Here is a 144179-nt window from a genome sequence, read left to right on the forward strand (position 1 = left end):
AAGCTTATGGTTTTTTGCTTCTCTATGTGTTTGGCTTTTTTGGTGCTGTTTTTCCTTTACCTCTTCTCTTTTTTTGGATAAGGCTTTTTTTTTTTAAATCAGGCTTATTTAAAGAAAACAAATCAAAACACACTTATTAAAGGTCCAAACACTCCCCACTGTAAACAATGAGGAAATATGCAGAGGACTGACCAGGGGTAAAGAGCAGCCAAATCACAACAGCAGAGTGCACACAGTATACCCCAGAAACATTTCCTGAAGTGCCAGACCCTGGAAAGTGTATAACTCCTTCTTAATACAGCATTAATCTCAGGAGCAGGAAACATAACAAGCTTTCATAACACGCAAAAGACACCTAGACAAAATGACAAGACAGAGGAATTCTCACAAATGAAATATCAAGAAGAAATCACAGCCAGAGATTTGCTCAAAACAGATATAAGTAATGTATCTGAACAGGAATTTAGAAAAACTATCATAAGAATACTACCTGGGCTTGAAAAGGAGCATAGAAGATACCAGAGAAACCCTTGCTGCAGAGATCAAAGACCTAAAAACTAGTCAGGCCAAAATAAAAATGCTATAACTAAGATGCAAAACCAACTAGGTGTAATTACAATGAGGATGGAAGAAGCAAAGGATCAAATAGTTGATATAGAAAAGAAAATTATAGAAAATAATGAATCTGAAAAGAAAAGGGAAAGATAACTATTAGATCACAAATATAGAGTTAGGGAATTCAGCAAATCTAAAGTGAAATAATATACAAATCATAGAAGTCCCAGAAGAAGACAAGCAGAAGAAAGTGGCAGAAAGTTATTTGAACAATTATAGCTGAGAACCTCCATAATCTTGGGAAGGGAACAGGCATTCATGCCCAAGAGCTGCTCTAAAAATCAACAAAAACAGGGGCACCTGGGTGGTTCAGTCGGTTGAGCATCCGACTTCAGCTCAGGTCACGATCTCGCGGTCCGTGAGTTCGAGCCCCGCGTCGGGTTCTGGGCTGATGGCTCAGAGCCTGGAGCCTGCTTCCGATTCTGTGTCTCCCTCTCTCTCTGCCCCTCCCCCATTCATGCTCTGTCTCTCTCTGTCTCAAAAATAAATAAAAAACGTTAAAAAAAATCAACAAAAACAGATTAACACCAAGATATATCATAGTGAAACTTGAAAAATACGGATAGAGAATTCTGAAAACAGGTATGGACAAAAGGTCCTTAACCTACAAGGGTGGACACATAAAGTTAGAAGCAGACCTATCCACAGAAACATGGCAGGCCAGAAGTGAGTTGTATAATATATTTAATGTGTTCAATGGGAAAAATATGCAGCCAAGAATAGTTTATGCAGCAAGGTTTCCCTAGAGAATAGAAGAAGAGGTAAAGAGTGTCCAAGAAAAGCAAAAGATAAAGGAGTTTGTAACAGTAAACCAGCTCTGCAAGAATTATTAAAGGGGATCCTTTGAACAGGAAATAAAGACCAAAAGCAACAAAGACTAGAAAGGAACAGAGACAATCTACAGGAACAGCAACTTAACAAGTAATACAATGCACTAAATTCATATCTATGAATAATTACTGAGTGGATTAAATCCTTGAATCCTAAGACGTAGGCGTCAGAATGGATAAAAAAAAAACAAGGACTACTTATATACTGCTTACAAGAGACATATTTTAGATCCAAAGAGACCTCCAAATTGTAAGTGAGGGGGCAGAGAACCAGTTACCATGCTAATCAACATCAAAAGAAAACTGGAATAGCTATACTATGATCAGACAAACTAGATTTTATTTTATTTTGTTTTATTTTATTTTATTTTATTTTATTTTATTTTATTTTATTTTATTTTATTTTATTTTTTTAATATATGAAATTTATTGTCAAACTGGTTTCCATACAACACCCAGTGCTCATCCCAAAAGGTGCCCTCCTCAATACCCATCACCCACCCTCACCTCCCTCCCACCCCCCATCAACCCTCAGTTTGTTCTCAGTTTTTAACAGTCTCTTATGCTTTGGCTCTCTCCCACTCTAACCTTTTTTTTTTTTTCTTCCCTTCCCCCATGGGTTTCTGTTAAGTTTCTTAGGATCCACATAAGAGTGAAACCATATGGTATCTGTCTTTCTCTGTATGGTTTATTTCACTTAGCATCACACTCTCCAGTTCCATCCATGTTGCTACAAAAGGCCATATTTCATTCTTTCTCATTGCCACGTAGTATTCCATTGTGTATATAAACCACAATTTCTTTATCCATTCATCAGTTGATGGACATTTAGGCTCTTTCCATAATTTGGCTATTGTTGAGAGGGCTGCTATAAACATTGGTGAACAAGTGCCCCTATGCATCAGTACTCCTGTTTCCCTTGGATAAATTTCTAGCAGTGCTATTGCTGGGTCATAGGGTAGGTCTATTTTTAATTTTCTCAGGAAACTCCACACTGCTTTCCAGAGCGGCTGCACCAATTTGCATTCCCACCAACAGTGCAAGAGGGTTCCCGTTTCTCCACATCCTCTCCAGCATCTATAGTCTCCTGATTTCTTCATTTTGGCCACTCTGACTGGTGTGAGGTGATATCTGAGTGTGGTTTTGATTTGTATTTCCCTGATGAGGAGCGACGTTGAACATCTTTTCATGTGCCTGTTGGACATCCGGATGTCTTCTTTAGAGAAGTGTCTATTCATGTTTTCTGCCCATTTCTTCACTGGGTTCTTTGTTTTCCAGGTGTGGAGTTTGGTGAGCTCTTTATAGATTTTGGATACTAGCCCTTTGTCCGATATGTCATTTGCAAATATCTTTTCCCATTCCATTGGTTGCCTTTTAGTTTTGTTGGTTGTTTCCTTTGCTGTGCAGAAGCTTTTTATCTTCATAAGGTCCCAGTAATTCACTTTTGCTTTTAATTCCCTTGCCTTTGGGGATGTGTCGAGTAAGAGATTGCTATGGCTGAGGTCAGAGAGGTCTTTTCCTGCTTTCTCCTCTAAGGTTTTGATGATTTCCTGTCTCACATTCAGGTCCTTTATCCATTTTGAGTTTATTTTTGTGAATGGTGTGAGAAAGTGGTCTAGTTTCAACCTTCTGCATGTTGCTGTCCAGTTCTCCCAGCACCATTTGTTAAAGAGACTGTCTTTTTTCCATTGGATGTTCTTTCCTGCTTGGTCAAAGATGAGTTGGCCATACGTTTGTGGGTCTAGTTCTGGGGTTTCTATTCTATTCCATTGGTCTGTGTGTCTGTTTTTGTGCCAATACCATGCTGTCTTGATGATTACAGCTTTGTAGTAGAGGCTAAAGTCTGGGATTCTGATGCCTCCTGCTTTGGTCTTCTTCTTCAAAATTACTTTGGCTATTCGGGGCCTTTTGTGGTTCCATATGAATTTTAGGATTGCTTGTTCTAGTTTTGAGAAGAATGCTGGTGCAATTTTGATTGGGATTGCATTGAATGTGTAGATAGCTTTGGGTAGTATTGACATTTTGACAATATTTATTCTTCCAATCCATGAGCAGGGAATGTCTTTCCATTTCTTTATATCTTCTTCAATTACCTTCATAAGCTTTCTATAGTTTTCAGCATACAAATCTTTTACATCTTTGGTTAGATTTATTCCTAGGTATTTTATGCTTCTTGGTGCAATTGTGAATGGGATCAGTTTCTTTCTTTGTCTTTCTGTTGCTTTATTGTTAGTGTATAAGAATGCAACTGATTTCTGTACATTGATTTTGTATCCTGCAACTTTGCTGAATTCATGTATCAGCTCTAGCAGACTTTGGGTGGAGTCTATCGGATTTTCCATGTATAAAATCATGTCATCTGCAAAAAGCGAAAGCTTGACTTCATCTTTCCCAATTTTGATGCCTTTGATTTCCTTTTGTTGCCTGATTGCTGATGCTAGAACTTCCAGCACTATGTTAAACAACAGCGGTGAGAGTGGGCATCCCTGTCGTGTTCCTGATTTCAGGGAAAAAGCTCTCAGTTTTTCCCCGTTGAGGATGATGTTAGCTGTGGGCTTTTCGTCAATGGCTTTTATGATCTTTAAGTATGTTCCTTCTATCCCGACTTTCTCAAGGGTTTTTATTAAGAAAGGGTGCTGGATTTTGTCAAAGGCCTTTTCTGCATCGATTGACAGGATCATATGGTTCTTCTCTTTTTTTTGTTGTTGTTAATGTGATGTATCACGTTGATTGATTTGCGAATGTTGAACCAGCCCTGCATCCCACTTGATCATGGTGAATAATTCTTTTTATATGCCATTGAATTCGATTTGCTAGTATCTTATTGAGAATTTTTGCATCCATATTCATCAGGGATATTGGCCTGTAGTTCTCTTTTTTTACTGGGTCTCTGTCTGGTTTAGGAATCCAAGTAATACTGGCTTCATAGAATGAGTCTGGAAGTTTTTCTTCCCTATTTCTTGGAATAGCTTGAGAAGGATAGGTATTATCTCTGCTTTAAACGTCTGGTAGAACTCCCCTGGGAAGCCATCTGGTCCTGGACTCTTATTTGTTGGGAGATTTTTGATAACCGATTCAATTTCTTCGCTGGTTATGGGTCTGTTCAAACTTTCTATTTCCTCCTGATTGAGTTTTGGAAGAGTGTGGGTGTTTAGGAATTTGTCCATTTCTTCCAGGTTGTCCAATTTGTTGGCATATAATTTTTCACCGTATTCCCTGATAATTGTTTGTATCTCTGAGGGATTGGTTGTAATAATTCCATTTTCATTCATGATTTTATCTATTTGGGTCCTCTCCCTTTTCTTTTTGAGAAGCCTGGCTAGAGGTTTGTCAATTTTGTTTATTTTTTCAAAAAACCCAACTCTTGGTTTCGTTGATCTGCTCTACAGTTTTTTTAGATTCTAAATTGTTTATTTCTGCTCTGATCTTTATTATTTCTCTTCTTCTGCTGGGTTCAGGCTGCCTTTGCTGTTCTGCTTCTATTTCCTTTAGGTGTGCTGTTAGATTTTGTATTTGGGATTTTTCTTGTTTCTTGAGATAGGCCTGGATTGCAATGTATTTTCCTCTCAGGACTGCCTTCGCTGCGTCCCAAAGCATTTGGATTGTTGTCTTTTCATTTTCGTTTGTTTCCATATATTTTTTAATTTCTTCTCTAATTGCCTGGTTGACCCACTCATTCATTAGTAGGGTGTTCTTTAACCTCCATGCTTTTGGAGGTTTTCCAGACTTTTTCCTGTGGTTGATTTCAAGCTTCATAGCATTGTGGTCTGAAAGTATGCATGGTATAATTTCAATTCTTGTAAACTTATGGAGGGCTGTTTTGTGACCCAGTATATGATCTATCTTGGAGAATGTTCCATGTGCACTCGAGAAGAAAGTATATTCTGTTGCTTTGGGATGCAGAGTTCTAAATAGATCTGTCAAGTCCATCTGATCCAATGTATCATTCAGGGCCCTTGTTTCTCTATTGACTGTGTGTCTAGATGATGTATCCATTTCTGTAAGTGGGGTGTTAAAGTCCCCTGCAATGACCACATTCTTATCAATAAGGTTGCTTATGTTTATGAGTAATTGTTTTATATATTTGGGGGCTCCGGTATTCGGCGCATAGACATTTATAATTGTTAGCTCTTCCTGATGGATAGACCCTGTAATTAATATATAATGCCCTTCTTCATCTCTTGTTACAGCCTTTAATTTAAAGTCTAGTTTGTCTGATAGAAGTATGGCTACTCCAGCTTTCTTTTGGCTTCCAGTAGCATGATAAATAGTTCTCCATCCCCTCACTCTCAATCTAAAGGTGTCCTCAGATCTAAAATGAGTCTCTTGTAGACAGGAAATAGATGGGTCTTGTTTTTTTATCCATTCTGATACCCTATGTCTTTTGGTTGGCACATTAACCATTTACATTCAGTGTTATTATAGAAAGATACGGGTTTAGAGTCATTGTGATGTCTATGTTTTATGCTTGTAGTGATGTCTCTGGTACTTTGTCTCACAGGATCCCCCTTAGGATCTCTTGTAGGGCTGGTTTATTGGTGACAAATTCCTTCAGTTTTTGTTTGTTTGGGAAGACCTTTATCTCTCCTTCTATTCTAAATGACAGACTTGCTGGATAAAGGATTCTCGGCTGCATATGTTTCCTGTTTAGCACACTGAAAATATCGTGCCAATCCTTTCTGGCCTGCCATGTTTCAAAAGAGAGATCAGTCACGAGTCTTATAGGTCTCCCTTTATATGTGAGGGCACGTTTATCCCTTGCTGCTTTCAGAATTTTCTCTTTATCCTTGTATTTTGCCAGTTTGACTATGATACGTCGTGCAGAAGATCCATTCAAGTTACTTCTGAAGGGAGTTCTCTGTGCCTCTTGGATTTCAATGCCTTTTTCCTTCCCCAGTTCAGGGAAGTTCTCAGCTATTATTTCTTCAAGTACCCCTTCAGCACCTTTCCCTCTCTCTTCCTCCTCTGGGATACCACTTATGCTTATATTATTTCTTTTTAGTGTATCACTTAGTTCTCTAATTTTCCCCTCATACTCCTGGATTTTTTTTATCTCTCTTTCTCTCAGCTTCCTCTTTTTCCATAACTTTATCTTCTAGTTCACCTATTCTCTCCTCTGCCTCTTCAAGCCGAGCCGTCGTGGTTTCCATTTTGTTTTGCATTTCGTTTAAAGCATTTTTCAGCTCCTTGTGACTGTTCCTTAGTCCCTTGATCTCTGTGGCAAGAGATTCTCTGCTGTCCTCTATACTGTTTTCAAGCCCAGCAATTAATTTTATGACTATTATTCTAAATTCACTTTCTGTTATAGTATTTAAATCCTTTTTGATCAGTTCATTAGCTGTTGTTATTTCCTGGAGATTCTTCTGAGGGGAATTCTTCCTTTTGGTCATTTTGGATAGTCCCTGGAGTGGTGAGGACCTGCAGGGCACTTCCCCTGTGCTGTGGTATATAACTGGAGTTGGTGGGCGGGGCCGCAGTCAGTTCTGATGTCTGCCCCCAGCCCACCGCTGGGGCCACAGTCAGACTGGTGTGTGCCTTCTCTTCCCCTCTCCTAGGGGCGGGATTCACTGTGGGGTGGCGTGGCCCGTCTGGGCTACTTGCACACTGCCAGACTTGTGGTGCTGGGGATCTGGCATATTAGCTGGGGTGGGTAGGCACCGTGCACGGGGGCAGGAGGGGCAGGCTTAGCTTGCTTCTCCTTAGGTGATCCACTTCAGGAGGGGCCCTGTGGCAGCGGGAGGGAGTCAGATCCGCTGCCGGAGGTTTGGCTCCGCAGAAGCACAGAGTTGGGCGTTTGCGTGGAGCGAGCAAGTGCCCTGGCAGGAACTGGTTCCCTTTGGGATTTTGGCTGGGGGATGGGCGGGGGAGATGGCTCTGGCAGCACCTTTGTTCCCCACCAAACTGAGCTCTGTCATCCGGGGGCTCAGCAGCTCTCCCTCCCTTTGTCCTCCAGGCTTCCCGCTTTCTGAGCAGAGCTGTTAACTTATGACCTCCCAGACGCTAAGTCGCGCTTGCTGTGGGAACACACTCCGTCCGGCCCCTCCGCTTTTGCCAGCCAGACTCGAGGTCTCTGCTTGGCCGGCAGGCTGCCCCTCCACCCCGGCTCTCTTCTGCCAGTCCGTGGAGCGTGCACCGCCTCGCCGCCCTTCCTACTCTCTTCCGTGGGCCTCTTGTCTGCGCTTGGCTCCAGAGACTCCATTCTGCTAATCCTCTGGTGGTTTTCTGGGTTATTTAGGCAGGTGTAGGTGGAATCTAAGTGATCAGCAGGACGCGCGGTGAGCCCAGTGTCCTCCTACGCCGCCATCTTCTTCAATCCAGACAAACTAGATTTTAAAACAAAGACTATAATAAGAGATGTAGAAGGGCACTATATCATAATATAGCCTATCCAACAAGAATATCTAATAATTGCAAATATTTATGCCTCCAAGTGGGAAGAGCCAAATACATAAATCAATTAATCACAGGCATAAAGAAACCCATTGATATTAATACAATAATAGTAAGGGACATTAACACCCCATTTACATCAATGGACAGATCATCTAAGCAGAAAATCAACAAGGAAACAATGGCTTTGAATGACACACTGAACCAGATGACTTAACAGATATAGTCAGAGCATTTCATCCCAAAACAGAAGAATACACATTCTTTTCAAGTGCATATGGAACATTCTCCAGAATAGATCACATACTGGGTCACAAATCAGGCCTCAACTAGTACAGAAAGATTGAGATCATACCATGCATATCTTAAGACCAAATGCTATAAAAAGTCAATGACTTTTGTCGAAGTCTTTGACTAGAAAAGTATTGGAAAGACAACCAATACATGGAGATTAAAGAACATCCTACTAAGGAAAGAATGGGGTAATGAAGAAATTAAAGAAATTTTAAAAAATACATGGAAGCTGATGAAAATGAAAACATCACAGTCCCAAACCATAGGGATATAGCAAAGGCAGTCATACGAGGGAAGTATATAACACTCTGGGCCTTCCTAAAGAAGGAGAAAAAGTTTCAAATACACAACCTAACCTTACACTTTAAGGAACTGGAAAAAAACCCCAGCAAATAAAGCCTAAAACCAGCAAAAGAAGGGAAATGATAAAGACTAAAACAGCAATAAATGATATGAAATTAAAAAGAAACCGGTAGATATATCAATGAAATCTGGAGCTGGTTCTTTGAAAGAATTAACAAAAATGATAAACCCCTAATGGGACTTACCAAAAAGAAACAGTGAAAGACCCAAATAAATAAAAATCACCAGTGACAGAGGAGAGATAACAACCAAGACTGCAGAAATACAAACAATTATAAGATCAGCAACTATATGCCAACAAATTGGACAATTACAAACACATAAACTATTGGGACGCCTGGGTGGCTCAGTCAGTTGGGCATCCAATTTGGGCTCAGGTCATGATCTCATGATTCGTGAATTCAAGCCCCACTTCAGGCTCTGTGCTGACAACTCAGCACAGATTCTGTGTCTCCCTCTCTCTCTGCCCCTCCCCCTCTCAAAAAAATTTGAAAATTAATTAAAAAGAAATACACTATCAAAACTGAAACAGGAAGAAATAGAAAATTTGACAGACTCATAACCCTCTACTTCCATCCACGTTGTTGCAAATGGCCAGACTTAATTCTTTTTCATAGTTGAGTAGTGTGTGTGTGTGTGTATATATATATAGTGTGTGTGTATATATATATATATATACACACACACACACATATACCACATCTTCTTTATCCATTCTTCAGTCAATGGACATTTGGGCTCTTTCCATAGTTTTGCAATTGTTGATAACTCTGCTATAAACATTGGGGTGCATGTGCCCCTTTCAATCAACATTTTTGCATCCTTTTGATAAATCCTATAGTGCAGTTGCTGGATTGTAGAGTAGATCTGTTTTTAATTTTTTGAAGATCCTCTATGCTGTTTTACAGAGTGGCTACACCGGTTTGCATTCCCACAAACAGTGCTTTTTGTATGTTTCTAGACATTAATCCATTTTATCCAGATATTCAATTTCTTAGGGTACAATTGTTTGTAGTATGCTTTTCTATTTCTGTAAATTCAGTTGTGATGTCAGTTTACCTTTATGTTTTTAAAATTCAGTTATCTCTATTTTTTGTCAATGTACCTAAACATTTGTCAATTTTATTGATCTTTTTGGAAAACTAACTCTCCATTTCATTTTTTTCTTTATTGTTTTACTATCTTCTGTTTTATTTATATCTGTTCTAATATTTATTATTTTCTTCTTTCTGTTAGGTTTGGGTTTAGTTTTTTTCTTTTCTTCTGGTTCTGGTTCCAGTACAGTTAACATACAGTGTCATATTAGTTTCTGGTGTATAGGACAGTGACTCAACAATTCTGTACATCACCCAGTGTTCATCACGACAACTGCACTTCTTACTCCCCATTGCCCATTTTAACTGCCCCTTGCCCATCTCCCCTCTGTTAACCATCAGTTTGTTCTCTATAGTTAAGAGTCTGTTCCTTGATTTGTCTCTTTCTCTCTCTTTTTTTCCTTTGCTAATTTTTTTGTTTGTTTCTTAAATACCACATATGAGTGAAATCATATGGTATTTGTCTTTCTCTGGCTTATTTCGCTTAGCATAATACTCTCTCCATCTATGTCATTACCAGTGGCAAGATTTCATTCTTTCTCATGGCTGAATAGTATTCCATTATATATTATATATTATATGGAATATATAATATATATAATATTCCAAATGTATATAATTATATATAATATTCATACATATATATATATATATATATATATATATATATATCAACAAACACTTGGGCTGCTACCATAATTTGGCTATTGTAACTAATGCTGATATAAACATAGTGATGCATGTATAACTTTGAATTAACATTTTTGTATATTTGGGATAAATACCCACTAGTGTGGTTACTGGATTGTAGGATAGTTCCATTTTTAACTTTTTGAGGAAACTCCATACTGTTTTCCAGAGTAGATGCACCAGTTTGCATTCTCACCAAAAGTGCATGAGAGTTCCTTGTTCTGCACACTCTCAACACTTGTTGTTTCTTGTGTCTTTTTTTATTTTAGCCATTCTGACAGTTGTGAGGTGATATCTCATTGTAGTTTTGATTTGAATTTCTCTGATGATGAGTAATGTTGAGTATGTTTTCACATGTCTGTTGGCCATTTGCATGTCTTCTTTGCAGAAATTTCTGTTCATATATTCTACCCATTTTTAACTGTATTATTCCTTTTGGGGGTGTTGAGTTTTATAAGTTCTTTATAAAACTATGTAAGTTCTTTATACTCTATATAACCTTTTATTGGATATGTCATTTGCAATATTGTTTCTTCCATTCAGTAGGTTAGCTTTTACTTTTGTTGATTGTTTACCTCATTGTGCAGAAGCTTTTTATTTTGATGTAGTCCCAATAGTTTATGTTTACTTTTATTTCCTTTGCCTCAGGAAACTTATTTAGAAAAATATTGCTACAGCTGATATTAGTGACATTACTGCCTGTGCTCTCTTCTAGGATTTTGATGGTTTCAGGTCTCACGTTTAGGTTTTTAATCCATTTAAAATTTATTTTTGTGTATGGTGAAAGAAAGTGGTCCAGTTTCATTCTTTTGCCTGTAGCTGTCCAGTTTTCATAGCATCATTTGTTGAAGAGATTGTCTTTTGCTAATGGAATATTCTTTCCCGCTTTATAAAAAATTAATTGACCATATAATTGTGGGTTCATTTCTGAGTTTTCCATTATGTTCTATTGATCTATGTGTCTGTTTTTGTGCTAGTACCACATTTTCAGCTTTTTTATTATTACAGCTTTGTAATATTACTTGAAGTCTGAACTTATGACACCTCCAGCTTTGCTTTTCTTTTTCAAAATCGTTTGATAGTTCAGGGTCTTTTGTGGTTCCATGTAAGCTTTAGGATTTTTTGTTCTAGTTCTGTAAAAAAATGCTGGTGGTGATTTTATAAGGATTGCATTAAACATGTGATTATTTGGGGTAGTATAGACATTTTAACACTATTTGTTCTTCCAATGCATGAGCATAGAATGTCTTTCCATTTTTTGTGTGTGCCTTCTTCAATTTCTTCCATCAATTTTTTATAGTTTTCATACCCCAGGTTTTTCACCTCCTTTGTTAAATTTATCCCTAAGTATATTATCATTTTTTATGCAATTGTAAATGGTTTGATTTATTAATTTCTCTTTCTGCTGCTCCATTATTAATGTATAAAAATAGAACAGATTTCTGTATATTGATTTTGTAAATTGTGACTATATAAAATTCACTATCAATTCTAGTAATTTTTTGGTGGAGTCTTTGGGATTGCCTATATATAATATCATGTCATCTGGAAATAGTGAAAGTTTTACTTCTTTTTTACCAATTCAGATTCCTTTTATTTCTTTGTTTTGTCTGATTGCTGTGGGTAGGACTTCCAGTACCAAATTGAATAAAACTGGTGAGAAATGACATCCTTGCCTTGTTGCTGATTTTAGGGGAAAATCTCTCAGTTTCAACAGTAACTCTCATTAGTTGTGGGTTTTTCATATATGACCTTTATTCTATTGAGATATGTTCCCTCTACAACTATTCTGTTGAAGTCTTTTATTATCAATAAATGTTATAATTTGTCAAATGCTTTTTCTGCATCTTTTGAAATGGTCATATAGTTTTTAACTTTCTCTTGTTGAGGTGATGTAGCACGTTGATTAATTTGCAAATACTGAACCACACTTGCATTCTAGAAATAAATCCCCCTTGGTCATGGTGAATACTTTTTTAACATGTTGTTGCATTATATTTGCTAATATTTTGTTGAATATTTTTACATCTATGTTTACCAGAGATATTAGTCAATAGTTCTCTTTTTGTGTGGTTTCATGTCTTGGTTTTGGCCTCATAGAATGAATTTGGAAGCTTTCCTTCCTCTTCTACTTTTTAGAATAGTTTGAGAAGAATAAGTATTTACTGTTCTTTAAATGTTTGATAGAATTCACATGTTAAGCCATCTATTCCTTGATTTTTGTTTGTTAGGAGTTTTTTGATTACTGATTCAATCTCCTTGCTGGTAATAGGTGTGGTCAAATTTTCTATTTCTTACTGACTCAGTGTTGGTAGGTTATACGTTTCTAGGAATTTATTCATTTCATCTAAGTTGTCCAATTTGTTGACATATAATTTTTCATAAATTTCTCTTAAAATCTTTTGTATTTCTATGGTGTTGGTTGTTACTTGCCCTCTTTGATTTCTGATTTTATTTATTTGAGTCCACTCTCTTTTTTCTTTTGATGTATTTGACTAAAGTATCAATTTTATTGTTTTTAAAGAACCAGTTCCTGGTTTTATTGCTCTGCTCTATTGTTTTTTAGTTTCTATATTGTTTATTTCTGCTCTAATTTTGATTATTTACTTTCTTCTACTGGTTTTGGGTTTTGTCTTCTTCTTTAGCTCATTTAGATATAGTTTGGTTCCTTATGTGAGCTTTTCCTTACTTCTTGAGGTAGGCCTGTATTGCAATAAACTGCCATCTTAAGACACCTTGTGCTGCATCCTGTAGAATTTTACCACTGTGTTTTCTTTTGTTACCATGTATTTTTTATTTTCTCACTGATTTTGTATTTGACCCATTCATTGTTTAGTAGTACGATATTTAACTTCCATGTATTTGTGTACTTTCCACATATTTTCTTGTGATTAATTTCTAGATTCATAGTTTTGTGGTCATCAAACAAGCATGGCATGACCTCAATATTTTTTTAATTACTTGAGACTTTTTTGTGGCTTAATATGTGTCTATTCTGGACAATGTTCCATGTGCATTTGAAATGAAAGTATATTCTGCTATTTTAGGATGGAATGTTGTGTATATACCTGTCAGATCTATCCAGTCCAATGTGTCATTCAAAGCCACTGATATCTCATTGATTTTCTGTTTGGATGACCTATTCATTGATGTAAGTGAAGTGTTAAATTCCCCTACTATAATTGTATTACCATCAATTACTTTTTAATGTTTGTTATTAGCTGTTTTATGTATTTGAGTGCTTGCATGTTGGGTTCAAAAATATTTACAGTTATTTTATTTTCTTGTTGTTTTGTTTTGTTTATGATTATGCAGCATCCTTCGTAGTCTCTTGTTACGATCTTTGTTTTAAAGTGTATTTTGTCCAATATAAGTATCACTACCACAGCTTCGTTCTCTTTTCCATTTGCATGATATTTTCCATCCCTTCACTTTCAATATTCATGTCATTAGGTCTGAAATTATTCTGCTGTAGGCAGCATACAGACAGGCCTTGCTTTTTTATCCATTGTGTCACCCCATGCCTAGATTGGAGCATTTAGTCCATTTATGTTCAAAGTAACTATTAATATTGACCTTTTGCCATTTTCTTACTTTTTAGGGTTGTTTTTGTAGATCTTGTCTGCTCTTTTCTTCTCTTCCTCTCTTCTGTCACAGTTTGCTGGCTTTCCTTAGTGATATACTTGGATTTCTTTCTCTTTATTTTTTGCATATTATCCATTTTTGATTTGTGGTTACTATTAGGTTTATATATATCATCTTATGCATATAGCAGTTTATAGTAAGTTGGTAGTTGCTTGAGTTTGAACACCTTCTTTTTTTAAGTTTATTTATTTATTTTGAAAAAGAGAGTGAAAGCACATTTGCATGTGAGCAGGGAAGGGGCAGAGAGGGAGGGAGAGAGAGAATTCCAAGCTGGTTCTGTGCTGTCAGCACAGAGCCTGATGTGAGGCTCAAACCCACTAACTGTGAATCATGACCTGAGCCCAAACCAAGAGCTGGATGCTCAACCGACAGACACCTAAGTGCCCCTGAACCCATTCTTTACCACTCTCTGCCCTGTTCTACATTTTGGGTATATGGTGTCATACTTAATGTCCTTTAATTTTGTGAATCTCTTGACAGATTTTTATAAGCATACTTAATTTATTGTTCTTGTACTTCCTATTTTTTTTCTTCTACTTATTGTCTTTCCTTTCCATTTAAGGTGCCCTTTTTAACATTTCTTTTAGGACCTCTTTAGTGGTTATGAATTCTGTTAATTTTTTTTTTTTTTATGTCTGGGAAACTCTTTACCTCTCCTTCTATTCTGAATAACAGTCCTGCTGATAGAATATTCTTGTTTGCAAGATTTTTCTTTAAGAATTTTGAATATATGATACCACTTCCTTCTGGCCTGCCATGTTTCTGCTGAAAAATCAGCTGATAGCCTTATGGGGTTTCCCTTGTATATAACATTTTTCTATTTTCTTTCTGCTTTTAATATTCTGTCTCTATCACTACTTTTTGCCATTTTAATTACTATGTGTCTTGGTATGGACCTCCTTGGGCTGATTTTGTTGGGGATGTTTGTGCCTTCTAGATCTGTATTCTTATATTCTTCCCAGATTTGGGAAGTTTTTAGCTATATTTATTAAAATAGATTTTCTGCCCACTTCTGTCTCTCTTCTCCTTGTGATATCCTTGTAATGTGAATGTGACTATGGTTGATAGTGTTGCTGATTTCCCTTGGTCTATTTTAATTTCTTTTTTTTTCTGTCACTCCTGCTCAGCTTGATTGCTTTCCATAACTCTGCTTTTCAGGACACTGACGTATTCTTGTGTTTCCTCTAGTCTACTATTTATGCCCTCTAAGGTATTTTTAATTTCTGTTATTGTGTTCTTCATCTCGGATTGGCCATTTTTTATGTTTTCTATCTCTTTCTTGAGGGTCTCACTGAGATCCTACACTCTTTTCTCTAGTCGAGTAACTGTTTTTATGACATTGCTTTATGTTCTTTTTTCCATTCAAGCTTTTATTTAAAATCTAGTTAGTTAACATATAGTGCAATATTAGTTGCATGTAATGCAATCAGTACTTAGTGATTCATTATTTACATATAACACTCAGGTCTCATCACAAGTCCCCTCTTCAAAACCCATCACCAATTTAACCCATCCCCCTTAAAAGCTCCCATCCAGCAACTCTTAGTTTGTTTTCTTTAGGTAATGTTCTGTTCTATGGCTTCCCTCTCTCTTTTCTCCCCCTATGTTCATCTGTTACATTTCCTACATTTCACATATGAGTGAAATCATATGGTATTTGTCTTTCTCTGACTTCCTATACTCTCGACCTGCATCCGTGTCACTGCACATGGCAATATTTCATTATTTTGTAAGACTAGTATTCCATTGAATATATATATATATATGTATATATATATATATATATATATAGTATACATTGTATATATATATATATATATACATTGTATATATATATATATATATATATATACAATGTATATATATATATATATATATATATAGTACACACACACACACACACACACACCACAAGATCTTTATCCACCCATCAACTGATATACATTTGGGCTCTTTCCATACTTTGGCTATTGTTGATAATGCTGCTATAAACATTGGGGTATGTGTATCCTTTTGAGTCAGTATTTTTGTATCCTAAATGCCTAACACTTCAATTGTTGGATAGTAGTAGGTATGAATATATTTAACTTTTTGAAGAAACCCCATGCTGTTTTCCAGAGTGACAGCACCAGATAGCACTCTCACAAAGAGTGTAAGAGGAATCCCCATTTTCTGTATACTTGCCAACACCTATTTTTCCTGTGGTGTTAATTTTAGTCATTATTACAGGTGTAAGGTGGTCTGTCATTGTGGTTTTGATTTGTCTTGTCCTGATGATGAGTGACGCTCACCATCTTTTCATGTGTCTGTTAGCCATCCATATGTCTTCTTTGGAAAAATTACTATACATGTCTTCTGTCCATTTTTAACTAGATTATTTGTTTTTTGGGGTTTTGACTTTTATAAGTTCTTTATGTATTTTGGATACTAACCCTTTATCTGATATGTCATGTGCAAATATCTTCTCTCATTCTGTTAGTTGCCTTTTAGTTTTGTCAGTTGTTTTTTTTTTGTGGTAGTGCAGCTTTTTATCTTGATGAGGTCTCAATAGTTCATTTTTGCTTTTTTTCCCTTGTCTCCAGAGACAGGTCTAGTAAGAAATTGCTGTGGTCAAGGTCAAAGAGGTTGCTGTCTGTTTTCTTCTGTAGGATTTTGATAATTTCCTGTCTTACACTTAAGTCTTTCATCCATTTTGAGTTGACTTTTGTGTACATCGTAAGAAAGTGATCCAGGTTCATTCTTCTGCATGTTGCTGTCCAGTTTTCCCAACACCATTTGCTAAAAAGACTGTCTTTTTTCCATTGGATATTCTTTCCAGCTTTGTCTAAGATTAGTTGGCCATACATTTGTGGGTTTATTTCTGGGTTCTCTCTTCTATTCCATTGATCTACGTGTCTGTTTTTGTGCCAATACTATACTGTCTTGATGATTATAGCTTCATAATACAGCTTAACATCCGGAATTGTCATGCCTCCGGTTTTGGTTTTCTTTCTTTTTTATTTTTATTAACTTGTTTTATTTTTTATTTTTTTTTAAATTTACATCCATATTAGTTAGCATATAGTGCAACAATGATTTCAGGAGTAGATTCCTTATTGCCCCTTACCCATTTAGCCCAACCACCCTCCCACAACCCCTCCCGTAACTCTCAGTTTGTTCTCCATATTTATGAATCTCTTCTGTTTTGTCCCCCTCCCTGTTTTTATATTATTTTTGTTTCCCTTCCCTTATGTTCATATGTTTTGTCTCTTAAAGTCCTCATATGAGTGAAGTCATATGATTTTTGTCTTTCTCTGACTGACTAATTTCATTCAGCATAATACCCTCCAGTTCCATCCACATAGTGGTTTTCTTTTTCAACATTACTTTGGCTATTCAGGCTATTTTCTGGTTCCATACCTGTTTAGAATTGTTTGTTCTAGCTCTGTGAAGAATGCTGGTGTTATTTTAATAGGGATTGCATTGTATATGTAGATTGCTTTGGGTTGTATAGACATTTTAATATTTGTTCTTCTAATACAAGAGCATAGAATGTTTTTCCATTTGTTGTGTCTTCTTTAATTTCTTTCATACATTTTCTATAGTTTTCAGTGTACAGATCTTTTACCTCTTTGGTTAGGTTTATTCCTAGGTATCTTATGGTTTTTGGTACAATTGTAAATGGGATTGATCCCTTGATATCTTTGTTCTTTTTGCTGCATTATTGCTGTATAGAAATGCAGTCTATTTCTGTACACTGATTTTATATCCTGGCACTTTGCTGAATTCATATATCAGCTCTAGAAGTCTTTTGGTGTAGTCTTTTTGGTTTTCCATGTAAAGTATCATGTCATCTGCAAAGAATGAAAGTTTGACTTCTTCCTGGTTGCCTTGGATGCCTTTTATTTCTTTTTGTTGTCTGATTACTTAGGCTAGTACTTCCAACACTCTGTTAAACACCAAAGTGAGACTGGACATCCCTGTAGTGTTCCTGACCTGAGGGGGAAAGCTCTCAGTCTTTCCCCATTGAGGATGATACTAGCTGTGGGTCTTTCATATATGACTTTTGTGATATTGAGAAATATTCCCTCTATCCCTACTTTCTTGAATGCTTTTATCAAGAAAGGATGTTGTATTGTGTCAAATGCTTTTTCTGCATCTATTGACAGGGTCATATGTTTCTTATCCATTCTTATATTAATGTGATGTATCACATTGATCAATTTGCAAATGTTGATCCAGCCTTACATCTCAGGAATATATCCCACTTGATTGTGGTGAATAATTCTTTACAGGCCAATTTCCCTGATGAACATGGCTGCAAAAATTCTCAACAAGATACTAGCAACCTGAATCTAATAATATATTAATAACTTTTCTTATATAAGTATTGTTACTGTGGCTTTCTTTTGACATCCATTTGCGTGGTACATGTTTCACCATTCCCTCACTTTCAATCTGCAGGTGTCTTTGGGTCTAAAATCAGTCTTTGTAGGCAGCGTGTAAAGGTGTAATTTTTTTTATCCATTCTGACACCCTGTGTTATTTGATTGGAGCATTTAGTCTGTTTACATTCAGGGTAATTATTGATAGATATGAATTTAGTGCCATTTTATTACTTGTTTTTCATAGTTTCTGGAAATTTTCTCTGTTCCTTTCTAGTCTTTGTTGCTTTTGGTCTTTTTTTCCCCACTCAAAGAGTCTCCTTTAACATTTCTTGCAGGGCTGGTTTAGTGGTTATGAACTCCTTTAGTTCTTTTTGTCTGGGAAACTCTTTATATTTCCTTCTATTCTGAATATTACCCTTGCTGGATAGAATACTCTTTTTTTTTTTCATTCAGCACATTGAATATATCATACTACTCCCTTCTGGCCCAGCAATTTTCTGTGGAGAGTTCTGCTGCTAACCTTATTTTTTTCCCTCATAATTTAGTTGGTCTTTTCTCTTGTTGCTTTTAGGATTTTTTTATCTCTATATTTTCCAAATTTTACTACAACCTGTCTTGGTGTTGGCTTGCTTTGTTGATTTTAATGGAAATTCTCTGTGCCTCCTGAATTTAGAGGATGTCTGTTTCCTTACCCAGATTAGGGGAGCTTTCAGTTATAATTTCCTGAAATAAATCTTCCTCCCCCTTTTCTCTCTCTTCCTCTGGAACTGGTAATATATTTATGTTAATAGCTTTGATGGAGTCATTAAGTTCCATTGTTGTGATCCAAGATTTCTCTTTTGTTCAACTTTATTATTTTACATAATTCTATCTTCTATGTCACTTTTTCATCCCTCTGCTTCTTCCATCCTTGTGGTCATTACATACATTTGGTTTCAAATCTCAGTTATTGTATTTTTCATTTCAGCCTCATTGGTTTTATGCTCTTTTATCTCTTCAGTAAGCATATACCTGATGTCTTCTCCAGCCCAGCTAGTATCCTTATCATTGTTGCTTTAAATTCTGGACCAGGTATATTACTTATATCTGATTCAATTAGATCCCTGGCCATGATCTTTTATTGTTCTTTCTTTGGGGATAAATTCCTCCATCTTGGTGCTTTTTCTAGGTCTCTTCTTCTGTGTGTTAGGAAAGCCTGTTATTTTTCCTGCTTCTGAGAGTAATGGCTTTACGAAGAAGAGGTCATGTACTGCATAGGGCCTGATGCTTCAGGAAATGTCTCTAGTGTGCTACATGCACTCTGCTGCTGTGTTATGACTGCTCCATCCCTCAGGTCACTTGTATTCATAATTTTTCCTTTTCTGCAGTGAGGAGTGTTTAAACTTTGGTCAGAGTGTGGTGAATTTTAACTAGGTATGCTCTGTTCTGCTTGTTAAAAGAGACCTGATGCTATTTCCATTAGAACTGAATCCTTGCAGAACTCTGTTGTCAGTAGGTATGGTGCATGTGGGGTTTTCCGCTGGTCTTTTGTGGGAGAATCCCACTGCTTTTGTCCTTATACACACTTGACTGAGAAAAGCAGTACCAGTGGAGTGCAGAGGGGTGGGACTTGGTGTGAGAATGTAAGGCAGTTGGTGTTTGCACTGTGCTATTTACTGATGTTGATTTATGCTGAGGCACAGGAGAGGGAAATGGTGCTATCCAACCAAATCTCCTTTGTCCCTGGAGAGGAGAGCTCACACTTGCTGCTGTCAAGGAAGCCGCCCCAGAAGAGTGAATATTTTCCCCTTGTGCATCCAAGGAGTTTTTCAGATCATGGCTTTCACACTCCATGTTTGGGTTGCTTGCCTGCCTGGAGCAGTACAGTGCATTTTGTGCTCTATCCCATCTATGGCCAGCTGAATTTTAAAACCCCAAACATTAGGGATTTGGTGTGGCGGGGACCTGTGCTGATCTTCTGGTAGAGCGTCTTGCAACACTGGGATTGATACAATTTTGACCCAGAAGAGTATTCACACCAAAGCACAGGAGTGTGGAATTTGGAGCAAAGCACACAAAACAGCAAGTGTCTGGGTTAGTTGACCTCAGCAGGTGTCTGTACTTCTGTGTTGAGGGATGGGGGAGGAAAATGGCATCCACCAGCTCTTTCCTCCCTGGAGAGACAATGCCACCTCTCTCAGATGTGCTTCAAGAAGCGGGAAGAGTCTCACCCAGTGTGTCTTAGGTGATCCTCAGTTCATGCTGTGCTCCTGGGTTACCTGGCTCCCTTCTCCATAGAAGCACTGCCTCGCCCTCAAGGCTGTATATGATCCACGCCATGGAATTTTAAAACTTCAGTCTTTGAGTCTCACTGGTTGCAAAAACTCATGAAAATCAGTTCCTTTTATTTTCCTAGTCAACGGCTTTGAGGGAAGTGTTCTCCTAGTTATTTCCACTGTGTGTTCCTCTCTTACCTTTCTCTGTGACCAGGGCTCCCTTCCCCTCTGCAGTACCTGCCATCTGTTTCTTTCCCAACCCACATCTCTGCACCTCCTACCTTCTACAAAATGGTCCCTTCTCTCCTTCTAGTTGTGCAGTTTGTTCTGTCAGTCCTCAAATCAATTTCTTTGACATTCAGAATGATTTGATATTTCTCTAGCTGTATTCAGGTGAAGAGGCAAACCTAGGGTCCTACTGCTCTGCCATCTTAGCTCCTCCATGATCATTGCTTTAAATTCTCTATCAGCCATATTACTTATCTCCATTTTATTGAGGTGTCATATGTAATTTTCTCCTGTTCTTTCATTTGGGACATATTTCTGTGTCCCCACTTTGTCTAACTCTCTGTTTCTGTTTCTATGTATTAGGACTTCAACTACATCTCCTTCCCTTGAAAGTAGTGGACTTTTGAAGAAGAAGTCTTGTATTCTCTTCAGGTAAAATGTCCCCTTTTCGCCAAAACCTGGCTCTTCAGGAGTGTCTATTATGTGTGTTGCATGTGGCCTACTATTGTAGTTGAGTTGTGTTTGCCTTTTGTCTAGTCATGTGCAATGGCTCTCTTGGCCTATTTTTGGTAGGGTTTGGTCCCTGTGTTGTTAGTGGGTGAGTCTAGAGTCACCCTGGCCTTGAGTTGAGTCAGATGAGGCATTTGCTAAAGATGCAATACCATGGATCTACAGGGCACTTTCCCTGTGCTTTCTCTTGAGCTTTCATTGGTGAGTGGCACCTGCAGTCAGACCTGATGATTCCTTCCATCCCACTACTGGGGCTGCAGTTGGACTATTGGGTGTGGTTATATTCTCTTCTCCCTGGGGTAGGAGTCACTTTTTAGAGCTGATGGCCTTTTGGGGGCTATTTGCACACTCCCAGGCTTCTGGTACTGTTTTCATGGGCTCTGGCCAAGGGCAATTGGTGGGGACAGGTCTGTATCAGAACACAGGGGTTGAGAGGTATGGTGCTAGCAAGGTCTGTATTGGTCTGTGGGAGGGTACCTGCAACTACCTGGGACAATTCCTGCTGAGGCCAGACATGTTAGAGGGGACAGGTATGCAGAAGTGTGCCAGGGCAGGTCACTGTTATCAAGCTTGGTGGAACGTTTTGGCACTACCCTGGCCTCCACAGGTTTCTGTGTATCTAGGCTAGGGAATGGTGTAGGTAAATGGTGCCTGCTAGCTCTTTTGTTCTTGGGTAAGTCTTACAAAGATACCTGCCCCTCCAACACAGATACAAATAAAATCTTTCTGTATCCTCCAGGCATTTTTCAAATTGCTGCTTCTATGCTATATCTCAGTGGGGCTGTCTGCTGTGATGTCTCTTTAAGGGTGAGGACTCCACCCTTCCAGCTCTCCCAGAGCTGAGCTGCTGATTTTTAAGGTTCCAGGAGTTGAGCTTCACTGATTGTGAGGACTTTCTGGTTTTCAGAGCCAAATGTTTTGGGAATGTCTCTCCCCTATGCAGGTCAACTGTGCCTAGGGTGACTGGTTTTGGGGTCTGGTCCTCTTCCCTACCTAAGTCCACCACATCCCTACCTTCTGAGGACAGTCCTGGGAGTCCATTTGGTTCCTGACTGTGTCTCCACCCTTTTTACTCTTTTCAACATGGCCTCTACATTTAGCTGTGGAGAGTTAGTCATGTAAGTCTTCAGGTCATTTTCTGGGTTATTTGCACTGATGTGGCTATTATGTAGTTGTATCCATGGGATGAGGTGAGCTTAGGACCCTCCTATTCTGCTGTCTTACCCAGAAGTCACCTATTGTTATAAATTATTTTTTTAATTATTTAAAATTAAGTTAGTTAACATATAGTACAATATTGGTTTCAGGAGTACAATCCAGTGATTCATCACTTACATACAATACCCAATGCTCCTCACAACAAGTGCCCTCCTTAATACCAATCATCCATCTAGTCCATCTCCCGTCCACCTCCTTATATGCTCTGATACAGGGTCTTTGGCCCATTTTAAAAAATATTTATTTAAATTCAAGTTAGCTAACGCATAGTGTAGTATTGGTTTCAGGGGTAGAACCCAGTGATTCATCACTTACATATAACACCAAGTGCTCATCCCAACAAGTGCCCTACTTAACTCCCATCATCCATTTAGCCCCTACACATACCCACCTCCCCTCCAACAACCTTAAGTTTATTCTGTGTATTTAAGAGTCTCTTATGGTTTGCCTCCCTCTCTGTTTTTATCTTATTTTTCCTTCCCTTCCCCTATGTTCCTTTGTTTTGTTTCTTAACTTCCACATATGAGTGAAATCATATGGTATCTATTTCTCTGACTGACTTATTTTGCTTAGCACAATACACTCTAGTTCCATCCTCCATCCACATTGTTACAAATGGCAAGATTTCATTCTTTTTGATTGCTGAGTAAAATTTCATCATATATATATATATATACAATTTTTTTTTCTATTTTTTTAAGGTTTATTCATTTTTCAGAGACAGAGAGACAGAGCGTGAGTGTGGGAGGGGCAGAGAGAGAGGGAGACACAGATTCTGAAACAGGCTCCAGGCTCTGAGCTGTCAGCACACAGCCCGATGCAGGGCCCGAACTCATGGATGGCGAGATCATGACCTGAGCTGAAGTCGGATGCTTAACCAACTGAGCCATCCAGGCGCCCCTATATACCACATCTTCTTTATCCATTCATCAGTCAATGGATATTTGGGCTGTTTCCATAATTTGGCTATTGTTGATAGGGTGCATATGATCTCTTTGAATCGTCATTTTTGTATCCTTTGGATAAACAACTAATAGTGCAATTTCTGGGTTGTAGGGTAGTTCTATTTTTCACTTTTTGAGGGACCTCCATACTGTTTTCCTGAGTGGCTGCACCAGTTTGCACTCCACCAACAGTGCATAAGAGTTCCCCTTTCTCTGCATCCTCAACAACATCTGTTGTTTCCTGAGTTGTTAATTTTAGCTATTCTGACAGTTGTGCAGTGGTATCTCATCGTGGTTTTGATTGTATCTCTCTGATGATGAGTGATGTTGAGCATCTTTTCATGTGTCTGTTAGCCATACAGATGTCTTCTTTAAAAAAGTGTCAGTTCTTATCTTCTACCCGTTTCTTCACTGGATTATTTGTTCTTTTGGGTGTTGAGTTTGATAACATTCTTTATAGATTTTGAATACTAACCCTTTGTCTGATATTTCATTTGCAAATATCTTCTCCCATTCCATTGGTTGCCTTTTAGTTTTGTTGATTGTTTATTTCGCTCAGGTTTTTGGCCCACTTCTAATAAGTTTTTTTTTCTTATTGTTGAATTTTAAGTGTTGTTTGTATATTTTGGTTAATAATCTCTTATCATATGTGTTTTTTGTAAAAAGTTTTACCCAGTCTGTGGCTTATCTTCCAATTCTCTTGACATTGACTTTCACAGAGAAGAAGTTTAAAAATTTTAATCAAGTCCAATTGATCTATTATTTTTTTCATGGATTATATCTTTGTTAAATATAAAAAAAAGTCATCACTATATCCTAGGACATCTAGGTTTTCTCCTGTGTTCTTCTAGGAGTTTTGTAGTGTTGCATTTTACATTTATGCTTATAATCCAATTTGAGTTAATTTTGGTGAAGAATGTAAGTTTGGTGTCGATTTTTTTTTCCTTTTCGGTGTCCAGTTGTTAGCAAAATTTGTTGAAAAGACTATCTTTTCTCCGTGGTACAGCCTTCACTCACTCGTAAAAAGTGCGTTGACTCTATTTATGTGGGTCTATTTGGGGGCTGTATATTCTGTCCCATTTATCTATTTGTCTATTCATTTACCAATACCACATTCTCCTGATTACTATGACTTTATAATAATTCGGGAAGTCAGATAGTGTCGGTGTTCCAACTTTGTCCATCTCCAATAGTGTTTACTATTCTGGATTTTTTACCTCTCCATATTTTCTTTAGATTCAATTTGTCAATATTCACAATATCCCTTGTTGAAATTTTGAATGTATAGATCAGGTTGGAAAAACTAAAATCTTGACAATATTTAATCTTCCTATCCATAAGCATGGAATATCTATAAATTTTTTTAGTCCTTTAATTTCTTTCATTAGAGTTTGAAGTTTTCCTCATTTAGATATATATGTTACTTTTTAAAACATTTGTACCTAACTGTATACTTTTTTGGGTAGTAGTATTAAACAGTAATGTGTTTTTAATTTTTAAGTGGTTTTTCATTGCTGGTATGTTAAAAATATACTGATTTTTGTATATTAACCTTGTATACTCCAACTTTGCTATAATCACTTATTAGTTTTAGTTTTTCATTGATTCTTTCAGATTTTGTACATAGATGATCAAGTCAACAGCAAAGACTGTTTCATTTATTCCCTCCAAATCTGTATGTATTTTCTTTTCTTTTCTTGCCTTCTTAGCTAAGATTTCTATTATGATAATAAAAATAGAGTAGTAAGAGGGGCCATTATTGCCTTGTTGCTGATATTAGTGAGAAAGTTTCAAGTCTCTCACCATTAAGTATGATGTTATCTGTAGGTTTTATATAAGTGTTCTTTATTAAGTTGAGGATGTGCCCTCTCTTCCTAGTTTGCTGAGAGGTTTTAACCAGTATAAGTTTTGCATGTTGTTAAATGCTTTTTCTGCATGTATTGGTGTGATTATGTAATCCGTCTGTGTAGTCTGTTGATATGGATTGCATTAATTAATTTTCAAATGTTGAACCAGAGTTGCATACTGGGATAAATCATACTTGGTAATGATATATAATTACTCCTGTACATTATTTGATCTGATGTGGTAATATTTGGTTGAGGATTTTTTCACTATGTTAATGAGAGCTATTGGTCTATATATATATTTTTTGTAATGTTTTTGTTAGATTTTACTATTAATGCTGGCCTCATACAGTAAGTTAAGAAGTATCATCTTCCTCTAACTTCTGAAATAAATTGTGAAGAATTCACACAATCTCTTCCTTAGATATTCGGTAGAATTAATGTAAATCCATTTCGGCCTGGTGCTCTATTTTGGAAGTTTATTAATTAATGATTTGTTGTTTCATAGATATAAGGCTTCTCAATTTGTCTATTTCTTCTTGTGTGAGTTTTGGCAGATTGTGTCTTTCAAGGAATGGTCCATTTTATCTAGGTTACAAAACTTTTGAATATAGAGTTCTTCATAGTATTCCTATATTATTCTTTTAATGTCCATGAGTCTGTAGTTGTGCCTTCTTTTATTTCGGATATTAGCAAATTGTATCATCTCTTTTTTTGTTAGTTAGCCTGCTTAGAGACTTAAGATATTACTGTTTTTTCCAAAGTACCAGATTTTTGTTTCATTGATTTTCTCTATTAATTTCCCATTTTCAATTTAATTGATTTCTGTTGCAATTTTCATTATTTCTTTTTTCCTGCCTACTTTGAATTCAATTTACCATTCTTTATCTGAGGGAAAATTATTGATTTTAGATCTTTTTTCTTTTCTAATATGTACATATTCAATGTCATAATTTCCCTGTAAATAATGTTTTTACTGCATCCCTCAAATATCTATAAATCGTATTTTTATTTTCATTTATTTAAAAATATTTTTAAATTTCTCTTAAATTTTTTGTTTGACCCATGTTTTTTTAGAAGCGCTTTGTTTAACCTGCAAGTATATCGAGATTTTCCAACTTCTTATTGAGATTTCCAATATTTTTTTGCTATTGATTTCTTCTTTAATTCTATTGTTGTTTGAGAGCATAATTGTGTGCTTTTGATTCTTTTAAATTTGTTAATGTGTGTTTTATGGCCCCAAAAGTGATCTATCTTGCCTTGAGATCCATGTAATCTTGAGAAAAATGTGTATTCTGCTATTGCTGGATGAAGTAGTCTATAAATGCTAATTATATCCAGTTGATTGATACTGCTGTTGAGTTCAGCTGTGTCTTTATCAATTTTCTGCATTTTAGATTTGTCCAATTTCTGATAGAGGGGAATTGAAGTTTCCAACTATAATAGTGGGTTCATCTGTATTTTTGCAGTTCTGTGTTGCCTCACAGATTCTGATGCTTTGTTAGATGCATACACATTAAGAACTGTCAGATTTTCTTAGGGCATTGACCTAATTATCATTATGTAATACCCCTTAGGATCTTTGAAAATTTCCCTTCCTTTGGAATCAGTTATGTCTAAAACTAGTACATGTACTTTAACTTTCTTTTGATTAATGTTACATTGTAGATCTTTCTCCATTCCTTTACGTTTAATGTATACGTGTCTTTATATTTAAAATGGATTTTTTGTAAACAATGATAGGGTTCAGGATACACTACTGAAAAGTGTGGCATCATGCATTTTGAATATTTTGAACTGAAGGAATTTGAGAAAACCAAAGAAGCAGGAAGGTCACTTTGACCTTCTTCCCACACTTTTCCTACAAACAGGTCATAAAACCTTCAGGTGAAAAATGCCCTTCATATACGCAGAGGATAGGAGCATCCTTATCTTAGAAGATAAAGATAAAGGGATGCCAAGAAGAATCCTAACAAACATGATTTGCTAAGTTTCTACCATTTTAATGCACTTACCTCATACTTTTTAACCTATCATATTTCTACATGAATGTCCACTTTTTATCAAAACTTGCATAAAAATATCGAAGCCTGTTTCTTAATCTTCATTTCCTTAAGAAGGCTCCCACATCTCATAAAATTTATATTAATTAAATTTTAATGCTTTCCTCTTGTTAGTCTTTTTTTGTCAAATTAATTTTAAGGTCCATCCATAGTACCTAGGAGTGTCAAGGAAATACTTTTTCTCCCCTACAACTACATATACTTGGATATTGTTTTTTGATACATTCTGAAAATCTCTGTATTCTAATTGGTGTACTTAAACCACTAACATTTAAAGTGATTATTGATATAGGTGGCTTAGGATCCACTTTACTATTTGCTATTTTCTATTTATTGTTCTTGTTATTTTTTCTTGTTTGTCTTGTACTCTTTTGCCACTTATGGTTTTAATTTACTCTACTTTTCTTCTTTCTTCATATATTAATTTTTTAAATTTTAAATTACTAGTTGCCATGGTGCTTGCAAAATACATTTCTAAGTATTCCAAATCCACTTTTAAGTACTATTATACAATTTCATGAGTAGTGTGCCTGATAATGAAAAAAAATTAATTTTCCCTCCCATCCTTTATGTCATTGCTGTTATTCATTTCTCTTATACATATGCCATATATCAAATACATTGCTGCTATTGTCATTATTTATTTAAGTTTTATTTAAATTCCAGTTACTTACCATGTACTGTAATATTAGTTTCAGGAGTAGAATTTAGTGACTCGTCACTTGCATACAATACTTCATGCTCATCACCACAATTGCCCTGCTTAATACCCATCACCCTGCCCACCTCCCCTCCAGCAACCTTCAATTTGTTCTCTTTAGTTAAGACTTTATTATATGGTTTGTATCTCTCCCCCCCCCAGATAATCTGTTTTGTTTCTTAAATTCCTCATATGAGTGAAACCATGTCGTATTTGTCTTTTTCTGACTTATTTTGCTTAGCATAATACACTCTAACTCCATAAACATTGTTGCCAATGGCAAGATTTCATTATTTTTTTTATGGCTGAGTTAAAAAGTTTTATGGCTTTTTTAATATGTATATAATATATATATAAATATATATTAAATATATTAAATATATATTAAATATATCTGATATATTTTAAATAAATTTAAATATATATTAAATATATTAAGTATATATATTTATATATATATATGCTATAAATATCAGAGTGCATATGACCCTTTTAATCAGTATTTTTGCATCCTTTATGTAAATACCTACCAGTGCAATTGCTGGATAGTAGAGGAGTTCTATTTTGAACTTTTTTGAGAAACCTCTATACTGTTTTCCAGAGTGGCTACACCAGTTTGCATTCCCACCAACAGTGCAAGAAGTTTCTTTTTTCTCCACATCCTTGCCAACACCTGTTGTTTCTTATGTTGTTGATTTTAGCCATTCTGAGAGGTGTGGAGTGATATCTCATTGTATTTTTTGGTTTGAATTTCCCGACGATGAGTGATGTTGAGCATGTTTCATGTCTGTTAGCCATCTCTATGTCTTCTTTAGAAAAGTGCTTGTTCATATCTTTTGCCATTTCTTAATGGGATTTGTTTTTTGGGGGGAATATCAAATCTGATAAATTCTTTATACATTTTGGATACTAACCTTTTGTCATATATGTCACTTGCAAACATCTTCTCCCATCCTGAAGGTTGTCTTTTAGTTTTGTTGATTGTTTCCTTCACTGTGCAAAAGATTTTAAATTGATGAAGTCCCAATAGTTAATTTTTGCTTTTGTTTCCCTTGCCTCAGGAGGTATATGTAGTAAGAAGTTGCAATGGCCAACGTCAAAGAGGTTGCTGCCTGTGTTCTCCTCTAGGGTTTTGATGGTTTTCTGTCTCACATTTAGATATTTCCTCCATTTTGAATTTATTTTTGTGTATGGTGTAAGAAAATGGTCCAGTTTCATCCTTCTGCATGTTGTTGTCCAGTTTACCCAACACTGTTTATTGAAGAGACTATCTGTTTTCCATTGGATATGCTTTCCATCTTTGTCAAAGATTAGCTGACCAAATAGTTTTGGGTCCATTTCTGGGTTTTCTATTCTGTACCACTGATCTATGTGTATATTTTTGTGCCAGTACCATACTGTGTAGATCAGTACAGCTTTTTAGTAGGACTTAAAGTCCAGAATTGTGATACTTTCAGCTTGGGTTTTCTTTTTAAAGATTGCTTTGTCTATTTGGGATCTTTTGTGGTTCCACACAAATTTTAGGATTGTTTGTTCTAGCTCTGTGAAAAATGCTGGTGGTATTTTGATAGTGATTGCATTAAATGTGTAGATTGTGGGGCTCCAGGGTGGCTCAGTTTGTTAAGCATCCTATTTCATCTAGGTCATGATCTTATGGTTCATGAATTCGAGTCCTGCATTGGGTTCTCCGTTGACAGTGTGGAGATTCTCACTTGGGATTCTCGTTCTCTCCTCTCTCTCTTCCCATTCCCTGCTCACGTTCTTTCTCTCTCTCAAAATGAATAAATAAAAAACTTAAAAAAATAAATGTGTACATTGCTTTGGGTAGTATAGACATTTTAACAATATTTATTCTTCCAATTCATGAGCATGGTATGTGTTTCCATTTTTCTGTGTCCTCTTCAACTTTTTTCATATGAGTTCTATAGTTTTCAGAGGCACCTGGGTGGCTCAGTCAGTTATGCATCCAACTCTTGATCTTAGCCAAGTCACAATCTCATGGTTCGTGAGATTGAGCCCTTTGTTGGGCTCTGCACTGACATCGTGGAGCCTGCTTGGCATTCTCTCCCTCCCTCTCTCTCTCTCTCTGCCTCTCTCCCGCCCATGCACTTTCTCTCTCTATTTCAAAATGAAGAAATAAACTTAAAAAATGGGGGAATTCTATAGTTTTCAAGAGTACAGATCTTATACCACTTTGGTTAGGTTTATTCCGAGGTATCTTATGGTTTTTGTAAATGGAATCAATTCCTTGATTTGTCTTATGCTTTATTATTTGTGCATAGAAATGCAACTGATTTATGTACATTGATCTTACATCCTGTGACATTTCTGAATTCATGTATCAGTTCTAGCTATTATTTTGGTGGGGTGTTGGGTTTCCTACATAGAGTACCATACCATCTGTGAATAGTGAAAGTTTACTTTCTTCCTTGCCAATTCGGATGCTTTTTATTTCTTTTTGTTGTCTGATAGGTGAGATTAGGATTTCCAGTACTAACTTAAATAACAGTAGTGAGAGTGGACATTCTTGTCTTTTTCCTGACTGTAGAGGAAAAGCTCTCAGTTTTTGCTCATTGAAGATTATATTAGATGTGGGTCTTTCATATATGACCTTTATGATGCTGAGATATATTGTGGTCTCTATATCCCTGCTTTGTTGAGGGTTTTTATCAAGAATGGATGCTGTATTTTGACAAATGTGTTTTCTGCATCTATTGAGAGGATCATATGGTTCTTATCCTTTTTTTTTAAATTAATGTGGTGAATTACATTGATTGATTTGCCAATACTGAACCACACTTTTAGCCTAAGAATAAATCTCATTTGATCATGGTGAATGATTATTTTAATGTATTGTTGGATTCAATTTGCTAGTATTTTGCTGAGAATTTTTGCATCCATGTTCATCAGAAATATTGGCCCGTAATTCTTTTTTAGTGGGGTCTTTGTCTGATATTGTAATCAAGGCAATGCTGGTCTTCTAGAATGAGTTTGGAAAAATTTATTCCATTTCTACTTTTTGGGAAAGTTTTAGAGGAATAGGTGTTAACTCTTCTTAAATGTTTGGTAAAATTCCCCTGCGAAGCCATCTAGCCCTGAACTTTTGTTTGCTGGGAGATTTTGATTACTGATTCAATTTCTTTGCTGGTTATCAGTATGTTCAAGTTTTCTATTTCTTCCTGTTTCAGTTGTTTTTTACATTTTTAATGTATATTTATTTTTGAGAGAGAGAGAGAGAGAGAGTATGAGAATGAGAATGAGCATGAGCATGAGCAGGAGAAGGGCAGAGAGAGAAACACACAGAATCCGAAGCGGGCTCCAGGCTCTAAGCCATCATCACAGAGTCCGATGTGGAGCTTGAACCCATGAGCTATGAGATCACTACCTGAGCTGAATAAGTCAGACACTTAATGAACTGAGGTGCCCCTTCCTGTTTCTGCTTTATATGTTTGTAGGAATTTATCCATTCTTCTAAATTGTCCAGTTTTTTGGCAAATATTTTTTTCATAATATTATAAATATTTGTATTGCTGTGGTGTTGGTTGTGATCTCTCCTCTCTAATTCATGATTTTATTTATTTGGGTCCGTTTTCTTTTTGATAATCTGGCTGAGGGTTTATCAATTTTATCAATTCTTTTAAAGAACAACTTCCTGGTTTCATTGAACTGTTCTACTGTTTTGGAGGAGTTGTTTTATTTTGTATATTATTTATTTCTGCTCTAATATTTATTATTTCCTTCCTTCTGCTGGCTTTAGGCTTTATTTATTGTTCCTTTTCTAGCTCATATAGGTGTATGGTTAGATTGTGTATTTGAGACTTTTCTTGCTGCCAGATGTAAGCCTGTATTGTTATATACTTCCCTGTTATGACAGCTTTTGCTGCCTCCCAAATGTTTTGGACTTTCATGTTCATTATCACTTATTTCCATGTATTGTTTTATTTATTATTTAATTTTCTGGTTGTCCAATTCATTCTTTATTAGGATTTTCTTTAATATCCTTGTATTTGTGGTCTTTCCAAGTTTTTACTTGTGGTTGACTTCAAGTTCCATTGCATTGTGGTTGGAAAATATGCATGGTATGATCTCAATCTTTTTGTACTTCTCTGAGCCAATCTGTGACCCAATATATCATCTCTGCTGGAGAATGTCACATGTGGACTTGAAAAGAATGTGTATTCTGCTGCTTTAGGATGAAATGGTCTTAATATATGTTAAGTCCATCTGGTCCTGTGTGTCATTAAAAGCCATTGTTTCCTTGATGATTTCCGCTTAGATGATGTGTCCATTGATGTACATGAGGTGTTAAAGTCCCTTAATTGTATTATTAATAAGGAGTTCCTTTATGTTTTCTATTTTTTTAATATTTTGGTTCTTTTAAATGGGGCCATAAATATTTACAACTATTAGATCTTCTTATTAGATGGACCCTTTTATTTATTATATAGTTCCCTTCTTTATCTCTCTCTCTCTTTTTTTTTACAGTCTTTGGTTGAAAATCTAGTTTGTATGATAAAAGTATGGCTACTCCATACGTTTCTTTTGACATCCATTAGCATGATAAATAGTTTTCTATTCCCCCTCTTTCAATCTGCAGGTGTCTTTAAGTCTAAAATGAGTCTTTTGTAGGCATCATATTGATGGGTCTTGATTTTTTTAATCCATTCTAACACCCTATGTCTTTTGATTGTAGCATTTATTTCATTTACATTTGAGTTATTATTGATAGATATGAATTTAGTGCCGTTGTATTACTTGGCAAGTCATTTCTGGAGATTTTCTCTGTTCCTTTGTAGTCTTTGTCACTTTTGGTTTTTCTCTCTTGCTCTACTTTCTTCCAGGCTAGTTTAGAGGTCACTCTTAGTTTTCGTTTGGGAAACTCTATGTCTCCTGTTCTGAATTATACCCTTGGTGGTTACAGTATTCTTGGCTGCAGATTTTTCCCATTCACCATACTTAATATATCATGCCACTCCCTTTGCTCTTCTAAGTTTCTGTGGAGAGATTTGCTGCTAACCTTATCTGTTTTTCCTTGTAAATTAGGGACTTCCTTTTCTCTTGCCACTTTTGGGATTTTTTCTTTGTCTCTATATTTTGCAAATTTAATCACAATATGTCTTGGTCTTGGCCTGCTTTTGTTGATTTTGATGAGAGTTCTTTGTGCTTCCTGAATTTGGATGTCTGTTTCCTTCCCCAAATTAAGGAAGTTTTCAGGTATAATTTCGTCAAGTAAACTTTCTGCCCCTTTTGCTGTCTTCTCCTTATAGAATCCCTACAATATGAATGCGTTATGTTTTATGAAGTCCCTGAATTCCTTTTGTCTACTTTCATGATCCAATATTTTTATTTTCCTCTTTTCAACTTCTTTATTTTCCATAGTTTTATCTTCTATATCGCTTATTCATTTCTGTGCTTCTTCCATCCTTGTGGTCATTACCATCAGTAAGTTTCACATTTAGGTTACAGTATTTTTATTTCAGCCTTACTAGGTTTTAGGTCTTTTATCTCTGCAGTAAGGGACTCCCTTGTGTCGTCTATGACTTTCTCAATCCCAGCTAGTATCCTTATGATTTTTGCTTTAAATTCTGGATCAGGCATATTAGTTACATCTGTTTTAATTAGATCCCTTGCCATGATCTTTTCTTGTTCTTTCTTTTGGAATGAATACCTCCATCTTGGTGTTTTTTCTTCATCTCTGTCATCTTGTGTGTGTTAAGAAAGCCTTTTATGTTTTCTGTCCTGAGAGTAATGGCTTTATGAAGAAGAAGTCATATACTGTCCAGGGCCTGGCACTTCATGAAGTGTCTCTGGTGTATGCTGTGTGCACTCTGCTCTGCTCCTGTGTTATGACTGCTCTTTCCCTCAAGCCAGTCGTCTGCTGAGTTTCTCCTTGCCTTCAGTGCAGAGTGTTTGGTCCTTGACCAGAGTGTTGTGAGTTTTAAGTAGGTTTGCTCTATTCTGCTTGTTAAATGAGACTATGCTATTTCCACTAGAACTAAAATTTTGCAGAACTCTATTTTCAGCAGTTATTGTGAGTGTGGGATATTTGTACTATTCTGTGGGACTGTCCCACTGCTCTGGTTCTTAGGCACACTTGCCTGAGAAAGCAGCCCCTGAAGAATGCAGGTGGGCAGGACTTGGTGTAAGTGGTTTAGGCCTCCAGTGTTAGTGCTGTGCTGCTTACTGAGGGTAGTTTATGCTTAGGGGCAGAGGAAATAAAGGGCATCAGCCCCCTCCTGGTCCCTGGAGAGGGGTGTTCGTGCCCCTGGAAGTCCTCCCTGAAGAGCATACGATCTCCACCTCATGTATCCCAGGTGTCCCTCAGATTCCCTCCTTCACCCTGTCTATATCCAGGCCATCTGCCCACTCAGCCGCACAGTACACCTGTGTTCTATCCTATGCAGGCTTGCTGAGTTTTTAAACTCCAAATCATTGGGACCTGGCATGGCATGAACATGTGCTGGTCCTCTGGGGGAGCATCTCACAGCACTGGGACTGATGCAGGCTTGACCCAGAATGACAGCTGCACCAAATTACAGGGGTGTGGAGTTTGCAGAAAAATGTAGCCTAGCAAAAGACCAGTGTCCAGGTTAACTGCCCTCAGCAGGTGTCTCTGTGCCTATGCTAGGTGGTGGGGTGGGTAATGGTGCCTGCAGGTTCTTTTGTCTCCTGAGAGACAAATGCCACCTCTCCCAGATTTGCTCCAAGAAGGGGGAACTGTCTCTCCCAGTGTGTCCTATGGAGTCCTCAGATCACAATGTCTGCTACTGGGCTTCTGTGCTCCTTCTCCACAGGAGCACTGCAGTGCCCTCAGGGCTCCACATCAGCCACAAGCACACCTCTAAAACTCCAGTCTTTGAGTCCCACTGGTTGTAAAACTTCATGAAAATCAGCCCCTCTCATTTTCTAGTCAATGGCTTTGGGGAAGTGCTTGCCTCATGTGATCCCCTATGTGGATCTCTCTCTCTCTCTCTCTCTCTCTCTCTCTCTCTCTTCTCTCTTCTCTCTTCTCTCTTCTCCCTCCTCTATCCTCTCTCTCCATGACCAGTACTCCCTCTTCTCTACAGCACTCATGATCTGTTTCTCCCCAAAATCATGTCTCCACTCCTCCTACCTTCCACAAGGAAGGACTGAAATTCTAGGGCCCCTGGGATGCCCTAGAGCTTTTAACTCTCAGACTCATCCACATTGAACCTCCAACAAATTGTCTATTGCAATTTAGGTTTTTCTACCCTAATAGTGGTTCCTACAGATATTTCTGTTGGTGGGGTGTTCTGTTCTGAAGTTTTCATTTTCTGTGTCTGCCTGTTTGTCTCTCCAGTTTTAGGGTTAGCAGTTTTTCCTGTGGCTTCAATTCTCTGATGAATCTAAGATTTGTTGTTTTTTCAGCTTGTTCAGCCTTTTACTTGTTAGTATGGATTGGCAACGCCTAATCTCCTTACATGTTGGACATGAAACCAGAAGTCCCTCTATTAGAATTTCATCCTTTTTCCCCCCTCTTCTTGTGTAGTTTGTTCTGTCAGTCTTCAGATCAACTTCTTGGGTATTCTGAATGTTTTGGTATTCATGTAGCTGTTTTTTCAAACCAATTATGATAAGAAAAATAAATTTTCACTTATTCCTTCTCAGATGTTCTTCCTTTCTTTATCTAGATCTGGATTCCTGACCTGTATAATTTTCCTTCTCTCTGAAGACCTTTACTTACAAGCAAATCTATTGGCCACAGATTCCTTCAATTTTTGTTTGTTCAAAAGTCTTTATTTATTCTAGATTTTTTTAATGAATAATTTTGTAGAGCACAGATTTCTAGGTTGGTGTTTTTTTTTCTTACAGCACTTTAAATATTTAAGTCCACTCTTTTCTTGTTTCCATGGTTTTTCAGAACATATGAGATGTAATACTTACCTATGCTCCACTATGGAAATAATGTGGGCTCTTTCTGGCTTCTTTCAAGATTTTTTTTCATGTTCTCTTTATGTTGATTTTCTGTAATTTGAAAATGATATGCTTGGTTGTAGTTTTTTCTTTTCTTGGTATTTATCTTGCTTGGTGTTTTCTGAGTTTCCTGAGTCTATGATGATGTCTGACATTAAGTTGGAGGAAATTCTCAGTCATTATTGCTTAAAATATTGTTTCTGCTCCTTCTTCTTTTTTCTCTTTATGATATTCCCATTATGTATATGTTACATTTTTGTTGTTATCCCATAGTCCGTTATATATATATATATATATATATATATATATATATGTGTGTGTGTGTGTGTGTATTTCTCTGTGTTTTTTTTTCAGCCTTTTTAATATTTGCTTTTAAGTCTTAGAAGTTTCTTTATACATCCTCAAGGTCAGAGATTCTTCTCTCAGCTGTGTCTAGTCTACTTATGAGTCCAACCAAGGCATTCTTCATTTCTGTTACAGTGTTCTTTATTTCACACATTTATTTTTTATTCATTGTTGGAATTTCAATCTCTCTGCTTACATCACTTATTGGTTATTGCATATTATCTGCTTTTTCCATTAAAGCTTTTAGCATATTAATCATAGTTATTTTAAATTAACAGTTTGGGTAGTTCTAACATTTCTGCCATATCTGTCTCTGATAATGATCCTTGTTCTGTCTCTTCAAACTGTGTTTTTTGCCTCTTTGTATCACTTGTAATTTTTTGTTGAAAGGCGCACATAACATAGATGATGTAGAGGTGGAAGGAATTTGGGCAAATAGACTTTTAGTATTACGGTGGTATGAGTGTGTGTGTGTGCAGGTGTGTGTGTGTGTGTGTGTGTGTGTGTGTGTGTGTGTTTGTGTAGGGGCTATAATCTATAGTCTCTCAGTAATGTATGTCTTTGGTGATCCTGTGTCTCTAGACTGTGAACTTAACCAGTGCTTCTCAGGTTTATCTTTTTCTGGGTGGGACAGGATGTCTAAAGTGGGCTGGAGTTGGGCATTTCTCTTTCCTTAGGTAGGTATGCACTGATAAAACCCCAGCAAGTTAGGCTCTGGTAAAGTAGTTTCTCCTGAGGGCCAGCCTTGTTAATAAGAACAGAAAGTTCTAGTTGATTTTAAAATGTTTACTTTTCACCTCTCACTTCCAGTATTAGGAAGGTAATATTCTCTGACACTCACTGAAAACCTAGTAGAGTTCCTGGAGGTAAAATTCACAAAAGTGTGGAGGCCTCTCTCTGAATGGGATGCCCTGGAATTTTGAAAAAAAAAATTTAATGTTTATTTATTTTGGGGATAGAGGGGGAGGGGCAGAGAGAGGGAGACAGAGAATCCAAAGCAGGCTCCAGGCTCTGAGCTGTCAGCACAGAGCCCAATGTGGGGCTTGAATTCACAAACCATGAAATCATGACCTGAGCCAAAGTCAGATGCTTAACCAACTGAGCCACCCAGGCGCCCCTGGGATGCCCTAGAGCTTTTAACTCTCAGACTTGTCCACATTGAACCTCCAACAAATTGTCTATTACAATTTAGGTTTTTCTACCCTAATAGTGGTTCCTACAGATATTTCTGTTGGTGGGGTGTTCTGTTCTGAAGTTTTCATTTTCTGTGTCTGCCTGTTTGTCTCTCCAGTTTTAGGGTTAGCAGTTTTTCCTGTGGCTTCAATTCTCTGATGAATCTAAGATTTGTTGTTTTTTCAGCTTGTTCAGCCTTTTACTTGTTAGTATGGATTGGCAACTCCTAATCTCCTTACATGTTGGACATGAAACCAGAAGTCCCTCTATTAGAATTTCATTCATAAAATCCTTAAGTCTAGTTAACTGGAAGATTATTTCCTGATATTTCAAGCAAAGAGATGAGAATGGAGAATAAAGAACTGCAAGAAAGATGTAGGGATAAGCTCACGGGTCTCTTGAAAATAGCAGTGAGCTATGGGAACAGGGGAAGAAGCAGAGGTGGAGAAAAAGAAGATCAGGGAAGTTATGAGGGACAGTTTAGGAACTGGATGACCAATTTGGAAACCCACGGATGTGGTTGAGGATAAAAGTGACTAGAATGGGTTTAGAGAATATAAGGAAAGATATCTTATTGGATCTTAGGTGTCTATATTACTTTTTCTTGCTGAGATGGATGGTTGAAAAAATATGGGGTGGGATGTGGATAGACAGAATGCTGATTTGTTTTATGTGCATATGAATATAGTGAAGCTGAGGTGTCAGAAAGAAGCATCTCACATGCAGTAAGGACCCGAAATAGAGAAATGTTTGTATATCTAGTGTCTAACGTAGCTCCTGGAACTGAATGACTGCTCAATAAATATTTCCTGAATGGATGCATAAATAACTCTGCACAGTTTAATCAACACTTTTTGAAAAGTCCCTATAATAAAAATTAATTTGACAAAAAGGTTTATCTTTTATTTCTGTAAGATTTGTCAATGAAAATATAAAAATAAGCATCCCAGGATGCCTGGGTAGAAATCAGAATCTCAAATTCTAGACCATATAGGAATGCATTGCATCAGCAATCCTATTCATTTACTTTGCAATTAATTCAATTCAGTTTAGTTCCTCAATCTTTTTTCAAATCCCTCTCTTCAACTCCCATCCTCCTACTCCTTTTCTCCTCTTTCTTCATCTCTTTTCTCCTCTTTCTCTTCCCTCTTCTTATCTCCTCACTTCTCCCCCTTTTCTTCATCCTTTCCTCTCCCTTTCTTCATCTGTTCCTCATGGACCTTGAGGGAAGTAGTCATGGTGGGTACATACATGTGATGTTTCTGAGAGGGGGAAGGAAAGGGAAACAGGCAACAGGGATACAGTGAATTTCTGTAATAGAAGAGTGTAAGGGAACAATTTGGCTGGTGATACCTGGTGGTAGTGGAGGGTTGGAGGATATGTTTGAAAGCTTCCTTTACACAACATGCACATATTACTTACATTAAATGGTTTTTTGGGGTGAGATGACTGATGAAGATTATTCCAACCACTCCCAACAACGTTGGAGCTGCCACTGTAGGAGAATAATTTAGCAGTCTATTGCAATTATCCAGGCCAGATATTATAGCAGCTGGAACAAAAATAGCAGCAGAAAAGGGAGGAGAAGACAAATTGTAGAAAATGAGCTAATGAGAACTGCAGAACTCTCAGCACATAACTCTGCCTAAACCCCTGCACGAAGAGACTTTCTACGCCCCTAGGATGACTCCCAGCTCTCTGTTGATTCCAAACCTCCATTAAAGTGCCTGAGAAAGCTCAACACATCAAAGATAACTTACTGTTTGTTCTATACAGCCTGATGATAGGTCCCTCACCTATTTTTCTCAGATTATTGTAAAGGGCTTACAATTGTGAATATGTATCTCTTACAACTCAGAAGTGTCTTTTTCAAGGACTTGAAAGCCATCCCATTGAAATACAATAATCAGGAAGGATAGGGCTTTTGTTTTCAAGTCTCTGTGGGAAGATAGATCCCTGACTTTGATAACTGCCTGCTAACAAACAGCTTAATTGCATTTATACTGACCAACCTTTATAGATTTTCATTTTTCTGACTCAAATGAAGCCCAGTTCTTCCCCCTCCCTCATTGTCCTTTTAAAAGGCCCAGTTACCTCTGCACATATTGGAATGGAGCTCAGCTTTTCCTTCTACTGTCAGTAGTTACTGAATAAAATCTGTTTTCACTGCTTTAACTCAGACTCTGTTTATCTTTGACACTAAGCATGGCTTAGTTTCACTGTCTGGTATGGCCAGCAACGAATCTAATGAATCTATGGAGGGTTTTGGGACTCAGTCTTTCACCACACACACACAAAATTGAACAAATACTTGTTTGGGGGAAGCTGGTAAGAAGGAGGAAAATAGGGAGTGATAGGGCTAAGGAAGCTGTGATCAGAATGAAATAAGTATTTCATGAGGCATGGCAGCTGTGGTGAGAAGGGATCATATAGAACAGCAATTGGGGAAATCTGGAAGCAGATAGCACCCTGGTTCTATCCAGTTTCCTTTCCCTTCCTCCCTCCCTTCTGTCATTCTTTCTTTCCTTTCCTTTCTTATTAAGTAACATATACACGTGATATACCCATCTATATCTATATCTCTAGATATAGATAGATAGTACAAAAGGGCTTAAGATGAAAAGCAATAGTCCCCTCACTTCCTTTACCCTGCTCCTCTCCAGAAGCAACCCCTTTGAACTTTTTTGGCCATTTTATCTGGAGGTCTCTATGTCTAAATATATTATGTAAATACCTATCAATGTCCCTTCATCATCAATTTTAGACTTTATTGACTTCTTACTATGGTCAGTGAGAATTTATTTCCCTTCCACTTTTAAACAAGTTTGGAGATGAGTATGCTTTCTAGACTTCCCAATGAATACCTGGTCCCAGCAATAACTTTCATTGTGTGCATAGTATGTGAAAGACTTAGTTGTAATCACTTTGGATGTAATAAGTCATTTCATTACAAGCTCGGTTACAGGGACTAATAATAAAAAGAAGACAAAGACTTAAAAAGCAGGAAGACAAAAACGATGCTCGGCCTTCCTCACAGAAAAATGTTAAGGGTGAAATAGCAATTAAAACAGCAACAACAAAACAACATCAACAACAACAACAACACACACACGCTCTCTCTCACACACACACACACACACACACACACACACACACACACACACACACAAAGAAGCTAGCGTTGAAGAACTGAAATTGAAAACGTCTCCTTTAATTCTGCGTGGCAGGCCAGTTGGGCCAGGCCAGCCCACAAGGAAACAGCTTACAGGATGTTAGCTTCCCACCCGACTCAAGGCGGAGCGATAGCAGCTATGGCGACTGGCGGCGCTCTGTCTTTCTCCGCGCAGTATCTATGGTAGTCTTCCCAGTCCACCCGCCCCTTGGGTAGCAGCCCGTCACATGACGGGCTTTGGGATTACAGGAGGTGCCCACGTGATCCTGGCCTGCTGTCGGTGCCCGCGGTGAGGTACCTGGGCTCCTGAAGGGCGGGCGTTTAGGTCATAACTGCCGCTGCCGGCGGACGCTCTCGGGCGACCAGGGTCGGTAACGACAAGCCGGCGGGGACAGTCACTACTTAGTGCCTACCGCACGGGTCTGCTCTTTCTGCCACCTCCGCCGTCTCCACCTCTTTTCGGGTGAAGTCACGTTTGCGTTTCGAGACTTTGGGTCCTGAGGCCCAAACTCGACACGAGTCCCCACCACTCCTCTTTTTCACTCATCCTCCGTCTCTTCCTTTGCACCACCACATCATTTAGCCTTTGAACTGGCCAGCTAGGCTGTTCCTTGAGGCCAAGTTCAAGGCGGTTTAAAGTAACCGTGGGGAAAGCAGCCCCCCAGTGGACAAAGGCGGAGGCAAGAATAGAGCAGGCCTAGCGGCCACAGGCAATTAAAGTAGGCGACTGAGGGTGTGAACAGGAAAAAAGGAAAAAAAAAAAAAAAAAAGAAAAAGAGTACTGCGGTTTAGAAAGGACTGGAAAGGACTTGTTGCACGATGGAAGAATCTGACTCTGAGAGAAAGATGGAGAAAGAGAATCTGGGGCCAAGAATGGATCCTCCCATAGGGGAACCTGAAGGATCGCTAGGGTGGGTGAAGTTTATTATGTCAAACCTAGAATGGGGGTTCTAACTGAAGAAAATGTCATGAATTAGAACATCCCACCTATGATAAATTGCTTCGATTTACCAGTAAGGTTGATTGGTGTCATGCTTTTGGTGACAGGATAAACTGGAAAGAGGATCGATTGGTCGTTAACTGGGCAGAAACAACCCTTGGGATGGGCCTAATATTAGTCCTGAGGTTGAGGGAACTGTTCTAATTGAGAAGATAGTTTTGAGTTTCTTTGAATTATCAGTAAAGGAGATTTAACATCATCATGTTGAGGATAAGACGACTAGGGAGAAGGTTGGTATTTCCGGGGCAGAGATCAGTGGCTTGAGAGTACTTTCAGTGCATTTTTGTTCCTGAACTTGAGATTTCTATTGTATATACTTTGTGCATGTAATGAGTAAAATATGACTTGGAAGGACAGCTGACTAAACATACTTCCAGGTTTTAAAAATAGGCTAACTTAAAAATAATAGAGGACATTCAAATAGGACAGTATTGTTTCACTAAAGCACTTATATATGTTGCTTTGATAATTTTTTTTAAGATAATAAAAAATTAAATCTTGAATTTTATGGCTCATTTATATCACTAAATAAACCTTAGGAGCCGTCTCCTGAGCACTGTAATTAGGGGTTAGGGAACTTGAATCCAGTTTTATAATTTAGGAGAACAAGGACCTCTTTAACGGAGTTCCTGCACACAGCTGTACTCAGCTGTTGTGCTAAACATGTTCTTTTGCAACTCCACATTTATTTGTATTTTTTAAATTCCAATTTCTAAGGCAATGGATCCTGGAAACTGTCTTTTGGTTTATATCTGCAGGTGGGTGCTACCAAATACAGCCATGAAGAAAAAGGTAAGACATGTTAATTACATCAAATACATAAAAGTGAAGGTAAGAAGATATGATTCAGGAAATAAATTTGTGGTGTATATATATCATCTTTCCTGGACCATTTCAGGAATCTTCTACATTTTCTCTTTGACTCTTATCCCCTTCTCTGCTATCAGATTTAATTTTTCTAATATTTAAATCTAACTGGGTCATTCACATACTTCCCAAAGCCCATAGAATGAAATTCAAGTGACTTCATAGTATAGAATGCCCTTTAAAAATTTTCCTGACTAAACCAATCTGCCACACCTGTGCACCTTGTCATAGCTATACAGAATCTGTTTTTCTACAAATTACGAATTTGCATTTTGTGCAAGCCATACACAAACACTACACAGGCATCTTCCTGCACATTTTTGTGGAACCCAACGAACCCAACTTAAATGTTACCTCTATAATGTCTTATATGAGTTTTCCAAGTGGAATTGAACATTCCTTCCCTTGTGCTCTTATGGTACTGTGCCCCACCTGGGGGTTAGACAGAATCAATAAGGGCACAGTTCTGGAGCAAATTTCTGAAATTTGGGCTTTCAGTTTCTTCATTTGTAAAATGGTGATAATAATATGATCTATCTCATAGGGCTGTTATGAAGTTTAAATGAGTAAATGCATGTGTAGGCCTTAAGTTAGCACCTAACACCGTTAGCCTTGGTTACTCTTTCCTAAGCAGTTGAAGATTTCTTAAATTAAAAAACACAAGAAAAACACCATATTTACCCGTAACTTCATCCAATAATTCAGTTATATAATTCAGTTTGCTAAAGGAATGTTCTTAATGAGCCTGTCCAAAGTTGCTATTGGGGTAGCTTACTCTTGATTTTGGCTCAGTTTATGATCTCATGGTTCATGAGATGGAGCACTACATCTGTCTCTGCACTGATGGAATGTAGCCTGCTTGGAATTCTCTCTCTCTCTCTGCCCTCCCCCACTAGCACTCTCTCTTTCTTTCAAAATAAATAAATACACTTAAAAAAACTAAAGTTGCTGTCAATAAGGTTGGCTAAAAATACCAGAAATTTCTGTGTGATTAAGAATAAAACAAAGTAATTTTTCCAACAGCCTTAGACTGGCTTGTCAGTAACATTTTGTTAGATAAAGTTATGTAGCTAAATAGCTAGATTAGATTAAATTGAGTCTGAGTGCAATACACTTTTGTCAATACTCCCTACATTTGTAATTAGAAAATTTCATAAATTATTTAGGGTTGAAGATATAACCGTACCCCCTTCATTTGAAAAGCAAGGTAATTGGAACTATAGTCCATAAAGTTTAAAGTTTGAAAAGACTGAAAAGTTACCTTACCAAATTCCCTCCAGTGCAAGAATCTACAGTATCTTTGATAGGTGTTTTTCTGTCTTTGTTAGGTGCTGACTTTGATATGATGGCTATTCACCTTCATAAGTTCACCTTTTCCATTGGAAAGTTCTCATCATTAAAAACTTGCTAGGTTTATGTCTTTGTTTTGATAGCTTGGTCATTCTTTTGATGAACATATTTTAAGCGTCTGTTATATGTTACGCACTGGAGATACAAAGGGTATTCTCCCTGCTATTCAAGAACTCAGAGTCTTGTGAAAGACCAAAAAAATCCCAGATAACCGCAGTGCATTATGGTCTTTGCAATGCTCTACAAGTGCCATGGGAGGAAAGAGGTGAGATGCACCCAAGCCACCTTAGGACATTGAGATCAGAGAAGCTTCTTGAGGAGTTTATTACTGAACCAAGTCTTGAGAGATGAATGGAGCTTAGCTGAAGGAAGAAAAAGGAATGGAAAGTTATTGGCAGAGAATACAGCATGAAACAGAGACATAGATCTGGGCTGCCTGGAGTTCTGGGAGCAATCAAAGTGGATATAAGCAGTTCAGTTCAGTTCAGTATGGCTGGACTCTAAAAGTTCCAAGCCAGGAAGGTCAGGAGGTAATTACAGAGAAGTAGATAAGCCAGATCAAGGAAGGTCTTATATGTTGTTTAAGGACTTGATCTTGTAGGCCATGGGACACTTAAAAAGAAAAAATATACAGACTAATTAAAGAATAAAATCATAGAGTAAGTAGAAGGCATGAGATCAAGGGCAGAGGTGGAAAGGTTGACCTTAATCAGGAGGAGGAACTTTCAGTTACAATGAAATCCCCTGCCAGGTAGTTCAGTGCGTGAAGCATTAGATTATGAGTCAGGGTTTGATTTCCTCAAGTTGTTATTTCTCTAACATAGTTCTGAATATATGATAGTGTATAATGGTAGCATAATAAATTCATGCGATTATATTGCCAAGAGGATGTGTGATCCATGACTGGTAAGTGCCTGGTCCCTGGAATTTTAGGTATCTCTGTATTCACCATTGGTCAGGGAACTAGTTAGTTACAAGTATTTGCAGCAGGTTGTTGGTACTGTCACTTCAGTAAAACATCAAGTACAGGAGAGACATGGGTCCCTTTATACTTGATTTGCTCTAGATTTCTAACTTCATTGTTTTTTCTCACTTTGTCCTTAGGTGCTGTTGATGGGTAAAAGTGGGTCTGGTAAGACCAGTATGAGGTCTATTATCTTTGCAAATTATATTGCCAGAGACACACGTCGCCTTGGTGCAACAAGTAAGATGTTTTATCTTATTGTGAAATCAGGTGATCTTACCTATTAATAGTCTGCCTAAGGCACTTGATTGCAGTAAGTTAGGGATGCAGAGGTTGAGAGATTTGTTTTGGAGCATGTTTCTCCTTTGTTTTTCATTCCTTCTCAGAGGGGTGTGGCCTAATTCTGGTTACTACTACTTGCTCTCTTGGGAAGGTCCCTTCTAGGTTGCTTACCAAGTAGGATACCCTTGTCCAACTTGTTTTTTATCCTGCTGTTTCTTAAATAAACATAGGGACCCTTTTGTTTGATTATTTTTTCCTTTTTTGTAGGGGGTTGTTTTTATTATATAAAAGGAAATAACATGATAGCTATTAATAAGCATAACAATAAAATCTCTAAGACTTTTTTAAAGCTGTTAGTCTATAAAAGGTAAATTCTGGGTGGCGGGGGCTGTGGGCAGGAGGTTAGCTTGATGTGTATTCTCTGCTGCTTCTCTTCCTGGATATATATATAGATGTTCTCAATGGAGTTCCAGCTCTGACTTGAGATATGTTTCATTGCCCTTTTTTGTTTGAATGTTAAATCTGGCTTTGTAATATAGGCTAACTGGGCTGCTGTGGCTGCCAGTTCAGTGGATCTATGCTTCTGGAAGACCTCTTCTGTCTCTAGGTTGTAATGCCAATTTATTTTGCAACATCCAGGCATTTCTGGATTCTGCCATGGTCCTTGGCCTCTAAGTGATGAAAGCATTGCCCTACCTGGCTTTCAAAGATTCCTGATCTGGGTTTCTAGCATCTTGAACACTTTTAGGGACAAGTCACCCACTACTTCATAAGGTATCTCATTCTTGTTTCAAGAACCACAAACATTTTAAAACAGCTTATGTTCCACACCCTAGGATACAAAGAAGGATACCTCATTTTTGTTTATAAAGTACTGGGAGTATCATATATATATGTGTGTATATATATATATAGACACACACACACACACACACACACATACTGTCAAAATTGGAGCAGCCTTAAATTTTTTTTTAATGTTTATTTTTATTTTTGAGAGACAGAGAGACAGAGTAGGGGAGGGACAGAGAGAGAGGGAGACACAGAGTCTGTAGCAGGCTCCAGGCTCTGAGCTGTCAGCATGAGCCCAATGCGGGGCTCGAACTCACGAACCCTGAGATCATGACCTGAGCTGAAGTTGGTCGCTTAACCAACTGAGCCACCCAGGCACTCCTGGAGCAGCTTTAATAGTTAGAAAGCTATTTCTTAGTTAGAACCCTAAATCTATTTCCCTTTTGTTAGCTGGTCCTCTTTTTGTTCCTTTGTGTCTCTACAAATATTTGAGTATGATTAATGTCTCAATCTATCCTTGCTTCCCAAATCTTATCTACCTAAGTTAAATATCTCCAGTTCCTCCATATATTCCTCATTTGACATCATTTTGAAGCATTTTAAGGACTTGTTTGAATGTGTCTATGTTTTTCTTAAAGTGCTGAGACTTGAATATAGATGTGATCTGATCAGATCAGGGTAGGACTATTATATTTCTTATTCTGGGCATTGCACTGCTGTTAGCACAGTCTAGCCCCCTACTCTTATTTTTTGGAGTGGTTTTCATTATATTGAGTCATACTAAAAAAAAATCCTTTTCACATACATTGTTACTAAAACACATATCATCCTTTTGATTCTTGTGCAGCTAATATTTAAAATCTAAGAATAAATTCTTATATCTATTAAATTACTCAGTTTTGTTTGTTTTAGCCTTTATGTTCCTGTACCCACTGTTTGTTAACTGTGAAGTCCAGGATGAGTCATTATCTCTCAGGGCCTCAGTTTCCTTATCTGTAGAAAAAGGATCCAATACTGTTTTCATTTTATATGCTTATTATCTCATCTGTTCTGTTAGCTATTCTTCTTAGCTTGGTGCATTTTGTACATTTGATAAGCATCTCATCTAGTTTTCATCTAAGCCATTCCTCAAAAATTTTGGTCAGGACAAGGTCCTATGGCTTGTCATGCCTTGAGAGACTTCCTTTTAGAAAAGTACCTCTCCAGACTTCTTCATGTCTTGGTTTGCTAGATTTTAATTTGTTTCTATTCTCCCAAGTTAAATAACTGGACCTAATAATCATATGGTTTCAGTATATTAGAGGAAGCTGGTATTTATTATATGCTTTTTTATTTACTCTTTATATTAACTTCATTTTGATAGATGAACTAGAAGTTGAGCTTACTCAACTAGCAAGTGTTAGAACTTAAATATCATTATATGCTCCTGCTCTGTCCATTGTTCTATAGCCACCATGCCTGGGGAATTTCATTCTTTGTGTGTTTTAAATTATGTCCATTTTACTGAAGTACCTTTTTCTAGTCAATTAATATTTTTGTGTTTAGCTAATCAGCAGAGGTTGATTTACTACCCTAAGTCTAGTGAATAGTCATGCAACCCAAATTTCAAAACTATTCAAGCTACTTGAAATAGTTTTGAAGTAATCTAGCAGCAGCATTAAAAGGTTACAAACAGAATGTTGCAAATTATATGAACCCATATATTCAAGCAGTCCATTTATTCAACAAGTGCTTTTCTCGATCGTCCTGTGTGCCAGGCACTGTGAATGGGACAGGACACTTGTCCTTAAGAATATCTCAGGTGGGAGCTTTATTGATATACTTTGCTAGCAGTTACTATATTTCCTTAAAGGTAGTAAAATATGCTTTAAATAATTATGTTGGACTTAATGCTTGAATGTATCATTAGTTAATTTGTCATTGCTGAAGAAAAGTCTGGATTCTACTGCTAAACTTAAAGACTACTTGAAAATACATATAGTGCTTTGATTTTCACTTATTGGTTTTTTTATGCAGTTGCTGATTTTCTTTAAAAGTAGTAAAAGAGTACTTCTAAAATATTATGTCACCTTTAATGTTTTTCTAGCTTGTCATTGCTGAAAAAATCCAGTTTTATTTTGTTAAACTTAGAGCCTACTGTGTTTTAAACTTTGAGGTAAAGATACAGAATGGTGATATAATTAATTTATTAGAGGGCTATTAAAATGTGTTTGTTGGAATAGTAAACTTGTCAATAAAAATATAATTTTGAAGTATTTTAGTCACAAACACTGTTGACAGCTCCAAGATTTCTTACCTTCTCAAAATTCTGTTCCCTTGGCTTTTATTTAATGCTTTATTACCCTGGTTTTCTTCCTTTATCTTTAACTATCCCTACTCCTTTAAAAAATATTTTCTTCTTTCTGCCCCATAAGTGTATGTGATTTCCCAAAGCTCTCTTCTGGTTCTTTTCAGTTGCTCTTATGACAGCAGGACAGGAAGAATAGAAGTGGGAGGCAGAACGTAGGGGTTAGATCATAAAGTCTTATAACCCAAGTCAGGTAGTTTGAACTGAGGGTAGAGGGCAGCCCCTAGAGAATTTTAAACAGAAAAGTAACATCAGATTTTATTATTTTTAATTTTCAATTTTAATTACAAAAGTAATACGAAAAATTCAGGTATTATAGAAGTGTAGAAAGTCTACTCCTTCCCTCATCATCAGGCCTGCTTCCTAGGGACAACCACCATTAGTAGTTTGAAATTGTCCTTCTGGCCTTTTTTATTTTTCCTGGGTGTATACAATCATACATATACAGAAACTTTTTTTTTTCTTTTTAAAGAAGGATGGAGTAAAATCTGCATTTTGGAGAGACCATTATATCTAACATGGAGGAAAGATTGGACGGAGGCAAGGGTAGAAGCAGGTTGATAAATTAGGAAACTATTTTAGTAGACAAGGTAAGAGATGATGGGACCTTAACTTGGGTTAAAGTAGTGGTAGTGGATATAGTGAGGAGAAAATGAATTTGGGATATATTTAAGAGGTAGAGTTAATAGAACTTGCTGATAGGTTTGGGGGGAATAGTAGAGGAAAGGATGGATTCAAGGATAAAATTAAGGTTTTGGCTTAGGCAACTGGTTAAATTCACTGAGATGGAGAAGACTGAAAGAATAGATTTTGTAGGGAAAATGGTGAGATGAGTTATATTTGGATACACTGAGTTTGGGATACTTGTGCATTATTCAAGTGAAGATGTCCAATACATGTTTCAAAAAGGGAGAGGGACATCTATATTAAGAGATACACGTTTATGAGTTAACAGTATCCAAATGGTAAATAATAGAACTGGAATAGAAAGCTTGCCTGGGGGAAAAATCTAGAGAGAAAAGTAGGTTGCCAAAGGTGAAATCCTGAAGAACTCTAACATTTAAGGGACAGAAAGAAGAATAGGAGGATCTGCCAGAGAGGTTATAGGTATGATATCAGAGGCCAAGAGAAGAGAATTTCTTGAGAAGAGAGTAGTCAACAGTGTCATGCTGCAGAAAGTAAGACTAGGACTAAAAAGTCCACTGGATTTGATAATGGGGCCACTGGTCACTTGATGAGAACAATTTCTGATATGGGAGTAGAAACCAGATTTCTGTCCCATGTGCTTCATATCTAAACAGTCACTGAATCCTGTCACTTCTTTTGTTATTGTCTTTCCCTTTCTCAGTAGCACTTCTTTCCATTTTTTTTTTAGTACTAGACCGTTTACATAGTCTTCAAATTAATAGCAGTTTGAGCACCTACTCTCTCGTAGACTCTGTTGGAAATACAAAGACATGTAAGATATGATTCCTTTTCCAAGGAGGGGGAAGTAAGGGGAAGAAGGGAAATAGTTTGAGCACCTACTACGTGCCAGGCACTTGTATGATAACTCCTTTAAACCTCACAATAATCCTGTGAGGTCAGTAGCATGCCTTCCATCTTTTTTAATAGAAAAGGAAACATACTCAGAGGTTAAGTGACTTGCCCAAGGTCACACAGAGAAGTACAGCTGGTATTTGAACTAAAATTGTTTACCTCCAATGCCCATGTTTTTTATAATAATGCTTTGCTGCTTATGATCTAGGTTATAAGAAGATAAAATTGCACAAAGTTTAGAGAGCAGTCAATTTAAGCAATAGATTCAAGATAGTCATAGAAGAAACACCACTGTATGATTGATTGTCACATAAATTGTATAAATGATAATTGCTAGACTTTAAGGAAATTTTCAGGATAAGAATTTTCATTATTCCTCCTTGTGATTTTTGGTGCCTGGCAGAGAGTAGATGCTTAATAAATGTTTGAATGAATTCAGAGGGAGTGATGACGGTAAGTGGGGGTGGCCAGGTAGGGCTTTTAGAGGAAGTGGAATTTAATCTGGGTTTTAATAGATGAACATAACTTTGAAAGAAAGGTGGGGAGGACTTTCTAGGCAGATGAACAGAGTAGGCAAAGTATAGAGTACAGAGAGAAGTGTAAGGCAGAGGTCGCAAACAGGCAATCTATAAGCTGGATAAGGCCTGTAGATATGTTTTGTTTGGCTTGTACAATGTTTTAGAAAAATTGGAATTAGTTATTAATATGTAAAAGTTTCTGCAAAAATATGGATTTCCTACTACTATTGGAAGTTTTAAAGATATGATCATCTTGATCCCACATTCATGCCTGACAAATGAGCTACAGCTGAGTAATTGAGTAATTGACAACCACTCCATCATCCCCTTGGATGGATGTTTGCTCTCCATACATGATTATCTTTGCTTTTGTACATTTACTGGCCTGGCCCATATTAGCAAGTTTGCGACCCCTGGTGTAAGGTATATTGGGGGTTGGGGAGGTAGTGGGGTTGGGGAGGACTATGAACAAACCAAATTGGACTGAAGCAAAAGGCTTTATTAATGTGACTCACTGGGGATATAAAGGTAGATTGGAAGCCAAATTCTGAGGGACCTTGAATGCCCCCCTGTAGACATGGAGGAACCATTGAAATTTTTTTGAATGGGGAGTGACATGTTCAAAGTAGTGTTAAGAAGATGAACCTGACAGTAGCCTATAGGATGAAGTAAAGTGGGTAAGGTTTCCTGATGAGAGGTAATTATAGAGCTATTATAGTTATATAGGCTTGGAAAGGTAAAGGGCCTTCCTTAATGTTAGTGGCAAGTTGTAAAACAAGGTGTGGAATTGAGAGATTACAAAGGAATATCAATGAATGTGGACAGAGAAGTCTACAATGACCTGTTTCCCCCCCCCCCTCCAGATGGGACAGTGGTAGGATCATTAACTGAAATCGGGAAACCAATAGAGGGAGTGAGTTGGGTTATGTTTTATGCTTGTTTTGTATTTGGTGTTGGTATTAAATTTTTTTGTGGAGGGTGTTGGTGGGTTGGAGAAGAGCTATTAAATGGTATATGTCTCTGTCTTACATGTTGAAATGTTAACATTAATATTATAATTGGAGATTGTTTCTGCTGTAAGCACTAAAGTACTAAAAAGTAAAATGACGTACATGAAAGCCAGCTCTGTAGCTCAGACTAGTTTAGGTGCCCACCTTGCCACTAAACTACACTACTAAGCTAAATATCACCTTCTTGTTGTAGCTTTGAGCATTTCACTCCACTTTGGTCCTTCTAAATTCCATGGGTTAGTTCTTTTTGGGTTAGCTTATTTTGAATTTCACCTCACATGCTACAATACTAGATTTGTCATATTTGTCTTCCAGTTGATGTAGAACATTCTCATGTTCGATTTCTGGGAAACCTGGTATTGAACCTGTGGGACTGTGGTGGGTAAGTACCATCTGCTTGTTTGTAGGGCCAGTGACAATAATCATAGCACCTAGTATAATCAAGTGTAGAAAATACATTAAAGTAACTATCACTTGTAATAGATACATTCGATAGAAATTACTTCAGAACTGGCACTTGATTAAAGATTTCTGACTTTTATGTAATTGTGAACATGCCATATGTGACATGTTTAATCATCAGTAACATAAGCTATATCTAGGTATCTGTAGTATGGGATAGATTATCACCCTCTTTTGCAGGTGAAGAAATTAGGTTTTTATCTCAAGTGTCATAACACCAATGCTGAGTTCTTAGTCATCATACCATACCACCTCATTCTTTATTATTTTCAATCTCCAGGCAGCCTAAGCACTGTAGATTGCCCTAAGTATATATTCTCCAGCTGACTTACCAGCTGTTGGAGGAGTAGGAAACAGTTTTTCCTCTCATGGCTGAGGCACTTCCAGAATAGTCCATCACAAATGCACATTCACTGTGCTTATATGTGGATATTGCTCCCTACAATATGGCCATTTGCATCTCCATGCTGCACAGTGGTTAGGAGCCTAGGCTCTGGAGTTAGATTGGGGTTTATAGCACACCTCTGTTAGCTGTGTTATCTTGGGTAGATTACTTAAACTCTTGAGCTACAGTTTCTTCATCTGTACAAAAGGGATAATAGTGGTACCCACTCAATAGGGTTGTTTTGATGATTCAGTAAGATGATATATAAATGCATAGGAAAGTTCCTCACAAAATAGACAGACATTATTGTTAGCTCAGTGTTTTACCAGCTCCTGGCATAGAACCAACCATATAACAGGTGCTGAATGAATTTTTTGTTGAAAGAATAATGAAATAGCCAAATATTCTATAAGAAAATGACTCCATTATTGCTAGCAGATGGTTCACTTAATGCTCTAGGAGCTCTCTCCATACAAATCCTTCCTCATTATAATTCTTCTAGTTCTGTAATCTATTTCAAGAGATTAGTTATAGTTCCTTGCTTTTAGGCACTAAGGTGTTATTAATTTTGCAGATAAGGCAGCTGACGTCCAGTGAGCTTATGAATCCCCCAAGGTCACACAGCTAATTAATAACAAAGTACAAGACTAAAAGCTTGTGACATGACAAAACTGTTTTTTTATTATTTTATTTTATTTTAATTCCAGTATAGCTAGCATACAGTTTCACATTAGTTTCAGGTATACAATATAGTGATTCAACAATTCCATACAGTAACTGGTGCACATCACGATAAATGCACTCCTTAATCCCCATCACATATATCACCCATCTCCTCCACCTACTTCCCTTCTGGTAACCATCAGATTGTTCTCAATACTTAAGAGTTTGTTTTTTGCTTTCTCTCTCTCTCTCTCTCTCTTTCCTTTGCTTACTTGTTTCGTTTCTTAAATTCCAACAAAACTACTGTTTTTTCACTGGCTGCCTGGTAATTGAGAAGTTCTTGGTAAGCAGCACACAGCCTAAGGGTCAAAGAACAACACTTATAAAAAGTTATCTTGGAGTCATTGTCATATAGTTTAGAGTATATGACGGTTATTCATTCAATAAACATTCGCTGAGCACCTACCCTATGGCAGGCTCTTTGCATAAAGCTGGGAAACAACGACAGACAGTAAAAGACATAATCCTTGCTTTCATGGAATATATTGTGTAGGGAAGTGAATTCCATTAATTAAAAATTTGCACAGACACATGTAATATCACATTTGTGGTTAAGTGTGAAAAATAAAAACAGTGTTGGGGCACCTAGGTGGCTCAGTCAGTTAAGTGTCCTATTTGGCTCAGGTCATGATTTCACGGCTCATGAGTTCGAGCCCCGCATTGGGCTCTCTGCTGTCAGCACAGAGTCTGCTTTGGATCCTCTTTCTCCCACTCTCTCTGCCCCTCTCCCACTTGTGCACATGCTCTCTCTCAAAAATAAATAAATATTAAAAAAAACTGTTATATTAGGGCCTATGGTGACTGGACTTGCTCAAGACAGGGATATCAGGGATAGTTTCTGTGAGGAAATATGGATTGAACTGAAATCTAAAGGGACAAGTAGGAGTTAATTAGATGTGGAGATAGGGGAATAGCATGTGCAACAGAGTAAACAATGTGTAAGTGCCCCTTGTTGGGTATACCACAGGCTAGTCCAAATGAGAGAAGGTCAAAGTGTATTTGGAACACAAGGAGAGGAGCAAAGAGTGGTGCAAGGTGGGGCTCAAGAAATAAGGTGAGGCCATACCTTTTTGGCCTATTTATTTTACTATTTATTTGCCTAGTAATTTGAAGCTGTAAGATTATCTTTCACATTGATTAAGCCAACAAAAATAGATTGTAAATAGGAGTGACTAAACCAAGGACTTGTTTACTACCTAGATTTTTTTTTTTCCTACTAGACAGGACACTTTCATGGAAAATTATTTCACTAGCCAGCGAGACAACATCTTCAGAAATGTGGAGGTTCTGATATATGTGTTTGATGTGGAAAGCCGTGAATTGGAAAAGGACATGCATTATTACCAATCATGCCTAGAGGCTATTCTGCAGAATTCTCCAGATGCCAAAATCTTTTGCTTAGTACACAAAATGGATCTGGTACAGGAGGATCAACGGGACCTGGTAAGAAATATAAAGGGTGCTGCACAAAATGGTTGACATGCTTTCTAAACTTCTTTTCTACAGATATAGGTAAATGGTAGGATTGTTTTTAGGAAGAATAAATCTCAGCATAAGCACTCAAAGTTTTTTAAAAATACTCATAAATTTTCCATGGTAAGGGAAATATAATATCCATTTGGCAAGTAATTTTCAGGTTTATGTAAGGAACTTGTCAATGTGATATCATTAAGCAGCCTGTATGTTTTCTTAATTAAGTAAAATTAACATATAGTGTTATATTTCAGCCGTACAGTATAATGATTCATCAGTTCTATACATTTCTCACTGCTTATCAAGGTAACTGTATTCTTAATCCCCTTTATTTCATCCATTTTTCCCAGCCACCTCCCCTCTGGAGACTAGGAGTTTGTTCTCTGTATTTAAGAGTCTGGTTTTTTGTCTTTTTTTCCTCTGTTTATTGCTTTGTCTTGTTTCTTAAGTTCCACAAATGAATAAAGTTATGTGGTATTTATCTTTCTCTGCCTGATTTCACTTAGTATTATATTCTCTAGGTTGATCCCTGTTCTTAAAAATGGCAAGATTTCATTCATTTTTATGGCTGAATAATACTCCATTGTATATATATACCATATCTTCTTCATTCATTTATGGATGGACACTTGGGTTGCTGCCATATCATGGCTATTGTAAATAATACTGCAGTATAGGGACCCACATATCTTTTTACATTTGTATTTTCCTTTCCTTTGGGTAAATACACAGTAGTGGAATTACTAGATCATATGAAAATCATATTTTTAATTTTTTTGAGGAATCTCCTTACTGTTTTCCTCAGTGGCTGCACCAATTTACCTTCCCACCAACAGTGTATGAGGGTCCCTTTTTCTTTACATCCTCGTCAACACTTGTTATTTCTTGCGTATTTTTATTTTAGCCTTTCTGAGAGGTGTAAAGTGATATCTTGTTATGGTTTTAATTTGGACTTCCCTGATAATTAGTGATGTTGGACATCTTTTCATGTGTGTTGGTCATTTGTATGTCCTCTTTGGAAAAATGTCTATTCATGTCCTCTGCCCATTTCTTAAATTGGATTTTTTGGGGTTTTTTTGGAGGGGGGGGGTTGAATTATTATTATTAAGTTTTTTATATATTTTTTATATTAACCCCTTATTAGATATATTATTTGCAAATATTTTCTCCCATTTGGTAGGTTGCCTTTTTTGTTTTATAGATGGTTTCCTGTATTGTGCAAAAGCTTTTTATTTTTATGTAGTCCCAGTAGTTTGATTGTGCTTTTGTTTCCCTTGCCAGAACAGATGTAGCTAGAAAAATGGTTCTATTGCCAGTGTCAAAGAAATCATTGCCTATGTTTTCTCTTAGGAATTTTACATTTTCAGGTCTCACATTTAGGTCTTTACTCCATTTTGAGTTCATTTTTTGTGTATGGAGTAAGAAACTGGTCCAGTTTCATTCATATGCATGTAGCTATTCAGTTTTCCCAGTAACATTTGTTGAAGAGATTGTCTTTTTCCTATTGTATATTCTTGCCTCCATTATGGTAGATTAATTGATCATATAAGCGTGGGTGTATTTGTGTTCTATTTTGTTCCATGGACTCTATGTTTATTTTTGTGCCAGTACCATACTGTTTTTATTACTACAGCTTTGTAATAGATCTTGAAATCTGGGATTCTGATACCTCCAGTTTTGTTCTTATTTTTCCAGATTGCTTTGGTTGTTTGGGGTCTTCTGTGGTTCCATACATATTTTAGGATTATTTGTTCTACTTTTGTTAAAAATCCTGTTGGTATTTTGATAGGGATTGCGTTAAATCTGTATATTGCTTTGGGTAGTATGGACATTTCAGTATTTGTTCTTTTGATCCATGAGCATGGAATATCATTTCCATTTGTTAGTGTCATCTTCAGTTTCCTTCTTCAGTATGTTACAGTTTTCAGAGTACAGGTCTTTTATCTGCTTGGTTTATTCCTATATATTTTATTCTTTGTTTTGCAATTATAAAAGGGATTGTTTTCTTAATTTCTCTTTCTGTTACTTAATTATTAGTGTATGGGAATGCAGATTTCTGTATATTAATTTTATATGCTGCAACTTCACTGAATTCATTTACCAGTTCTAATAGTTTTTTGATTGAGTCTTTCGGGTTTTCAATATATAGTATCATGTCATCAGCAAACAGTGTAAGTTTGAATTCTTCCTTACCAATACGGATGCCTTTTATTCCTTGTTTGATTGCTTTGGCTAGGACTTCCTATTAATACTATGTTGAATAAAAGTAGTGAGAGTGGACATCCTTGTCTTTTTCCTGATCTTAGAGGAAAAACTGTCAGTTTTTCACCATTGAGAATGTTAGCTGTAGGTTTTTCATATGGTCTTTATTATGTTGAGGTATGTTCCTTTTAAATCTACTTTGTTGAGAGTTTTTATCATGAATGGATATTATATTTTTTCAAATGCTCTCACTGCATCTATTGAAATGATTGTATGCTTTTTCTCTTTTCTGTTGCTAATGTGGTGTATCCCATTGATTGATTTGCAAATATTAAATGCCTTGTATCCCAGATATAAATGCCACTTGATCATGGTGAATGATTTATTTACTGTATTGTTAGATTGAGTTCGTTAATATTTTGTGGAGGATTGTTGCATCTTTGTTCATCAGTGAGTTTGCCTGTAGTTTTCTTTTTTGTCGTGTTTTTATCTGGTTTTGGTATCAGGGTAATGCTGGCCTCATAGATTGAATTTGGAAGCTTTCCTTCCTCATATTTTTTTGGAATAGTTTGAGAAGAATAGTATTCATTCTTCTTTAAATGTTTGTGCTGTCAGCACAGAGCCCAACTCAGGGCTCAAACTCACGGACTGCAAGATCATGACCTGAGCTGAAGTCAGATGCTCAACCGACTGAGTCACCCAGGCGCCCTAGTCTCCATGTATTTGTGATCTTTCCAGATTTTTTCTTGTGATTGAGTTCTAATTTTGTACCATTGTGGTCAGAAAACATGCATGATATGCTTTCACTCTTTTATAATTTACCGAGACTTACTTTGTGGCGTAACATGTGATCTGTTTTGGAGAATATTCCATGTGCACTTTAAAAGAGTGTATTCTTTTGTTTCTGGATGGAATATTTTGAATATATCTGTTAGTTACATGTGGTCCAGTGTTCAAAGCCACTATTTTTTTTTGGGTGATTTTCTGTCTTGATGATCTATCCATTGATGTAAATGGGGTGTTAAGGTCCCCTGCCATTATTACTTTCAATGCTTGTCTTTGTGTTTATATGTTTGTTTCTTTATGTTCTTTATTTAGGTACTCCTATGTTGATTGCATAAATATTTATAATTGTTCTTACCTCATATTGGACCATTCCCTTTATCATCATGTAGTTGTTGTCTCTTGTTACATGATGCTTTGTTGTCTCTTATTACAGTATTTGTTTTAAAGTCTATCTTGTCTTATATAAGCTTTGCTACCCCATCTTTTTTTTCACTTCCATTTGCATGATAAATGTTTTTCCATTTCTTTGCGTTAAATCCGCATGTGTCTTTAAGTGTGAAGTGAGTCTCTTGTAGACAGGGTCTTGCTTTTTATACATTCAGTCATGCTGTGTCTTTTGATTGGAGCATTTAGTCCATTTAAACTCAAAGTAATTATTGATAGATATGTACTTATTGTTGTGTTGTTATTTGTTTTATGGTTGTTTTTGTAGTTTTTCTGTGTTTTTTTCCCCTTGTTCTCTTCTTTGTGGTTTGATGGCTTTCTTTACTGATACGCTTGAATTCCTTTCTCTTTATTTTTTGGTTATCTATTATAGGTTTTTGATTTGTGATTACCATTATGCTCATATATAACATCTGATGACTATAGCTGTCTATGTTAAGTTGATGTGTTGCATCCACATGACTCCTGAAACAGAATGCTATGGGCACCAGTGACAGTCACAACAAAGTTTATTGCAATGAGAGGCAAGGCCAACCGATCGGGACCAACACTCTTGATAAGAGTGTGGCCCTGAACAACCAGGATACAGAGTTTTTATGGCTGATCACATCGTTTTATTATCACCTGGGAACAGAACAGAGAAACAGTTCCCAGATGAGCTAGAAACAGTTGCCGGATGAGGTGATTGTTTTAGACTTTCTGCGCTAAGTTGCAACCAGTGGATCTCCTTGACCGTGCCTCTGATGCTCTTTTCTTTGAGCTTTTGTTTCCTTCATTGGTGAAGCCTGATTTACAAGAGTGTGAAGCGTAATTTACAAGAGTAAAGCAAGGCTATTATCTCTTGACCTTCAGTGTCAGAACAAAGCTGTTATTTTTTAAGCTACGTTAGCCCTACACTACAATTTAACCCATACAGATGGTCACTTTGAACCCATTCTAAAAGTACTAAATTTTTACTCCTGCCATCAACAACCTGTTATGTATATGATGTCATAATTCATAACTTTTTATTTTGTGAATCTATGGAGAAATATTTATCGATATAATTGATTTTAATCCTTTTGTGTTTAACCTCCATACTGGTATTATAAGTAATTAGTCTACTTTTATTATGTTTATATTTACCTATGAAGTGTTTTCATTTCATAATTTCATCATAATTTCATAATCTTTTTCCTGGTCATGCCTTTTCTTTCCCCTTGAAGAATTCCCTTTAACTTTTTTAAGGCTAGTTTAGTGGTAGTGAACTCCTTTAACTTTTGTTGCCTGTGAAACTCTATCTCTTCTTCTATTCTGAATGATAGCCTTGCTGGGTAAAGTATTCTTGGTTGCAGATTTTTTTGTTTTAGTACTTTGAATGTATCATGCCACTCCCTTCTGGCCTGCCAAGTTTCTGCTGAAAAAGCAGTGGATAGCCTGATGGGATTTCCTATGTGTATAAGTTTTCTTATGCTGCTTTTAAAATTCTCTATTTCTCACTACTTTTTGCAATTTTACTTTAATGTGTCTTTGTGTGTACTCCTCTGGTTGATTGTTTTAGGTGTTCTCTGTGCCTCCTGGATCTGGATATCTGTTTCCTTGTCCAGATTAGAGAATTCTTCAGCTATTATTTCTTCAAATACATTTTCTGCCCCCTTCTCTCTCTCTTTTGGAATCCCTATAACGTAAGGGTTATTACACTTAATGATGTTGTTGACTTTCCTTAACCTATTATTTTTTATTATTCCTTTTTTTTTTCTTGCTCTTCAGTTTGGCTCTTCCTATTAATTACTCTCTCTTCCAGCTCTATGATCCAGTCTTCTTCCTCCTCTAAACTATTGATTCCATCTTCCTCTTGTGTATTTTTAATTTCAGCTATTGAATCCTTCATTTCTTATTTGTTATTTTTATATTTTCTACCTCTTAAAAATCCAGTGAGTATCTTCTTTATGGCCATTACTTTGAATTCTTTACCACACATATTGCTTATCTTCGTTTCACTTAGCTGTTTTGCTTTTATTTTCTATTGCTATTTCATTTGGGACATACTCTTCTGCCTCCTCATTTTATCTAACTCTGTGTTTGTTTCTGTGTCAGATCATTTATGTCTCCTGGTATTGAAAGTAATAGCCTTATGAAGAAAAGTTCTTGTTGTGGCTTGTAGCACAATGTCCCTTGTTTATCAGAACCAGGTGCCTCAGGAGTTTCTCCTGTGTGGATTGTGTATGACTTATTCTTCTGGTTGAGCCACATTTGCCTTCCTATCAGTATGCTATAATGGCCTGCTTTGCCTATTATGCACGCACTGGGTAGGATTTGGTCCCTGTTCTGTTAAGAGGACAGTCTGAAGCCACTGTGGGCTTATCATTGGGTGGTTTCAGCAATCAGACCAGATGCCTGCCCTCAGCACATTTGCAGGGGCTACAGTAGCATCAAACTGCAGTGCACTCTCCTTGCATTGTCTAATGAGAGGCTTTCATTTGTGGACAGAGTCTGGAGACGAACCAGCTCTCTTCTCCTGGTCTGTCTTTAGGGGCTGAAATAGCACCTACCAGCAGAGTGCTCTCCCTGCCTTGTCCCTTGAGAGGCTTTTGTTGGTGTGTGGGGTCAGGAGTCAGGCCAGATTCCCGCAGGGCCTGCAGGAGTAATGTCTGGCAGGACTCTCTCTCTTTTTTTAAAAAAAATTTTTTTTTAGTGTTTATTTATATTTGAGACAGAGAGACAGAGCATGAATGGGGGAGGGTCAGAGAGAGAGGGAGACACAGAATCTGAAACAGGCTCCAAGCTCTGAGCTGTCAGCGCAGAGCCCGAAGTGGGGCTCAAACTCACGGACTGGGAAGTCATGACCTGAGCCAAAGTCGGACGCTTAACCGACTGAGCCACCCAGGTGCCCCAGGACTCTCTATACTGCCAGTTATAAGGCTTGGTTACCGAGGCTTTAGTCGAAGGGTTATCTTCCCCTCTCCCCAGTACAGGAGTTACTTCGGAGTAGTGCTGGCCCCTGTAGGATGAGACATGCAGGACCTGCTTTGGAGGGACTCCTCTGTAGAGTGGGTTGGATAGGACCGGTCCACAAGAGATTGTGAGGGTGAGCTACATAGTGTTAGCAAGCAAAGTGGAAAGTGTTCATGGTATTTTCTGCAAGTGTCTAGCTATCTAGGCTGTGGGTGCAAAGAAATGGCTCCCACCAGTTCTTTTGTTCTTGGAGAAGTCTCCTAAAGATCCCTTGCCCTCCTTCACATGTTCTGAGATTGGAAAATAAATCTCTTTAATGTGTACCCTAAGCACTTTTCACACTGCTGCTTCTATGCAGTATCTCAGTGGAGTTGTTTGATATGCTGACTTTTTGAGGATGAAGACTTAGTTTCCTATTGCCTTCCAGCTCTCCCAGAGCTGAGCCAGCTGATTTTAAAGTACCTGAATTTAAGCCCCCTGACTATAAAAACTCATAAAGTTAAGCCCCACTTGTTTCGAAACCAAATGTTAGGGGGACTCATCTTCCTAGTGCAGATCCCTATGTCTGGGGTGCCTAATGTGGGGTCTGCTCCTCTCCCTTCTCCATGCTTGTGGTGTACCTCCCATTTGTGGTTAGTCTGGCTGAGAGTTTGGTTCCCCACATCTCTGCCCCTCACCCTTTCAGTGTGTTCTATTAGCTATGGAAACTCTTTCTGCCAGTCTTTAGATTATTTTCTTGTTTGGTTGCACTGATGTGACTGTTATTTTTGTGTGTCCGTGGGATAAAATGAGCTTAACATCCTCCTAGTCCGCCATCTTCTCCACTTACATCCTCCTTTATGTATGTTTATGTTTACTTATCCTGTTTTATTGTCCTTCAGAAGAGGTAGTTACTGTGAAGGCTAGAAGACCCACCAGGGGTGAGATGAAGAAGGGTTATTGCATTCACTAGGTTAACTTAGAAAATATTTATGCACCAATAGAAGTGCCAATCACTTTGGGTTAGGCTCAATGCCCAGTCCCTCTTAATTACACTGATATGGTATCTTTGGCTTCTTTTCTAGCATGGGGATTAGTACATATAAATTAACCAAAGAAGACACAGTAGAAAGAGATGACTCCTAGCTAGCTATGAGACCCCAGGTCTGGCAAGTAACAAAAATAGTCCAACTTTAGTTTATGCAATATAAGAGGATTTGATTTTAAAGTCTAAGCTGAAAGAGAAGATCCTGTAAGGATAAAGGTAAGAAAAGCAGTTTCAGAATATTTTGGTGATACAGAAGAATACAGTTCCTTTTTGGATTGGAACCTAGGAGTCTAAGGATACCCTTTATTTAAAGGAATTTTATGGTAATAGCTACAGTCAGGAATACTTTTTTTGTATAACTAGTTACAGTATTGCCTCCAGTGTTTGGTGTTTGGGCATATTTTGGTGTTTCTAGGTAACTTACAGGTTATAAACAACTTGACCGGGTTCTGTATTTGACTCTGAAAACTATTTTTGAGTATCTAGTCTTTTTTCCTTCTCTCTCTCCTTTTCTCACGAAGTATTAATTCTGTTGTAATTCAGTAGAATATCTGCATGTAGCTTGAGTCTTGGGATTATGAGGGCTGTGTTATTGTTATTCTTGCTGTTGTTTTGTTTTCTGTTTTGTTTCCTTTAAAAATCACCTCATTACCTGGCCCAATTTGCAATAGAAAAACAGAGCATTCCAACAAATAAGGCCCTTATGGATTTTTTAAATTAATTTTCATTTTTATTAATCAATTTATTGTTTCCTAAATGCTTATAGAATATATCCCCAAAGATATATGATGTTCTTTGTGGTATTTTAATCTCAATTAATAAAAGTGTACTTCATTTAATTAAAGATTAAAACTTGCAAGTTTTGAAGTCAAAGTGGCTAGGGTGCTTCCCTAAATATCAATTTCAAGCAAGATAGATAGTTTATTGTATGTGTGTGGGTTCCCCAAGTAAACAGAATCAATAAGTGTGTGTGTGTGTGTGTGTGTGTGTGTGTGTGTGTGTGTGTGTGTGTGTATGTGTAGAGAGAGAGGGGGGATTGATTGATTGATTGATTGATTGGTTTTTAAGGAATTGACTTGTACAATCGTGGAGACTGGCAAGTCCAAAATCTGCAGGACAGGCTGATACAATAGAGACCCAGGAAAGAGTAGTTATTGCAGTTCCATTCAGAAGTCAGTGTGGAGGCAGAATTCCCCCTTCCTGGCGGAATGGTGACCTTTTTTCTCTTAAGGCCTTCAACTGATTGTATAAAGCCTACCCACATTATGGAGTAGTCTACTAATATAAATATTAATCTCATTTAAAAATGCCTCACAAGAAGATCTAAACTGCTGTTTGACCAAATGTCTGGGTACTGTGGCCTAGCCACATTGATACATCAAATTAACCACCACAGTGTATACATGCGCTCACTACAAACCCACCCAGTCATGGAAAATACCTGTGTATATATATATTTGTACAAATAGGTATTCTTCGATGTGTATGTGGGCATTTATACATAGATACATATCATACCAAAATGGATAGATATTTCTGTTTGTGTGTGGGGGGTGTTATATAGCCAAATAAATATAGTCCATTCAGAAATAACATATATGAGAATATATTTGAGTATATGCATATATTTGTGTGAGAGAGAAAAATACCTACAAAGGTTAAAGTATTTTAATTTACAATATTATTACCTTAAATTGACCCAGATTAGGTGATTTGGAACATTCGATATATTTTATAAACACTCCTCTGTATGGTAATTTTTTTTCCCAACACAGTGCTCTCAGTGAGCACTCAGCACAAGCAGCAGAAGCCTGAAGAATTCTAGTAGTTGTACTTTTAGACCTGACCTGAAATAATTTCTGCCATCCTATTTTACGAAGTAATGTACACACTCCTCTGAGGAAAGAGGAAATGTTCTTGTTTAAAATACACTGAAATAATTACATTTCAGATTTTACAATGAAAGAGAAGAGCTGTTATATGCTAATCTGTATGTGGACTTTTTAATTCAGATTTTTAAAGAGCGAGAAGAAGATCTGAGGCGTTTGTCTCGCCCATTGGAATGTTCTTGTTTCCGAACATCTATCTGGGATGAAACTCTCTATAAGGTGTGTATGTTTCCCTTAGTGCCCTTACTTAAGAAAATGAAAAAAAGCTAAAAGGGTATTGTCAAAAGTAAAAGATTTTAAACTCTGTCATATCCATTTAGATGTGTTGAACTGAAAAAGGAAATAATCTACAATAAATTATTTGCCCAGGTTAGGAAAGTTTTCCGTTATGATTTGCTCACATAACTCTTCTACCCTATTTGAAAACTATCAAACTTAACCTTAAGAGATTTGGGGTTTGATCTTGAATTGTGTTGAGATACCTACCAAGTGACACTGAACTAGCCAGTTTCATCATGATTAATTTCATACTGATCTTTGTGACAGCAGAGGTTTTACTGGCCATCATCCATTGTGACCTGTTGTGGTCTCAATGCTGATTGGATCTGTGTGTAATATTCAGGTATCTCTTCAGTATATAAACTAGTCTGCTTCAGTTTGGATGGCAGTAGAATAACAACATTTAGGGACGATATTGGAAAAGAGAGTCTTAAAATGAGATATGTTATGCCTAGAATATGGTAGCAGCAACTTTCATGCCATATTGGAGACTAGTATTCTTTTAACCAGGATTGTTTCCATTGCTGGAATGGAAACACTGCTTGTAGTAGTTGTAGAGGTTATAATAGCTATGTTACGGATTAAGCTGAAATTACATTATTGGCACATAGGCTCCTTATCCTGCTTTTTCCCTACTGATCTGGTGATTTGAAAGACTGGCTTCTTTGGGGTCCTCTCCTGGTCAGACCTTTCCTTCCTGCTGCTAATATTCATTGACAAGTCTGACTCTGGGTGGGAAAGCATCTTTCTCTGTCACTGGTAGCTACAGCCTCATTATCAACTGCATCTGACAATTATCTACAACCAGAGAAGCACAGAAACCTGATTTGCCAAGGAGAAAAACCAATGGGCATTAAAAATAGCCATTGATTTCTTTTTTAAACTAATTCATTTTTTCCCAATATTGTTGACTCAGCCTCACTCTAATAACAGATCATTTTGAGATACCTGTCTAGGAAATACTGCTCCAGATTAATTTGGGCCGAATTTCTCTCAAAGCCTTATTCCCATAGAACAGGTAACCGTGAATAAGGATGGACATGACGCACTGATAAGAACCAACTGCGGTGTGAAGGATGGCAATACATAACACGACCAAAGACAATTGGCTAATCACAACACTGCTGTGAGTGACAATGTCTCTGCTGTGGTTAGCTTTGGTGCCTTCTCCAAGGTAAATTCAGCAGTGACATTAACACCGACCTGGGAACTTGGAACCTGAACCCCTATGCTTAAGTAATAAAACTAATTGGAACAGAGACATGGCACTACTATCTCTTACATCAATGTTGCATAGAGCTGACTTAAATTTTTATTTTGTTTTATTCTACAAGCACTCGTTGCATAACTGCTTAATGCTGTTGGACACACAAATTGACTAAGACCAGGTTCCTGCCCTCTAGTAGGGGAGAGAAGAACAAGCTTGTCAGACAAATTGGAAGGAATTATTACAATGGAAATGCAAATAAAAGAGCCTTAAGAGAATAGAGGGAGGGTGTGGTTAATTTCAACTACTTACATTAGTAATACTTCTCTGGATGAAGTCAGTTTTAGGAATCACACAATGGACCATTTTTAATTCAATTGGATCAATAATTTATACAACTGACAATAATAAGCCTTTTGGAATGACAATGCCACTAATTTCTCTTGTGATTTCTTTTGTACATTATCCCATTAAGGGGAGGGGCCATTTTTCCATGTGACTCTGATGATATTTTTTACAAAATTGATTCTTGGATTTATGTTAAATATAGCACTATTATCTTCTGATATTTAGAGTGGTCTACATTATTGCACTTAAATATTTGTTGAATGGCTGGATTACAAACGTTTTATTTGGTCCAGTAAATCAGAGTTTTCAACTATTCTTAAGGCAAACGTCATGGAATTAAATTATTAATTTTTAAAAAATTATCAATGGAAAGAAGTTTCTCCAGCATTTTATAAGTGTTTGAAACTTTAAAAAAAATCCATCTGAAGGATAATAATCAAATATCACCTTCATCTCATTTTGTTTGTGTCATACCATATTCGTTACAAGTATTTGTTTGGGACTCTATATCACCATATTTTGCTGTCCATATGTTATAGTATACTTACTCATTTGCAAAGGTCTGGGACTGCCTACCTGTTAGTAATATTACACTGTGCTTCTGTTCCGTTAGGCTTGGTCCAGCATTGTTTATCAGCTGATCCCCAATGTTCAGCAGCTGGAAATGAACCTAAGGAATTTTGCTGAAATTATTGAGGCTGATGAAGTCCTTTTGTTTGAGAGAGCTACTTTTCTGGTGAGAACTTTCTGTTCTGCAGGTGTACTTCATACTTACCTTCTATCCAGCAACAGAGAACAACATGTTGTTACTTTCAGGAAGAACCTTTTTCCCTCTCGTCATTGCATCAGCATATATAACCTTATTTACAGGTGACCCAAAAGAAGTCCTTTGGTGTGTAGCTCTTTAGTAGTTAGTAAAACTTAGATTTTTACAAGCATGCCTTATTATAGAGTTTAGATTATTTCTGCTAAAAATTATTCATTTGTGTTAAATAATTCCTAATTTCCTATTGACTTTTATTATGAAATAAGGGGTATTTTCCTTTTGAGAAAACTCTTATCCTACCCCTTTCTCCAAAAGACTGATTTGAAAACTTTTAACATGGAAGAGGTATAATGGTCATTTTAGTGATTTAGCTAAGAGTTCAGATGGAGAGGTGGAAGGGGAAAGAGGTGCCTTGGCGTTTTTATTTTTCTCATATAAATTCAGCTTAACTATAGAGCCTACTGTGTGTATGGCCTTAAGGGGGTTGCAGTATTATATTTATAAGTAAAATTTTAAAGAACAGTAACAGAAGCTAATTAAGGATGTCATAAAACACTGCATATAATTGCTGATCAGTTTAATAAATATAATTCTAAGAGCAACTCACAGTAAATAATTGGTTACTGAGCTCTACCAATGCCTGATGGTTTTAAAACACATTTCTAAATCTATCTGAGCTTGGTTTCCCTTCTATAAAATGGAGATAATACATCTATATCATAAGTTTATTGTATGGAATAAATGGCACAAGGCAATGTTAAGCCCTAATACAAAGCTTACCATATAGTTGTCATACTATAAAAAGTAGGTTTTTTTTGTTATTATAGCAACAGAGGGCAGAGAATGTGTACTGTAATTTTTCCTACTCCATCCTTTGTGGAAACATTATTTGTAACTGTAGTTTCTGAGTCATCTATCCTGCTAGGTGGTACAGCTGCCGCAAGGAGTTCTAACTAGAGTGACTTTCTGCTTCAGCTCACTGGCAGGAGTCACTTGCTTGCAGTTTTACTACCCTGCAACCTCTTGCTTCTAGTGTGAATAGCAACAAACAAGTGAGCTATTCTTACCATCTTGATACACATTGGCATGGCAGAATCCTGCTTTCAGCAGTATTCTCCTGCCTTATCCACCACATATGATCATAGAGGTTAACCTTATATAAGTTCCCTCTTTCTCACTAACAGTAACAGGTGGCTTTGGTTTCTCTTGAAGACCAAGTTTAGTTGTGATCAACCATTTTCACTGAGCGAGTTGAAGTCAAGCAAGGGGAACCTGTTCCACCATTGGTCTAGGAATTACCTTTCGAAGGTTCACATGGTTTCAGTAAATTGCCCTGTGAATTTTCTTCTGGTGAGCAACTCATTTTTGCTTCCTACTAGAAACTTTATATCTAAATATTCAGCCTGTAAAAATACATGGTTTTATTAAAATCTGAAAGTGGTAGAAGTATTTTCAGCTGATGTGAGTGTTCATAATGAATAAGTTCATTTATAAATAGTAAATCCTTAGAGGTTGGAATCCTTTAGTTAAGATTTTCATTGTTTTTTATATATTTAATTTACAATTAAAAATTATTTTAATTCTAGTTAACATATAGTGTTATTATTAGTTTCAGATATACAATATAGTGATTCGACAATTCCATACATCACCCTGTGCCCATCATCACAAGTGTACTCCTTAATCATCATCCTCTATATCCCCCAACCACCTGGCCTCTAGAAACTATCAGTTCTGTTAATTAAAAGTATGTTTCTTGATTTGTCACTCTCTCATGCTGTCCTTTTTTCCCCTTTGTTTGTTCTATTTCTTAAATTCCACATATGAGTGAAATCATATGGTATTTATCTTTCCCTGACTGATTTACTTCGCTTAGCATAGTACTCTCCAACTCCATCCACTTCATTGCAGATGGCAAGATTTCATTCTTTTTTATAGTTGAGTAATATCTACTGTGTGTGTGTGCATGTGCATGTGTGTGTGTGTGTGTGTGTGTACATGTTATTATCCATTCATCGATTGATAGACACTTTGGGCTGCTTCCATATCTTCACTATTGTAAACAATGCTGCTGTAAACATAGGGTGTGTGTCTGTATCCCTTTGAATTAGTGTTCTTGTATTATTTGGATAAATACCCAGTAGTGCAATTGCTGGATCTTAAGGTAGTTCTACTGTTAATTTTTTGAGGAACCTCCACACTGTTTTCCAGAGTGGCTGCACCAGTTTGCATTCCCACCAATAGTGCAAGAGGGTTCCTTTTCATCTACATCCTCACCACCACCTGTTGTTTTTTATGTTGTTGATTTGAGCCATTCTGACAGGTGTGAAGTGATATCTCATTGTAGTTTTGATTTGCATTTCTCTGATAATGAGTAATGTTGAGCATCTTTTCATGGGTCTGTTGCCCATCTATATGTTGTGTTTGGAAAAACGTCTATTCATATCTTCTGCCCATTTTTTTAACTGGATTATTCCTTTTTTGGGTGTTGAGTTATAGAAGTTCTTTATATATTTTAGATACTAACTCTTTATCAGATATGTCATTTGCAAATATCTCCTCCCATTCCAAAGGTTGCCTTTTGGTTTTGTTGCTTGTTTCGTTTGCTGTGCAGAAGCTTTTAATGTTGCCATAATCCCAATAGTTTATTTTTGCTTTTGTCTTCCTTGCCTCAGGAAACATATCTAGAGACAAGTTTGCCATTGTCAAAGAAGTTACTGCCTGTGTTCTCTTCTAGGATTTTGATGGTTAACACGCCTCACATTTAGGTTTTTTCTAGTTCTGTGAAGCTAGTGGTATTTTGATAGGGGTTACATTAAATGTATAGCTTGTATTGGGTGGTATAGACATTTTAACATTGTTCTTCCTATCCATGAGATTGGAATGTCTTTACATTCCTTTGTGTCATCTTTAATTTCTTTCATCAGTGTTTTATAATTTTAGAGTACAGGTCATTCACCTCTTTGGTTAGGTTTATTCCTCGGCATCTTATTTTTGTTGCAGTTGTAAATGGTATTGTTTTTGTAATTTCTCTTTCTGCTGCTTGATTATTGGTGTATAGAAGTGCAACAGATTTCTCTACACTGATATTGTATCCTGTGACTTTAATGAATTTATTAGTTCTAGCAGTTTTGGGGTGGAACCTTTTGGGTTTTCTATATGTAGTATAATGTCCTCTGCCAATCATGAATATTTTATTTCTTACCAATTTGGATGTCTTTTATTTCTTTTTGTTGTCTGACTGCTGTGGCTAGGACTTCCAGTGCTATGTTGAATAAAAGTGGTGCCAGTGTACATCCTTGTCTTGTTCCTGACCTTAGGGGGAATACTCTGTTTTTCCCCATTAAGGATGACATTAGCTATGGGTATTTCATATATGGCCTTTATTATGTTCAGGTGTGTTCTCTATAAACCTACTTTGTTGAGGGTTTTTATCATGAATGGAAGCTGTACTTTGTCAAATGCTTTTTCTGCATCTATTGAAATGATCATATAGTTCTTACCTTTTCTCTAATTGATGTGATGCATCATCTTAATTAATTTGCAAATATTGGACTAGTTTTGCAACCCATGAGTAAATCCTACTTGATTGTGGTGAATGATTTTTTTAATTTATTGTTGAATTCAGTTTGCTGGTATTTTGTTGGTAATTTTTGCATCTATGTTCATCAGGGATATTGACCTGTAGTTCTCTTTTTTAGTAGTGTCTTTATATGGTTTTGGTATCAGGGTAATATTGACCTCAAAGAATGAATTTGGAAGTTTTCCTTCCTCTTCTATTTTTTGAAATTCTTTAAATGGTTAGTGGAATTTGCCTGTGAAGCTATCTAGCCCTGGACTTTTATCTGTTGGGAGAGTTGTGATTTCTTTTTTTTTGTTTGTTTATCTTTTTCTTTTTTATTTTTGAGAGAGAGAGAGTGAGAGCGAGAGCACCCAGCAGGGGAGGAGCAGAGAGAGAGGGAGACACAGAATCAGAATCAGAACCAGGCTCCAGGCTCTGAGCTGTTGGCATGGAGCCTGATTCGGGGCTCAAACTCACAGACGGTGAGATCATGCCCTGAGCCTAAGTTGGATGCTTAACTGACTCAGCCACCCAGTGCCCCAAGTTTTGATTTCTAATTCAGTTTCTTTGCTGGTTATCAGTCTGTTCAAGTTTTTTATTTCTTCCTGTTTCAGTTTTGGTAGTTTATATGTTTCTAGGAATATATCCATTTCTTCTAGGCTGTCCAATTTGTTGGCATATAGTTTTTCATAATATTCTCTTATGCTTTTTTATATGGTTGGTTGTTATTTCTCCTGTCTTATTTTATTTATTTGGGTCTTTTCTCCTTTTGTCTTGATCAGACAGCTTAGAGGCTTATCAATTTTATTTTTTCGAAGAATCAGCTCCTGGTTTCATTAATCTGTTCTATTGATTTTTTAATTTTCTCCATCATTTATTTCTGCTCTGATCTTTATTATTTCCTTCCTTCTGCTGGTTTAGGTCTTGTTTGTTTTTCTTCTCTACCTCCTTTTGATGTAGAGTTAGCTTGTTTGAGATTTTTCTTGCTTCTTGAGGTAGGCTTGTTAAACTTCCTTCTCGAACTGGTTTTGTTGCATCTGATAGGTTTTGGACCCTTGTTTTCATTTGTTTCCATGTACTTTATTTCTTCTTTGATTTTCTGGTTGATCCATTTATTGTTTAGTAGCATGTTCTTTATCTCCTTGTATTTGTAGTCTTTGCCAACTATTTCTTATGCTTGTCTTATAGTTTCATAATGTTGTAGTCAGAAAATATACGTGCCGTGATTTCGATATTGAATTTGTTGAGGTTTGTTTTGTGGGCTTGAGAAGAATGTATATTCTCTTGTTTTAGGATGGGATGTTCTGAATATATCTATTAAATCCATGTGTTCCATTATGTCTTTGAAAGCCATTGTTTCCTTGTTGATTTTCTGTTTAAATGATCTGTCCATTGATGTAAGTGTCTGTAAAGTCCCCTACTATTATTGTATTATTATCGATTAATTCCTTTATGTTTGTTATTAACTGCTCTATGTGTTTGGGTGATCCTAGCATAGGAAGCCTGTAACTAGTTAGCATGCCAGAGCCTTGTTTGTTATTGAAATTAACCAGGCAAATTGCTCCACAAACTAAAACTGGCCATGTACCACCATGCACAGAAATGGGAAAGAGCTATCGGTGTCAGTCCTGTCCATGTCTAAGCTGTGTGAGATTTCTTATGCTGACTCAAATTAAGCCACAGTCTCCAATTCTGGTGGTTCCCTTCCATCAATTCCTTTAAGTTTCAGCTTTGCAACCATACTCTTTCTGGAACCCAAAGACTTTGGTTTCCTACATGCTAGCTGGTGGGTCATGGTAATAATTCTGCTGCATCACCAGTCAGCATTGTTCGTGGTTGGAACTATAAAAGTATCAGATCATATTTGAATAATGACATTCATTCTTTTTTTTTTAATATGAGATTTATTCTCAAACTGGTTTCCATACAACACCCAGTGCTCATCCCAACAGATATCCTCCTCAATACCCCTCACGCGCCCTCCCCTCCCTCCCACCCCCCATCAACCCTCAGTTTGTTCTCAGATTTTAAGAGTCTCTTCTGTTTTGGCTCCCTCCCTCTCTAACCTGTTTTTTTTTTTCCTTCCCCTCCCCCATGGTCTTCTGTTAAGTTTCTCAGGATCCACATAAGAGTGAAAACATATGGTATCTATCTTTCTCTGTATGACTTATTTCACTTAGCATAACACTCTCCAGTTCCATCCAGGTTGCTACAAAAGGCCATATTTCATTCTTTCTCATTGACACATAGTATTCCATTGTTTATATAAACCACAATTTCTTTATCCATTCATCAGTTGATGGACATTTAGGCTCCTTCCATAATTTGGCTACTGTTGAAAGTGCTGCTATAAACATTGGAGTACAAGTACCCCTACACATCAGCACTCCTGTATCCCTTGGGTAAATTCCTAGCAGTGCTATTTCTGGGTCATAGGGTAGATCTATATTTAATTTTTTGAGGAACCTCCACACTGTTTTCCAGAGCAGCTGCACCAGTTTTCATTCCCACCAACAGTGCAAGAGGTTTCCCGTTTCTCCACATCTTCTTCAGCATCTATAGTCTCCTGATTTGTTAATTTTAGCCAGTCTGACTGGCGTGAGGTGGTTTCTGAGTGTGGTATTGATTTGTATTTCCCTGATGAGGAGTGACGTTGAGCATCTTTTCATGCGCCTGTTGGCCATCTGGATGTCTTCTTTGGAAAAGTGTCTATTCATATTTTCTGCCCATTTCTTCACTGGATTATTTGTTTTTCGGGTGTGGAGTTTGTTGACTACTTTATAGATTTTGGATACTAGCCCTTTGTCCGATATGTCATTTGCAAATATCTTTTCCCATTCCACTGGTTGCCTTTTAGTTTTGTTGATTGTTTCCTTTGCTGTGCAAAAGCTTTTTATCTTGATGAAGTCCCAATAGTTCATTTTTGCTTTTAATTCCCTTGCCTTTGGGGATGTGTTAAGTAAGAAATTGCTGTAGCTAAGGTCAGAGAGGTTTTATCCTGCTTTCTCCTCTAGGGTTTTGATGGTTTCCTGTCTCACATTCAGGTCATTTATCCATTTTGAGTTTACTTTTGTGAATGGTGTAAGAAAGTAGTCTCGTTTCATCCTTCTGCATGTTGCTGTCCAGCTCTCCCAACACCATTTGTTAAAGACACTGTTTTTTTTCCATTGGATATTCTTTCCTGCTTTGTCAAAGATTAGTTGGCCATACGTTTGTGGGTCTAGTTCTGGGGTTTCTATTCTATTCCATTGGTCTATGTGTCTCTTTTTGCGCCAATACCATGCTATCTTGATGATTACAGCTTTGTAGTAGAGGCTAAAGTCTGGGATTGTGATGCCTCCTGCTTTGGTCTTCTTCTTCAATATTACTTTGGCTATGATGGGTCTTTTGTTGTTCCATACAAATTTTAGAATTGCTTGTTCTAACTTCGAGAAGAATGCTGGTGCAATTTTGATTGGGATTGCATTGAATGTGTAGATAGCTTTGGGCAGTATTGACATTTTAAAACAATATTCTTCTAATCCATGAGCATGGAATATTTTTCCATTTCTTTCTATTTTCTTCAATTTCCTTCATAAGCTTTCTATAGTTTTCAACATACAGATCTTTTACATCTTTGGTTAGGGTTATTCCTAAGTATTTTATGTTTCTTGGTACAATTGTGAATGGTATCAGTTTCTTTATTTGTTTTTCTGTTGCCTCATTGTTAGTGTATAAGAATGCAACTGATTTCTGTACATTAATTTTGTATCGTGCGACTTTGCTGAATTCATGTATCCATTCTACCAGACTTTTGGTGGAGTCTGTCAGGTTTTCCATGTATAATATCATGTCATCTGCAAAAAGTAAAAGCTTGACTTCATCTTTGCCAATTTTGATGCCTTTGATTTCCTTTTGTTGCCGGATTGCTGATGCTAGCACTTCTAACCCTATGTGAAACAACAGCGGTGAGAGTGGACAACCCTGTTGTGTTCGTGATCTCAGGGGAAAAGCTCTCAGTTTTTCCCCATTGAGGATGATAATAGCTGTGGGCTTTTCATAAACGACTTTTATGATGTTTAAGTATGTTCCTTCTATCCCGACTTTCTCGAGGGATTTTATTAAGAAAGTATGCTGAATTTGGTCAAATGCTATATCTTCATCGAATGACAGGATCATATATCCTTTCTTTTATTAATACGGTGTATCACCTTGATTGATTTGTGAAGGTTGAACCAGCGCTGCAGCCCAGGAATGAATCCCACTTGATCATGGTGAATAATTCTTTTTATATGCTGCTGAATTCAATTTTCTGGTATCTTGTTGAGAATTTTTGCATCCATATTCATCAGGGATATTGGCCTGTAGTTCTTTTTTTTTTTTTTTTTTTTTTTTTTTTTTTTTTTTTTTTTTGCTGGGTCTCTGTCTGATTTAGGAATCAAAGTAATGCTGGCTTCATAGAAGGAGTCTGGACGTTTTCCTTCCCTTTCTATTTTTTTGGAACAGCTTGAGAAGGCTAGGTATTATCTCTGCTTTAAATGTCTGGTAGAGGGGCGCCTGGGTGGCTCAGTCGGTTAAGCGGCCGACTTCGGCTCAGGTCATGATCTCGCGGTCTGTGAGTTCGAGCCCCGCGTCGGGCTCTGTGCTGACAGCTCGGAGCCTGGAGCCTGTTTCGGATTCTGTGTCTCCCTCTCTCTGACCCTCCCCCATTCATGCTCTGTCTCTCTCTGTCTCAAAAATAAATAAAACATTAAAAAAAAAATAGATGTCTGGTAGAATTCCCCAGGGAAGCCATCTGGTCCTGGACTCTTATTTGTCAGGAGGTTTTTGATAACTGATTCAATTTCTTTGCTGCTTATGGGTCTATTCACATTTTCTCTTTCTTCCTGTTTGAGATTTGGAAGTGTGTGGGTGCTTAGGAATTTGTCCATTTCTTCCAGGCTGTCCAATTTGTTGGCATATAAGTTTTCATAGTATTCCCTGATAATTGCTTGTATCTCTGAGGGATTGGTTGTAATAATTCCATTTTCATTCATGATTTTATCTATTTGGGTCATCTCCCTTTTCTTTTTAAGAAGCTTGACTAGAGGTTTATCAGTTTTGTTTATTTTTTCAAAAAACCAAACTTGTTTTCATTGATCTCCTCTACATTTTTTTTCGATTCTGTATTGTTTATTTCTGCTCTGATCTTTATTATTTCTCTTCTCTGAGTTTGGGGTGTCTTTGCTGTTCTGCTTGTTTCCTTTAGGTGTGCTGTTAGATTTTGTATTTGGGATTTTTCTTGTTTCTTGAGATAGGCCTGGATTGCAATGTATTTTCCTCTCAGGACTGCCTTTGCTGCCTCCCAAAGCGTTTGGATTGTTGTATTTTCATCTTCATTTGTTTCCATATATTTTTTAATTTCTTTTCTAATTGCCTGCTTGACCCGTTCCTTCTTTAGTAGGGTGTTCTTTAACTTCCATGCTTTTCGACGTTTTCCAGACTTTTTCCTGTGGTTGATATTAAGCTTCATAGCATTGTCGTCTGAAAGTGTGCATGGTATGTTCTCAATTCTTTTATACTTATGAAGGGGTGTTTTGTGACCCAGTACGTGATCTGTCTTGGAGAATGTTCCATGTGCACTCGAGAAGAAAGTATATTCTGTTGCTTTGGGATGCAGGGTTCTAAATATATCCGTCAAGTCCATCTGATCAAATGTATCATTCAGGGCCCTTGTTTCTTTCTTGATCCTGTGTTTAGATGATCTATCCATTGTTTTAAGTGGAGTATTAAAGTCCCCTGCAATTACCACATTCTTATCAATAAGGTTCCTTATGTTTGTGATTAATTATTTTATATATTTGGGGGCTCCTGTGTTTGGCGCATAGACATTTATAATTGTAACCTCTTCCTGATGGATAGTCCCTGTAATTGTTATATAATGCCCTTCTTCATCTCTTGTTACAACCTTTAATTTAAAGTCTAGTTTGTCTGATATAAGTATGGCTACTCTAGCTTTCTTTTGACTTCCAGTAGCATGATAGATAGTTCTCCATCCCCTCACTTTCAATCTGAAGGTGTCCTCAGTTTTAAAATGAGTCTCTTGTAGGATGTGAGGGCGATCTTGCTATGATATCTGTCACCCCATTGATCGCCAGGGTTGATTCGGCTGATCTGGCTGGCTAGGCGGGTGTCCCCTTCCTCCCTCACCGCTCCATGTGTGTCCCTCCCGAAGCTGCGTGCTTGGTCAAAGAGGACGACCTTTCCCGATAGAGGAGGACCGTTCTTCGGTCAAGGGTATACGAGTAGCTGCGCTCCCCTGCTAGAACCTCCAAACAAGCTCTCAAGGTCCATTTGTAGGAGAACGTAGGGTAGTCAAGCTTCCAAGACTCCAGACACATCCAAATGAGGCGCTGCACGTGGCAGTCTGCCTTTCTTTGAAAAAAAATAAAATAAAATGAGTCTCTTGTAGACAGCAAATAGATGGGTCTTGTTTTTTTATCCATTCTGATACCCTATGTCTTTTGGTTGGCGTATTTAGTCCATTTACATTCAGTGTTATTATAGAAAGATATGGGTTTAGAGTCATTGTGATGTCTGTAGGTTTCATGCTTGTAGTGTGGTCCTTGCAACATTTCACTCAGAGTCCCCCTTAGGATCTCTTGTAGGGCTGGTTTAGTGGTGATGAATTCCTTCAGTTTTTGTTTGTTGGGAAGACCTTTATCTCTCCTATCCTGAATGAAAGACTTGCTGGATAATGGATTCTCAGCTGTATATTTTTTCTGTTCATCACATTGAAGATTTCCTGCCATTCCTTTCTGCCTGCCAAGTTTCAATAGGTCTGCCAGTAGTCTTATGCGTCTCCCTTTATAAGTTAGAGCATGTTTATCCCTAGCTGCTTTCCGAATTTTTTCTTTCCTTGCATTTTTCCAGTTTCACTATGATATGTCCTGCAGAAGATTGATTCAAGTGATGTCTGAAGGGAGTTCTCTGTGCCTCTTGGATTTCAATGCCTTTTTCCTTCTCCAGATCAGGGAAGTTCTCAACTATGATTTGTTCAAGTACATCTTCAGCCCCTTTCTCTCTCTCTTCCTCTTCTGGAATTCCTATGATACGGATATTGTTCCCTTTTATTGCATCACTTAGTTCTCTAATTCTCCCTTCATACTCCTGGATTTTTTTTTTATCTCTATTTGTCTCAGCTTCTTTTTTTCCATAATTTTATCTTCTTTTTTTTAATTTAATTTTATTTTTTATTTTTTAAAATTTACATCCAAATTAGTTAGTATATAGTGAAGCAATGATTTCAGTAGATTCCCTTTTTTCTCATTTAGCCCATGCCCCCTCTCACAATCCCTCCAGCTACCCTCAGTTTGTTTTCCATATTTATGAGTTTCTTCTGTTCTGTCCCCCTCCATGTTTTTATATTATTTTTGTTTCCCTTTCCTTATGTTCATCTGTTTTGTCTCTCAAAGTCCTCATATGAGTGAAGTCATATGAGTTTTGTCTTTCTCTGACTAATTTCACTTAGCATAATACCCTCCAGTTCCATCCATGTAGTTGCAAATGGCAAGATTTCATTCTTTTTGATGGCCGAGTAATAGTCCATTGTATATATATACCACATCTTCTTTATCCATTCATCCATCGATGGACTTTTGGGCTCTTTCCATACTTTGGCTATTGTTGATAGTGCTGCTATAAACATGGGGGTGCATGTGTTGCTTCAAAACAGCACACCTGTATCCCTTGGATAAATGCCTAGTAGTGCAATTGCTGGGTCGTAGGGTAGTTCTATTTATAGTTTTTTGAGAAACCTCCATACTTAGTGGCTGCACCAGCTTGCATTCCCAGCAACAATGCAAAAGAGATCCTCTTTCTCCGTGTCCTTACCAACATCTGTTGTTGCCTGAGTTGTTAATATTAGCCATTCTGACAGTTGTAAGGTGGTATATCATTGTGGTTTTGATTTGTATTTCCCTGATGATGAGAGATGTGGAGCATTGTTTCATGTGTCAGCTGGCCATTTCTATGTCTTCTTTGGAGAAGTGTCTATTCATGTCTTTCGCCCATTTCTTCAATGGATTATTTGTTTTTTGGTTGTTGAGTTTGATAAGTTCTTTGTAGATTTTGGATACTAACCCTTTATCTGATATGTCATTTGCCAATATCTTCTCCCATTTTGTCGGTTGCCTTTTAGTTTTGCTGATTGTGTCCTTTGCTGTGCAGAAGCTTGTTATTTTGATTAGGTCCCAGTAGTTCATTTTTGCTTTGGTTTTTCTTGCCTCCAGAGATGTCTTGAGTAATAAATTGCTGCGGGCAAGATCAAACAGGGTTTTGCCTGCTTTCTCCTCAAGGATTTTGATTGCTTCCTGTCTTACATTGAGGTCTTTCATCCACTTTGAATTTATTTTTGTGTATGGTGTAAGAAAGTGGTCCAGGTTCATTCTTCTGCATGTCGGTGTCCAGTTTTCCCAGCACTACTTGCTGAAAAGACTGTCTTTATTCCATTGGATATTCTTTCCTGCTTTGTCAAAGATTAGTTGCCCATGCATTTGTGAGTCCATTTCTGGGTTCTCTATTCTATTCCATTGATCTGAGTGTCTGTTCTTGTGTCAGTACGTACTGTCTTGATGATTACAGCTTTGTGGTGTAGCTTGAAGTCTGGGATTTTGATGCGTCCTGCTTTGGTTTTCTTTTTCAAGATTGCTTTGACTATTTGGGGTCTTTTCTGGTTCCATACAAATTTTGGGATTATTTATTCTAGTTCTGTGAAGAATACTGGTGTTACTTTGATAGGGATCGCATTGAGTATGTAGATTGCTTTGGGTAGTATCGAGACTTTAACAATATTTGTTCTTCCTATTCAGGAGGATGGAATCTTTTTCCATTTCTTTGTGTCTTCTTCAGTTTCTTTCATCTGCTTTCTATAGTTTTCAGTGTATAGATTTTTCATCTCTTTTGTTAGATTTCTTCCTAGGTAATTTATGGTTTTTGGTGCAAGTGTAAATGGGATTGATTCCTTGATTTCTCCTTCTGTCGCTTCATTGTTGGTGTATAGGAATGCAACCGATTTCTGTGCATTGATTTTATATCCTGCAACGTTGCTGAATTTATGAATCAGTTCTAGCTGTTTTTTGGTGGAATCTTTTGGGTTTTCCATATAGAGTATCATGTCACCTGTGAAGAGTGAAAGTTTGACTTCCTCCTGGTCGATTTGGATACCTTTTATTTCTTTGTGTTGTGTGATTGCAGAGGCTAAGACTTCCAATACTATGTTGAATACCAGTGGTGAGAGCGGCTGTCCCTGTCTTGTTCCTGACCTTAGGGGGAAAGCTCTCAGTTTTTCCCCATTGAGAATGTATTAGCATTGGGTTGCTTGTATATGGCTTTTATGATCTCGAGGTATCCTCCTTCTATCCCTACTTTCTTGAGGGTTTTTATCAAGAAAGGATGCTGTATTTTGTCAAATGCTGTCTCTGCATCTATTGAGAGGATCATATGCTTCCTGTCCTTTCTTTTATTGATGTGATGAGTCACATTAAATGTTTTGAGGATATTGAACCAGCCCTGCATCCCAGGTATAAATCCCACTTGGTCGTGATGAATAATTTTTTAATGTATTGTTGGATCCGGTTGGCTAATATCTTGTTGAGGATTTTTGCATCCATGTTCATCAGCGAAATTGGTCTATAATTCTCCTTTTTAGTGGGGTCTGTGTCTGGTTTTGGAATCAAGGTAATGCTAGCTTCATAGAAAGAGTTTGGATATTTTCCTTCCATTCTATTTTTTGGAACAGTTTCAAGAGAATAAGTGTTAAATCTTCCTTAAATGTTTGGTAGAATTTCCTTGGAAAGCCATCTGGCCCTGGACTCTTGTTTTTTGTCAGATTTTTTATTACTAATTCGATTTCCTTACGGGTTATGGGTCTGTTCAATTTTTTTCTTTCTTCCTGTTTCAGTTTTGGTAGTGTATGTTTCTAGGAATTTGTCCATTTCTCCCAGATTTCCAATTTTGTTGCCATATAATGGCTCATAATATTCTCTTATTATTGTTTTTTTTTCCAATATATGAAATTTATTGTCAAATTGGTTTCCATACAACACCCAGTGTTCATCCCAAAAGGTGCCCTCCTCAATACCCATCCCCCACCCTCCCCTCCCTCCCACCCCCCATCAAACCTCAGTTTGTTCTCAGTTTTTAACAGTCTCTTATGCTTTGGCTCTCTCCCTCTCTAACCTCTTTTTTTTTTTTTCCTTCCCCTCCCCCATGGGTTTCTGTTAAGTTTCTCAGGATCCACATAAGAGTGAAACCATATGGTATCTGTCTTTCTCTGTATGGCTTATTTCACTTAGCATCACACTCTCCAGTTCCATCCACGTAGCTACAAAAGGACATATTTCATTCTTTCTCATTGCCATGTAGTATTCCATTGTGTATATAAACCACAATTTCTTTATCCATTCATCAGTTGATGGACATTTAGGCTCTTTCCATAATTTGCCTATTGTTGAGAGTGCTGCTATAAACATTGGGGTACAAGTGCCCCTGTGCATCAGTACTCCTGTAGCCCTTGGGTAAATTCCTAGCAGTGCTATTGCTGGGTCATAGGGTAGGTCTATTTTTAATTTTCTGAGGAACCTCCACACTGCTTTCCAGAGTTGCTGTGCCAATTTGCATTCCCACCAACAGTGCAAGAAGGTTCCCGTTTCTCCACATCCTCTCCAGCATCTATAGTCTCCGGATTTCTTCATTTTGGCCACTCTGACTGGTGTGAGGTGATATCTGAGTGTGGTTTTGATTGGTATTTCCCTGATAAGGAGCGACGTTGAAGATCTTTTCATGTGCCTGTTGGCCATCCGGATGTCTTCTTTAGAGAAGTGTCTATTCATGTTTTCTGCCCATTTCTTCACTGGGTTATTTGATTTTTGGGTGTGGAGTTTGGTGAGATCTTTATAGATTTTGGATACTAGCCCTTTATCCGATATGTCATTAGCAAATGTCTATTCCCATTCCGTTGGTTGCCTTTTAGTTTTGTTGGTTGTTTCCTTTGCTGTGCAGAAGCTTTTTACCTTCATAAGGTCCCAGTAATTCATTTTTTCTTTTAATTCCCTTGCCTTTGGGGATGTGTCGAGTAAGAGATTGCTACGGCTGAGGTCAGAGAGGTCTTTTCCTGCTTTCTCCTCTAGGGTTTTGATGGTTTCCTGTCTCACATTCAGGTCCTTTATCCATTTTGAGTTTATTTTTGTGAATGGTGTGAGAAAGTGGTCTAGTTTCAACCTTCTGCATGTTGCTGTCCATTTCTCTCAGCACCATTTGTTAAAGAGACTGTCTTTTTTCCATTGGATGTTCTTTCCTGCTTTGTCAAAGATGAGTTGGCCATACGTTTGTGGGTCTAGTTCTGGGGTTTCTATTCTATTCCATTGGTCTATGTGTCTGTTTTTGTGCCAACACCATGCTGTCTTGATGATGACAGCTTTGTAGTAGAGGCTAAAGTCTGGGATTGTGATGCCTCCTGCTTGGGTCTTCTTCTTCAAAATTACTTTGGCTATTCAGGGCCTTTTGTGGTTCCATATGAATTTTAGGATTGCTTGTTCTAGTTTTGAGAAGAATGCTGGTGCAATTTTGATTGGGATTGCATTGAATGTGTAGATAGCTTTGGGTAGTATTGACATTTTGACAAAATTTATTCTTCCAATCCATGAGCAGGGAATGTCTTTCCATTTCTTTATATCTTCTTCAATTACCTGCATAAGCTTTCTATAGTTTTCAGCGTACAGATCTGTTACATCTTTGGTTATATTTATTCCTAGGTATTTTATGCTTCTTGGTGCAATTGTGAATGGGATCAGTTTCTTTATTTGTCTTTCTGTTGCTTCATTGTTAGTGTATAAGAATGCAACTGATTTCTGTACATTGATTTTGTATCCTGCAACTTTGCTGAATTCATGTATCAGTTCTAGCAGACTTTTGGTGGAGTCTATCGGATTTTCCATGTATAATATCATGTCATCTGCAAAAAGCGAAAGCTTGACTTCATCTTTGCCAATTTTGATGCCTTTGATTTCCTTTTGTTGTCTGATTGCTGATGCTAGAACTTCCAGCACTATGTTAAACAACAGCGGTGAGAGTGGGCATCCCTGTCGTGTTCCTGATCTCAGGGAAAAAGCTCTCAGTTTTTCCCCGTTGAGGATGATGTTAGCTGTGGGCTTTTCATAAATGGCTTTTATGATGTGTAAGTATGTTCCTTCTATCCCGACTTTCTCAAGGGTTTTTATTAAGAAAGTGTGCTGGATTTTGTCAAAGGCCTTTTCTGCATCGATTGACAGGATCATATGGTTCTTCTCTTTTTTTTTTGTTAATGTGATATATCACGTTGATTGATTTGCAAATGTTGAACCAGCCCTGCATCCCAGGAATGAATCCCACTTGATCATGGTGAATAATTCTTTTTATATGCCGTTGAATTCGATTTGGTAGTATCTTATTGAGAATTTTTGCATCCATATTCATCAGGGATATTGGCCTGTAGTTCTCTTTTTTTACTGGGTCTCTGTCTGGTTTAGGAATCCAAGTAATACTGGCTTCATAGAATGAGTCTGGAAGTTTTCCTTCCCTTTCTATTTCTTGGAATAGGTTGAGAAGGATAGGTATTATCTCTGCTTTAAACGTCTGGTAGGACTCCCCTGGGAAGCCATCTGGTCCTGGACTCTTATTTGTTGGGAGATTTTTGATAACCAATTCAATTTCTTCGCTGGTCATGGGTCTGTTCAAGCTTTCTATTTCCTCCTGATTGAGTTTTGGAAGAGTGTGGGTGTTTAGGAATTTGTCCATTTCTTCCAGGTTGTCCAATTTGTTGGCATATAATTTTTCATAGTATTCCCTGATAATTGTTTGTATCTCTGAGGGATTGGTTGTAATAATTCCATTTTCATTCATGATTTTATCGATTTGGGTCATCTCCCTTTTCTTTTTGAGAAGCCTGGCTAGAGGTTTGTCAATTTTGTTTATTTTTTCAAAAAACCAACTCTTGCTTTCGTTGATCTGCTCTACAGTTTTTTTAGATTCTATATTGTTTATTTCTGCTCTGATCTTTATTATTTCTCTTCTTCTTCTCGGTTTAGGCTGTTTTTGCTGTTCTGCTTCTATTTCCTTTAGGTGTGCTGTTAGATTTTGTATTTGGGATTTTTCTTGTTTCTTGAGATAGGCCTGGATTGCAATGTATTTTCCTCTCAGGACTGCCTTCACTGCGTCCCAAAGCATTTGGATTGTTGTATTTTCATTTTCGTTTGTTTCCATATATTTTTTAATTTCTTCTCTAATTGCCTGGTTGACCCACTCATTCTTTAGTAGGGTGTTCTTTAACCTCCATGCTTTTGGAGGTTTTCCAGACTTTTTCCTGTGGTTGATTTCAAGCTTCACAGCATTGTGGTCTGAAAGTATGCATGGTATGATTTCAATTCTTGTATACTTATGAAGGGCTGTTTTGTGACCCAGTATATGATCTATCTTGGAGAATGTTCCATGTGCACTCGAGAAGAAAGTATATTGTGTTGCTTTGGGATGCAGAGTTCTAAATAGATCTGTCAAGTCCATCTGATCCAATGTATCATTGAGGGCCCTTGTTTCTTTATTGACCATGTGTCTAGATGATCTATCCATTTCTGTAAGTGGAGTGTTAAAGTCCCCTGCAATTACCACATTCTTATCAGTAAGGTTGCTTAGGTTTATGAGTAATTGTTTTATATATATGGGGGCTCTGGTATTCGGCACATAGACATTTATAATTGTTATCTCTTCCTGATGGATAGACATTGTAATTATCATATAATGCCCTTCTTCATCTCTTGTTACAGCCTTTAATTTAAAGTCTAGTTTGTCTGATAGAAGTATGGCTACTCCAGCTTTCTTTTGGTTTCCAGTAGCATGATAAATAGTTCTCCATCCCCTCACTCTCAATCTAAAGGTGTCCTCAGGTCTAAAATGAGTCTCTTGTAGACAGCAAATAGATGGGTCTTGTTTTTTTATCCATTCGGATACCCTATGTCTTTTGGTTGGCACATTTAATCCATTTACATTCAGTGTTATTATAGAAAGATACAGGTTTAGAGTCATTGTGATGTCTGTATGTTTTATGCTTGTAGTGATGTCTCTGGTACTTTGTCTCACAGGATCCCCCTTAGGATCTCTTGTAGGGCTGGTTTAGTGGTGACAAATTCCTTCAGTTTTTGTTTGTTTGGGAAGACCTTTATCTCTCCTTCTATTCTAAATGACAGACTTGCTGGATAAAGGATTCTCGGCTGCATATTTTTTCTGTTTAGCACACTGAAGATATCGTGCCAGTCCTTCCTGGCCTGCCAAGTTTCAAAAGAGAGATCAGTCACGAGTCTTATAGGTCTCCCTTTATATGTGAGGGCACGTTTATCCCTTGCTGCTTTCAGAATTTTCTCTTTATCCTTGTATTTTGCCAGTTTGACTATGATATGTCGTGCAGAAGATCGATTCAAGTTACATCTGAAGGGAGTTCTCTGTGCCTCTTGGATTTCAATGCCTTTTTCCTTCCCCAGTTCAGGGAAGTTCTCAGCTGTTATTTCTTCAAGTACCCCTTCAGCACCTTTCCCTCTCTCTTCCTCCTCTGGGATACCAATTATGCGTATATTATTTCTTTTTAGTGTATCACTTAGTTCTCTAATTTTCCCCTCATACTCCTGGATTTTTTTATCTCTCTTTTTCTCAGCTTCCTCTTTTTCCATAACTTTATCTTCTAGTTCACCTATTCTCTCCTCTGCCTCTTCAAGCCGAACCGTCGTGGTTTCCATTTTGTTTTGCATTTCGTTTAAAGCGTTTTTCAGCTCCTTGTGACTGTTCCTTAGTCCCTTGATCTCTGTACCAAGAGATTCTCTGCTGTCCTCTATACTGTTTTCAAGCCCAGCGATTAATTTTATGACTATTATTCTAAATTCACTTTCTGTTATATTATTTAAATCCTTTTTGATCAGTTCATTAGCTGTTGTTATTTCCTGGAGATTCTTCTGGGGGGAATTCTTCCTTTTGGTCATTTTGGATAGTCCCTGGAGTGGTGAGGACCTGCAGGGCACTTCCCCTGTGCTGTGGTATATAACTGGAGTTGGTGGGCGGGGCCGCAGTCAGTCCTGATGTCTGCCCCCAGCCCACCGCTGGGGCCACAGTCAGACTGGTGTGTGCCTTCTCTTCCCCTCTCCTAGGGGCGGGATTCACTGTGGGGTGGCGTGTCCCATCTGGGCTACTTGCACACTGCCAGGCTTGTGGTGCTGGGGATCTGGCGTATTAGCTGGGGTGGGTAGGCAAGGTGCACGGGAGCAGGAGGGGCAGACTTAGCTCGCTTCTCCTTAAGTGATCCACTTCACGAGGGGCCCTGTGGCCGCGGGAGGGAGTCAGATCCTCTGCCGGAGGTTTGGCTCCGCAGAAGCACAGAGTTGGGTGTTTGCGTGGAGCGAGCGAGTTCCCTGGCAGGAACTGGTTCCCTTTGGGATTTTGGCTGGGGGATGGGCGAGGGAGATGGTGCTGGCGAGCGCCTTTGTTCCCCACCAAACTGAGCTCTGTCATCCGGGCGCTCAGCAGCTCTCCCTCCCTTTGTCCTCCAGCCTTCCTGCTTTCCGAGCAGAGCTGTTAACTTATGACCTCCCAGACGCTAAGTCACGCTTGCTGTCGGAACACACTCCGTCTGGCCCCTCCGCTTTTGCCAGCCAGACTCGGTGGCCCTGCTTGGCCGGCAGGCTGCCCTTCTGCCCCGGCTCCCTCCCGCCAGTCCGTGGAGCGCGCACCGCCTCGCTGCCCTTCCTACCCTCTTCCGTGGGCCTCTCGTCTGGGCTTGGCTCCGGAGACTCCGTTCTGCTAATCCTCTGGCGGTTTTCTGGGTTATTTAGGCAGGTGCAGGTGGAATCTAAGTGATCAGCAGGACGCGCGGTGAGCCCAGCGTCCTCCTGTGCCGCCATCTTCCCCCTCCTACCTCTTATTGTTTTTATTTCTGTTGTGTTGGTTGTGATTTCTCCTATTTCATTCTTGATTTTATTTATTTGGGTCCTTTACTTTTTCTTCTTGATCAAACTGGCTATTGGTTTATCAATTTTGTTAATTATTTCAAAGAACCAGCTTCTGGTTTCATTGATCTGTTCTACTCTTTTTTTGGTTTCAATAGCATTAATTTTTGCTCTAATCTTTATTATTATTTCCTGTCTTCTGCTGGTTTTAGGTTTTATTTGCTCTTCTTGTTCCACCTCCTTAAGGCGTAAGGTTAGGTTGTGTATATGAGATCTTTTTTCCTTCTTTAGCAAGGCCTGGATTGCTGTATTCTTTCCTCTTAATGACCGCCTTTGCTGCATCCCAGAGGCTTTGGGTTGTGGTGCTATCATTTTCATTGACTTCCATATACTTTTTAATTTCTTCTTTAGCTGCTTGGTTAGCCCATTCATTCTTTAGTAGGATGTTCTTCAGTCTCCAATAGTTGTTACCTTTCCAAATTTTTCTTGTGGTTGATTTCAAGTTTCATAGCATTTTGGTCTGAAAATATGCACGGTATGATCTCGATCCTTTTGTACTTACTTAGGGCTGATTTGTGTCCCAGTATATGGTCTATTCTGGAGAACATTCCATGTGCACTGGAGAAGAATGTATGCATAATTTTATCTTCTAATTCACCAATCTCTCCCTGCCTCTTCATTACGAGCTGTGGTCCCCTCCATTATATTTTGCACCTCATTGATAGCATTTTTTAGCTCCTCATGTCTATTTCTTAGTCCCTTGATCTCTGTAGCAACAGATTCTTTGGTGTCCTCTATGCTTTTTTCAAGCCCAGCAATTAATTTTATGATGATTATTCTAAATTATTGTTCCATTATATTGCTTAAGTCAATTTTGATCAATTCATTAGCTGTTTCTACTTCCTAGAGTTTCTTTTGAGGAGAGTTCTTCCGTTTAGTCATTTTGGGTACTTCCTGGGGTGGCACTGAACTGCAGGGCACTTCCCCTGTGCTATCTGGAGTAACTTGTGTTGGTAGGTGGGGCCACAGTCAGATTTGATGTCTGTCCCCAGCCCACTGCTGGGGCCACAGTCAGACTGGTGTGTGCCTTTATCTTCTCCTTTCTCAGGGGAAGGACTCACTGTGGAGTGGTGTGGCCCCTGTCCAGGCTACTTGCACACTGCAGGCTTGTGGTGCTGCTTTGATGGGATCTGGTGTATTAGCTGGGGTGTATCTGCAAGCTGCACAGGGGCATGAGGGGCAGGCTAAGCTTGCTTTGCTGTCTGTGGTCCCCTGTGGGAGGGGCCCTGCAGCACTGGGAGGGAGGCATACCTGTCGTAGGGATGGATCCACAGAAGCTTAGCTGTGGGTGTTGGCACAGTGCAAGCAAGTTCAGTGATGGAAAATGGTTCCTTTTGGGTTTACAGCTGGGGGATGGGAGAGGGAGATGGTTCTTGCCAGCGCCTTTGTTCCCCTGCCAAGCTGAGCTCTGTCTTCCCGGGCTTAACAACTCTCCCTCCTGGTGTCCTCTTGCCCTCCTGCTCTCCAAGCAAGGCTTTTGACTTTTAACATTCCAGATGTTAAGTCCCGATGGCTATCAGAACTCATCGAGTCCGGCCCCTCCGCTTTTGTATGCCAGACTTCAGGGGCTCTGCCTTGCTGGGTGGGCTACGTTTCCACCACCCCGGCTCCCTCCTGCCAGTCCGTGTAGCACGCATCGCCTCTCCACCCTTTCTCCCCTCTTCCATGAGTCCTCTTGGTTACACTTGGCTCCAGAGAGTCCATTCTGCTAGTCTTCTGTTGGTTTTCTGGGTTATTTAGGCAGGTGTGGGTGGAATCTATGTGATCAGCAGGACGAGGTGAGCCCAGTATCCTCCTATGCTGCCATCTTCCCCTGGATCCCACCCAATACATTCGACATTGATTCTTGAGTAATGAAAACATTCTTGGCAAATAATTTTACTCTTGTCCATCTTGCACCAGTCCAAGAATTTCACCTGTAGTGCTGCAATATGAATATCCCTGGCTATTCCTCTTAATTATGCCCTCAGTTCCAGAAACCAACAGAATAGAACTGCAGTCTTACTCCATTATTCCTGGCTTCTGTATCTATGTGACTCCTGCCTGCTTTGAACATTCTAATTGTTTCAGAGTAAATGCCTCAGGCCCCATGGGACACTCAGCTAACAACATGTAGGGAGCACTGATAGGAAAGGGGCAGGGACATGCAGGGGCTCTCCTCATGGCATACTTAAGATTTTTTTTTAATTTTTTTTAACGTTTTTTATTTATTTTTGAGACAGGGAGAGACAGAGCATGAACAGGGGAGGGTCAGAGAGAGGGAGACACAGAATCTGAAACAGGCTCCAGGCTCTGAGCTGTCAGCACAGAGCCCGACGCGGGGCTCGAACTCATGGACCGCGAGATTATGACCTGAGCCAAAGTCGGCCGCTTAACCCACTGAGCCACCCAGGCACCCCAAGGCATACTTAAGATTTTTAAATGTGATGCCAAACCTACTTAGGTATAGCCTTCATTAGAATCAGTACACTAGGGGGGTGCCTGAGTGGTTCAGTCAGTTAGGTGTCTGACTTTGGCTCAGGTCATGATCTCACAGTTTGTGGGTTCGAGCGCCATGTCTGGCTCTGTGCTGACAGCTCAGAGCCTAGAGCCTGCTTCAGATTCTGTGTCTCCCTCTCTCTCTGCCCTTTCTCTACTCATGCTCTGTCTCTCTCTCTCTGTGTGAAAAATGAATATACTTTAAAATAAATAAATAAATAAACATTAAAAATCTTTTAAAAAATCAGTACATTAGGTACATCTGAAGAACCACTAAAAATATTTATTTTTTTTAAATTTGTACTTTTTTAAAAACTTTTAACATTTATTTATTTTTTAAGAGACAGAGTATGAGTGGGGGAGGGGATGAGAGAGAGGGAGTCACAGAATCCCAAGCAAGCTCCAGACTCTGAGCTGTCAGCACAGAGCCCAACATGGGGCTCAAACTCAGGAACCACAAGATCATGACCTGAGCCAAAGTCAGATGCTTAACCGATTGACCACCCAAGTGTCCCTAATTTGTACTTTTTAAATCAAATCATCCTGTGAAATATTGAAATAAGATGACCATTTAATTAACATAAATGAGAAATAACAGCAGTGAAACCAAAATAGATAATATTTTAATGTCCAATAAAATTATAAATGAACACTACTGTATAGGTTATCCATAGGGATGTTGAAATTATGCAGTACATTGGCAGGATATGGGAGAGAAGAAGAGACAGTAAGGTTGGGTGCCAATTCTATCCTGAAAATCAGGGTGACCAAGAAACTGACAGAGGTCTAACTTGAGGATTAAGTAGCAGAAGGTGATATGACTACTTTGCATATTTAAGAGTATTGCTTTTTTTCATAGGTGATTTCTCACTATCAGTGTAAAGAGCAGCGTGATGCCCACAGATTTGAGAAAATCAGCAACATTATTAAGCAATTTAAGCTGAGCTGCAGGTAAGAGATCTTTTGTGATCTATTTATGTCTGGAAAAAGTTGTCACTTTTGAGAGGTTCAGATAACCACAGTAGACTGCACTTGTGTTCAGAGTAGTTCTTTTAATTGAAAAGAAAGCTAAATTCTAAGGGAGCCTACAGTTGGTTCAGGTGAAAGTCATTGTCCTTTAATGCAAACTCAACGGATACAGAAGAAGCATGTGAAAAATATCTAAGCAGAAAAATCTTTTGAGATATTCGATACTATTTAGGAAGAAATAAACAGAAAATATCCAAGGGAGTTTTGAAAAAGAAGAAAGGAGAATTTACCCTACCAAATAAAAATTTTGCTATAATACTATAGTGATTAAAATAGTGACATACTGATTCAGGAATGGTACAGAATACAGTCTGGAAATGTCTAATCATGTTGTCTCACTTTTGATTAAATATGGTTTGAATCTTAGCATTGTGAATATAGGAAGAAGGAATGGCTGAACATTATAATTTAGTAAATATGTAATAATCAAAATCCTTATCCTGGTAAAACTTTGATGCCCAGACAATAGAACAAGTATAAGTTTACTCTTTTTATGTCTTAGCACACTGTGAGACTTACTGGCATGTTTATGCTAACATTTTTAAGAAGAAATCGCAAAGGGCATGCAAATATAATTACCTTGTTTGTTTTTAAAGAAATGGGATCATTTCTCTAATTTCAATATAATGAACATTCAAAAATAGTTATTAATCACAATGATAGGAAAATTTCAACCTAAAATTCTTAAATATTAGGGAAATCTTTTATAATCTGTTATTTTAACATGGATCTAGGTCTAAGCCCATTTCACAGTCAATGTCAAGTCCTAATCCACTTTCTAAGTCACTTTCCAAAACATAGTAAATTTAGCAGTAGAGTTTCCTTGGAAAACAAAGAGAAGTTAGTGATTAACTGTCTTAATGAAGTGGTGAATCAAGGTATAATGCTATTGAATGTTTAATATACAAAGTAAGAATTTTTTATATTGCTATTATTTTATGTTCTTTACTACTTTTTCTCATTTCTCTTATAGCAAGCTAGCTGCTTCTTTCCAGAGCATGGAAGTCAGGAACTCTAACTTTGCTGCTTTCATTGACATCTTTACATCCAACACTTATGTGATGGTCGTGATGTCTGATCCATCCATTCGTAAGTTCAAACTTAGCTGACATACATTTAAAGCTTCATTCTTTAAACTAATTGCCCTAGAGGTAGTACTTTATTAGATAATGAACAAACATCTTGTAGTGGGGATGGTTGCACAGCAGTGGGAATATACTTAATGCCACTGACCTGTATATTTTTAAATGGTTAGAATGGTAAATTTCTCGTTATATGTATTATTTACCACAATAAAAAAGCTATTTTAGTACTAGTAATAAATAGTTTTTTGTTTACTAAACTTATGTTTTGAAGCTTAAAAATAATTTAGACTCCTGGGTGTTTTGTTTTTTCTTCATGAAATTTCAGAAATCAAGGTACTAAATCTAGGGGTTTTAAAGAAAAGAGAACCCATATGTATGATTTATGCTTCATATAGTATAAATTTTCAAAAGACTAATCAGTCTAAGCTCTGGATTACTAAATGCTGAATCATTTTATATGTCACTGTATATTCCTAAATACTATATTCCCATATTTGTACCCTGGGCATAAAGGGACGTATTTGGTACTTCCATGCCATAATAGCCATGTTCATAACTACTGAAATAAAGGTTCTAGCAGTGTTTCCAGGATGTTCCCAGAAGTTTAAATAAATTATCTCTGATCCACTGGCTTTTCCTACTTAGGTTAATATTAAAATACAGCATAACATAATGGGTTTTATTCTAAAAATGAACCAAAAAAAGATTTGGAAATTTTATTTTGGAAATATATTTAAATATAAACAAATCTGCTTATCCAGAAAAATTAAATCATAGTTAATTTGGGACCTCCTATTCCTGTATATTCTCTGTGACCTATTTTGAGAGATTTGGCTCTCTTTTGTTTATTTATTTGTTTTTACTAGTCAGACATTCCATTGGCTGCTTGTATTTATTATGTTGGGTATCTCCTCCACCCCTACCCTCCCTACCCTCAGCTTCTGCAGCTACTCTGATCAACATCCGCAATGCCAGGAAACACTTTGAAAAGCTGGAAAGAGTGGATGGACCAAAACAGTGTCTCCTCATGCGCTAAACATTGCCACATGTTGTTTCAAAAAATTTTGAAATACTGTTTCTTAATTAATCTTAATGTTGTATTCATATATGTAGGCTCTGAAATGTGATGCTTACCACTTGTGTATTTCTTCCCCACATCAGTCTCAACGTTTAACCTTGAATGCTGTTTACTAAAATAGCCAGTGAGAAGTTAGAAAATGAGCTGTTCATGGACTTGATGTGACATAAAAGTATGTGATATGTAAGTGTTCTGATAACAAGATTCTAATAGTGTGTGTTCTGATAACCTGGTTCTAATAGTTGTGTATGCCATAGCCTTTTCCAACATCATCTTGTATTCCTCATTGGATAGTAACCTATAATTTGGAATATTACTAATTTCTCAGCATGCATTAAAATTATTCCTTAACTTCAACTGTAAATAAACTTTTGCTGTTAGGGATTTCAGTGTCTGTTTTCTTTTCCTTGTCTTTTCAACTTTTTCCCTAAGGAAGAGCAAATGAATTTCATAGTTATCCTATGGGGAGGGGATCTGCTGTTTGGGAAATATTATAGAATAAAGTTGGATAGGAAGGATGGAGGCAGATTATAGTCTTAAAGTTAGAAGAGTTTAGATATTATGTGATAGGAAATAGGATACCATTGTAGGTTTTTGAGGAGGGGAATTATGTGAAAGGAATTTTGAAAGAAAATTAACCTAGACTATATGGGCTGACTGGTGGCAGCTGGAGAAGCTGTGGCAGTAATATAGGCCTGAGGTGTGTTGAAAGCTTCTTCTAGGTTGCAGCTGGAGAAGGAATGAATAAAAAGTTGAGGGAAAAGAGATAAGATTTATGAGATATAAATCTTCTTTCTCTGTGGTCCAGGAATGATTAAATTTACGTATCCCATTACATCTAATGGGATGTATTCCATTCCATCTAATTATCCCATAATTACATTATGCTGATCAAGTAATATTAAAATATTTTTCAAGAAGATGTGTTTTATTTCATCGCCTAATGAAAAGATGAAGCATTGTAAACTAGGAGAAATGGAGCTTGATAACACTAACTAGAATTACTCAAAGCCCTTTTTCTGCTTCTGTAGGTACAATAAAAGAACACAAAAACATTTGGTAAATCTATAACACAGTGTATTCATCTCATTTCTCCTCTCTATATCATGAAGAAAACTCTTCTAGACCAACAGAACCTCACCCTTCCCAATCTTATCCTCAGTTGAGAGAAATAGTTTTCACTAAGCAGTGAAGAACATGGTTTTTAGGTTGCCTACATTATGTAGGTTAAAATTATCAAGCTTTAAAAGGTCATGGAACTAATTTTATCAACGGTTGTATTAGTCCTCTGCAGAAGGGGAGTTTTTTAGTAGATATTCTAGATTCTTTATTTTCTTAATATCTAGGAAAATGAAGAAGAGTAAATGAAGTGGGGGTCTGTTCTGTGACTAATATGAGTCATGAGTTGATATGTTCTCATTATCCTCAATATATGGGGTTATATTTGAAGGTAGTTAGAAAGTGGACAGATAGATACAGATATAGACATTAAATTAGGTAAGTGTGAAAAAAATGTAGTTATTATTTGCTCTTGTTCAACCCTTGCTCAGATTCTAGTTATAATTTGGACTTAGAGGATGCATAAAAGAATGAAAGGTTAGAAAAATTAAGTTATGATTTAGCTTAATCCTCCCTATTGTAATGACCAACTAGTCTTCTTTGTCACTGAAGACAAAAATATGTTTTGTGATAGATATTTGTCCAAGATGGAACCACCTAGAAACTGAAATAAACACAAGTGAATAGTGAAAGCATATTATGGGATTATTGATACAATGAAATGATGGTTTTTATAGGCTATGTTAGTGATGTTATTAGGATAGAGCAATAGTTTTCAAACTTGAGCAGGCATTAGAATCACTTGGAAGAGAAATTGTTGAAACACACTGCTGCCCCACACCCGGTACCCAGATTTTCAGGTTCTGTAGGTCTGGGGTGGGACCCAGGAGTCTGCATTTCTGACAAGTTCCCTGGTGAAGCAGATACTGATCCTGCTGGTCTATGGACTATACTTGAGGAACCACAGCTTTAGGGAAAAGAAGAAATGTAGAAAGAGGAGTATGAAAACGTGTTCACTAAGTTTATAAGGATAAGTTGAAGGCATTATATGAACTAATATATAATATAGACCACTGATTTTCAAAGGGATCTAAAAGTTTGTGAAGCACTGTTTTACACAAACATAATAACTAGGAAGCTTCTACTTTAAAAGTACGTTGTAAATGGAAACCATTACTAGCATAGAGTAGTGGTAGTGATTTGTGTAGGGAGCTAGCTTTTCCCAGTTTCAACCAGCTTTATTTTCTCTCAATAGGATATATAACTTTATGTGGATTGCCAAGTGAAAACAGTGCTACCTTTAGTTGAGTGTTTATTAAGTGTGAGCTTATAAATGCTTATAAGGATTATCCCTGTGGAGTTATTTCTAGAGAGTGTATTGTAAGTCTGGAAGGGTGAATGGGGTAATTGCTGAAATGTCAGCGATGTTCTGGTCTCAAGGCTATCAAATGTGATAGCATTATGAGATACAGAGCCCCATGATCCCCCAGAGGACAGTTAGATACAAAATCTGCTGCAATTTCCTGACACTCCTTGGATCTGCACGTGCTCCTTGCATGTCTTCACATAGCCAGCAGAAGATCCTTTGTGTTGTCTTTTCCTTCACTTCCCCTATGGTATATTCTGTTAAGCTTCTTCAAATTCCACATATGAGTGAAAATAAGATATATGTATTTTTTAACTTATTTCACTTAGCGTAATATGCTCCAATTCCATCCACGTTGTTGCAAATGGCAAGATTTCATTCTTTTTCATCACTGAGTAGTATTCCACTCTGTGTGTGTGTGTGTGTGTGTGTGTGTATGTGTGTGTGTGTGTGTGTGTGTGTGTACACACATCTTCTTTATCCATTCATCAGTTGATAGGTTGATGGACATTTGGGCTCTGTCCATAATTTATTGTGATAGCACTGCTATAAGCATTGGGGTACATGTACCCCTACAAATAAGCACTACTATATACTTTGGATAAATTCCTAGTAGTGCTATTGCTGGGTCATAGGGTAATTCTATTTTTAATTTTTTGAGGAACGTCCACACTGTTTTCCAGGGTGGCTGCACCAGTTTGCATTCCTACCAACAGTGCAAGAAGGTTCTGGTTCCTCTTTGTCCACATCCTCGCCAAAATCTGTTGTTTCCTGAGTTGTTAATTTCAGCCATTCTGACCAGTGTGAGGTGGTATTTCAGTGTGGTTTTGATTTATAGTTCCCTGATGATGAGCAATGTTGAGCACCTTTTCATGTTTCTGTTAGCCATCTGGACATCTTTGAAAGAGTGTCTATTCATGTCTTCTGCCCATTTTTTCACTGGATTATTGGTTTTGGGGTGTTGAGTTTGGTAAGTTCTTTATAGATTTTGGATGCTAACCCTTTATCTGATATGTCATTTGCAAATGTCTTCTTTCTGTTGCTTGTCTGGGCTCTCTTTTTTGTTGATTGTTTCCTTTGCTGTGCAGAAGCTTTTTATCTTGATGAGGTCCCAATAGTTCATTTTTGCTTTTAATTCCCTTGCCTTTGGAAATATGTTAAGCAAGAAATTGCTGTGGCTGAGGTCAAAGAGGTTGTTGTGTGCTTTCTCCTCTAGGATTTTGATGGTTTCCTGTCTCACATTTAGGTCTTTCATCCATTTTGAATTTATTTTTGTTTATGGTGTAGAAAAGTGGTCCACTTTCATTCTTCTGCATGTTGCTGTCCAGTTCTCCCAGCATCATTTGCTAAAGAGACTGTCTTTTTCCCATTAGGTACTCTTTCCTGTTTTGTTGAAGATTACTTGGCAATATATCTGTAGGTCCATTTCTGGATTCTCTGTTCTATTCCATTGGTCTGTGTGTCTGTTTTTGTGCCAATACCATACTGTCTTGATGATTACAGCTTTGTAGTAGAGGCTATAGTCTGCGATTGTGATGCCTCCTTCTTTGGGTTTCTTTTTCAACATTACTTTGGCTTTCTTGCCATTTTGGATGTGTTTTATTTCATTTTGTTGTCTGATTGCTGTGGCTAGGACTTGTGAGAGTGGACATCCCTGTCCATGTTTCCAATCTTAAGGGAAAAGCTCTCATTTTTTTCCCTGTTGAGGATGATATTAGCTGCAGGCTTTTCATATATGGTGAGTGCACATGGAACATTCTCCAGAATAGACCACATATCAGGTCACAAATCAGCCCTCAACAGGTACAAAAAGATTAAGATCATACCATGCATATTTTCTGATCTCAATGCTATGAAACTTGGAATGAACAACAAGGAAAAATTTGGAAAGCCTTCAAATATATGGATGTTAAAGAATATCCTACTAAAGAATGAATGGGTGAACCAAGAAATTAAACAAGAAATTTAAAAATATATGGAAGCAAATGAAAATGAAAATATGACAGTCCAAATCCTTCGGGTTGCAACGAAGGCCATCCTAAGAGGAAAATACATTGCCAAACAGGCCTACCTGGAGAGGCAAGAAAGGTCCCAAATACACAACCCTACCTTACATGTAAAGGAGCTAGAAAAGGAGCAGCAAAGTCCAAAGCCAGCAGAAGGGAAATAATAAAGATTAGAAATAAACAATATAAAATCCATAAAAACAGTAGAATTGATCAATGAAACTAAGCTGGTTTTTTGAAAGAATGAACAAAATTTATAACCCCCTAGCCAGACTTCTCAAAAAGATAAGAGAGGACCCACATAGATAAAAATAAGCGAAAGAGGAGAGATCACAAGCAAGAACACAAATACAATTATAAGAGAATACTATGAAAAATTATATGCCAACAAACTGGATAATCTGGAAGAAACAGGCAAATTCCTAGACACCCACACACTATCAAACCTCAAAGAGGAAGAGATATAAAATTTTTACAGGCCCATAACCAGCAAAGAAATTGAATCACTTATCAAAAATATCCCAACAAATAAAAGTCCTGGGCCAGATGGCTTCCCACAGGAATTCTACCAGACATTTAAAGAAGAATAAATACCTATTCTCCTCAAAGTATTCCAGAAAATAGAAATGGAAGGAAAGCTTCCAAAGTTATTCTATGAAACCAGCATTACCTTGATTCCAAAACCAAAGACTGCACTAAAAAGAATTATAGGTCAATATCTTTGATGAATCTGGATGCAAAAAATTTCAAGATTCTAGCAAACCAATTCAACACTACATCAAAAGAATTATTACCATGAACAAGTGGGATTTATACCTGGGTGCAGGGCTGGTTCAATATTTGCAAATTAATGTGTACATCAATATTAATAAAAGAAAGGATAAGAGCCATGTGATCCTTTCAATAGATACGGAAAATGCATTTGACAAAATACAGCATCCTTTCTTGATAAAATCCACCCCCCCCAATTTCAAACTGAAGGTGTCTGTAGGTCTAGGATGAGTCTCTTGTAGGCAGCATATCAATGAGTCTTGCCTTTTATTCATTCTGACACCCTATGTATCTTAACTGGAGCATTTAGTCCATTTACATTCAAAGTAATTCTTTTTTTTTTTAAACGTTTATTTATTTTTGAGACAGAGAGAGACAGAGCATGAACAGGGGAGGGGCAGAGAGGGAGACACAGAATCTGAAACAGGCTCCAGGCTCTGAGTGGTCAGCACAGAGCCCGAGTAATTCTTAATCAGTATGTATTTATTGTCATTTTATTACTGTTTCTGGAAATTTTCTCTGATCCTTTATTATCTTTGTCAACTTTGGTCTCTCCTTGGCACTCAAAGAGTCCCCTGTAATATTTCTTGTAGTGTTGGTTTAGTGATCATGAATTCCTTTAGGGTTTTGTGTGTGTGTGTGTGTGTGTGTGTGTGTGTGTGTGTGTGTGTTGTTTGTTTTTGTTTTGTTTTGTTTTGTTTGTCTCTCCTACTTGAATGATAGCCTTGCTGTATAGAATTTTCTTGGCAACAGATTTTCCCATTCAGCGCATTAAAATATATCATGCCACTCCCTCTGTCTTGCCAGTTTCTGTTGAAGGACCTCCAGCTAGCCTTATTGGTTTTCCCTTGTAAGTTAAAGACATCTTTTGTCTTGTTGATTTTAAGATTTTTCCTTTATCACAGTATTTTGCAAATTTAATTGTAGTCTGTTTTGGTTTTGGCCTGCTTTTGTTGATTTTGATGGGATATCTCTGTGCCTCCTGGATCTGGGTGCCTGTTTCCTTCCCCAGGTAGGGAAGTATTCAGCTATTATTTCTTCAAATAAATTTTCTGCCTTTATTTCACTCTCTTCTTCTAGGACTCCTGTAATATGAATGTTATTATGTTTGATGGTTTCCGGAGTTCCCAAAGTCTATTATTTGGTTGCGTAATTATTTCTTTCTTTTGTTCAGCTTCATTGCTTTCTATTACTTTGTCTTCTGGGTCATTAATTCATTCTTCTGCTTCTTCCAGTCTACTCTTCATTACATCAAGCATGTTTGTAATCTCACTTATTGCACTCTTCATCTCATATTAATTATTTAACTCTTTATTCTCTGTGTAAGGATGTCATTGATTTCTTCTATTCTTTTCTCTAACCCAGTGAGTATCCTTATGATGGTTGCATTAAATTATCCACTGGGCATGTTACTTATACCTCTTTTGCCTAGATCTCTTGCCATGGTCTTATCTTATCTCATTTGGGGTAAATACCTCCATCTCCACATTTTATCTAAGTTTCTGCCTTACTCTGAGTGTTTAAAAATCCTGTTATGTCTCCAGTTCGTGAAGGACATGGCATTATGAAGAAGAGGTCATGTAGAGCCCAGGACTGGGTGCTTCAGGAAGTGTCTCCAGTGTGTGCTGTGTGTCCTTCTGTTGTATTCTGGCTACTCTATCCTTCAGGCCAGTCATCTGCAGAGGCTCTCCTTGCCTACTGTGGGCAGTGTTTGTCCCTGGCCTGAATGTTAAACCCTGGCGAGTGTTTAACTCAGTGTGCACTGGTCTGCTTGTGAAATAAGATGTGATACTACTTTCACTAGAACAAAGTCCCTATGGAAATCTCTGGTCAGGAGACATGGTTTGGGCAGGGGTTTGTACTGTTCTTCTGGGGAAGGGGCCCACCACATAGGGATGTAGCCAAGAGTGACTGAGAAAGGCAGTTCCACCAGATCTCAGGAGGTGGGGCTTGGTGTAAGCAAGTTTCACAGCCAATTGGCACTGCACTGCTTCCTGCAGGTGACTCTGTGATTATGCTGAGGGACCATGGAGGGAAATGGCACTAACCAGCTCTTTTGTCCCTGGAGAGGTGTCTCTGTGAACACTGCTTCTCAGGCATGTGCTCTGAGAAGAGCCAATATTCTCCCCACTGTGTGCTCCAGGCGCTCTTCAGATCACTGTTTGCATGCTGTCTGCCCCCTGGTTTTTTCTCTGCCTTCTCTCCAGGAGCAGGGCAGTGCCCTCCATCCCCAGCCCAGCCAAGCCCACTGGCATTTTAAACTCCAGGATTTAAGCCCCACTGGTTTTAAAACCTCAGGAAATTCAGCCACTTGTTTTCCAAGCCAATTGCTTTGGGGCAGTGTTCTCCTTGTGCATTCCACTGTATGTTCCTCTCTCTCTTGTCCATCTATGTACATGACCATGGCTCCATCCCCTCCATAAAACCCACAGTCTCTATCTCCCATAAACCATATCTCTTTCTTTACTACCTTCTTTGATGTGGCCTCTTCTTTCCCTTTAGTTGTGGAGTTTGTTCTGTCAGCCTTCAGATTGATTTCTGTGGTATTTATGATGATTTGATAATTAGTGTTCATAAGACAAGGCGAGCCTAGGGTCTACCTAGTCTGCCACTATCTTCCTCTCATACTCTAAAATGAATTCAGAATTGTTTCATCTTTCTTTATAATTTTAGAAGAGTTGAAAAATTATTGATAGTAATTAACATTTAAATGTTTAATAGAATCCACCTTGAAAACATATGGCTCTGGGCTTTGTTGATTGGAAGGTTTTTGTTTATTGATGCTATCCTAATGATCAGGCTTTCAATTTCTTTTCAATTTAGTCTTTGCATGTTGTATGTTTACAGAAATTCTTCCTTTGATCTACACGGTTTAAATTATTGGCATATTATTTTTCATAATTAATCATTTGAGAGTTTTTTATTTCTGTGGAATCAAGTATAATGCTGAGTCAGGTTAAAATCCTTTTAAATTTCTGATTGTTTCTATTTCAGTTCTCTCTTTTAGTTAGCCCAGAAAAAAGTTGGATATATTTCATATTTTCAAGAAAAGCACAACTCTTAATTTGCTTGATAGTTTTTACTTTTAAAATGTTGATCCTATATTTGATTTATTTGTGCTTTCATCATTATTTTTTCCTTCTTATTTTAATCAATTTTTTTCTTTTTTTGAAGTCTCTTGAGATGTCATTAGGTTGTTTATTTTAGAACTTTTTAAAAATGGGTTTATAAATTTTTTCTAACTATTGCCTTTATTTCATCGCATACATTTTGGTATGCTGTGTTTTTTTTTTTTTTTTTTTGGTTTGTTTCGAGATACATTTTTACTACCTTTTGTTATTTTGTTTGACCTACTGGTTGTTCAACAGCTGTTGGTTGATTTTCACGTATTTGTGAATTTCCCCATTCCCTTAAGTTACTGATATTGATTTTCATTTTATTGTACTCAGATTGTTGGGATAGTTTCAATCTTTAAAATTTGTTTATTCTTGCTCTGTGACCTAGTATATTCTCCAACGTGGAGAATGTTTTGTGCATGCTTGATAAGAATATGTATTCTGCTATTGGGTGGAATATTCTGTGTATGTATGATAAAACCATTTGATCTATACTGTTGTGCAAATCTGTTTTTCCATAATAGATTTCCTGTGTGCATGATCTACCAGTTATTGAAAGTGGACTCATGTAGTCTTTTACTATGTATGTTTTGCTGCCTATTTTTACCTTGATATATATCAATCTTTTCTTTATATTAGAAACTCTGGTTTTGAGTGCATATGTTTATAATTATATCATCTTCTTTTTAAATTTAAATTCAAGTTAGTTATAGTGTAGTGTAGTATTGGTTTCAGAAGTAGAATTAGTGATTCTTCACTTACATATAACACCGAGTGTTCATCCCAGTAAGTGCCCTTCTTAATACTCATCATGCCAACATTTATTTAGCCCATCTTCCCACCCACCTACCTTCCAGCAACTTTCAGTTTCTTCTTTGTATTTAAGAGTCTCTTATGGTTTCCCTGCCTCTCTCTTTTTGTCTTATTTTTAAAATATTTTATCTTTATTTTATCTTATTTTGCCTTGCCTTGCCCTATGTCCATCTGTTTTGTTTTTTAAATTCCACATATGAGTGAAATTATATGACATTTGTCTTTCTCTGCCTGACTTATTTCGCTTAGCATAATACACTCTAATCCCATCTATGTTATTGCAAATGGTAAGATTTTATTCTTTTTGATTGCCGAATAGTATTCCATTTTATATATATATATATATATATATATATATATATATATATATATGCCAATCTTCTATCACTTGATGGACATTTGGGCTCTTTCCATAATTTATCTATTGTTGATAGAACTTCTATAAATATTGGGGTGCATGTGCCCCTTCAATTCAGCACTTTTTTTCTTTTGGGTAAATACCTAGTAGTGCAATTGCTGGGTTGTAGTTATTACTGATTCATTTTTTTTTTATCTCTATGGGTCTGTCCAAATTTTTCATTTCTTCCTGTTTCAGTTTTGGCCGTTTATATGTTTCTAGGAATTTATATATATCTTCCAGATTACCCAGTTTGTTGGCATGTAATTTTTCATAGTATTCTCTTAAAATTGTATTTCTGTGGTTTTGGTTGTGATCTCTGCTCTTTCATTTATGATTTTATCTATTGGGGTCCTTTCTCTTTTCTTTTTGATATGTCTGCTAAGGGGTTTATCAATTTTGTTAATTCTTTCAAAGAACCAGCTCTTAGTTTTGTTGATCTGTTTTACTGTTTTTTTTTCTTACTATATCATTTATTTCTACTCTAATTTTTATTGTTTACTTTATTCTGCTGGTTTTAGGCTTTACTTGATGTTCTTTTTCTAGCTTCTTTATGTATAAGGTTAGATTATATATTTCAGACCTTTCTTGCTTCTTGACATATGCCTGAATTGCAATAAACTTTCCTCTTGAGATGGCCTTTGCTGCATCCTAAAGAGTTATTACTGTCATGTTTTCATTTTCATTAGCTTCCATGTATTATTTTTTAATTTCTTCTGTCATTTCCTCATTAATCCATTCATTCTTTAATAGGATGTTTGTTAACCTCCATGTATTTGAAGGCTTTCCAAATTTTTTCTTGTGGTTGACTTCAAGTTTCTTGGCATTGTGATCTGAAAATATGCATGGTATGATCTCAATCTTTTTGTACATGTTGAGCACTGATTTGTGACAAAGTATGTGATCAGTTTTGGAGAATGTTCCATGTGCACTCAAGAAGAATGTGTATTCTACTGATTTACAGGAAAATGTTCTACATATATCTGTTAAGTCCATTCAGTCCAGTGTGTCATTCAAAGCCATTGTTTCCTTGTTGATTTTCTCCTTAGATGATCTGTCATTACTCTAAGTTGGTTATTAAATTCCCCTACTATTACTGTATTGTTATCAATGACTTTCTTCAGGTTTCTTATTAATTAATTTATATATTTGGTTGCTTTCAAGTTGGGGGAAGGAATATTTATAATTGTTATATCACCTTGATGGATAGACCCCTTAATTGTGATATAATTCCCTTCTTCATGTCTTATTACAGTCTTTGTTTTAAAATCTAGTTTGTCTGATATAAGTATGGCTACTCTCACTTTCTTTTGACATGCATTAGTATGATAGATGACTCGCCATCCCCTCACTTTAAAATTTTTTTTTAACGTTTATTTATTTTTGAGACAGAAAGAGACAGAGCATGAACGGGGGAGGGTCAGAGAGAGAGAGGGAGACACAGAATCGGAAACAGGCTCCAGGCTCTGAGCTGTCAGCACAGAGCCCAACACGGGGCTTGAGCTCACAAACCACGAGAGCATGACCTGAGCCGAAGTCGGACACTTAACCGACTGAGCCACCCAGGCGCCCCACCATCCCCTCACTTTTAATCTGCAAGTGTCTTCATGTCTAATTGTTATATCATCTTAATGAGTTCACTCTTTTATCATTATGTAATGAACTTTGTTTTATCTTGACTTACTGTTTGTTTTGTCTAAATATAGCTATCATTCCATTTTTTTGTTTTTTGTTAACATTTGTGTGGAATAACATTGTTCTCCTTTCATTTTTAGATTTATGCATTTATAAATCTACAATCAATATTCAGTATGTAACATATAGTTGGGTCTTTATTTTTGTTGTTTTCCATTCAGTTACTCTATATCCATTGACTCATGAATTTATCCATCTACAATTAAAGTAGTTATTCATAAAAAATAAAGTAACTGTTCATAGATATAAACATATGTATTCCATTTTAATAATTTTCCATATTTTTGTGGTTCTTTTGTTCCTTTTATTCTGTCTTTCTTAATGGTTTGATAATATTTTTATAGTGAAATAGATTGATTTGTTCCTCTTTGCTTTTCTTTACTATAGCTTATTGTCTTTTTTTGTTTTTATGAGATATTTTTCAAAGCTATTACAGTTATGAACATCTCTTTAAAGCTAATAACAACTTCAATAACTTTCAAAACCTGTGCAATTTACTCCTCCTACTCAGTCTTTCTGTTTTCCATATCAAAATTTACCTCATGGTTTAATTAAGTTTTTAATTTTGATTTCAGTAAACACATAGTATTATAATAGCTTTAGGTATACAATATAGTTATTCCACAATTCTATACATTACTCACTGCTCATGATAATAAGTGTACTCTATAATCCCCATCAACTATTTCACTCATCCCCACCAACCTCTCCTCTGGTAATCATCATTTTGTTTCCTATACTACATAGTATGTTGGAGAAAGGAGTTTAGATGGTGGAGAAGCATGGAGACCTTGAACTTGTCTCATCCCTGAAATGCAGCTAGGTAAGCACCAAACCATTTTGAACACCTAGGAAATTGATCTGAGGATTATCACAAAAATTTACATAACTTGAGCCACAGAACTCAGCAGATACATGGTGCAGAGAGGTATACTGGGGGAGAGAAAAGCCATGGAAGGTAGGGAGCTGTTTTTGCAGAGAGAGGACAGAGAAAGGGAAAGGGGGAGAGTGTAGCACATCAGAATCATGCAAGAAAAGCACTCCCCTGAAAGTAGCTGGAGAAAAAGAGAGAAAGAGTTTAAACACTCACAGGGACTAAACAAGATATCTGTTCCAAAGCCATAGATGGGAAGAAAAGAGAGGGTTTCAATACCACCAGGATTATCTATAAACAGTTGGGCACAGAATCTGAAGTCCCAGAGCTCAGGGCCTGGTGGTGTTCTGGTGAGGAAGTAGGGCGAATCCCCAGAAGCACACAGTGGGGTCTGAGGGGTCCATGTGTCACACGGGAAGAAGCATTTCCCCTGCTTTGGAATGCATTTGATAGCGGCCACACAGCCTCTCCACAGGCAAAGGTCACAGCAGACCCTGGAGAGCAGCCACATTTGCTGGTGTTGAGACAAAGACATCAGAGTGCAGTGAAACCTGGTGCTGACTGTGTGTTGTGATTTGCCATAATCTCTGAACCTATGCTGCTGTGTAATCTCATGAATGTTTTCTGGCATAAGCTGGCACCCAGCCATTGCTCAGCAACACCCTCTCCCAGAGAGTTGGAGTGGATCGAAGCCATGGGGATCTCTGAAGTGTGGGGTTTTGAAACAACCCCATCTGAAATAAAACTCTGGAGGGAGGTGCAGACTGATATGAGGACAGCTTGGACATGGACAGATTAGAGGTGGGGACTGGACAGATGCCTGAGACAAAGGGGTGCTTTATTGTGGGTTGGTGAGAGGTGGAACTTCCTGTGCCAGAGACTACCGAGCTGGGTGAAGCCATTTCTACCTCTCCTACACACATGCATATGCGTACACATGCATGACACACTGGTCCACCTCAGTAAGCTAAGCAGTGCCACTTAGTGGAGAACGGAGCTGTTACAACAAGCCCCACCCACTGCGCCCTCCAAGCACATCCCCTAGAAGACCAGCACAAGTCACTCTGCCTGCTTAAGACCAACACAAGTCACTCCACCTGCTTAGTGTATGGACTATAGAGGGCTTCATAGATTCAGTTTTAGGGGAAACTGAATGTAACTTCATTTGGGTTTCATTCTGTTTGCTAGTTCAGTTATATGTTTTCTTTGCTTATGTTTTTGCTTAGATTGTTTTTCTTTCTTCCTTTCTTGGATAAACAAAGAGAAAAAAATATTTTTCTCTTCTTTTTTAAATTTATTTTTAATTTATTTTTATTTTTTTCATTCTATTTCACTGCCTTTATTTCATTTAATTTTTTATTATATATTCTTTTTAATTTAAAATTTTTTTCTTACTTTTTTCTCCTTTCTTTCCCTTTTTTCTCTATTCTATTAAGCTTCTTTCAACAACCAGACCAAAACACACATAGAATCTAGCTTTATTTATTTTACTTTTTGCTTTGTTTTTAATTTTTTAATATTTATTTTTTATTTAAATATTTTTCTTCCTTCAAAATGACAAAATGAAGGAATTCACTCCAAAAGAAAGAACAGGAAGAAATGACAGCCAGGGGCTTAAGCTACACAGATATAGGCAAGATGTCTGTAGTAGAATTTAGAATCATGATAAAAAGAATACTAGCTGGGGTTGAAAAAAGCAAAGAATCCCTTTCTGAGGAGATAAAAGAAGTAAAATCTAGTAAGAATGAAAGTAAAAATGCTATAACTGAGATACAATCTCAAATGAATATTTCAACAGCAAGGATGAAGAAAGCAGAGCAGCGAATCAGTGATATAGACAATAAAATTATGGAGAATGATGAAGCAGAAAAAAAGAGGGAAACCAAAGGCAAAAGTTCATGATACAAGACTTAGAGAATTCAGTGACTTATTAAAAAGGAATCACATCCAAATCATAGGAATCCCAGAAGATGAAGAGAGAGAAAAAGGGGTAGAAGTTTATGTGAGCAAATTGTAGCAAAAAACATTCCTAATCTGGGGAAAGGCACAGTCATCAAAATCCAAGAAGCACAGAGAACTCCCATTAGATTCAACAAAACCCGACCATCACCAAGGAATGTCATAGTCAAATTCACAAAATATACAGACAAGGAAAGAATTATGAAAGCAGCAAGGGAAAAAAAAGTCCTTAACCTATAAGGGAAGACAGATCAGGTTCACAGCAGATCTGTCCACAGAAACGTGGCAGGCCAGAAAGGAGGGGCAGGACATATTCAACGTGCTGAATCAGGAAATTATGTAGCCAAGAATTACTTATGCAGCAAGGCTGTCATTCAAAATAGAAGGAGAGATAAAGAGTTTTCCAGACAAACAAAAACTAGAGGAGTTCGTGACCACTAAACCAGTCCTGCAAGAAATTTTAAGGGGGACGCTTTGAAGAAAACAAAACAAAACAAAGCAAAACAAAACAGACCCAAAACAACAAAGACTAGAAAGGACCAGAGAACATTACCAGAAACACCAACTCTACAGGCAACACAATGACACTAAATTCATATCTTTCAGTACTCACTCTAAGTGTCAATGTACTAAATGCTCCAATCAAAAGACAGAGGGTATCATAATGGGCAAGAAAATAAGACCCATCTATATGCTGCTTACAAGAGACTCATTTTAGACCTAAACCTGCAGATTGAAAGTAAGGGGATGGAGTACCATCTATCATGCTAATGGTTGTCAAAATAAAGCTGGAGTAGACATACTTATATCAGAAAAAGTAGATTTTAAAATTAAGATTGTAACAAAAGATGAAAGGCATTATACATACTGAAGGGGTATATCTACTGAGAAGATTTAATGATTATAAACAACTTATGCCCCCAACATGGAACACCCAAATATATAAATCAATCACAAACATAAAGAGTCATTGATAGTAATAAAATAATAGTAGGGCAGTTTAACACCCCACTTATAGCAATGGACAGATCATCTAAGAAGAAAATCAACAAGAAAACCATGGCTCTGAATGACAGACAGGACTGGATGGTCTTAACAGATATATTCAGAAAATTTCATCCTAAAGCAGTGGAATCATACAAATCAGCCCTCAATAAGTACAAAAAGATTGTATGTATGTATGTATACACATGTATGTGTGCATACATGTATTTACAGATGTATGTGTGTACATGTATGTATACACATACATACCCACACACAATGGAATATTACTCAGCCATCAAAAGGAATGAAATCTTGCCATTTGCAATGACATGGATGGAGCTAGTGTGTATTCTGCTAAGCAAAATAATTTGGTCAGAGAAAGAGAAATACCATATGATTTTACTCATATGTGGAATTTAACAAAGAAAAACAGATGAACTTTTGGGAAGGCAAAAAAAGAGAGAGAGGGAAGGAAACCATAAGAGACACTTAAAAATAGAGAACAAATTGAATGGTGATAGAGGGAAATAGGTGGGTGACAGGTATTAAGGAAGGCACTTGTCATGAGCACTGGGTGTTACATGTAAGTGATGAATCACTAAATTTACCTGAAACCAATTTTAACATATGTGTTAACTAGCGTTTGAATGAAAACTCTAAAACAAAAAAAAAAAAAGAAAGAAAAAATAATAAGGAAAATAAAACAGGATAGTGAAGTAGAGAGTGACTAGTGGTGATTAGTGATAAAGCTATTTTAGCTATGGTGGACCCTGATAATTTCAACTGTTATGTTAGGCTGTATTTTGCCTCTAATTCATCATGGTGGAATTCATAAAGAAAGCAATTGTCAGTCACTAACCTCAAAGTTCTGGCACTCCTTAAATTTGAACAATAGAACCAGGTATAACACCTATTTCAAGGTTGCTTAACCTGGAGTCCTTGCTTGTTTGAAGAAAAGAGTATATATTATTTCTTCTAACCTGCAAGTGAAAGGTAGCCTTTATTTCAATTAACTACAAATGAAAGCAACAAACCACAGCAACACTAACATTACCTGTGACTTTGTCAGCAGTAGTAATCACAGATATTTTCATATCACATTATAGTTTTTCCCAGAAATCCATGCATGTATTCACACATGTGTGTGTACATGTGTGTATGTTCATATATATATTATATATACACACACACACGTATAGATGGATTGAAAATGGTATACTAAAAGTGGTTACTGCTGTGTTGTTTGAATTTTTGTATTAATTATATGTAGTCATACCCCATGTTAAAATAACAATTTTTAAAAGTCACCTCTTTCCAGATAGAATGGTATCCAGGGAGACTGTCCAACCACTTAGATTAAGTCCCCAGTATTAACTGTTTTACAACCACATGTTTAATATGCTTTGGTCAGATTTAAAATCCTGATTTTCTGATCTTGTCTAATACATTTTCTTCAGGTTCTGAAGGTATCTTATTCTAGCTTCCATGCACTGAGTATATGTCATGACGGAGATTATCTGCAAAATACAAGAGCCTTAATAATATATTTGGTTTATTAAGTTAAGGAAAACTTAACTTATTTGGCTTTCCAGTTAAGGAAAAACTGGTGGAGGGAAGAAGATCTTTGGGAGAGGATGCTAATCAGGAAAATGTTTTCTTTCTACTGTTTAAATAGTTTTTTTTTTTTGTTTTTTTTTTTTTGTTTTTTTTGTTTTTTTTTTTTTTTTTTTTTTTTACTTCTGGAGTTTTCAAAACCTTTTATTTGGTAACTAATATTGAGAAGTTTCAAGAGGCAAGTCTATTCAAGAGCAGAATTCCTTGAACACCAAGTAACATCTGAAGCTAGTATTCTAAAATACTATTATGAAAATATTCTTCAAAATTATTTTCTTATTATCAATAGCTAGCATAACTATAACACATCATAAGTGTTCACTAAATTTTTGTTGAATAAATAAATGACAAATGAAAACTATACCAAGTTATTGAAATATATTAAAAAGAAGGGGCATCAGGATAGTTAAAATTTTAACTTTTTGTGCTGTGTAGAGGTATTATGAAGTTGGCTTATGAAATTTCACAACAAGGTAGCTGAAAACAAAAAAAGCTATTTCAAGAATGCTTTTTGTTGCAAACAATAGTATATTGTCAACTTTTCTTTATGAGATAAAACTAATAGTGATTTACAGAATTGTTATAGTAGAAATGTTATATTCTACTTGTTATAGTAAAATTATAATAGCAGAATATTGTAATAGTAAAATTGTTACAACCTAGCTATGAGATATGCTGGAAGTTCCTGTAAGGTATGCTGGGAGAGGCAATGAACTAAAGTCTCCTGGGACTGGAAAGTTACAAAGACTAGAGGACAAGTGCTGACCACCAACAGGAAGAAACCAAAATTTCAAATCACCAAGTCCAATAAGAATGCAACTACTCCAACAATTATCATTGTCTGAAGGTCTGAATGGGTGATAAATAGCTTCTAAGCAGTACTTGGAGTTAGATGACTGCCAAAATTATAGTTTAGGATTACTGGAAGTAGGTCCCAGTCAGAGCCCCAGTTAATGGGGCTGTTATTCATGGTAAAGACTATAGCCTTTGTAGGAATCTAAAGTGAGGAACAGCAATCAACAATCTAAGAGACAATCATCAAAGTAACCTGGCTATACTCTGTGTTACCAAGTGTAACCTGGCTATACTCTGTGTTACCAAGGATGTGTTACCAAACACAGGTTTGGCTGTGTGTTGCCTGAAAGATCATTACTCAATAGACCAGTTTTGATTGGGAAGGAGTTAGAGCTTTATTCAAGGGGCCAGCAACCTGGAAAGAAGCCAAAGTCTTGTCCAAAAGCCAACCCCGAGGTTTCTGCCTGACCCAAGGGCTTTGCAAGGGGTTTAGGGTAATCATCAAAGGGAGTGCAGTGGCCTGCAATATTTCTTGATTATGTGCATACTTGATGATGCCAGCTACCAACGTTATCTCAGTGCTCAGGGGTGTGAAAGGGGGTTCAATTATTGTTTCATGATGTATGGGAGTACTCTGTTCTGCAAAAGATGGCAAGTTCTACAGATACACAAAGGTATCAGTAAAATCATAAAGAAAAACATTTTGCTAAAAAAAAAAATTGCTAGGCTAATCAGAAAGCCGAGGCAGCTCCAAACAGACTTGCTGGCCTCTGTGGCCTGGGAAGTTTTGGTTTGTCTCTCCTCAAGGCCAGTGGTCTGTAAAATCTCAGAGAAAGTAAATTAGTTCTGTTACAAATCAAAGGCCTAAAGTCAGCAAGTAAGGAGTATGTTAACTTGAAGCAAGTTAGCCCTTAAGACCTACTGCAGTGCTGTTACAGAGGGAGGGAGGAAACGAGGTTAGATCTCCCAAGACATTCAGTTACCTATTGGGCAAAATTTTCCCCAGTACATTCCTAGTGGAGGGATAGCAAGCTAATTCCATATGCATCCACTGTCCAGAGACTTGCAAGAAAAACAGTCTAGAAACTTATTTCCTATATTTGATTGAAAGACACATTAAAAATTATAACTAACATTTATTCAGGGTTTATGCTGTGCCAGGTTCTAAGTCTAATCCTCACAACAACCCTGTGAGGCATATATTATAATTATCCTCATTTTGTATATAACAATGCTGAAAAATGGAAAGAGTAAGTGAACAGTTTAAAGTGACACAGTTAAAGAAGTAAAGAGCTGAGATTCAACTAGGTTCACCTAGCTCCAGAACCCCTGGTGCTATTTTATACTCCTGAAACAAAAAATTTGGCTGAATCCAGCCCACAGACACATTATGTCGACACATATTCGAACAATGTTTTAAATTATTTAAAAATTTGAATGCCTTTAGGTGAAGTATGACTGTCCACTTTGCCATGGAACACACTATTATCTTATTCATGACCACTTCACATGTTTATATTACATGCTTATACTTGGAAAGCATTTAGGTTTGTAATATCTGCATATTGCCTCCCACAGTCCTCTTCACAGTCCTAGATACTTCTCCTTCTTAAGTAGGCCATCACATTGGCCCCATTTCTAGAGATATATATGATATTCCCATGAGATTTATTCCATAAATTGTAGTTTAGCTTAATTATATTGTCATCATAAATAACTGATGGGGATATTTTTATTAGTCCCAGGTCTCTATCTTAGAGAAAAAGCCCTTGGAAAAGCAATTGTCCCAAGCATGCTTTTCTATAGGTGAAACTACTACCATTTTTGGTATTTATATGCCAAACAATGTATGGTTAAATGATATTAAACTCTGAATATTGTCTAATTTGATTTGAATATCTGGCAGAATCAGTGTACACATTATAATATGGAGGTAATACATTCCAGGAGGACAAGATCATTTTATACCATTGGTAGCTCACAAGTTGCCTCTGCAATGCTAAAAAGACCTGTGAGGCTAGCCTTATCTTCTAAGTATAAGAACCATAATGAGAAGGCTGGGAGAGAAAAACACCTGTAATTTTGAACCATTTAATAAGTACTTACTACCTATCAGGTTATCTCTATCTCTATCTCTATCATCTCTTTTTCTATTTTATCATCTATCTATTATCTATCTATATCTATCATCTATCTACCTACCTACCTATCTCTATCTATTTATCTATCATCAATCTATCCTATCTATCTATCCATCTATATATATACATCATCTATCATCTACCTAGCCATCTACATATATATAGTCTTATTTTATCCCACAACAATCTTGTGATGTAAATATTATTTTCTACATTTTACAAGTAAGGCACTAAAGAGAGTTTAAACCATTCAACCAAAGTCATCAAGCTAGGAAGTGGTACTGCCTGAGTTGTTATTTTTACCCAGAAAAAGAGGTCACATAAATTTCCATATCTTCATTTTCCATTACTGATGAAAACTCACCATAACTCTTAACCACTTTAAGGGAAACTTTAAACTTAAAACTTTTAATCAGTGCTATCTTACACACCTGCTGTTTTAAGTAATCTCTTTAGGAAATTTGAGTCTCTATTGGCTAAAGGCTCTGTTTTCTATCATTTTCCCCAGTTCCTAGATGGTGCCTAAGTATAGCGGGGTGGGGAAGGGGCTTAATGCTATGGGAACCTCGCAGCATTGAAGGAGCTGTTGTGAAGGCCTTGGGCCTGCTGTGAAGAGCCAGGATTGAAAATCTAGGTGTGTTTGACTTCCTAAGCTTGTACAAGAACTTTCCTCTATTTAATGCTCCCTCACTGCCAAAATCTGGATCTCTTAAGGAGGTGAAATAAAAACCCAGAATAAAGTTTGTAGGTTAATTAATGTTTCACCCTGTCCTACAGGAACTACAGTGTAAAGCAGAGCAACTAATTTTACAATCAAAGGGGTTGATGCCATCCATTCCACCAAAAATCCTTACACATGTCTCTAATTCTGCTCCCTGTCCTATTTTTCTCAGCAGCTATTTGCAAGTGTTTACAAAGAACATTACTCAAACTATTTTTTCTAAAGAAAAACAGACGTTGCCAGACTGGAACCGTTTCAGTTTTCTCCTATTTCCTGGTAATAAGAACAAATCTATATGGATCTGTACTCATCCAGTCCACTTTCTAACAGTACAGATGATCTGGACCTTCTTTGGGGCAAAATACTCTCCTGTGCAGTCTGCTCTTTGAATTTACTTCTTCCTGCCTCCTCAAAGATTTTTCTTTATCACCAACTCTTGTACTTTCAGACCCTTCTTTCTTTTGAACTCATGACCCCTGTTTTTTCCTTGTATTTTTTCATATGCAAGCTTCTTGAGAAAATTATGACTAATTATTGTTTAATAGCATGGGCTCTAAATCCAGCCTGATTAGATTCAAATTCCAGCTCTGGAACTTCCCAGAATTTTTGCCTTAAGTATGCTTCCTATCCTCTGCAATTCCATTTCCACATTTCAAAAGTGAGGCTAATAATAATACTTAATGCACTAGGTTGTGGAGATGATTCAATTAGTTAATATATTTTGAGGAATTTAAAATTGTGCCTAGCACACATAAAGCACTATACAAAATGTTAGTGACTATTACAACTATCTATAAAGTGGGGATAGTAAAAATGTCAACTTCACAGAATTGTGTTGATTAACTGAGTTACTACTCGATCCTTCAACAACAACTGTGTGGGTCCACATATATGTAGATTTTTTTTGATAATTACAGTTCAGAACTGTAAATGTGTTTTCTCTCTTTATAATTTTTATAATTTTTTTTAAATTTTTATTTTTTTGAGGGAGAGAAAGAGTGAGAGAGAGAAAGAGAGAGAGCATGAGTGGGGGAGGGGCAGAGAGAGAGGGTGACACAGAATCTGAAACAGAATCCAGGCTCTGAGCAGTCAGCACAGAGCCCAACGCGGGGTTCAAACTCATGAACCAAGAGATCATGACCTGAGCTGAAATTGGACACTTAACTGACTGAGCCACCCAGGCGGGCACCCCACTTATTTATACTTTTATTAATATTAAATTTATTGTCAAATTGGTTTCCATACAACACACAGTACTCATCCCAACAGGTGCCCTCCTCAAAGCCCATCACCCACTTTCCCCTCACTCCCACCCCCCCATCAACCCTCAGTTTATTCTCAGTTTTTAAGAGTCTCTTATGGTTTGCCTCTCTCCCTTTCTAAGTTTTTTTCCCCTTCCCCTCCCCCATGGTCTTCTGTTAAGTTTCTCAGGATGCACATAAGAGTGAAAACATATGGTATATGTATTTCTCTGTATGACTTATTTCACTTAGCATAACACAATCCAGTTCCATCCCCGTTGCTACAAATGGTCATATTTCATTCTTTCTCATTGCCAAGTAGTATTCCACCGTATATATAAACCACAATTTCTTTATTCATTCATCAGTTGATGGACAATTAGGCTCTTTCCATAATTTCGCTGTTGTTGAAAGTGCTGCTATAAACATTGAGGTACAAGTGCCCCTATGCATCAGAACTCCTGTATCCCTTGGGTAAATTCCTAGCAGTGCTATTTCTGGGTCATAGGGTAGGTCTATTTTTAATTTTTTGAGGAACCTCCACACTGTTTTCCAGAGTGGCTGCACCAGTTTGCATTCCCACCAACAGTGCAAGAGGTTTCCTGTTTCTCCACATCCTCTCCAGCATCTACACTCTCCTGATTTGTTCATTTTAGCCACTCTGACTGGTGTGAGGTAATATCTCCGTGTGGTTTTGGTTTGTATTTCCCTGATGAGGAGTGACGTTGAACATCCTTTCATGTGCCTGTTTACCATCTGGATATCTTCTTTAGAGAAGAAGTGTCTATTCATGTCTTCTGCCCATTTCTTCCTTGGATTATTTGTTTCTCGGGTGTGGAGTTTGGTGAGTTCTTTATAGATTCTAGATACTAGTCCTTCAACTGACAAGTCATTGGCAAATATCTTTCCCCATTCCATCGGTGGCCCTTTGCTTTTGTTGATTGTTTCCTTTGCGGTGCAGAAGCTTTTTATCTTGGTGAGGTCCCCATAGTTCATTTTTGCTTTTAATTCCCTTGCCTTTGGAGATGTGTCAAGTATGAACTTGCTGTGGCTGAGAGCAGAGAGGTTTTCTCCTGCTTTCTGCTCTAGTGTTTTGGTGGTTTCCTCTCTGGCATTCAGGCCCCTCAATCCATTTTGAGTTTATTTTTGTCTATGGTGTAAGAAAGTGGTCTAGATTCATTCCTCTGCATGTTGCTGTCCAGTTCTCCCAGCACCATTTTTTAAAGAGACTGTCTTTTTTCCATTGGATATTCTTTCCTGCTTTGTCAAAGATTAGTTGGCCATACTTTTGTGGGTCCAATTCTGGAGTCTCCATTCAATTCCATTGGTCTATGTGTCTGTTTTTGTGCCAATACCATGCTGTCTTGATGATTACAGCTTTGTAGTAGAGGCTAAAGTCTGGGATTGTGATGACTCCCTCTTTGGTCATCTTCTTCGAAATTACTTTGGCTATTCAGGGTCTTTTGTTGTTCCATACAAATTTTAGGATTGCTTTTCTAGCTTCGACAAGAAAGCTAGTACAATTTTGATAGAAATTGCATTGAATGTGTAGATAGCTTTGGGTAGTATTGACATTTTAACAATATTTATTCTTCCAATCCATGAGCACATAATGTTTTTCCATTTCTTTATATCTTCTTCAATTTCCTTCATAAGCTTTCTATAGTTTTCAGCATACAGATCTTTTATATCTTTGGTTAGGTTTATTCCTAGGTATTTTATGATTCTTGGTGCAATTGTGAATGGGATCAGTTTATTTTTCATTGTTTTTCTGTTGCTCCCTTATTAGTGTATAAGAATGCAACTGATTTCTGTACATTAATTTTGTATCCTGAGACTTTGCTGAATTCATGCATCACCTCTCGCAGACTTTTGGTGGAGTCTATCGGGTTTTCCATGTATAATATCATGTCATCTGCAAAAAGGGAAAGCTTGACTTCATCTTTGCCAATTTTGATGCCTTTGATTTCCTTTCTTGTCTGTTTTCTGATGCTAGAACTTCCAACACTATGTTAAACAACAGCAGTGAGAATGGACATCGCTGTCATGTTCCTGATCTCAGGGGGAATGCTCTCAGTTTTTCCACATTGAGGATGATATTAGCTGTGAGCTTTACATAAATGGCTTTTATGATGTTTCAGTATGTTCCTTCGATCCCGACTTTCTCAAGGTTTTTATTAAGCAAAAAATGCTGAATTTAGTCCAATGCTTTTTCTGCATCAATTGAAAGGATCACATGGTTTTTATTCTTTCTTTTATCAATGTGATACATCACATTGATTGATTTGCGAATATTGAACGAGTCTTGCAGCCTAGGAATGAATCCCACTTGATCATGGTGAATAATTCTTTTTATATGCTGTTGAATTCGATCTGCTAGTATCTTATTGAGAATTTCTACATCCATATTCATCAGGGATATTGGCCTGTAGTTCTTTTTTTTGCTGAGTCTCTGGTTTAGGAATCAAAGGAATGCTGACTTCATAGAATGAGTCTGGAAGTTTTCCTTCCATTTCTATTTTTTGGAACAGCTTGAGAAAGACAGGTATTGACTCTGCTTTAAATGTCTGGTAGAATTCTCAAGGGAGCCATCTGGTCCTGGACTCTTATTTGTTGGGAGATTTTTGATAACTGATTCAATTTCTTCGCTGGTATGGGTCTGTTCAAGTTTTCTATTCTTCCTGTTTGAGTTTTGGAAAAAGGAGGGGGTAAGGAATTTGTCCATTTCTTCCAGGTTGTCCAGTTTGTTGGCATGTAATTTTTCATAATATTCCCTGATAATTGCTTGTATTTCTGAGGGATTGGTTGCAATAATTCTATTTTCATTCATGATTTTATCTATTTGGGTCATCTCCCTTTTCTTTTTGAGAAGCCTGACTAGAGGTTTATTTTTTCAAGAATCCAACTTTCATTTCATTGATCTGCTCTACAGATTTTTTTAGATTCTATATTATTTCTGCTCTAATCTTATTATTTCTCATCGTCTGCTGGTTTTGGGGTGTCTTTGCTGTTTTGCTTCTATTTCCTTTAGGTGTGCTGTTAGATTTTTTATTTGGGATGTTTCTTGTTTCTTGCGATAGGCGTGGATTGTCATGTATTTTCCTGTTAGAACTGCTTTTGTGCATCCCAATGTGTTTGAACTCTAGTGTTTTCATTTTCATTTGTTTCCATATATTTTTTAATATCTTCACTAATTGCCTGGTTGACCCATTCCTTCTTTAGTAGGACGTTCTTTAACCTCCATGCTTTTGGAGGTTTTCCAGACTTTTTCCTGTGGTTGATTTCAAGTTTCATAGCATTGTGGTCTGAAAGTGTGCATGGTATGATCTCAGTTGTTTCAGACTTACGAAGGGCTATTTTGTGACGCAGTATGTGATCTATCTTGGAGAAGGTTCCATGTGCATTCGAGAAGAAAATATATTCTGTTGCTTTGGAATGCAGAGTTCTACATATATATCTGTCAAGTCCATCTGATCCAATGTATCATTCAGGACCCTTATTTCTTTATGGATCCTGTGTCTAGATGATCTATCCATTGTTGTACATGGGGTATTAAAGACTTCTGCAATTAAGACATTCTTATCAACAAGTTTGCTTATGTTTGTGATTGTTTTATATATGTGGGGCTCCTGTATTCAGTGCATAGACATTTATAATTGTTAGCTCTTCCTAATGGATAGACCCTGTAATTATTATATAATGCCCTTCTTCATCGGTTGTTACAACCTTTAATTTAAAGTTAGTTTGTCTGATATAAGTATGGCTACTCTAGCTTTCTTTTGACTTCCAGTAGCATGATAGATAGTTCTCCATCCCCTCACTTTCAATCTGAAGGTGTCCTCAGGTCAAAAATGAGTCTCTTAAGGTAGCAAATATATGGGTATTTTTTTTTATCCATTCTGATACCCTATGTCTTTTGATTGGAGCATTTCATCCATTTACATTCAGTGTTATTGAAAGATACGGGTTTAGAGTGATTGTGATGTCAGTAGATTTCATGCTTGTAGTGATGTCTCTGGTATTTTGTGGTCCTTCCAACATTTCACTCACAGAATCCCCCTTAGGATCTCTTGTAGGGCTGGTTTAGTGGTGATTAATTCCTTCAGTTTTTGTTTGTTTGGGAAGACCTTTATCTCTCCTTCTATGATGAATGACAGACTTGCTGGATAAAGGATTCTCAGCTGCACATTTTTTTCTGTTCATTACATTGAATATTTCCTGCCATTCCTTTCTGGCCTCCCAAGTTTCAGTAGATGGGTCTGCCAGTAGTCTTCTGGGTCTCCCTTTGTAAGTTAGAGCCTGTTTATCCCTAGCTGTTTTCAGAATGTTCTCTTTATCCTTGTATTTTGCCAGTTTCACTATGATATGTCATGCAGAAGAGCAATTCAAGTTATGTCTGAAGGGAGTTCTCTGTGCCTCTTGGGTTTCAATGCCTTTTTCCTTCCCCAGATCAGGGAAGTTCTCAGCTATAATTTGTTCATGTACACCTTAAGCCTCTTTCTCTCTCTCTTCATCTTCTGGAATTCCTATGATATGGATATTTCTCCATTTGACTGCATCACTTAGTTCTCTAATTCCCCCCTCATACTCCTGGATTTTTTTAATCTCTTTTTCTTAGCTTCCTCTTTTTCCATAATTTTATCTTCTAATTCACCTATTCTCTCCTCTGCCTCTTCAATGCTTGCTATGGCCACCTCCATTTTATTTTGCACCTAATTTATAGCATTTTTTAGTTCCTAATGACTATTTCTTAGTCCCTTGATCTCTGTAACAATAGATTCTCTGGTGTCCTCTATGCTTTTTTCAAGCCCATCAATTAAACTTATGACTATTATTCTAAATTCTTGTTCCATTATATTGCTTAAATCATTTTTGATCATTTCGTTAGCTGTTGCTACTTCCTGGAGTTTTTGAGAATTCTTCTGCTTCATCATTCTGGGTAGTCCCTGCAGTAGTTCCAAACTGCAGGCACTTCCCCTGTGCTGTCCAGAGAAACTTGTGTTGGTGGGCGGGGCCATAGACCTGATGTCGGCCCCCAGCCCACCACTGTGGCCACAGACTGGTGTTTACCTTATCTTCCCCTCTCCCAGGAGCAGGACTCACTGTGGAGTTGTGTTGCCCCTGTCTGGGCTGCTTGCACACTGCCAGGCTTGTGGTGCTGCTTCGATGGGATCTGGCCAAGGGTATATTAGCCAGGGTGGATCTGCAAGGTGCACAAGGGTGGGAGGGGCAGGCTTAGCTAGCTTTGCCATAAAGCTAGCTGTGGGAGGGGACCTGCTGCACCGGGAGGGAGGCAGGTCTGTCAGAGGGAAGAATCCACAGAAGCACAGCATTGGGCATTTGCGTGGTGCCAGCAAGTTCAGTGATGGGAACTGGTTTCCTTTGGAATTTCATCTGGGGGATGGGAGAGGGCAATGGTGCTTGCCAGTGCATTTATTCCCCAACCGATCTGAGCTTGTCTTCTCAGGCTCTACAACTCTCCCTCCTGGTGTCATCTCACCCTCCCCGCTCTCCGAGAGCAGAGCTGTTGACTTTTAACATTCCAGATGTTAAAATCTCACTGGCTGTCAGAACTCATGGAGTCCAGCCCCTTTGCTTTTGCAAGCCAGACTTCAGGGACTCTGCCTTGCGGGGCTGGCTGCCCCTCTACCTCCCCAGCTCCCTCCTGCCAGTCTGTGTAGCATGCACCGCCTCTCTGCCCTTTCTACCCTCGTCTGTGGGCCTCTTGTCTACACTTGGCTCCAGAGAGTCTGTTTTGCTAGTCTTCCAGTGGTTTTCTGGGTTATTTAGGCAGATGTGGGTAGAATCTAAGTGATCAGCAGGACGAGGTGAGCCTAGCGTCCTTCTATGCCACCATCTTCCCAGGTTCCCTCATAGGATCTTTTTATATTTTTTTTTATATAACATTTTCTTTACTCTAGCTTGCTTCATTATAAGAATACAGTATATAGTACATATAACGTACAAAATATTTTTATTATTTTTTCAATGTTTATTTATTTTTGAGAGAGACAGAGACAGAGTGTGAGTCAGGAAAGGGGCAGAGAGAAAGGGAGACAGAATCCAGAACAGGCTCCAGGCCCCGAGCTGTCAGCACAGAGCCCGATGTGGGGCTTGAACTCACAAACTGTGAGATGATGACCTGAGCTGTAGTCGGATGCTCAACTGACTGAGCCACCCAGGTGTCCCCATACAAAATATTTTTTAAACACTATTTATGTTATAAGTAAGCCTTCTGGTCAACAGTAGCTGTTAGTAGTTAAGTTTTGGAGGAGTCAAAAGTTATATACAGATTTTCAACTATGCAGGGGTTCAGCATCTCTAAACTTTGCATTGTTCAAGGGTCAACTGCATATGTAAAGTGTTTAGAAATTTAAAGTAGCTTCTTAATAAATATTAGCTCTTTGTGTTACACTCCTTTTTTCTAATGTTTCACCTCTTATTTTTTATTCATCTCCCTGGAATTCAGCTTTGGTTCTAACCACTTAACTTGTTTCTAAAATTTGATCAATGACCTCATAGGTGGTGAATTAAGTCAACGTTTTTCTGTTGCTATCACATTGTCTCTGCAGAATTTCATACTTTATTATAATTGCCTCTTTAAAGATTCTTCCCCTTAGGCCTCTTGAATGCTATTCTCTTTCTTAGTATGTCTCAGTCTCTTTAGTATGATCCTTCTACTGTCCCTGAATTGAACTGTTCTCTAGAACTCTGTCCTACGCCTCTTCTCTTCTCCAAGCTCCACCTGAATGATCACATCTATACCTACCTTTGAAAATGCCACCTATATACATCTAAAATATATGCATCCCAAATATATATCTCTTCAGTCTCTACCTTTCATCTGACATCCAGCTGTGAATATCCAAAGGGATATTTCAACTTGAATGGTGTATAGCCACCTCATAAGCACTATACACAAATCTGGATTCAGTGTCCTCTACATACATAAGTTACTTCTCTTACTAGAAAGTCATCTTTTTGGATGGACCTACCATTTGTACATTTAAACCATACAACTTTGAGTGTAATCTGGTAAACTATCTTTCTAGGGGAAAAATCTGATTTGTAGTGTTTGTTAATTTCCAGATGTAAATATGTCTCCTAAGACTATTTTAAGCTGCCAATGGTTTAACAAGTGACTATCAAAATTCCTGAAAAGTGGACAATAAACTTTCACAAGTAAATATAAGAATATTCCAACACAAAGCTGTCTCTATAACACTGCACACATAAAATCAACTACTATGCCTTGCTAGTCCACTTTCTAGGTATCTCTCCACTTGCTACCTTCCTCTCCGATAAGCCTGCCAACATTTTAGTTGAGGCCTTTATCATCTCTCATTTCTATTTTCACCAATATCTGGCCTATACTCAAAAAAAAAAAAGCAAAGTGGGTACAGGCCAACATGGCAGAGAAGTAGGGGTATCCACACTTCCCACATCTCTCAAACAAAGAAGGGTTGAAGCCAAAGGACTTTGGCCCCCAAGAGTCTGGGAGGAAAAGACCCTGAGTCTAAGAGGGGGACACCAGGACAACCTGACAGTCCATAGGTTGGTGACTGCGAACTGGGGGAGGTAAAACAGGCTGTGTAGGCACAGAGGGGAGAGATCCCCTTCTGCGGAGAGACAAAGGGAAGAGAAAGAGCATCTGGGGAAGCATAGGACTGTATATGGACAAGAGAAAAACCTCAGACCGGGACAGAGACGGATCCCATCTCTGTGGGCCTTTTTCTGGACTGGGGATGGCTGCTCTGTTAACACATCTGGGGAAGAGGGGATCCACCCCTGGGTTCAGTGGTATGTCAGGGGTGCAGTCCACAGTAGGAGAAAGCGGTCTCCTCTGACCAGCTGGGACCACATATTGGGCAGCATAGAGAGGCACTTCCCCAGTGCTGGGGCACACAGAATGGGAGTTTAAATCCCAGCCAAGCACCAAGTCACAGGAGTCGGTGGAGTTAGACTGCATCTGCAGGCAGATGGCTCAATGGAGTGATTTGGGACACTGGATCTGTGGAGAAGATACTGGGGGGTTGCCATTATTCTCCACACCACCACCAAGGTGGGGCCTCAGGGATTGGTTGGCAGGGCCCAGAGTGGAGGCAGAATCCACCTACCTCATGCCACACCCCTCCACACCAGGTAACTGCATATCTATCAGAGCAGGATAGAGATTGAGGAACCAGACTGCCCCCTCCTTCAGACCAGTGCTGCTGCATTGCCTGGATTAATTCTAGGACAACTCTTGCTATTTAGATATATTCTTCCTTCCTTTTCTTCTTCTTATCTCTTCCCTCTTCTAAGCTGGATACTCTGGTTGTTTAAGCAGACATATTTAATCCATTATCTTGATACATGCTCTACACCTCCTTCTTTACATTCTTTTCTTTCTCTCTGGAATAATCAAGCCTTATACTTTGTCTTGGTAACTTTATCTTCATTTCTCTCTGGATTAAGCAATTTAGTCCCTCTGCCTGGTCAATGTTTTTTTCTTTTTACCCACCCCTGTCATTTATCTTTTTGTATGTGCTCTTCCATCAGCATCACCACCCTGTTCATTACTTATAGCTGGTGTTTCTAGTTTTTTGCTTTGGATTGTTTTTTGCTTGTTTGTTTTATTTGTGTGTTTGTGTGGTTTTGTTTCCTGTTTATTGCTCTGTTTTCCTTTCCAGGGCTACATCAAGGAACAAATCAAAGCACACCTGGTGGAGGGTACAAAACTACACTACAAGTAGGGAAATAAAAAAAAGCAAAGTCACAACAGAGAGCAAGTAACACTCACCAAAAAACACCTCTTGAAGGGGCAGACCCTGGACAGTGTATGAACCCCCTTTAATATAGCAGTGCTCGCAGGTGCAGAGCACATAACAAGCTTTTAAACTCATAAGGGAGAGAAAATTAGGAAAAGTGATGAAATGGAAGAATTCTCCTCAAAAGAAATTGCAGGAAGAAGTGACAGTTAAAAAATTGATCAAAACAGATGTAAGCAATATAACTGAACAGTAATTTAGAATGATAGTGATAAGATTGATCACTAGGTTTGAAAATAGCATAGAAGACAGCAGAGAATCAATTGATGCAGAGACCAAATAACTAAAATATAGTCATCATGAATTTTAAAAAGCTAACTAAAAAAAAGTCATCATGAATTTTAAAAAGCTATAAAAGATGTGGAAAATAAAATGGAGGTAGCCACAGTGCAGACTGAAGAGGCAGAAGGGGGAATAGGTGAATTAGAAGATAAAATTATGGAAAGAGATGAAGCTGAGAAAAATAGACATAAAAAAAAATCCAGTATCAAGAGGGAAGAATTAGAGAACTAAGTGATGCAATCAAACAGAACAATATCCGTATCATAGGAATTCCAGAAGAAGAGAGAGAAATGGGCTGAAGGTGTACCTAAACAAATAATAGCTGAGAACTTCCCCAATCTGGGGAAGGAAACAGACATTGAATCCCAAGAGGCAAAAACTACTCCCTTCAGATGTAACTTGAATCAATCTGCACAACATATAGTGAAAGTGGCAAAATACAAGGATAAAGAGAGAATTCTGAAAGCAGCTAGGGAGAAATGGTCATTAACATACAAAGGTAGACACATAACGGTAGTAGCAGACCATACCAGACAGGCAGACCAGAAAGGAATGGTAGGAAATATAAAATGTGATGAACAGGAAAAATATGCAGCCAAGAATCCTTTATCCAGCAAGGCTGTCATTCAGAATAGGAGAGATAAAAGTTTTCCCAAACAAATACTGAAGGAATTCCTTACCACTAAACCAGCCCTACAAAGATCCTAAGGGGGACTCTGTAAGTGGAAGATTGCAAGAACCACAAAGGACCAGAGACATCACTACAAGCATGAAACATACAGATAACAAAATGACTCTAAATGATATCTTTCAATAATAACACTGAATGTAAATGGACTCAATGCTCCAACGAAAAGACATAGGGTATCAGAATGGATTAAAAAGCAAGATATATCTATTTGCTATCTACAAGAGACCCATTTTAGACCTGAGGACACCTTCAGATTGAAATTCAGGGATGGAGAACTATCATGCTCCTGGAAGTCAAAAGAATGCTGGAGTAGCCATACTTATATCAGAGAAACTAGACTTTAAATTAAAGGTTGTAACAAGAGATGTAGAAGGGCATTATACAATAATTACAAGATCTATCCATCAGGAAGAGCTAACAATTATAAATGTCTATAAACCAATTTGGATGTACCCAAATATATAAAACAATTAATCACAAATATAAGCAATTTTATTGATAAGAATGTGGTAATTGCAGGGGACTTTAATACTCCACTTATAGCTATGTATAGATTATCTTGACAGAAGATCAGTAAGAAACACTGGACCAGATGGACTTGACAGATATATTTAGAGCTCTACATCCTAAAGAAGCAGAGTATATTTTCATCTCAAGTGCCCATGGAACATTCTCCAAGATAGATCACATACTGGATCACAAAACAGCCCTCAATAAATATAAAAGAATTGAGATCATACCATGCACGTTTTCAGATCACAATGCTGTGAAACTTGAAATCAACAACAGGAAAAACTCTGGAAAACCTTCAAAACCGTGGAGGTTAAGAACATCCCACTAAAGAATGAATGGGTCAACCAAGCAATTAGAGAAGAAATGTAAAAATATATGGAAACAAATGAAAATGAAAACACAACAATGCAAACACTTTGAGATGCAGCAAAGGCAGTCCTAAGAGGAAAATACATTGCAATCCAGGCCTATTTCAAGAAACAAGAAAAATTCCAAATAAAAAATTAACAGCACTCCAAAAGAACTAGAAGCAGATCAGCAAAGACACCTCAAACCCAGCAACAGAAGAGAATTAATAAAGGTCAGAGCAGAAATAAGCAATACAGAATCCAAAAAAAAAAAAATCAGTAAAACAGATGAATGAAACTGAGTTGGCTTTTTGAAGATATAAACAAAATTGATAAACCTCTAGCCAGACTTCTCAAAAGAAAAGAGAGAGGAGCCAAATAGATAAAATCACGAATGAAAATGGATTTATTACAACCAATCCCTCAGAAATACAGCAATTATCAGGGAATACTATGAAAAAATAGTTTATTTCAACATTACTTCCCAACTAATACCATTTGAGTATAATAATATAATGGCATAATTATAGTATAATTTTCAAAATTATACCATTTGTCCAACAAACTGGAAAACTTTTAAGAAATGGACAAACTCCTAAGCACCCACACACTACTAAAACTCAAACGGGAAGAGAAAATTTGAACAGACCCATAACTAAGGAAGAAATTGAATCATTTATCAAAAATCTCCCAACAAATAAGAGTCCTGGTCTAGATGGCTTCCCTGGGGAATTCTACCAGACATTTAAAACAGATTTAAGATCTATTATTCCCAAAAAAAATAGAAACAGAAGGAAAACATCCATACTCATTCTACAAAGCCAGCATTACTTTGACTCCCAAACCAGATAGAGACGCAACAAAATACAGAATTACAGGCCAATATCCCTGATGAATATGGATGAAGAAATTCACAAGAAAATACTAGAAAATTGAATTCACCAGCATATAAAAAGAATTATTCACCATGATCAAAAGGGGATTCATTCCTGGGCTGCAGGGATGATTCAATATTCACAAACCAATCAAATGTGGTACATCAAATAAATAAAAGAAAGAATAAGAACCATATGGCCCTGATAATAGATACAGAAAAAAAAAACATTTGACAAAATACAGCATTCTTTCTTAATAAAAACCATCAAGAAAGTCAGGATAGAAGAAGCATACTTAAACATCATAAAAACCATTTATGAAAAGCCCACAGCTAATATCATCCTCAATGGGGAAAAAATAAGAGCTTTCCCCCTGAGTACAGAAACACGACAGTGATATCCACTGTCACCACTGTTGTTTAACAGAATGTTGCAAGTCCTAGCATCAGCAATCAGACAACAAAATGAAATAAAAGGCATCAAAATTGGAAAAGAAGAAATCAAACTTTCACTTTTTGCAGACCACATGATACTCTACATGGAAAACCCGACAGACTCCACCAAAAGCCTGCTAGAACTGATACATGAACTCAGCAATGTTGCAGGGTACAAAAATCAATGTACAGAAATCGGTTGCATTTTTATACACTAATAATGAAACAACAGAAAGAGAAATAAGGAAACTGATCCCATGTACAATTGCACCAAGAACCATAAAATACTTAGGAATAAACCTATCCAAAGATGTAAAAGATCTATATAAGCTGAAAACTATGGAAAACTTATGAAAGAAATTGAAGAAGACACAAAGAAATGGAAAAAAAAAAACATTCCATGCCCATAGAAGTCAATGAAAATGATAACACCACAACCCAAAACCTCTGGGATGCAGCAAAGGCGGTCATAAGAGGAGAGTATATAGCAATCCAGGCCTTCCTAAAGAAGGAAGAAAGATCTCAGATACACAACCTAAACTTACACCTTAAGGAGCTGGAAAAAGAACAGCAAATAAAACCCAGAACCATCAGAAGACAGGAAATAATAAAGATTAGAGCAGACATTAATGCTATCGAAACCAAAACAACAACAACAACAACCAGTAGAACAGATCAATGAAACTAGAAGCTGGTTGTTTGAACTAATTAACAAAATAGATAAACCACTAGCCAGTTTGATCAAAAAGAAAAAGGGAAGGACCCAAAGAAATAAAATCAAGAATGAAAGAGGAGAGATCACAAACAACACAGCAGATAAAAAAAAAAGCAAACAATAAGAAGAGAATGTTATGAGCAATTATATGCCAATAAAATGGGCAATCTGGAAGAAATGGACAACTTTCTAGAAACAGATACACTACCAAAAGTGAAACAGGAAGAAATAGAATATTTGATCAGACCCATAACCAGTAGGGAGATCGAATTAGTAATCAAAAATCTCCCAAAAAACGAGTCCAGGGCCAGAGGGCTTTCCAGGGGATTTCTACCAAACATTTAAGGATGAATTAATACCTATTCTCTTGAAAGTGCTCCAAAGAATAAAAATGGAAGGAAAACTTATGAATCCAGCAGTACCTTGATTCCAAAACCAGAGACCCCACAAAAAGGAGAACTATAGACCAATTTCCCTGATGAACATGGATTCAAAAATCCTCAAGAAGATATTAGCCAACCGGCTCCAACAATACATTAAAAAAATATATCCACCACCACAAAGTGGGATTTATAGTTGGGATGTAGGGCTGGTTCAATATCCACAAAACAACGAGATTCATCACATCAATAAAATAAAGGGCAAGAACCATATGATCCTCTCAATAGATGCAGAGAAAGCATTTGACAAAATACAGCATCATTTCTTGATAAAAACCCTCAAGAAAGTAGGGATAGAAGGAGGATACCTCGAGATCATAAAAGCCATATACGAGCGACCCAACGCTAATATCATCCTCAATGGGAAAAACTGAGAGCTTTCCCCCAAGGTCAGGAACAAGACAGGGATGTCCACTCTTGCCACTGTTATTCAACATAGTATTGGAAGTCTTAGCCTCTGCAATCACACAACACAAAGAAATAAAAGGCATCCAAGCCATCCAGGAGGAGGTCAAACTTCCACTCTTCACAGATAACATGATACTCTATATGGAAAACCCAAAAGATTCCACCAGAAAACTGCTAGAATTGATTCATGAATTCAGCAAAGTTGCAGGATATAAAATCAATGCATAGAAATCGGTTTCATTCCTATACACCAACAATGAAGCAACAGAAAGAGAAATCAAGGAATCGATCTCATTTACAGTTGCAAAAAAGCCATGAAATACCTAGGAATAAATCTAACCAAAGAGGTGAAAAAATCTATACACTGAAAACTGTAGAAAGCTTATGAAAGATACTGAAGTAGACACAAAAAAATGAAAAAGATTCCATGCTCCTGGATAGGAAAAACAAATATTGTTAAAATGTCATTACTACCAAAAGCAACCTACATATTCAATGCAATCCCTATCAAAGTAACACCAGTATTCTTCACAGAACTAGAAAAAATAATCCCAAAATTTGTATGGAACCAGAAAAGACCCTGAATAGCCAACGCAATCTTGAAAAAGAAAACTAAAGCAGGAGGCATCACAATCCCAGACTTCAAGCTATACTACAAAGCTATAATCATCAAGAGTATGGTAATGGTACAAGAACAGACAGATTAATGGAACAGAATAGAGAACCCAGAAATTGACCCACACATGTATGGCCAACTAATCTTTGACAAAACAGGAAAGAATATCCAATTGAATAAAGACAGTCTCTTCAACAAGTGGTGCCGGGAAAACTGGACAGCGGCATGCAGAAGAATGAACCTGGACCACTTTCTTACACCATATACAAAAATAAACTCAAAGTGGATGAAATACCTCAATGTAAGACAGGAAGCATCAAAATCCTTGAGAAGAAAGCAGGCAAAAACTTCTTCGATCTTGGCTGCAGCAACTTCTTACTCAAGACGTCTCCAGAGGCAAGGGAAACAAAAGCAAAAATGAACTACTGGGACCTCATCAAAATAAAAAGCTTCTGCACAGCAAAGGACACAATCAGCAAAACTAAAAGGCAACCGATAGAATGGGAGAAGATATTGGCAAATGACATGTCAGATAGAGGTCTAGTATCCAAAATCTACAAAGAACTTATCAAACTCAACAACCAAAAAACAAATAATCCATTGAAGAAATGGGCAAAAGGCATGAATAGACACTTCTCCAAAGAAGACATCCAGATGGCCAACCGACACATGAAACAATGCTCAACATCACTCATCATCAGGGAAATTCAAATCAAAACCACAATGAGATACCACCTGATACCTGTCAGAATGGCTAACATTAACAACTCAGGCAACGACAGATGTTGGCGAGGATGCGGAGAAAGAGGATCTCTTTTGCATTGTTGCTGGGAATGCAAGCTGGTGCAACCACTCTGGAAAACAATATGGAGGTCCTTCAAAAAACTAAAAATAGAACTACCCTATGACCCATCGATTGCACTACTAGGCTTTTATCCAAGGAATACATGTGTGCTGTTTCCAAAGGACACATGCACCCCCATGTTTATAGCAGCACTATCAACAATAGTCAAAGCATGGAAAGAGTCCAAATGTCCACTGATGGATGAATAGATAAAGAAGATGTGGTATATATATATATATATATATATATACACACACATTGGAGTATTATTTGGCAATCAAAAAGAATGAAATCATGCCATTTGCAACTACATGGAGGGAACTGGAAGTTATTATGCTAAGTGAAATAAGTCAGGCAGAGAAAGACAAATATCATATGACTTCACTTATATGAGGACTTTAAGAGACAAAAAAGATGAACATAAGGGAAGAGAAACAAAAATAAAATAAAAACAGGGAAGGAGACAAAACATAAGATACTGATAAATATGGAGAACAAACTGAGTGTTACTGGAGGGGTTGTGGGAGGGGGGATGGGCTAAATGGGTAAGGGGAACTAAGGAATCTACTCCTGAAATCATTGTTGCACTATATGCTAACTAATTTGGATGTAAATTATAAAAATAAAAAAGAAAATTAAAAATGAAAATAAATTAAAAAATACATGGAAGCAAACGAAATTAAAAACATGAGAGCCTAACACCTTTGGGATGCATCAAATCTGGTCAGCAGAGGGAAATACATTGCAATTGATGCCTATCTCAAGAAGCAAGAAATATCTCAGATACACAAACAAAGGAGCTAGAAAAGGAATAGCAAGTAAAGCCTAAAGCCAGTAGAGGAAGGGAAATCATAAAGTTTAGAGTAGTAATAAATATATAGATATTTATATATTATATAATAATATATATAGTAATAATATATAGTAATATATTAAAGCAAATATATTAAAGCAAAGTAATATATAGTAATATATAGTAATAAATATATAGATATAGAAACAAATAAAGAAACAAAAAACAGTATAACAATCAAACTAAAAGCTGGTTCTTTGAAAGAATTAATAAAATTGATAGACCCCTAGCCAGACTTATCAAAAATAAAAGAGAAAGGACCCAATTAGATAATATCACGAATGAAAGGACAGAGATCACAACCAAAACCACAGAAATACAGTTATATTAGAATACTATGAAAAATTATATGCCAAAAAAGTGGGCTATCTGTAAGAAATGGACAAATTTATAGAAACTCACAAACTACCAAATCTGTAACAAAAAGAAATAGAAAACTTGAACATACCCCAAAGCAGCAAAGAAATTGAATGAGTAGTCAAAAATCTCCCTAAAAAATAGAAGTCCTGAGCCAGATGGCTTTCCAGAACAATTTTACTAGACATTTAAAGAGTTAACACCTATTCTTCTCAAACTGTTCCAAAACATAGAAATGGAATGAAAACCTCCAAAGTCATTCTACACATCCAGCATTACCTTGATTCCAAAAGCAGACAAAGACCCCACTAAAAGGGAGAATTACAGGCCAATATCCCTGATGTACATTGATGCAAAAATTCTCAATAAAGTACTAGCAAATGGAATTCAACAGTACAGTAAAAGAATTGTTTGCCATGATCAAGTGGGATTTATTCCTGGGCTGCAGTGATGGTTCAATATTCATAAATCAATCAACACGAAACACCACATTTTTAATATATGAAATTTATTGTCAAATTGGTTTCCATACAACACCCAGAGCTCATTCCAACAGGTGCCCTCCTTCAAAGACCATCACCCACTTTCCCCTCACTCCCACCCCCCCATCAACCCTCAGTTTATTCTCAGTTTTTAAGAGTCTCTTATGGTTTGCCTCTCTCCCTTTCTAGTTTTTTTTCCCCTTCCCCTCCCCCATGGTCTTCTGTTAAGTTTCTCAGGATCCACATAAGAGTGAAAACATATGGTGTCTGTCTTTCTCTGTATAACTTATTTCACTTAGCTTAACACTTTGCAGTTCCATCCGTGTTGCTACAAAAGGCCATATTTCATTCTTTCTCATTGCCAAGTAGTATTTCGCTGTGTATATAAACCACAATTTCTTAAATTTTTTTAACGTTTTTTATTTATTTTTGAGACAGGGAGAGACAGACCATGAACAGGGGAGGGTCAGAGAGAGGGAGACACAGAATCTGAAACAGGCTCCAAGCTCTGAGCTGTCAGCACAGAGCCCGACACAGGGCTCGAACTCACAGACTGTGAGATCATGACCTGAGCTGAAGTCGGCCGCTTAACTGACTGAGCCACCCAGGCACCCCAAAACCACAATTTCTTTATCCATTCGTCAGTGGATGAACATTTAGGCTCTTTCCATAATTTGGCTATTGTTGAATGTGCTGCTATAAACATTGGAGTACAAATGCCCCTATGCAAGAGACTCCAGAATTGGACCCACAAAAGTATGACCAACTAATCTTTGACAACGCAGGAAAGAATATCCAATGGAAAAGAGGCAGTCTCTTACACCACATTAATAAAAGAAAATATAAGAACCATATGATCCTCTCACTAGATGCAGGAAAAGAATTTGTCAAAATACAGCATCAATTCTTGATAAAAACCCTCAAGAGGGTAGGGATAGAAAGAACATAAATCAACATCATAAAAGCCATATATGATAAACCCACATCTAATATCATCATCAATGGGGAAAAACAGAGCTTTTCCCCTAAGGTCAGGAACATGACAGGGATGTCCACTCACATGGCTGTTATTTAGCATGATACTGGAAGTCCCTGCCACAGCAGTCAGACAACAAAAAGAAATAAAAGGCATCCAAATCAGTAAGAAAGAAGCCAGACTTTCACTATTCATAGACAACATGATAGTCTATATAGAAAAGCTGAAAATACTCCAGCAAAAATATAGCTAGGATTGATACATGTATTCAGTAACATTACAGGATATAAAATCAATGTGCAGAAATTGGCTGCATTTTCCAAACACCAATTTGAAGCAGTAGAAAGAGAAATAAAGGAATTAATCCCATGTCAAATTGCACCAAAACCAGTTAAATACATGGGAATAAACCTAAACAAAGAGATAAAATATCTGTACTCTGGAAAGTATAAAAACCTTATGAATGAAATTGAAGATGACACAAACAAATGGAAAAACATTCCATGCTCTTGCATTGGAAGAACAAATATTGTTAAAATGTATATACTACCCAAAGCAATATACACATTCAGTGTCACAGACTATGAGTCTGGAGTTCTCTCTTGTCCAGCAAAAGAGCAGATGCAGAATTGAATACAAGAGAGGCTAATGTCCAGGAGGAGACAAGAGCCCCAAACAGGGGTTTCATCTCCTTTTTTATTGAGCTCTCAAGATCTTACACACATGGTGAATGTGAAGAAAACTATCAGATAGCAATCATTAACTTGTGTATGTAAGAAGCAAAGGGTCTGTGGGGCAAGTGGTGTTTGTGATGAAAGTATATTGGTGCCATCTGGAAAGTAATTTCCTGTAGGTGAAATAACCAGTTACTCGTGATCCCATTACAATATCTCCCTAGCTAACCTTGGGCAGTTTCCCCCATGGTGGCGGCTTTCCACTCTAAGCTTTTTTCTAACCCATTTATGTAAGTAGAACCTATCTCCCCACAGTTCCCCTTTTTTGTTTTTCTTTGTCTTAAGTTTACATGCGTGGTCTGTCATGGCGAGCTCCTGGTTTGTCTCTTGCTGTCGGGTGGTTTGAAAGGTGATTCTGCATTAAATTCCTGTCAATGATGGAGATCATGGCCATCAGATACAAATCAGGGTATGTGCAATACCGTTGTGTTGTAAGAATATGCCAGTCTGGTAGATTTAAGGCTTCCCCATGTTATATCAGAGGCAAGAACTTGTGTTTGTGGAGTGTCTTCAGGATGAGGAATCAATGAAGAAGTTTCTTCCATCTTGAAAAATGGGAGCAGTTGTCACTCATTCAGCATCACTGTCTGGAAGTCCTGGTTGATTGTAAGATATTCTGGGGGTCTCCTTCATGACATGATATGATTTCACCAACGAAGAAGGAATCCACAGAGGTCAGGAATCTGAAAGAACACAAGCATATCCTTTACCCCAGGTGAGAAGTTTGAACCAACACCATAGGATGAGAGATTTTACCTGATTTTAAAGAATGTATTTCAGTTGCGGTTAGTCCTTGAGGGTCAAGATTTAAAAATTTAAGAGTGATCATATCTCAATCGAGGAGTAGTTGAGGTTGTAATGTAGACAGTCATGGGTAATCCCCCCTTTTTTGTTTTTAACATAGTTTTAAATTTATCATGTGCTCATTCTACAATTGCTTGGCATTGTGGATTATAAAGAAATTTAATTTTATCTGCCATTTCCTTCTGTCGTTGTTTCCCACATCATTTCCCCTGAACAATTTTTACCCTTAAAATCTTTAAGGTTGCTGAGAGTGGATGGTCTTCTCTTCTATAATTTCTTCCTGCTGAGTAGGAGTGTAGAGATGTTCCTACCTATGGCTCACCATTGCTTAGTTGGGGTATAGGGGAGTTACAAAAGAGAAAGACAGAGTTCAGGGGAAACAGCCTCCTTGAGTAGAGAGGATCATCTGTCTACTACAAGTTATAGAGGTGAAAAAGTCTTCCAACAAGAGTCACAAAACTATGACAAAAAGACTCAAAAATGGACATGATTAAAAGATCTAATGCAATTGACAAGGAAATTCAGTTATTTCTGTGGCACATAACACTTCAATAATCAGAATATCAAGTGATGACCTTATACCAAAAAATATTGAAACTAAGAATTGCATATAATCTCTAGAATAGTTATAACATTTACTCAAATGTAACCTAAGGCTTATTATTTGTTGGACAGTGTTCCAGAGTAACTTAACATACCAAAGAACCCTAATTGTTCAAAAAGACTTCATTTACAATTTAAATCTTGGGAAATTTGTTTAAGAAAAGAAACCTCAGAAAGTTATAAAGCACAAAGCATGTTTACCATCAGACCCAAATATCCTTAGCTTCTCTGCAATAAGAAGCCAAAAGCAGATAAACCTTGCTTAGTAATCTATGCTTTATATCCCATCCTATTTAGAAAAGACTGAGATGTCCAACAAATTCAATCCCAATTTATTATGCAAGCAAACCTTTTTAGGTTACTAAAGCCTTTGAAAGCTATCTTCAAAATTACCCATGACAACTATGAGATAAGCAAATTTAACCATTACTTTAAGTCATCCTTTTGCTAAGAAGTTGGAACAGAGATAACATGAACTTATTTGACCTTCAGCAAACCGAGGTAGAATACATTTTTTAAATTTAATGTTGATAGACAGGTCTATCTCAAGCCATCACACTTAAATTAGCTTAAACACCGAATATGTTTTACTTGGGTCCACTTAAGACAATTTGTTCCCCATGGTTCATTTTCACCTGAAACCTGGTGGGGAAATCTGAAGTGGGTGGTCTTTGCTCCTTGACATCTCAGAGATAATATTTAAGGGTTGGGAAAAGTTTTCTATAGCTAATAATATAGCTTGCAGTTCTGAATGTTGGTTAGAGCTCGGTCTAGTGTATAATATATGTTCCCAGTTTTTTCTAGTTTTCCAAAGTGCAGAAGCCTTGTGAGTTTTCCCCGAGGCATCTGTAAACGCCATAAGGGTACACTTAATATGTTGTAGCATCGGGTTAAGGATGTTGTCAGAAGGAATCTTTTGTTCCTTTAAAAGGTTAGATTCTTCCCAATGACAAAGAAGGGAGTTGGCGTTCTCTGGATATAGGGGTGCTGAAGGGGCTGGCTGACAATAAGGATGCTTAGATTCCTTGGAATTTTTTTTTTTTACTTTGGGTAGGTCTATATCTTCACAAGCATCATCCGCACTCAGGGGGGGAATGGTTGTAGGGACAATAGACCATGTAAGTATAACCTCATGCAGAACATTAGCACCTTCCATATGGCATGTCTTTAGTGTTTTAGCTATTAATTCCCAAATGTCTAGGTCAAAGGTTACTTTCTTGGAAAACCAAGGGCAGTGTTGCTGGATAATCATTAATAATTTAAGGAGTGCTATATGAATGTATTGTTTCTGTTCTAAGGATAGGGAGTCTCCCATAACGATTATCTCAAAAGTTCCACAGCAGCAAATCCTAATATAGTTTTGCTTTCCTCTTCCCTCATTGGGAGAGATTGTATTCCAGTGCCCTTTTTCTTTTTTAGAGCTCTGATCATTCTGCAGTGTTTTGCAGTCCTTGAGTTATGTCGGCTTCTTAACCACGTCAGCTTCTGATCACACCCTTCTGTCACGTTGACTTCTTAGTCATGTTGGCTTTTCTTCTAATCATGTTGCCTTCTATCACGTTGACTTGTGTTCTAATCATGTCACCATCTGACATGTCGGCTTTTTTTCTAGTCACATAGGCTTCATGTTGCCTTCTGTCTCATAGAGGTCACCATCTGTCGCAGACTATGAGTCTGGAGTTCTCTGTTGTCCAGCAAGAGAGTGGATGCAGAATTGAATACAAGAGAGGCTAATGTCCAGGAGGAGACAAGAGCCCTGAACAGGGGTTTCATCTCCTTATCTATTGAGCTCTCAAGATCTTACACACATGGTGAACATGAAGAAAACTATCACATAGTATTCATTAACTTGCATGTGTAAGAAGCAAAGAGTATGGGGGCAAGTGGTATTTGTGATCAAGGTACATTGAACCCAGCTGGAAAGTAATTTCCTGCAGGTGATATAACAAGTTACTCATGATACCATTACAATATCTCGCTAGCTAACCTTGGGTGCTTTCACCCCTTGGTGGTGGCTTTTCACCCTAAGCTTTTTCTAACCCATTTATGTAAGTAGAGCCTATTTCCCCACAATTCAGTGCAATTCCTATCAAAATACCACAAGCATTTTTCACAGAACTATAACAAACAACTCTCAATTTTCTATTGAATCACAAAACATCCTGAATAGCCAAGGAAAACTTGAAACAGAAAAGGTGGAGGCATCACAGTTCTGGAATTCAAGTTCTATTACAGAGCTTTAGTGACTAAGACAGTATGGCGCTGGTATAAAAACAGACACATAGATCAATGGAACAGAATAGGAAACCCATTAATGAACCCAAAGCTATATAGTCAAATAATCTTTGACAAAGCACAAAATGGGGAAAAAGACAGTCTCTTCAACAAATGGCATTGGGGAAACTGGAAGGCAACATGCAGAAGGAAACTGGACCACATTCTTACACCATACAGAAAAATAAATTCAATGTGGATGAAAGACCTAAATGTGAGACAGGAAACCATCAAAATCCTAGAGAAGAAAACAGGCAGTAACCTCTTTGACATAGACCTTAACAACTTCTTACTGAATACATCTCCTGAGACAAGGGAAACAAAAAAAATGAACTATTGGGACTTTGTCAAGATAAAAAAAAAATGTCTGCATCATGAAGTAAACAATCAACAAAACTAAAAGGCAACCTGTGGAATGGAAGAAAATATTTGCAAATGAAATATCTAATAAACGGTTAGTATAGCCATTATGGAAAGAGCCTACATGTCCATCAACTGATGAATGGATAAAGATGCAGTTTATATATACAATGCAATACTACTTGGTAATGAGAAAGAATGAAATCTGGCCATTTGCAGCAAAGTGGATGCAACTGGAGGGTATTATGCTAAGTGAAATAATTCAGGCAGAGAAAGAAATACCATATGTTTTCACTCATATGTGGATCTTGAGAAACTTAACAGAAGACCATGGGAGAGGGGAAGGAGAAAAAAAGTTACAGAGAGGGAGGGAGGCAAATCATAAGAGACTCTTAAGGACTGAGAACAAACTGAGGGTTTATGGGGGGTGGGGGAGAGAGGAAAGTGGGTGATGGGTATGGAGGAGGGCACTTGTTGGGATGAGCACTGGGTGTTGTATGGAAACCAATTTGACAATAAATTTTATATATATAAATATGTATATTTATATATATAAAATTTATATATATTTATATATATTTTTATGTATTATATATATATATATATATATAGTATATGTGCTGCCGAAGCGAGCACTATATATATATATGTGTATATATATATATATGTATACATATATATATATATACATATATATGTATACATATATATATATATACACATATATATATATATATATATATAGAGAGAGAGAGAGAGAGAGAGAGAGAGAACTTATAAATCTCAACAACCAAAACACAAATAATCCAGTTTAGAAATGGGCAGAAGACATGAATAAGTATTTTCCCAAAGAAGACATACAGATGGCTAACAGACACATGAAAATATGCTCAACATCATTCGTCATCAAGGAAATATAAATCATAACTACAATGAGATATGACCTTATACCTGTCAGAATGACTATAATTAACAACACAGGAAACAATAGGTTTTGGCTAGGATGAGGAGAAAGGAGAACCATCTTAAACTGTTGGTGGGAATGCAAACTGGTGCAGCCACTCTGGAAAGCAGTATGAAAGTTCCTCAAAAAGTTAAAAACAGAACTCCCCTAATATCTACCTGTTGCGCTACTAGGTATTTATTCAAAGGATACAAAAATACTGATTTGAAGGGACACATGCCCCCTGGTGTTTAGAACAGCATTATTAACAACAGCCAAATTATGGAAAGAGCCCAAATGCCCATCAACTGATGAATGGATAAAGAAGTTGTGGTATATACGATGTAATATTACTTATCCATAAAAAAATGACATCTTGCCATTTGGAACAATGTGGATGGAGTGCTAGAGTATTATGCTAAACAAAATAAGTCAGAGAAATACAAATAGCATGTAATTTCACTCATATGTGGAATTTGAGAAACAAAACGGGTGAACATAGAAGTAAAAAGGGGCAAACCAGAAAACAGACAACTAGAGAGAACAAAGTGACAATTACTGGAGGAGAGGTGGGCAGGGGAATGAATTAAATAGGTGATGGGTCTTAAGAAGGGCTCTTCTTGTGGTAAGCACTGGTTGTTTTAGGTAAGTGATGAATCACTATATTCTACACCTCATACTAATGTTACACTGTATGTTAACTAACTGGAACTTAAATAAAAAACTTGAAAAAATATGACATTACAATATATAAATTTATTTTTTAAAAGACATACTCTTCACACAAAAGCATAAATCAATGTTTTATACTACAAATATTATAATTTCATAATCATATTCCTTAAATGTTTTAAAATTCTTAATTAAAAATAATTCAATTTATTTTGGAGGGGTTGTGTCCTATTATTTGAGTTTTAACATATGCAAAGTTTCATGTGTCCATCACCAAAATCAGAACATAGGAAAATTCTATCACCCAACAAATTCCTTTATGCTGCACCTTTGTAGTCATACCCTCCTTTCATCCCACACCACTTACAACACTGATCTGCTTTCCATCTTTATAAAATTGTCTTTTCCAAAAATTTGTAAAAGTGGAATGATACTGTATTTAGACTTTTATTATTTGCTTCTTTAATTTAGCAAAACATAATTTGTAGTTATTTCATATAATTGGCTGTTCCAATATTTTATTTCTGTTGTTTTTCAAGTTTTTATTTAAATTCCAGGGAGTTAACATACAATGTAATATTAGTTTCAGGTGTAGAATTTATTGATTCATCACTTACATACAACACCTGGTGCTCATCACAAGTGCCCTCCTTAATACTCATCACCTATTCATCCCATCCTCCCTCATCCATCTCCCCTCCAGTAACCCTGTTTGTTCTCTATAGTTGAGTCTGTTTCTTGGTTTGTCTCTCTTTCCCCCCATGTGTTCATCTGTTTTGTTTCTTAAATTCCACATGTGAGTGAAATAATATGGTATTTGTCTTTCTCTGAGTGACTTAACTTGCGTAGCATAATGCATCACAGCTCCATCCACGTCATTGCATGTGGCAAGATTTCATTATTTTTGATGGCTGAGTAATATTCCACATGTCTGCTTTTGTTCCAGTACCATACTGTCTTGATCACTACAGCTTTGTAATATAACTTGAGGTCTGAAATCATGATGTTTTCAGCTTTGCTTTTCTTTTTGAGATTTGCTTTGGCTATTCAGGGTCTTTTGTGGTTCCATAAAACTTTTAGGATTGTTTGTTCTAGCTCTGTGAAAAATATTAGTGGTATTTTGATGGGAATTGCATTAAATGTGTATATTGCTTTGGATAGTTTGGATATTTTAACAATGTTTGTTCTTCCAATCTATGAGCATGAAGCACTTTTCCATTTCTTTGTGTCCTCTTCAATTTTTTTCGTAAGTGTTCTATAGTGTTCAGAGTAGAGGTCTTTTACCTCTTTGATTAGGTTTATTCCTAGGTATCTAATTGTTTCTGGTGCAATTGCAAATGCGTTCAATTCCTTAATTTCTTTTTATGATGCTTCATTATTGGTGTATAGTAATGCAACAGACACATAGACCAATAGAACAGAAAACCCAGAAATGGACCCATAACTATATGGTCAACTAATCTTTGGCAAAGCAAGAAAGAATATCCAATGGGAAAAAAAAACCAGTTTCTTCAACAAATGGTATTGGGGAAACTGGACAGCAGCACACAGAAGAATGAAACTGGACCAGTTTTTTAAACCATATACAAAAATAATTTCAAATGGATGTAGGACCTAAATGTGAGATAGGAAACCATCAAATTCCTAGAGGAGAATTATAAAGTTGTAGTAATCAAGACACTGTGGTACTTTATCTGTTTATATTGAGATGGCAATATGGCATTTATCTTTCTTCTTTTAATCTTATGTATCACATTGACTGATTTGTGAATATGAAACCATTTTTGAATGTCTGAAATAAGTCCCACTTGATTGTGGTGAATAATGCTTTCAATATAGTGTTGAATTTGGTTTGGTAATATTTTGTTGAAAATATTTACATCTATGTACATCAAGGATATTTTCCTGTAATTTTCTTTTATTGTAATGACTTTATCTAGTTTTGCTACCATGGTAATACTGGTATCATAGAATGAATTTGGAAGTTTTGCTTCCTCTTTTATTTTCTCTTATATATTTTAGAAGTGGTGTTAAGTGCTCTTTAAATGTTTGTTAGAATTTATCTGAAGCCATCTGGTCCTGAACTTTTGTTTGTTGGGAGGTTTTTTTTTTATTTTTATTATGATTACTGATTCCATTAAGTTTCATTAATAGTAAATGGTCATTCAATTTTTCTATTTCTTCCTAATTCAGTGTTGGAAGATTGTATATTCAAGGAATTTATACATTTCTTCTAGGTTGTCCAATTTGTTGGCCTATTGTTTTTTGTTTTTGTTTTTTTTTTTAATAATATTCTCTTATAATTCTTTGTATTTCTGTAGGGTCAGGTGTTATTTCTCTTAGTTAGTTTCTGACTTTATTTGTTTGGGTCCTCTCTCTTTTTTCTTGCTAAATATGGCTAAAGGTCTATTGATACTGTTTCTCTATTCAAGGAAGTACCTATCGTTTTGTTGATCTTGTCTATTGATTTTTTAGTCTCTATTTCACCTATTTCAACTCTCTAATCTTTATTATTTCCTTCTTCTACTACCTTTAGGATTTGTTCCCTGTTTTCTAGTTCCATTAGGTGTAAGTTTAAGTGTTTTATTTGAGATTTTTCCTGACTTTTTTTTTTAGGTTAAGCACATATTGGTATAAATTTCCATCTTAAAACTTATTATACTGTGTTCCAAATATTTTGTCCCACTGTTTTCATTTTCATTTGTCATTTTAGAAATATCCTCTTTGTTTTCATTGTCACGTTGATTGTTTAGAAGCATGCTGTTCAGCGTCCATGTTGTTTTGTTTTTTCAAGTTTTTTTTTTCCTTGTAATTAACTTCTAGTTTTATACTGTCATTGTCAGAAGACATGCTTGGTATAATTTCAGTTTTCTTAAAGTATTAAGACTTGTTTTGTGGCCTATCATGTGATCTATTTTGTAGAATATTACATGTATCTTTGAAAAGAATGTGTATTCTGTTCCTTTTAGATGGAACATTCTGTGTATATGTAGTAGTTCCATCTTGTATAATGCATTGTTCAAAGTCACTTTTTCTTTGTTAGTTTTCCATCTAGTTTATCTACCCATTCATGCAAAAGGGGTGTTAAAATTCTCTACTATTATTTTGGCACTGCCAATTTATCCCTTTAAGTCTGTTAATATTTGATTTATATATTTAGGTGCTCCTATATTAGAAGCATAGATATTTACCATTGTTTTATCTTCTTGTTGGATTTATCCCCTTATTATTATGTAACTCCCTTCTTTGTCTCTTGCTACAGTCTCTCTTACAGTCTATTTTTTTCTGATATAATTATTGTTATCCTGGTTTCTTTTTTGCTTCCATTTGCAAGGAATACCTTTTTATATCCTTTAACTTTCATCCTTCATGTGTTTTTACCTCTGAATTGAGTCTCTTGTAGGCAGCATATAGATATGTCTTCTCTTTTTTTTATCCATTTAATTACCCTATTTCTATTGATTGGGACATTTATTCCATTTATATTTAGAGTAATTATTGATTGGTATGTGCTTATTTCTATTTTCATTTACTCATGACTTCAAAATATAATCAAGCACAGACCCTGAAGCCATAACATATCACTCGATTTTCTTAATGAACACTTATAACAACAAATAAATTTTCATATACATGGAGACAAACTTTTGGATTATCTATAGATATCCCATTTCAACATTAGCAAATTGATATTTAACTTATAAGCATATAATTAATTTGAAGGGCTAGACATCTGCATTTTCCTTTAGTTAAGAGTTTCTTAAACCTTCAAGTATATTGGGTTAATTTATAGGTCTGTATTCCCAAAACCACTTATGTTGTGCTTTATTGTTGAGATAAAGTAGTTTCAAAGGTAATTGCGATGTATATGCTTTTGAATTTTGCACATATATTTTATTATCTTACCACATTATTAGTCAGAATCCAAGTAAACTTGTTGAATGTGAAAACCAAACAGGAGGGTGTAAGTTGAGTCAGAATACAGAGCATGGTTTATTGTTAAAAGTTCAAGCCAGCACTGACAGAAGACAGCACCAAAATAGTAAAAGCCATATGAATAATGAAAGGACAGTCTAGAATTCAGTTTGGGCAAGGGAGTAACTTCCAGACAGAGAATACTAGAATATAGAAATGGAAAGAGCTGGCTAAAGTTGCTCTGTATCCTAATGCCATTCCTCCCTGCAATTCCTGTTGGTCCAGGATGCTTACATTCTCTTACTTTTCTTTGTATTAGTGCTCCTATATACTTATGTTTTTATTCTGTTCTGCCCCTACAAGCACCCTGATGTAGAACTGAGCCCCTTCAGTTTACACAAGAAAACAACTTCAAGTATTTTGTGATTTTTGAGAAATTTCTGAGAATTATTTTGAGAGTATTATAGGGAGAGTTAAATTGTACCCTTCTAGATGTAACCTCTTGCTTACACATACATACATATATTCCATTCTTTCTCCCTCTTTCCTCTTTTCATCTTCAACCTCACCACCTGGAAGCCCAGTAAAAGACTGAATATTTTTTAGTCTTAGTGATAGTCAAGCCATTTGAAAACAACCAAGAACTTGATGCTAATTCATAAATCAAAAGAGTGTATCTTGCCATAGAGTGGAGCCAGTGAGGTTTATAAAAAAGGGGGAAAAAAGGATTCCCACAGGATTATTGTGAAAGCAGCCTCTCTTGGAAAAATATATTACTCCCTGTCTGAGGCCCAAAACCTGTACACTGATAGAGAAGATGAGGTTAAAAGTTATTAACACAACTTTGGAACACATTATGTGATAAAGCAAGAAAAAATGTGGGAGATATAGTGTGGGTGTGAAGTTTATGGATTATGGAACCACAAAAGACCTCAAATAGCTAAAGCTTCTTTCTTGAGGATGGAGAAAATAGTTGAAAGTTTCACAATTCCAGATTTCATGGGATACTACAAAGCTATAGTAATCAAAACAAAGTGGTACTGGCACAAACATAGACAAATACATTAATGGAACAGGTAGAAATCCCAGAAATAAACCCACACGTATATGGTCAATTAACCTATGATAAAAGAGGCAAGAATGTACAATAAAGAAAATAGAATTTTCAATAAATGATGCTGGGAAAACTGAATAGCTATATGTAAAAGAATCAAATTGGTCCACTTTCTTACACCATACACGAACTAAAACCCAAAATGGATTAAAAACGTTTATGTGAGACTTAAATCCATAAAACTCCTAGAAGAAAATATAGGCAGTAATCTCTTGGACATTGGTACAAGAGATTAGCAACAATTTTCTGGATATGTCTTTCTGGATATGTCTCCTCAGGCAAGGACACAAAAGCAAAAACAAACTCTTGAAATTACACCAAAATAAAAAGCTTCTTCACAGCAAAAGAAACCATCAACAAGAAAAAAAAGATAATCGACTAAGGGAGAGAATATATTTACATCCTATAAAAGATTCATATCCTATAAAAGATACATCCTATAAAGAGATTCATATCCAAAATATATAAAAAACGCCAAAGAGACAATTCTTTAAAAAAAAAGCAAATTTTTAAAGATGGAAAAGGGGCTGAATATATATTTTTCCAAATATACACAGATGGACAACAGAAAAATGAAAAGATACTGAACTTCACTATCAAATCAAATGAACTCAAATCAAAATAACAATGAGAACTTCTAGGAAGATGGGAGGATAGGAGGATTCCCAAGTTCAACTCCTCCCAAAGACACACCTAGATAATGGCCAAATCAGTGTAACTAATTCAGAGAATGACCCAAAGACTGGCAGAACAAACTTTCCACAGCTAACTGTAGAGAGGAAATCATAATGAAAAAGGTAGAAGGAGCAGAGACATGGTCAGAAACAAAACTTAACAAAACTAACAAAAGCAGAAGGGAGACATCACAGGCATGGTGAGAAAGAGGGGTAGAGCCCACACCAAGACCCCCAGGCATGGAAGACTTGCACTGGGAAGACAAATCCCCCTAAAAGGCACTTGCAGGAACAAACACAAACACCCTCCATCTACCTTGCTGAAACCACACACTACCCTCTCATACTTCTGCAAATCTACTTCATCAACTCCACCATCATTCAGCAGGCATAACTGCCTCAACACATCCTGTAAGAAACCCCAACAGAGACTGTCACTACTCCAAAATGATGCCTTTCCTTCAGAGAAAGGAGTTTGACTGAAGCCCTAGCAGACAGACTGGAATCAGACATCTTATCTGACTGCTAACTCCACCCACAAAAAAAAAATTCTCTCTGAAAAGAGCACAGGGAAATAAATGGCAGTTTGAGATCACTGTAGCCCAAATATATGGATTTGTGGCAGGTATATGGTCTGAGTGCTAACACTACTCAGATACAATCCCACAGCAGCCCCAAACTGGACCTATAACAGCACAGGGACAAATCATTGCCCGTGAAACCACAACAGGCATTTTAAACAATTGCAGCACACCAGACTGAAGGCAAATGAGGCTCAGCCACAATAGTAGGGCAACACAACCCATATAGGAGAAACGACTGAAGTGCCTGATTCTAGTGTACAGGGCGCATTGTGCTACATGGCACCACAGGGCCAGTTCTTTATGAGGGCCCCATTTTCAAGATCAGGTGACATAGATGATTTTCCTAAAATATAGAAACAGACACAAAAAGTTAGATAAATGTGGACAGAGAAGAATATATCCCAAATGAAAAAAGAAAAAAAAGGACAAAACTACCAAGAAAAAAAGAAATAAAAAAGAGCTAAATGAAACAAAGATAAAAAATATACCTGATAATGAATTAAAAGTAATGGCCACAGAGATACTAAACCTGGAAAAGAATGGAGGATATTGTGAAAACTTCAACAAAAAGAAAATATAAAACTGAAACAATCATATATAAATATCTCAATAACTGAAATTAAAAACATACAAGAGAGGAGGGCCTGGGTGCTCCAGTCAGTTGAGTATCTGACTCTTGATTTCAGCTCAAGTCATGATCTCACAGTTCGTGAGCCCCACATCAGGTTCTGTGCTGACAGCATGGAACCTGTTTGGGATCATC

The 144179-nt window shown here is 37.2% G+C and overlaps 1 protein-coding gene across 6 annotated transcripts; it reads left to right on the forward strand.

The window, feature by feature from the left end:
• Positions 1 to 40817: 40817 nt before the first annotated feature.
• RRAGB (Ras related GTP binding B) lies at positions 40818 to 91891 on the forward strand. Of its 6 annotated transcripts, none has more exons than XM_007090059.3 (11): positions 40818 to 40967; positions 42437 to 42470; positions 45000 to 45099; positions 49656 to 49739; positions 51663 to 51729; positions 54138 to 54360; positions 63796 to 63891; positions 66120 to 66242; positions 89209 to 89300; positions 90352 to 90467; positions 91402 to 91891. In XM_007090059.3, exons 1-11 carry the CDS (start codon positions 40906 to 40908, stop codon positions 91497 to 91499), a joined length of 1095 nt encoding a protein of 364 aa, XP_007090121.2. In that variant the 5' UTR covers positions 40818 to 40905; the 3' UTR covers positions 91500 to 91891. The 6 variants fall into 6 exon arrangements, with proteins under 6 accessions (XP_007090121.2, XP_042830635.1, XP_042830636.1 ...); XM_042974701.1 differs by having other exon boundaries at positions 40901 to 41589; XM_042974702.1 differs by having other exon boundaries at positions 40901 to 41589; positions 91625 to 91891.
• The last annotated feature ends 52288 nt before the right edge of the window (positions 91892 to 144179 follow it).

The sequence above is a fragment of the Panthera tigris genome, chromosome X (assembly GCF_018350195.1).
Source record: "Panthera tigris isolate Pti1 chromosome X, P.tigris_Pti1_mat1.1, whole genome shotgun sequence".
Lineage (NCBI taxonomy): Eukaryota > Metazoa > Chordata > Mammalia > Carnivora > Felidae > Panthera > Panthera tigris.

What these genes read in the sequence shown, in the direction of transcription:
- RRAGB (XM_042974701.1), top strand. Translation starts at nt 41,498, where the DNA reads ATGGAAGAATCTGACTCTGAGAGAAAGATGGAGAAAGAGAATCTGGGG. An exon ending in ATACAGCCATGAAGAAAAAG is followed by an intron (nt 42,471 to 44,999) that starts GTAAGACATGTT and finishes CTTTGTCCTTAG; the next exon opens with GTGCTGTTGATGGGTAAAAG. An exon ending in ACGTCGCCTTGGTGCAACAA is followed by an intron (nt 45,100 to 49,655) that starts GTAAGATGTTTT and finishes TTTTTTTTTTAG; the next exon opens with TACTAGACCGTTTACATAGT.